At 43.5% G+C, this 133,046-nt stretch overlaps 3 protein-coding genes across 6 annotated transcripts; 1 reads left to right on the forward strand and 2 right to left on the reverse strand.

Annotated features, from left to right (window-relative positions):
* Nucleotides 1-2,249: 2,249 nt before the first annotated feature.
* Nucleotides 2,250-100,522, reverse strand: LOC133489224 (rho GTPase-activating protein 6). 3 transcript variants are annotated; one of them, XM_061798101.1, is made up of 14 exons: nucleotides 99,737-100,522; nucleotides 24,511-24,670; nucleotides 17,297-17,368; nucleotides 12,552-12,700; nucleotides 12,299-12,427; nucleotides 12,010-12,205; nucleotides 11,849-11,904; nucleotides 11,399-11,549; nucleotides 11,155-11,303; nucleotides 8,274-8,453; nucleotides 7,561-7,652; nucleotides 7,260-7,480; nucleotides 7,079-7,162; nucleotides 2,250-5,658 (listed from the first exon to the last, which is right to left on the reverse strand). In XM_061798101.1, the coding sequence occupies exons 1-14, from the start codon at nucleotides 100,214-100,216 to the stop codon at nucleotides 5,147-5,149; spliced, it is 2,631 nt and encodes an 876-aa protein (XP_061654085.1). In that variant the 5' UTR covers nucleotides 100,217-100,522; the 3' UTR covers nucleotides 2,250-5,146. The 3 variants fall into 3 exon arrangements, with proteins under 3 accessions (XP_061654085.1, XP_061654093.1, XP_061654102.1); XM_061798109.1 differs by lacking the exon at nucleotides 99,737-100,522 and adding an exon at nucleotides 65,361-65,717; XM_061798118.1 differs by lacking the exon at nucleotides 99,737-100,522 and adding an exon at nucleotides 59,009-60,288.
* LOC133489192 (uncharacterized) lies at nucleotides 80,552-86,430 on the reverse strand. Its single transcript, XM_061798046.1, has 3 exons — nucleotides 86,426-86,430; nucleotides 83,331-83,420; nucleotides 80,552-82,764 (listed from the first exon to the last, which is right to left on the reverse strand). The coding sequence occupies exons 1-3, from the start codon at nucleotides 86,428-86,430 to the stop codon at nucleotides 81,990-81,992; spliced, it is 870 nt and encodes a 289-aa protein (XP_061654030.1). The 3' UTR covers nucleotides 80,552-81,989.
* A 16,584-nt stretch (nucleotides 100,523-117,106) lies between the features above and the next one.
* LOC133489244 (male-specific lethal 3 homolog) lies at nucleotides 117,107-126,239 on the forward strand. 2 transcript variants are annotated; one of them, XM_061798140.1, is made up of 14 exons: nucleotides 117,107-117,370; nucleotides 119,757-119,839; nucleotides 119,924-120,019; nucleotides 120,129-120,220; nucleotides 120,307-120,404; nucleotides 120,576-120,704; nucleotides 121,074-121,237; nucleotides 121,404-121,562; nucleotides 121,637-121,863; nucleotides 121,959-122,048; nucleotides 122,380-122,489; nucleotides 122,636-122,735; nucleotides 122,856-122,940; nucleotides 125,759-126,239. In XM_061798140.1, exons 1-14 carry the CDS (start codon nucleotides 117,272-117,274, stop codon nucleotides 125,856-125,858), a joined length of 1,632 nt encoding a protein of 543 aa, XP_061654124.1. In that variant the 5' UTR covers nucleotides 117,107-117,271; the 3' UTR covers nucleotides 125,859-126,239. The 2 variants fall into 2 exon arrangements, with proteins under 2 accessions (XP_061654124.1, XP_061654115.1); XM_061798131.1 differs by lacking the exon at nucleotides 117,107-117,370 and adding an exon at nucleotides 117,580-118,916.
* The last annotated feature ends 6,807 nt before the right edge of the window (nucleotides 126,240-133,046 follow it).

Raw genomic sequence — 133,046 nt, forward strand, 5'->3', positions numbered from 1 at the left:
ATCAGTTTGCCTTGGTACCATCTCTAATTAGATGAACCACATTGACTAATGCATTACTCATTCAACAATTCACCATGCCAGAAGCTGTTTGGGTTAGAGTTAAACAAAAAAAATTGTTTTATTTGAATAAACACACATTATGTGAAGGAAATGGGATCAAATCTTATTGCGGACATGATTAACTGATTTCATAAGTGGAGCTTAATGGTAACTCTAAATTGGCAATTCAAATAAGCAGGCATAAAAGTGATGGTTTAAACAATATCAAAGAGTGGCAGGAGCTCTTCACAGTTAGATTTATAACAAACACAGACATGCATGGAGCATGTCTAATAGGGGGAGGTGAGGATTAGTCATTTGAGTCACTTGGTTATCTATTTTAAAGAGTCGTGATATGGTCAAAAATATTGAACAATGACCATCACATCTACAGAAAGTAAAGATTTCGCAGGAAGGGTGGAACTGGTTTGTAGCTGTAACAACTTCGTCCATTATTGAACAAAACTTTCTTTATCTATGGGAATCTATCTTTTTCGAACTGCTCCCGCAACATTAGAAGAATGGAATTGTCCAAAATGTCTTAAGGCAAAAGGAAGAGTTCCAACTAAAGGTATGTCCCTTTGTCTGTACGTGAGCACAATGACTATCCTGAAATAAAATGGGGGTAAAAAACACAAAAACTACAGAAACAAACAAACAGACGAAATCAGAAGATTTACTGGTACTTGGTGAATAGGCCGACACTCTAGAGACCCAACTATTTGTACACAAACAGTCATTTAAAAAAATAATCTGTTCCCTCTAGCTTTTGCAGTCGGAATCGCAGTTTGACCGTGGAACCATCTGCGGGTTCTCTGAATCTGTCAAGTCCTGTCTGTGTCCCATCTGGGTCACTGACATTGCATGAGGGTAAAAGACCTGTGTTGCATTCCCCAACTTCAAGGCAGTTTTGGGAACCTTTGTGAAACAACAGCAGAGAGTGAAGCAGCTAATGAAGTCCTTGTGCGAGTACATTCCTTCCATGATGAGTGCAACCATGTGTTTCTGTGTGTGCAATCCAAATTTGCACACTTACATAAGGGCCTTTCGTTTCGCAATGAGATCAACCAAAATTTGCTCCTTTTTTTTTTTTTTTCCTGACATGCATCAGCACCTAACTTGCTCCAGTTGTGGGAGTGAATTGATTTCATTTGTTTAATTTCAACCAAAACCTTGTGAAAGGGCGGCAAAAGCGATATCAAATCACGGTGTGGACCTGGATAAAAGTTCTCTGCGTTAACATTGCATTAATCACATATGCACAAGACATCTATAAAAGTGTAGAATTTGGTGTTGATCCAAAAGTGATTGCTTGGTGTTGATCTGTGTTTTACTGAGTGCAAGTCATTTTTCTTCTACAATAATTAACTTTATACAACCACAAATGCTAAAATAAAGCACCTTTGTTTAACTACCAGCTTCCGCAAAAATGGTCTTACTTCCAGAGAAGCAACGAATTTGTGACAAGAGTACTGAAGGGGGACAGTGGCCAACGTTTGAGTCATCACAATTAATCAAGAGCCCTCAAGCAAAACATAGTAGTGCAGGAAATGGCAGAACCGTCGTTGCCTTTGTGACTAACGATGTGAGTGGTGAGTGGGCTTTTGACCACTATTAAATTCTTGCTTTGACCACATGAACCAATTGGTGGAATCATTCATTATCATTCATCAATTCAGCTTGGAACCTTTGGCGCCCAAAAAAAAAATAAAAAGGCTTTTGTGTGACCTCTTGTGGTAGAAATAGGGGATCGTTCACACTACCAACATTTATACACCACCACTGAGCTTGTATTTTGGGAATTACTATTTAGAGAACCTGTAGCTACGATAGACCAACAAGCCAATGCAATGTGAACACTTGCAGGGTGTGTGAGGCCCAATAAAAGTGTTCTATCAAAAATGTAACATATATGTTGATTATTGTAACTGCACACTCTTATTTAGATAAATAAGGTGACCCAAATATTACAGCTACCAGGATGATGCAGTCATATACATAACATTAAACTGTAACAATAAAACACGTGCTTATAAATTAATTCCACGCTGACAGCGCAAATAAAAATTAAGCCTTATTATATTCATCAAATATGATATTTGGGAATAATGTGGCTATTACAGCATACAATAATTATTAAATGTTGAACAACTTTTCTTGCTCGCTCCTTTTCTCAGGTCTTTCCAAAGAATTCACTCCACCAGCAGATGTGAACATAACCATATTTAATTCCATTACAACATGTATAGAACTTACGTGGTACCAAAAAAGCACATAGCAAAATATTGAGTGACAAATTGGACCATGAAAACCCCACTGATGTCAATAAATCCACCATGGCACAATAGGATGTAAGATTAAGACACACTAGGACGATTTGGAACTTTTTTTCATTTGGAATAGATACATATATACCAGTACTGCATATCATATATTTCACTCAGGAAAGCAAAGCACATTTGCTGAATTGTTAACAAAGTATGATCCCTAACTATGAGCTATAGCACATTTATTTACACCCTTACATCTACATACTCTTAACAGAAGACACTCTACATGACACTCCACATGCTTTCCTACAGAGCAGGAATGTGTTCACAGACGGAAACATCACAATAGCCTGACAATAGGTGACGCCAAATATTCAACACAATGTGTCCAACTGTTGGACTGTACTACTTGTTTGTTTCTTTTACTTCACCCTTTCAAAGAAATACACAAATTGTGAAATATTTGCCAGCAACTATCCACGTGATTGAGTCTTCAGGAGGAGTTGGCCAGTTACCTTGGAAAAAAATGACTTTCTCAAAACAATTATTAAAAAAATATATATTAAAAACAAGATATTGTGTCCCTAAAATAAGTGGGGGGGATCTGACAACGGGGGTAGCATGAATTTACTTTATAAGATTCTTAAAATAAGCTATTTTAACTTAAAACAAGTCTTTTTGTCTTGCTGACATTTTAGGACAAAGTCAAAAACTGCCTAGAAATAAGTACAGTAAGATTTTTTCACAAAAAATAAGATCAATTCACGAGGTAAGATTTTGTGTTTTTGCAGTGTAGGTTTGGGGTTTCATTTAAAAGTGCTGGTTCTTATTTATAAAATCTATGAAGGGGTTCAAGCTGAAACATTCTGTTCCAAATGCCCAAACGTGCTAGTATTGGTCAGTTAATCGGGGTAATTAAGGCGACTTGGCACGAATCACTATATTACCCTAAGCACACAATCAGGTCCCAAAAGCCATACATAGAAAACAGAAAACTGACTGACCATTGGAAAATGAGTATATACTGTATAATATTTTAACATTGTATATGACTGCTTAGTAATCATTAATATCCATCTTTAGAGCAAAAATTTCAGTACATTTTAAGACTTATCCAATAAAAAGGTTAATTAAGGTAACTGTTCCCCAGTTTCAAGAAATACTTCACACATTTGGCCTGTTCAAAATGAGACATATACAGAATCAGTTTTTGCTGTTGTTGTTTTTTGGCCACAGAAGTTTTGGTGCGCAGTGAAACCACAAATGAATGGTCCTGGAACCAACGGACTCCGGATTTAACGAACAGAAATGGTAGTGTCAGGCACGCCTGCGAGCAAATATCGTTAGTTCCAAAAGTGGCCACTGTTCTTTACTGGCGCAATCAACACTGTAGTTCTGGGAATAGCCACTGTTGTTTACTTGAGCGCTCGTCGTGTACACATATGCATCTCGAACATTCTACGGTATATTGATATATACTGATATACGGTAATCGGTTGTGGTCAGTTTTTGTGTGTGTGTGTGTGTCAAGCCCTTCACTACGGCATACAATCGTAACGGAAATGATAAAAGGAAGCGCACTAACCTTACCATTGGTGAAAAATGGTACTTATTTAGAAGCTGGAGTCGGGAGTTTATGTGGCCCGAGGAATAAGGCATGAAAAACTTATTGTAACTGTAAGTGACATCCGTAGCAGTAAGGAAAAACAACAAGATTTTGCAGTGAAGTTTGATGTGGACCCTACCAAAGATAAGAAAGGTGTTGCGCAGAAGCAGAAGCACTTGAAAGTGTGTCAAAGCGGGGACCTGGAGGAAGCTGGCACATACAACAGCACTTCCACCGAAGTATTAGACCATCACAACAATCTTTAACGGTAAGTTTGGATAAATTTGAAAACATTTTCATGCTTTTTTTTTTTTTTTTTTTTTACATTTATTTACAATCATTTTGTAATGTAACAGGTGTTTTTAGGCCTTGAAAAAAAGTGTTTCAAATTAACGGACAAATGGCAATAACAGATGACCCCTCTTCCCTTTTAGTCCGTTAATTTGTGGTTTCACTGTATTTTACTTACAATGTATACACACACACACACACACACACACATACACATACACACCAGAAACTAACAAGGATACTTCTTGAAATATGATGCAAACATTGTTGGCCTTCCTATAAGCCATTCTCATCAACATGTACATGAACACAATGGATATCCTGAAATAAAATGGAAAAACAAAACAAACACAACTTTGGCACATCTCATTGTGCAGCAGGTGGCAAACTTACAGCTGAGTGCTTTAACATTATAATTACATTCAACAGTGAGGCGAAAAATAACAGTCTTACAAAGACTAACATTTATATCAAAGGTTTGAAGGACAGACATACTTCAAATCAAATGTTTGATGAACTCCTTTAGTGTGTATAAGAATTTTGCATTTAAACAGCATTTAAAGTCAAGATCGTATTCTGAAGTTGCCTTTTTGTTTCCTATTGCTCGCCACTAAAAAAAAAAAGAAACCAGATGGCATTCATGGCTAAGTTTTCGAAGTGCTGTGATGGTTTTTGAGGTATTTCTGGGGGCTGTTTTCAAATGCTTCGAACTGAAATGTGGGGCAGAAACAATATCTAAACAGAATAATGAGTGGTGGCTCATAGATGTTTCAAAGTCTGTAGAAGGCAGCAGCTGAATATGTAAACAAGAATGGCATTGCGTGAGCATGCTGGCAGATCCAGCGATGGACAAGAGAGGAAAGATGAGGCTGTGTGATTATCATAGGCGAGTTTCTCCAAGCAGTCATCAGATATGACATAAAGCTGGAGTTTGATGCTCTCACACCAATGTCTCTGGCAGTGTGTCTGCACTGTCTGAAGATAGCAGCTGCCATATTTGCCAGCGGTCCCTCTGCCAGTCCTGCCACTCCTGGCTGTGCGGCATCATGGGCCCATCGGAGTTTTTCTGCTCGGCACTTGGCATCTTGTGCTGCAGGGGGTGCTGCTGCGCTGCTGGAAGCTGTGGTGAACTTTGACAAGCGGCCAGACGGTGGTGCGCGTTATAAGGGGGAGGGAATCGGCCACTCTCGTTAGAGTTCACCCAGCCTTTCAATTCCGACGTCGTGCAGGCTCCATGAGCATGCTGGAGAACCTGCGCAGAGCGATTGATGGTTGGCTGCAGGTGAGGGCTAGTGCACACGCGGGTCACCGGCGGGTGTGGCCTGCACTCAACGATGCCAGACACTGTCCTTGTTGGCAGTGCCATCGGCTTGTGTCTGCTATCACCATGGAGTCCATCAAGTCCTTCCTGTGAGCTGCGGGAGCTTCCCTCAAACACGTTGCTATGGGAACCTTTAGACCAAACATCCACAATATCAATGGAATTAATAAAAAAAAATACTGTGAATTTACTTTGTTTGTCATGCACATGGATACATAACAAGGAAATGTTTTATTTACTGTATATTTTCTGAGCCGCTTATCCTCACAAGGGTCACGGTAGTGCTGGAGCCTATCCCAGCCATCATCGGGCAGGAGGCGGGGTACACCCTGAACTGGTTGCCAGCCAATCGCAGGGCACACATAAACAAACAACCATTCGCACTCACATTCACACCTACGGCAAATTAGAGTCTTCAATTAACCTACAATGCATGTTTTTGGGATGTGGGAGGAAACCGGAGTGCCCGGAGAAAACCCACACCGGCACGGGGAGAACATGCAAACTCCACACAGGCTGGGCCGGGGATTGAACCCCGGTCCTCAGAAATGTGAGGCAGACACTCTAACGAGTCGCCCACCGTGCTGCTGTCAGTAATCAATTTGCAGCAAACAACTTTAATTTCTCATAATAAAGCTTTTAAAGGTAGAGTATGCAGTTTTCAAATTTTTAATGTAGTCTCATTTCACTCCCCATCCCCTTGCATTTTTGCCTAAAGCTCACTAAACTCTCCAGGATCCAGTAAGAGACTAGTGCGTCACGCTCACTTGTCCGCCTCAGAGTGCACCTCAGTCGGCCACGAGCGTGCAATGGTACCATGAATAGTACCTCAAGGCTGCTAGCGTGACTTATTCATGATGGAGTATTACGAAACACAAAATGTTACTGGTTTGATGTTGTATTTTTTGGGAATGTACAATCAAGTAAAAATATAAGCGAGGTGATCAACTTACCCGACGACCCGGTGAGAACGGTGACGTGACGTATGTGGTGGTTTTTCCAAGCCCAGCCATATGCAGCCGTTCATGGAGAGAAGACACCACTATTTTATAGTATGTTCACGCTACATTTGTCCCGAGAGCTGTCCCAACTCTATTTTTAACTTTTGTTGCTAACCAGAGATAAATAATCCATCCAAGAAACTATAACCTGTGGTGTGTCCCCACGAGGCTGCGTGTGCGGCGGTAGGCGTGTGCCAATGCTTGACACACTTTTCAGTCACGCCTCCTGTCTGTACAGTCTCTAATTAGCTATTATTCTTGTTCCATGACCAGTTATATAAAATCATGACTAAATTAAAGGGATAAAATGGGGCCAGAGAGGGATGATTTTTCAGTTGTGGAGAGAGTTTTAACATACTGTATATGACAACATATATATATATTTTAACTGCAAACTCTACCTTTAATTTGGAATACCAAAGATTCTAATTCATCAAATTATAATGTCAATATTCTGTATAGCTTCATTAAATAGTGTTTTCTCTATTTTTCGTGGTTGAGTAGAATATGACTTGCAGAGAGAGCCCGAGTTGTCAGGCAAGCAGCTCACCTGTGTAAGTTTGGTCCTTGAGTGCTGGTTTGAGAGTCGTGTGCCACGTACCCCAAATGTTAGCATGTTCCTCCGATATACAGTCTAAAGGGAGCAAGAGAGAACTAAGGTCAAATGGTTGCATGCAGCACCAGTAGCGTAAAAAGAAAGTCAGATGTTTGGTCCTAGATTTACACCTCACCTGGTCCCACTCTGCTGTCAGCTCCAGACTCCCCTGCCCAGGCCGCCATTTCCCCCATCATCGCACCGCTTGGCTTCCCTGCCTCCCCTCTCCGTTCGCTCAGGATGGGGGAGTTGTTGTCATATGGGGACACCTCCCCGCTGGACGGTTTGTTGGAATCGCTGGAGGAGTGGCGTTCGCTCAGGGTGAAGGGCTCCTCAGCCTGGAGTAGATCGGTACACCTGCAGTGTAAACCAAATTGGGCTGAAAAACGGGAGTAAACAGGAGGAAAAAATTATCTCGTGTTACGTGCATAACTTACTGTGATGCTTTTCGTCTCAAGAGATAGTCCACCACATCGGGGTCTGTCTCCAGTAGACTCATCAAAACTTCATTTTGCAGGTCAGGTGGGACCTAAACAAAAAGCCATTTGGATTAATTAAATCAAAGTTTTGAATCTCTCTGCTCAAGGCAACAATTGAAGAAGCTCAATATCTGTCTGTATTTCCTGCATTTTTGGCAGATCTTTAATAAATTCCGACTCAAGCCGATTTACAAAAGAACTCACAGATGTCATCTCCCAGCCCCATCTCAAATAAACATAAAAGTCTTGATCTCACCAAGATCCAAAGAGGTCTGATGTGATTAATTGGCTTACTGTAGGAATGTAGCCTCCGGAGAGTGGCAGTGGCAGATTACAAAACATTATGGTTTAAAGTTTCAAAAACAAAAATTACCTGAGCTGCCTGTCTGCACTGTTGGAGGATCCTGAGAAGAGACAGGGACAAAGCAAGCGGAGAAGAAGCTAATCCATGTGAAATCATGACCTCTCCTGACTCCACACAGAGGATTTCATGCCCAAATGTTCTTTTTTATTTTGGAAAGAACGCGTCAAGTGTTTGGGTGAACATTTTGTGATGCTTTGGTCAGAAAGCTGGCACAATGCACTTAATGACAAGAAAAGTCAGTTTCTGTCCACACAAAAATGTGAAAGTGCATCAGCTGACATGTAAGTGAGAATGAGAGTTGACTGACCATGAAGAGGGTCTGGTAGCTGGCGATCATTTTCTGTAGGACAGCGATGACGGCTGTGCTCTCCTCGGCCCGGGCCGAGCTCTGGACGCTGAACTCCTTGTCTGAAGACTTGAGTTTATGGAGCAGGTTGGGGCCGAAGATTGTGGCAAGGTTTAAGGAGGTCATTTTGTTCCCTGTGATCTGGAATGAGGAAGTCAATCTTGTTGGAACAGTCAAGCATACTGTGATGCTTACTCAAAATGATTTGGGCCGGGTGATTGATGGTCCTATTATGCAATAACAAGTTAAAAGTGTTCAACTTTCATCACTTTAGCTTGGGCTTCCACCTTTTCCTCCTTCCTAACCCAAAGATATAGAAAGCCAGTTGGAGCCCAAAAGTAATGAGATTTACTCACATCCCAAATACTGTGCACTAAATTGCAGGTTTACTCTAACAGACTGCACGTTCTATTGGTGGGCACGTTGTGCATCTTTTATTAAGATCTCACGTGGCAAGCACTAAATATTTTGATCACTCACTTGAAATGATTGCACACGCTGTTAGCAACAGGTGTGAGAATGGTGGAGATTGGAGTATTTAAAAGAGAGAACAATGGGGAGAGTATTGCAAACACAAAAAGAAGTTTGAAGTGATCTGCATTGGAAGTGTTACTGGAAGAGGCAAACAAAAACATATCACTGAGTTACAGAAAATAAACAGATCACTTTGATAATTTTGTGGTAGCCAGCAACTGTATTAAAGCCATGTTTTGTTTGATTTTGATTTAACTCGTGCTGAGTGCATAGCAATTAAATGTATGTGTGTAACTTTGCTTTTAAAACTTGGGATAGCACACCCGGGAAACTGCTCAGGGAGAGGCCAGCACTAACTGCCACATTGGGCTGAAATGACCCAGATGCAAGGAAATTCAGTTAAAAGGAGTTTTTTCAGGAGTGATCTGGCATGATGACTTCTTCATGTGACTGCCTCCAAGTCAGCCCTGAGTTCATTTAGGCTATGTTAGGCTGTCATTGACCACGGCCATGGTCCTGCCTCATGGGGTCCTCAGTCGCCATTTTCTGGCTCTCCCATCGTCACTACACGAGGGCTCCATGCCGGTACCCTGTGACTGTCTGATCTTTGTGCAGACAGCTCCCTGAGATGGCATTTCCCCCTTGGTTTCTCTGTGACCAGCCATAGGTTGTTACATTATTATTTTCTTACTCTGTGTGTGTGTGCGTGTGTGTGTGTATGTGTGTGTGCGCGCGCATGTATGCATCTGTGTGAATGCAAGGTGGGAGGGGATTGATTTTTAACTATGTAAAGCACATTGAGATGCATATCATTGTATGAAAAGTGCTCTATAAATAAAGTTTGATTTGATTTGATTCAGTCTGCAGGTCAATTCAGATTTATTTGCCCAATGTGACATGTATCTGATTTTTTTTCATGTCAATGTGAACAGTGCAATTACGATTTTTTCATATCCGACCCAGGTCTCTTTCATATGTAGATATAAATCGGTTTTGTATGGACACTCATTGGCATAGTTATCCGACCTATTCGTCATCAAAAGGTGACAAACGGCACAATTGTTCGACAAAACAGACACGCGACAAAAGTTTACGGCTGACAAAGGAGCAGAAAACAATCAGTGGCGAAAAGAACAAGCTTTACAACTGACAAATATAAGAAAATGTTGGCTCCGGTTGGACAAAATCTTTGAACTCGCCACAAGTCTGTCATGACGAGACCTACGCCAGGGGCCATATTTACTTCGATAAACACGCCGCCTCGCAGCTGTGCAAAGGCGTGTGACGTCACAGACGTATTCATCCACAGTACAAGTCGCATTTGTTTTTGTAAGGTGAATGACTACATAAAAAGATCGGATTGAGCAAAAAATCTGGGCATCACGTCCTGCAGTGTGAACATAAGATTTAGAAGCTCCTCAATTGCATTGCTGAAGAGACGATATGACATCAAATCTTTTGTTTCTGGGACTTCATACATCCATCCATTTTCTGAGCCGCTTCTCCTCACTAGGGTCGCGGGCGTGCTGGAGCCTATGCCAGCTGTCATCGGGCAGGAGGCGGGGTACACCCTGAACTGGTTGCCAGCCAATCGCACAAACAAACAAACAACCATTCGCACTCACAGTCACACCTACGGGCAATTTAGAGTCTCCAATTAATGCATGTTTTTGGGATGTGGGAGGAAACCGGAGTGCCTGGAGAAAACACACGCAGGCACGGGGAGAACATGCAAACTCCACACAGGCGGGGCCGGGGATTGAACCCCGGTTCTCAGAACTGTGAGGCTGACGCTCTAACCAGTCGTCCACCGTGCCGCCAATAATAAACATAATAAACATAATTATAATAATAATACTTTCCCTGAAGTGTCTCCGTTTTGTGGACCCACACACCACACAAAACTGAGTGAGGCGGAGACTTAGTGGATGATGCTGATGCTGGTCTGTGTTTTGCAGACAGCCAGGTCATCTAATTCGTCACCACCTCGCTCTGTGTGTTGTGTTTGGGTCCACATAACAGAGACACTGTAGCCCGAATGACACAGAACACAACACTTTAGAATATGCATTTTTGGGGTTGTAGTCATAGCTTGCTAGATACCTTCATGCTGAAGCGGTAAGGTACAGTAAGATAAAGTTACTCGCAATTGCGTCAGATAGCTACTGATGGCATGATGGCGCTCAGAACTTTGGATGGATGGATGGACAGATGGACGGACAGACGCTTCCACATCTGTACGCACGTGCAATCAGCTTTGCGCCCGTTTTTGGTAGCAGAAAGCTTTAGTAAATCAGGCCCTAATTGTCTAAATTAACAGAGATGCAGCCATGCAGGCCATTGGGTTTTATCTGTGAGTGATGACTACCTCCTGTCTGTCTTTGTCTTGCCGGTCATGGGCATGGTCGGCCACGGTGAACAAGAACAACAGGAGGCGGTGAAGTGTGTCGCTGTTGGATGCTGGGAGCAGGTATACCAGTAGCTGCATGACACTTTGCTGCTCATCTGGATCCAACACTGCAACAGGGACAGGTTAAATGGTATCAGAAGACAATTGAGCTCCCCTTGAGTCACACTGAGAATTGGTTCTGCTGGGCAGGAAGTAAGCGTACATGTAGTGTTTATGAAGGCAGTATACAGCTCCTTTGTGAGAAGTGGGTCAGGCATGTCCCTGAGGAACTCCTTCAACAAGGCGGCCACATCGTGAACGCTGTGCTCCTCATCTAAATGGACATCAACGCCACGGTCAAACTCCTCTCGTAACTAAAGCAGGCAAAAAAATTCTGGTCAAGAAAATAACCGATGGAATGCATTTTTTGTGACTGAGCATTATGCATTATGATCATTGTACAGCAGATGTTTTCATTCCCCTCGCATGCTGAATTGTACTGGTGTAACTAATGGTGTGGCCAGTAACTGTATTTTGCATTAGGACAACATGGTTCTTTATGTCTAATCTTGAGTTGAAATGAAATATAATTCTTCAATTTTGGTTTAAACTGGTTTGCCCCTCTTTATCAAAACCAGAGAATCATGAATGGTGAATTAAAAAGAGCACCAACCTGTCGAACTCTTTTCTTAGAACTTCCCACCCTGAAAATCCCAACTGTCTGCAAACCTGAGCATGGAAAAGGAAAAAAAAAGAACCACTACAACTATAGTGTCGCAGCAGATATGAAGCCTACAGTAAGTCTGTAACACAGTCAGGATTGTGTCTACATACCGTATTTCTCAATGTGTTGACAGCAGCTGTCGACCACACGGGGCACCTGGCGGTATATAGGGTTGAGACTCAGCCGTTTATCCCTGTGTTTCTCCTTCTTACTTAGTGTCTCGGCAGGCAGGGAGAGCTGCAGCGCCTCCAGTAGGCGGGACTGGTTGTCATCCAGATCCGTTATCGAATCCACCGACATGCCACCCTGGAGCCGAAACATGCATTTTGTTTTAAGAACATTTAAGTGTACACACAGAATACACACCAACACTCTTTAAACCATGGCCCATGAACTCACCCGTCTGCGCACTCGCGGTGCAGCCTCAGGCGTGTTGGGCGACGTCGACTCATTGGCTGTCTCCGATGTGGAGCTCAATGAGGAGTTACTGCTTGAGAGCTCCTTATTAGAAGATCGCTTTGTCGCAAACTATGTATAAAGCCAAATTGTACTTGTTATTCTCTTTACTTATACTCCCTATACTTATTTAATGACTAGAAACTGCTCAATGTTTTTGGATTTCGTGATTGGACGTGCATGCCTACGTACTGACCTGTAGAATGGAAGAGACAAGGTCAGACGAGTCCTTGTGCTCCTCTCGCTGTGGCGGATCCTGACGATAGCCGTCCTGGCGCTGCCTATGTGTCCTGTCGTTTGCGATGACCTGTGAGAGGGGTATACTGAAGGCTTGAGGAACACCCTCTGGGAGGCAAAAAAAAAAAAAGGAGCCGGAAAGGTCGATTACGATCAAGATTACAAAAATAAAAATAATGCAATACTTTAAGAGCAAGAACGAAAAACATTAATGGGTCTTGTTTTTTCACGTGGCAATAGTAAAATTCTAAAATACTACAACAGATCTCTCAAACTGTAACTCATAGAAATGTATTTGCTGTTTTTTATTACACTGTACAGACCACTAATTCTAGTACCTTGAACAAAAAAAAAACATTTTAATGGCCCTTGCCCACGTGGAATCAATGTCATGTTCTTGAGCACAGCAAGTGATTTTTGCCTCCTTTTTCACATTTCCATATTGCGTATGAAGCAGGACAAAAGACAGAAGAGACTAACTGCATCCAGTAACTACAATTTAAGTGTGTGTGGCTCAATATGACCACAAACATGGAAGCACAACAACTTTCTTTTTACACAAACTCAAAGCAGCGTGCACATCTGGTAAACATAAGGCACATGCAGGGCTGCACGTATGCACAAAAGCGCCATCTGGGCTGCATGATGAACATGATGCATCCGTGCCAAGACCACATCGATCAAGCCTTCGCAGTCTCCTCGTGTACAATGCGTGTGTATGTGTGTGTGCGTGTATGTGAATAACCTCCATTAAGCCATTTTCTATCATGCTTGTCCTCATTATGGTCAAGTAGTGTGAGCAGAAAGCATATCCCAGATGATTTGGGCAAGAAGCGGGGCATACCCTGGACTGGTTGCCAACCAATCTCAGCACAACAACAGAACAAGATCAATGAAATACACCTCCCAATCATTTAGGTACTCTACCATTGCCGTTTGCACCGCAACTGAAAGGATGCCAAAAAGTAGGATGGTACTGATGAGTTATTTCGGTACCCTACACATTTTTGATATGCATAAGGTACTGCAATGAACCCATGTGTAATGCTTCGGGGAAAGAGAGTTTCATTTCGGGGACGATTTATACCTCTATGTCTTTCCTTTCAAATCCCAACTCATTACATTAGTAGCATATACATAAGCAACATAGCAAGGTATTTGCAATATAGGTGGCCAAAACAATGCAATATCTTGGAAATTTAAAGACTCTACAATTGTCAGAATCTGTGATGTCACGCACCTCTGGACACGGCCGCAGCCGCCATGCTGGAAGTGTACGCATTGTTTTGTTCCGGCGCTTACTGAGCGAAAAGATAAAATCAATAGCCAAGATTAAAAAAAATACTGAATTACTATGTGTTGTTTGGCTCCAACAATTTAGATAGGAGGGACAAAGTATCATTTCTTCTTTTACTGGAACCAATTTTTAATCAAGGCGAGAGGACTAAAAATTTGACAGGGAAAAGATTGTGGCTTTGACAAATCAGCAGAGATGCTCTCACTTTAGCTAGTACCTTGTTTATACATCTGTGTTTGTTTTGAACCTAGAAAATACATTACAGTACATAGCTCGATTTTAAATTTTTACATTTTAGTTCAGTACACCCCCCCTTGATCCATTACTTTATTGTGGTGGAGGGGTTTGTGATGATCCTAGGAGCTAAGTTGTCTGGGGCTTTATGCCCCTGGCAGGGTCACCAATGACAAACAGGTCCTAGGTGAGGGACCAGACCCTTATGATAATGAAAAAAATTTACTCAGTTTTCCCTTGCCCGGGGCACCCCTCTGGAGCCAGGCCTGGAGGTGGTGCTCGAAGGCGAATACCTGGTGGCCAGGCCTGCATGCTTGGGGCCCGGCCGGGCACGGCCCAAAAGGGTAACGTGGATCCCCCTTCCCATGGGCTCACCACCTGTGGGAGGGGCCATAGGGATTGCGTGCATTGTGAGCTGGGCGGTGACCGAAGGCAGGGTGACCTTGGCGATCCGACCCCCGGCTACAGAAGCTGGCTCTAGGGATGTGGAACGTCGCCTCTCTGGCAGGCAAGGAGCCCGAGCTGGTGTCGAGAGGTTTTGACTAGATATAGTCAGGCTCACCTCCACATACATCTTGGGCTCTGGTACCAGTCCTCTTGAGAGGGGTTGGACTCTCTTCCACTCTGGAGTTGACCATGGTGAGAGGCGCGGAGCAGGTGTGGGTATACTTATTGCCCCCCAGCTTGGCGCCTGTACATTCGGGTTCACCCCGGTGGACGAGAGGGTAGCCTCCGTCCGCCTTCGGGTGAGGGGACGGGTCCTGACTGTTATTTGTGCCTATGCATGAAACAGCAGTTCAGAGTACCCACCCTTTTTGGAGTCCTTGGTTCGCCCGACCAGTCTACATGTGTTTTGTGGACTTGGAGAAGGCGTTCGACCATGTCCCTCGGGGAGTCCTGCGGGGGGGTGCTTCGGGAATATTGGGTACCGAACTCTCTGATACGGGCTGTTCGGTCCCTATACGGCTGGTGTCAGAGTTTGGGCCGCATTGCCGGCAGACATTCAGAATTGTTTCCGGTGAGGGATGGACTCCGCCAAGGCTGCCCTTTGTCACCGATTCTGTTCATAACTTTTATGGACAGAATTTCTAGGCGCAGCCGAGGCGTAGATGCATCTCTGATTTTTGCAGACGATGTGGTTCTGTTGGCTTCATCAAGCCGTGATCTCCAGCTCTCACTGGAGTGGTTCGCAGCAGAATGTGAAGCGGTTGGGATGTAAATCAGCACCTCCAAGTCTGAGACCATAGTCCTCAGTTGGACAATGGTGCAGTGCCCTCTCTGGGTCGAGGATGTGATCCTCCCCCAAGTGGAGGAGTTCAAGTATCTTGGGGTCTTGTTCACGAGTGAGGGAAGAATGGAACAGGAGATTGACAGGCAAATCGGTACAGGGTCTGCAGTGTTGCGGACTTTATATCGGTCCGTTGTAGTGAAGAAGGAGCGAAGCTCTCAATTTACCGGTCAATCTACGTTCCTACCCTCACCTATGGTCACGAGCTGTGGGTCGTGACCGAAAGAACAAGATTCCGGATACAGGTGGCCAAAATGAGTAGGATGTCCTGGCGCTCCCTTAGAGATAGGGTGAGAAGCTTTGTCATCCATGAGGGGCTCAGAGTAGAGCTGCAGCTCCTCCGCATTGAGAGGAGCCAGATGAGGTGGCTCGGGCATCTGTTTAGGATGCCTCCTGGACGTCTCCCCTGGTGAGGTGCACAACTGACCAATGGTCAAGCAGAACAACGGGGACGTACCCTTCCTTGACAGTTCATAATATTGACGGGGATTTTCAAATGAAAAGTCGGTGCTTCCAGCCTAATGCGTTTTATGCATTAACTGTATTTGCTTTCATTAAGTTGCAATTCGTGATTGTACTTTGTGATAGCATATTTATTCAGTTAGCCCTTGGTAAAGTAGAATTGTTGGGGGCACATTTATTATTTTTTATTATTATCTATCAATTATTCTTACTGAAAGATTTATTTTGCACTCAAAACTGTTACATATTGTTTGTTGAAAAGTAGTGCAATAAAAACTAAAGATTTTTCCCTCACATGAAGAATAATCATGACTAATAATTGTGATGAAAATGTTGATCAAAATAATCATTATTATTACTGGCGGCACGGTGGCCGACTGGTTAGAGCGTCAGCCTCACAGTTCTGAGCGGGGTTCAATCCCCGTTCCCGCCTGTGTGGAGTTTGCATGTTCTCCCCGTGCCTGCGTGGGTTTTCTCCGGGCACTCCGGTTTCCTCCCACATCCCAAAAACATGCATTAATTGGAGACTCTAAATTGCCCGTAGGCATGACTGTGAGTGCGAATGGTTGTTAGTTTCTATGTGCCCTGCGATTGGCTGGCAACCAGTTCAGGGTGTACCCCGCCTCCTGCCCGATGATAGCTGGGATAGGCTCTAGCACGCCCGCGACCCTAGTGAGGAGAAGAGGCTCAGAAAATGGATGGATTATTATTATCCATCCATCCATTTTCTGGATGGATTTTCTGAGCCGCTTCTCCTCACTAGGGTCGCGGGCGTGCTGGAGCCTATCCCAGCTGTCATCGGGCAGGCACCTCAGAACTGTGAGGCTGACGCTCTAACCAGTCGGCCACCGTGCCGCCGATTATTATTATTATTATTATTATTATTATTATTATTATTATTTTGGCCCTAATCGTGCAGCCCCAATGTCAAGTATTCCGAGTCATTACGTGAAACAATCTGTTTTATTTTCACTTGTCTTCACACACAAGTTTGTCACAGACCATTGATTGTGCAATGGCAGCATATCTGACACTGTCCTGCGAAGATGGGTCAACACTGTCAGTTGAGTGCATATTTGCATGAGCTCTTAAATTTCAATAAGAGTGTGTTTACTGGAAGAGCCCAGACTCACCAGTTTGATAAGAAAAGCCTGTTTCACATTATCTCCACCTCCATCTCCGCCTGGCCTCTTTTAAGACATGTATGTTTTGCAGCCAAATATACTGTGCTCAGCGCGAAGTCCCTCCAGTTCATATAAAAACAAACTCTAAACAGGTATGTTATTTTTTATAGCCTCTCTGTTCACCCAACAAAGACTGTCTCGCCGGAGGAAGGTGGGGGCAGAGTTTTGGCAATTATTACACAAAAGGGAGACCGCGAGATCAAGAAACACCCTGCCAAATACTTAAGCACTTGAAATACCTTTATCTTTGCTCTTCTCTTTGGATAAAGAATCCAGCTTCCTCCTTAGGGACTTTTTCCTCTTCTGTCCATCTGTTCAGGGACAAAAGTAATTAACTGAATACATCTGGAATACATGATGTCTTTATCTGCTGTATTGTATTCAGATCTTAATAGTTTATCAATTGAGCAAGGAATCCTGGAGTAAGTTACACAAACAAATGAATGACTCAAAATCTGTCTGTTGTTTTTCTCAGCAGTGATCAAAATGTTGTGGTTTTCAAAAGAAACATGGGAAATGCTGAGGTGTGAAAGTTGATGGATTAGTTGAAGCACCTGGTTAAGGAGTTTGTAGCTTGTTGTGGGGTGTCCTTGTTTGGCTAGGGTTGAATTAGTTATTTACTGTAGGGTTAATGGTTGGGGTTATGTTAGATACATTAAGAGTTACTGTATTTATGATAAGATATGCGTGTGTCGTCCTCCAGTCTTCAGAAAGAAGGCAAAAAAAAACAAAAACAAAAAAAAACATCCTTAGCTGTCAACATGATATATAGCTCCGAATTGGCTGATATAATAACGCGGAAACTCTGAAAGTTGTGGCACGCAGTTATTTAAATCCTTGGAATTCTCGTGTAACCTGCTGCAAAACTCTGCTGCTATTGCTGGGTCACTGTGCTGTTCTACATACTGATTTAGCAACCTCAGTTTGAACTCCAGATGTTCTCCTGTATCATATGAGTCATTCAGGGAAATGTATCCACCTTTCGCTCAACATCCCATGGTAGGATTAGCTGGTTACGTCACAGACTGGTTTCAGTTTCCCCAAGTGTCCAAAGACCACTCATGAATCTACGAAGCCTCAACATTACTACCGTTGTTTGATTTTCACCATGTTTCTTATGACACTGAGAAAGTTGAGCATCCCATTAGCAAATAACAAGTGATGGGAGAGCTGAGGAAATGGTGTGTCAAAGAAGAGAAAGCAGATGGAATGGACAGTACAGATAAGAGTATGGTTGGGCATCGTTTGAATTTGAGCGATTCCGGTCCCGATTAAAGTTCCTTATTTCGATTCCGGTTCCAAACGATTCTCGGTTCCGATTCTTTTAGGGGTCAGGGTCAAAAAAGGTTTGCATGGTTTCAATAAAGGGTGTCCAAATTATGAACATCCATTTTCTTAGCAGCCCGCAGCATAGACTAAAATGAACACTTGACTCTGGGTTCTTGATAAGCAGTATCAATATCAAACCTGTGAACTAAAAGGCAATGTGTTTGGAACTAACCCAATTGACTTAATATTCATGTATTAATGTTTCAGATAAAAGTTAAATATAGCATTGTCCATCCATCCATCCATCCATCCATTTTCTACCGCTTATCCGGGTTGGGTCGCTGGGGCAGTAGCTTTAGCAGGGACGCCCAGACTTCCCTCTCCCCAGCCACTTCATCCAGCTCTTCCGGGGGGATCCCGAGGCGTTCCCAGGCCAGCCGAAGGACGTAGTCTCTCCAGCGTGTCCTGGGTCGTCCCCGGGGTCTCCTCCCGGTGGGACGTGCCCGGAACACCTCACCAGGGAGGCGTCCGGGAGGCATCCGAATCAGATGCCCCAGCCACCTCATCTGGCTCCTCTCAATGCGGAGGAGCAGCGGCTCTACTCTGAGATCCTCCCGGATGACCGAGCTTCTCACCCTATCTCTAAGGGAGAGCCCGGACACCCTGCGGAGGAAACTCATTTCGGCCGCTGTATCCGGGATCTTGTTCTTTCGGTCATGACCCACAGCTCATGACCATAGGTGAGGGTGGTCAGTTCACACCGGTGAATTTTGAAAACGAAAGTTAACCGAGAAGGCAAGAAAAAGAATAATGAATGGAAACAAATGCTATAAAACGTTGATGAGGCACAAGGTTAGTGTTTATGTGAATTTTGTCCCAATTCAATGTGATGTAAAGTTGCGAGTTTGACCTATAGTGAAGTTTTAGCACAATGTTAAGCTTTTCTTTTTTTCTGTCATCGGCTCTTACGTGAGTTTGAAGACTAAAATAAACGCTAAAACCCATCAGTGCGAAAGTGCAACCAACCGATAAAGTTGTTAGCTGCCTCAATGTTGGCATAGACATTTTGTTGTTTCACTCACCCAATTTGATTTGACTGAAGTTCCGTGTATAGACAGAGGCTCGGAGCAGGAGGGAACACGTCAGACTTCTGCATATCGCGAAAGCCTCCTTTGCACAATATAAACTTATTCCAAGTGTTTCACCGAGGCGACTGGTCATTAATTTTAACAAAGTTAAGACACTTTTGTTCACTGCCGCCATTGAGCACAAGCACATCTTCGTGCGTATTCTTCTTCGTTGGTTTTTGCCACTTTCTTCTTTGGGGTCGGTGGTCTGTAGGCATTGAAACTGGGAACCGAAATGTTTTATTTTTAATGGTTCCGGGAGAACCAGAACATTAGTCCCGGTTCCAATCGGTTCTCGATTCACAATTACCCGCCCTAGACAAGAGGGAGGAGGAGAGGAAAGGTTGGAAATGGTTTGTATTTTGGGGGATTTCTGACAGATGGCTCGCAAAGCTAAATGATGAACTTCAGGTTAAATGATAACCTGAATTGTCTGGTAAACCTTAGCTCCCGGCGGTATGGAGGACGACTGGACGACTTTCTCCGGGTACTCCGGTTTCCTCCCACATCCTAAAAACATGCATCCCCGTAGGTGTGAATGTGTGAGCAAATGGTTCTTTGTTTATATGTGACCTGCAATTAGCTGGCGACCAGTTCAGGGTGTACCCCGCCTCTCGCCCAGAATCAGCTGGGATAGGTTCCAGCTCACCCGCGACCCTTGTGAGGATAACCAGGATGGGAAACGGATGGATGGATGAATGGACCTTAGCTCCCTTTTCTGTCTTCTCACACCCTCAATGTTTCATTGTGTCATTTTCTAAATTCTGCAAATGTGTTTTTAACAAAAACATGATTCCATTCATCCATTTTCTGAGCCGCTTATCCTCACTAGGGTTTCGGGAGTGCTGGAGCCTATCCCAGCTATCAACGGGCAGGAGGCGGGGTACACCCTGAACTGGTTGCCAGCCAATCGCAGGGCACATTTAAACAAACATCCATTTGCACTCCCATTCACAGTCTTCAATCAACCTACCACGCATGTTTTTGGGATGTGGGAGGAAACCGGAGTGCCCGGAGAAAACCCACGCTGGCACGGGGAGAACATGCAAACTGCACACAGGCTGGGCGGGGGATTGAACCCTGCTCTAACCAGTCGTCCACCGTGCCGGCCAAAAACATGATTCCATTCGATAAAAAATAGATGCACAGGGTGTGAAATTGCAATCAGATGCATACACAATTTGAAGTAATTCTCCCTATACATGGTCACAGTCAGTTGCTGAGGAATTCATTTGCAACACAGATGAGAACGTATTAGAGGAGGTATGGGGTCTTCATGGTCCATAATTAACTAACATGTTGATTTAATGTAATTTTTGCTCTAAAAAAGGAAACTGGTTGTCATTTCCAATAATATCATCCCATTTTGGAACAATTGGTAAATAACTAATTGCCTTTGGAACGCCCCTTTTTCATCGCCAAAATCGACGTGCCTCCCGTGTCTTGGTGTGATATCAGTGGCAGAAGTAGAGACCATATTCACTGCATAGCCGATGTGGAAAAATGTACAATACTATAAAGGTACCAGTATTAACTCATATTTTATATATTGTAGCTGTCGGACGGAATTCCCTCATCTCCAAGATGACAACTTTTCAGGGAAAATAAATGTCAGTTTGCTTGAGTTTCCAAACACCAGGCCTCTTCATAAAGTCCACTCCCCTAACCATTATGCCACCTTTCCTTAACTTTGTTGGAATACGTCACGGGATCAAAGAGACATGAAAGGGAGCTTTGGAAAATATGAAAGGACAGCACTGTTTCAAATGAATTCGACTCCGCTTTTCCTAACTGGCGTCACCGCACGACGGCGAGTATGACTGATGTGAAGCCACTAGCTTGCAGACTTACTTTATCAACAATAAAATAAAAATGCCTACAATGTCTTTTATCATAAGATCTCAGCACAGAGCAACCAAAGATTACAATATTCGATGTTTAGGCTTTATTTGGTTTTACATAATAATATCATATTTGTATATAAAAATGATAGGTGTGTATTTCACATTTTTGCTAAATATTTGCTTACTAGGCTTTACACGATCATGATTTTTGGGGCCGATCACAGATTTTAAAAAAAACGATAACCGATCACCAATCCGATCACAAGATGGAGCAATGTGTCTATTTAAATGACTTGTTCATTTACTGTATATACTTGTGTACTGTATACTGAGTATCTTCAAAAGTATTCTCTAGCATTTTCGATAAAAGGTAAAACACTAATTACCTCTAGGGGGCATTCAAGGATTGGCCACTGACATGAGTTTAAGTTTTCAGTCAGGTCAAACCAACATTACAACATGACAGAAATAATGGGTGCTAACTTAGTGTAATTAAATTATTGCAATTAAATTACTTCACACACACCAAAACTTTAGAGCATGATTCGACAGAACGCTGGCATGTTTACGTACAACCGTTAGTGCTAGCACTAGCTTGATAGGCTACAGAACGTTTTGCTGTGTGCTTGCGAGGCATACGTGAACATACCTCAAGCAATCCGTGAATGAACGTCCTCTCCTGAGCATCAGTGATGACCACCACACGTTTTCCCTTATTTTATTTTATTTTTTTCCCCCCCCACACAATATATTTGCGCGATCTATTGTTGTTGTCGTCGCCATGGTAACGAGTATATCCGGTCACGTTTGCGTTGACAAGGTAAAGCCCAGTGTTGGTAAAAGACGCGATGTGGTGGTATCGGAATACAAGATTTTATTGCAGTAGTCTGACAGTGCAATCGTGAAAGACCAAATTTGTCTTGTAGTCTGATCCAAGCATTACATGTTGTCTTGTCTCAGACATGTCTGTCCCACACCGCCAACATGTTTTTTTTTTTTTTTACAACTATATTGGCGGTCAGATATTTACAGCACTATGTCAAAAGACACACGACAAGGCTAAAAATAAACTAGCTTTTGGATTCAAATATACTGTACACGATGCGGAGTAAATCTAAATGTCTTTTGCGGAGCTGATCAATGATGTCATTGACCAGATCGGCGAATTATGACATTAAAGCCGATCAGCATAAAATGCAAATTATCGGCCGATACCGATCAAGCCGATCAGATCGGTGTAAAGTCTATTTCTTCCTAATGTATATATATATATATATATATATATATATATTGAAAAAAAAAGTAATAATTCACAGATTCTACCTACTGTATATGCGCTCTTGGACTTTTCTGTACTGTTTTTTTTTTTATTAAAATAAAGGTTTAATTGAATTCTTTTTCAAGTCTCAAACATGAGACTCTTGATCGTCTATGTGTAGTCTGTAATCGTCGGTGGCCTATTGCTTTAATTCGAACGACCCATCCTCCAAGTACTTCAGGGTCATTTTGCTTGGATAGGATAGGAAAGGAAAGTTCCTAACCAATAGAATCCGAAGAGGCCTACCGCTCTGTTCAAGTTGGTATTAAACCTCATATGGCTGTTATATACTGTATATCATTGCACTTGCATCTTATGAACAATAGCTATCTCACATGAACAACAGCTAGCACCCTAAAATTATGGTCGATCGCTAATTAATATGCTGAAAAATCGATAACTTATTAGGGTGTCATCGATTAAAATGATACAAACACGGCGGCCGTGTATCACATCTTTGCAAGCCTCATGAGCCCAAGCGGTCAACAATAAAATTTACGTGGACATCTCTACTCATGGCAGCTTTTACCTCTGAAAATGTTTTGGATTTTATGGACGTTGTAACCATTTTCCTCTCCGCATGAGCTCACAATACAGAAAAAGCTCAAGGCGTCCATAAAATACAAAAATAATATCATGTCGATTGTTTAGATATTTCCAGGGGTTTAAGTGGTGACAATTGATCGCAGTATTGGGACATTACGCATCCTAAAGCTTTAGGCCAGGAGACCTTGTTATGAAAGCCAGTGGTGCCCGTCAAAGTCCGCGTCTGTCACACAATTCCACCATGCAACCTACAGATACGCCTTTGTCATCGATAGGAACTCTGTTTAAACGTCTTAGAGGCATTTGTGGTGTAATCAATACAAAATTGAACTGATGAAACCGTTTTAATGTGTGGAAATAAATCTGCAAGAATTACCTCATTTGGCATGACGTGGCTGTCTTCTTTCCTCAAGGAGGCATTTCACCTATCGATTTCTTACACAACAAGCCATCCTACTTGTTTCACTGTCACTATTTTCACTCGTTATTGTTTTTAAAAAATCGTCCAGACTTTCAATAGAGGTAAAAATTACACTGTAGAATATGTAGCAGTTTAATGAGGAAATGTCATTGGCTCCTGCTCGTTACCTTGTCAGGCTGTGACAGGCTGACATGTCAAAAAGGTGGGCAGGCCATTATCTGGCTGAAAATCAAATATTTTGTTAGAAAACAAGCCCAAAGTTACTACTAAGTTTATTTTGGGTGGAATTTTTTTCTGCGGATATCACTTGTCAGCCCAGAACTATGGAAAAAGTGCCATTATTCACAAGATTAGATAGTCCCTTTACTGTAAGTCATGAAATGCAAGGCCCCACTGGCTGCATTACATTGCTGCAATGACAGCGACTTCACAGCCTAAAGAAAGATAGATGTACAATACATGCATGGTATGTACTTGTGCAAATACAGGCCAACAATTCTGAATACAAGAATAAAGTCAAAAAGAAATTGCAGCTGTGTTTTAAATAGGGCATTTTTCATCTTTAATGGGCGTCTTTGTTTAGTTGTTAAACTTATGTCTGCGTTGTAATTTTTCGGAAATTTATACCACCTTCCACCACTCGGTACGTAGCTTTCCACGGTATAGTTTGGAAAGACCCTGACCGGTCTTGTGTTTCCATTGCATGTTGAGGCAAGACAGTGTTATCTGTTTCAGCAATACATGTGTTGCTGTACAAACTAGCAGCTTTGCACCAAAATGAACACATCCAGATTCAGCAAAAACATGATTTTGTAAACCTTTTCTTACGAGAGTCCCATGGTTAATGTTTAAGCAGTGCAACACCCTGTAATTTATAGAAGTTGTGTTACAATGTTTTAGAGGGTTGGGGAAATGCACCTGAGCCCACCTTTTGGCACAGTAATCTGACATCCAACATCGTAGTCTTGATGCAAGCGGGCGGAGGCCACTTCCTGGAGCCGGGCCCTCTCCAGTTCAGACAGGCTCTGTATGGCAACTGCAGTCAGACGCACACTCTGGCCGGACAGGCTGCTCCAAGTGAAGTCACCCTAAGGGGAGGCAAAGCATCAATAGTAAATCAAATAGTCACCTAAATTCCTCCCTGGAGCCGTCAACCCAAATACATGCCATATAAACACATTATTGGACACTTGTAAGCCCACCGTCTGGATAAGATTACAATAATGGGGCTTCTACTCAAACTCTTCATCACCCTTTCTCTCACAGACATAAAGGAATGCATGACCGGAGTGTGGGATCCATCCATCCATCCATTTTCTACTGCTTATCCGAGGACGGGTCGCGAGGGCAGTAGCTTTAGCAGGGACACCGGGGGGATCCCGAGGCGTTCCCAGGCCGATCGAAAGATGTAGTCTCTCCAGTGTCTCCTGGGTCTCCTCCCGGTGGGACGTGCCCAGAACACCTCACCAGGGAGGCGTCCGCGAGGCATCCGAATCAAATGCCCCAGCCACCTCATCTGGCTCCTCTCAATGTGGAGGAGCACCGGCTCTACTCTGAGATCCTCCCGGATGACCGAGCTTCTCACCTGATCTCGAAGGGAGAGCCCAGATACCTTGAGGAGGAAATTCATTTCGGCCGCTTGTATCCGGGATCTTGTTCTTTTGGTCACGACCCACAGCTCGTGACCATAGGTGATGGTAGGATCAACCGGTAAATTGAGAGCTGCGCCTTTCGGCTTAGCTCCTTCTTCACCACAACGGACCGATACAAAGTCTGCATCACTGCAAACGCTCCACCGATCGGCCTGTCGATCTCCCGTTCCATTCTTCCCTCACTCGTGAACAAGACCCCGAGATACTTGAACTCCTCCACTTGGGGCCGAGTCCGACTTACTGCCGGATATGCGGACCAAACTCTGACTCCGGTCGTACAGGGACCGGTACCCCATACTCCCGAAGTACCCCCCACAGGACTCCCCGAGGGACACGGTCGAACGCCTTCTCCAAGTCCATAAAACACATGTAGACTGGTTGGGTGAACTCCCATGCACCCTCGAGGACCCTGCCGAGGGTGAAGAGCTGGTCCACTGTTCCACTGCCAGGACCACACAGCTCCTCCTGAATCTGAGATTTGACTTACCGACGGACCCTCCTCTCCAGCACCCCTGAATAGACCTTACCAGGGAGGTTGACGAGTGTGATCCCCCTGTAGTTGGAACACACCCTCCAGTCCCCTTTCTTAAAAAGGGGGACCACCACCCCAGTCTGCCAATCCAGAGGCACTGTCCCCGATGTCCACGCGATGTTGCAGAGGCATGTCAACCAGGACAGCCCCACAACATCCAGAGCCTTTAGGAACGCCGGGCGAATCTCATCCACCCCCGGCCCCTGCCACCAAGGAGCTTTGTAACCACTTCGGTGACCTCAACCCCAGAGATCGGAGAGCCCGCCTCAGAGAACACAGACTCTGCTTCCTCATGGGAAGGCGTGTCGATGGAATTGAGGAGGTCTTCGAAGTATTCTCCCCACCGACTCACAACATCCCAAGTCGAGGTCATCCCCACTATACACAGTGTTGATGGTGCAATGCTTCCCCCTCCCTAGACGCCAGATGGTGGACCAGAATTTTCTCAAAGCCGTCCGGAAGTCTTTCTCCATGGCCTCACCGAACTCCTCCCATAACAGAGTTTTTGCTTCAGCAACCACCAAAGCTGCCTTCCGCTTGGCCAGCCGGTACCCGTCAGCTGCCTCAGAAGTCCCACAGGCCAAAAAGGCCCGATAGGACTCCTTTTTCAGCTTGACGGCATCCCTCACTGTTGGTGTCCACCAACGGGTTCGGGGATTGCCGCCACAACAGGCACTGACCACCTTACGGCCACAGCTCCGGTCGCCTCAGCAACAGAGGTGCGGAACCCGATGGACCTCCCCCGGAACATGAGCAAAGTTCTGTTGGAGATGGGAGTTGAAAACTCCTTCTGACAGGGGATTCTGCCAGACGTTCCCAGCAGACACTCACAATACGTTTGGGCCTGTTGTTTGTTGGCACAAACAACAGTCAGGAGGCGAAGGGAGGCTACCCTCTCGTCCACCGGGGTGAACCCCAACATACAGGCGCCAAGCCGGGGGGCAATATGTATACCCACACCTGCTTGGAGCCTCTCACCATGGGCAACTCCAGAGTGGAAGAGAGTCCAACCGCTCTCGAGAGGACTGGTACCTGAGCCCAAGCTGTGTGTGTTGGCGAGTCCGACTATATCTAGTCGGAACTTCTTGATCTCACACACCAGCTTGGGCTCCTTCCCTGCCAGAGAGGTGACATTCCACGTCCCTAGAGCCAGCTTCTGTAGCCGGGGATCGGATCGCCAAGGTCCCTGCCTCCGGCCACCCCCCAGTTTACACTGCACCCGACCCCTATGGCCCCTCCCACAGGTGGTAAGCCCATGGGAAGGGAGACCCACGTTACCCTTTCGGGCTGTGCCATGGTTGCAGGCCTGGCTACCAGGCGCTCGCCTTCGAGCCCCAACTCCAGGGAGTGTGGGATGAGTCATCAAAACCAGCCGGGTCTCAAGACATTCCAGAAATAAATTATAATTCAATTAAATTTGGATCAAAGCGTATGCAACCCTGACATGGCAGCTGCAGCAAAATGAGTGTGATGAATCGAGACCAAAACCTCATGCCCCCCTTTTTCAGATGTACAGTATGTGATATTTTCTTACAGGCGCACAGTGGAGATCAATCTTTTCTCTTTGTCACAAGGCATGACTTGGTGAAGCTTTCTTTTGCCGTAATCCAGCAGCGATTGCAGGACTCCAACAATGATGCCCTTCCCTGTTCCTCCACCCTCTCTAGTATGTCATCATACCACAGCTCTCAGAGGTTGACACTGAATTGAAGTTCACCCATCCCAATCAAGGATCCTGCTGAGAACCAGCTCAACCGGAGAGAGGGTTCTTATTTACCTTTTCCAACTGTTAGTCTTGAATCATGTGGTGTGTGTGTGTGTGTGTGGGGGGGGCAACTTTTTTTGGCAGCAGTTGTGAGAGTACTTGTGATCTCACTGCTCAGTGAGTGGGGTCCAAGAGCAAGAGAGCTGGCACTGCATTGAAAGACTTCATGTAAAAATACAGTCACGCCTAATAAAACAAAGACATGTTCTTAGAGTGTCAAGAGAAGAAAAAGAAAGCAAAGAAGCTTCAACTTCAAGCACCTGACTTCAATTGTATTATATTCTTCTTTGTCCATATTTAGCTTCATGTATTTAGATCCATCATCAAGATGTTTACCTAGATGAGTTACCATTTCTATCATCAGTCCTAAAGTTATCCTCCAAAACACTTGGTTGCTTAGCATTAAGGCCACCCTCAGCTGCATCCCTTTAGTTTATCACAATTTACGCTGGTTTTCTGCACTTGTTGCTGTTTGGCATTGGCAGCTATTGTAGAGGAAAGTGTATGCACTGTGTTGTCTGGACTTCCATCATCAGGTGACTAATGCTGCTTGGACATACGAAGAGCTGCAGCATGTAATTTGTTATTTTAGACAAAGGGATGAAAGAATATGTTGGTTTCCGTGGCAATATCAGACAGTCTAAGGAAAAGGGAACCAGAGAAATATTGCCATAGCAACACAGGCAGTGAGCACATGTTGCCATGATGCTCTGCATAAATTATTCCCAAACAGAGAGTCCCTCAATGTGAGCAAGGTGAATCTCTCTTCTAAAATAGATTGCCATCATCCTCGACTTATTGGCAGCGCCACGCCATATGTAGTGAGTCATAAACATCCCACTCTTTTATTTTCCATTGTGAGACATCAATGCCATCATCTGCGCCTGAAGCAGTATGTATTGACTCCAATGCATCATGCCCTGTAATTGGCTGGCAACCAGTGCAGGGTGTACCCCGCCTCCTGCCCGGTAATAGCTGGGATAGGCTCCACTACTCCCGCGACCCTTCTGAGGATAAGCGGCTCAGAAAATGGATGGATGGATAGATGCAATGCATCACTCACCCATATATGAACTCATTGTACTACTTTACGTGTGTGTGTGTTTGTGTGTGTGCGTGTGTGTTTGTAAAAGTCAACATTTCATACCTCTCCAATCATAACACACAGTAAAAACATATATAATACCCTGTTATTGGCTGGCAACCAGTTCAGGGTGTACCCCGCCTCCTGCCCGAAGATAGCTGGGATAGGCTCCAGCACTCCCGCGACCCTTGTGAGGATAAGCGGTTCAGAAAATGGATGGATGGATAATACGTTTCTCTATCCTCTACTTGTATCCAGTTAAGAAAAAAAAAATTGTTCCCATAAACAGCAGGGGTGTAATGGATCATTTATTTGTATTCTGATTGTTTTGGTGTGGAACTTTTAGTACGCTACAGAAGAATACCAAGTTTTCCAGAAGGAACATTGCATGAAGGACAGGAAGTGTAACTTCCTTACTCTCACATCTACTTTTTAAACAAATAGCCTTTGGCTAGTGGACATCGTGCCTAGAAAATTGCTTTTGGCAGTATGACAAATTCATCTGGAACAGCATCACGCAAATGTGAATATCAGCACTAAAGAAAATGCGCATGGCACAAACACAACTATCAGAAACATTTAACTAGCATCTGGTGGGCTCTTCAGATCGAACATTGCAATAGCAGCCGACCGATATGGATTTTTTTAGCCCGATATCCATCCATCCATCCATTTTCTGAACCGCTTCTCCTCACTAGGGTCGCAGGCGTGCTGGAGCCTATCCCAGCTATCATCAGGCAGGAGGCGGGGTACACCCTGAACTGGTTGCCAGCCAATTGCAGGGCACATACAAACAAACAACCATTCACACCTACGGGCAATTTAGAGTTGTCAATTAACCTACCATGCATGTTTTTGGGATGTGGGAGGAAACCGGAGTGCCCGGAGAAAACCCACGCAGGCACGGGGAGAACATGCAAACTCCACACAGGCGGAGCCGGGGATTGAACCTCGAACCTCAGAACTGTGAGGCAGACGCTCTAACCAGTTGTCCACTGTGCCGCCGTAGGCTGATATCGATTCCGATATTTAGCATAATACAATTCTAATATATAATTAATAAAAACTTGTTTAGTTCCTTAATGTTTACAACATTAAAGATATGAATGTGCCAATTAATTTTAGTTTAAAATTGCCCAATTTTTTATTAGTTTGAATGTCTTAAGTAGTAATGTGATGATATGTATATATATAAAAAAAACTATTTGAAAAAGGCTAATATCGGTTGATGAACCTTAAAAAGCAATAATAAATGGCATCTGTTTTTTGTTCCTCCATAACAAGCACTTTCAGTCAATAACTCACTTATGTATATTTACTTTGGCACTGACATGATTGAGATGGCGGCACGGTGGCCGACTGGTTAGAGCGTCAGCCTCACAGTTCTGAGGACCCAGGTTCAATCCCCGCCCCCGCCTGTGTGGAGTTTGCATGTTCTCCCCGTGCCTGCGTGGGTTTTCTCCGGCCACTCCGGTTTCCTCCCACATCCCAAAAACATGCATGAATTGGAGATTCTTAATTGCCCGTAGGCATGAGTGTGAGTGCGAATGGTTGTTTGTTTCTATGTGCCCTGCGATTGGCTGGCAACCAGTTCAGGGTGTACCCCGCCTCCTGCCCGATGACAGCTGGGATAGGCTCCAGCACGCCCGCGACCCTAGTGAGGAGAAGCGGCTCAGAAAATGGATGGATGGATGATTGAGATGCCATGTAAATCATTAAATTCTGCTTGTGCCTTGGTGCACAGGATGGCGGTGACCACTCTTTGTAGCTTTTCTGACTAGCACAACATCATGCTAAAATAGGAAATATTATATGACATTTATCATGAATCATTCACTGGCATTACTGTATAACTTTCATGGCTTAACACAATAGAGAGAAATTATTTCTTATTTTCTGTGTTCATTCAAATGTAAAGACAAAAATGTGGTTTTGGTAATCAACCACAAATCTGTCTCCTCGCCAGTTAAACAATCCCCATACCACCCCCAGATCTTCAACCCATCAAACTACTAAGGTTGTTCCATCTTCAGTATGGTTTCAATAGATAAAACACAATCATTTGGGTTTCTCTTGTGCATGCGAGTGCAGTGACTGCATCCAGTGTGTACAGTACAGCAGTACAGAAGTAACATGCATGTTTTTGGAATGTTCAAGGAAGCCAGAGTACCCAGAAAAAACACACACACGCACTGGGAGGAAGATCAAATTCCACACAGGAAGGTCGAGATTCAAACACTGAACCTCAAAACTGTGAGGCTAACTACTCTTCCACTGTGCAGCCCCACCAGTTTGAATTACTGTATGTCAAATTTTCAAAACAAATATACACTGAGAACGATATTCAAAAGTTGATTTCAGTTAAAAAACTTACATGTACATGGTTTGAATGGAGTGGCATGTCAACTACGGTCCGGTCTACCGTCTTTTTTTTGTTTTTGTTTTTTGACAATCAATTTGACAAAGCTGTCGTCTACACATGAAGCTGTCCAAAATGCAAGGAAAAAGGTTCCTGGTTTGTTTTACCTGGTTGTTTTTGAGAATAACACAACTTCACAATGGTCAACACGGTACTGTTAATAATGACTAAGACTTATTCAATCTCCATGATATTGTGGTGTTCCTATGGTACTGTATATAACTCAGGTCAAATTTATGAAAAACACACGCACATCTGGTAAAGTAAAGCTAGTCATTCTGGCCAACCTTACACACAATTACGTACAGCATGTGCTGAGATATTCCAGGCAAGTACTGGGGGCCCAGAAGAGGATCGGTTATTGTGGAAACAGATACCAAAGGAACATTTAAGAAATTCTTTCTCTTTGTGCTTTCATTTTGTATTTCCACTGCCTCGAAACGATCCTTGAGCAGAGTTCCTGTCCCACAAGGGTGAAGAGGAAAAGTCTGTTCATCTTTTTTGTGTGTGTATGCTAATGTGTGTGTCTGTCTTTTGCAGGTTAGGCATGTCATAGATTGCTTTTACTGACATTTTTTCCCTCCCTTGCAAACTGTCTCAAGCTCACATCTGTTTGCAATTACCGACCACCTGGAATCATCAGCCGGCACTCTTCTTCTATACTGTATGTATGTGCATAGGTCTGTGTTTTTGCAGTAATGCATGCTTGTACATGTACCTGTCCAAATCAAAAGAGTTATAGTTTTCTCCACCTTTTTAAGGTTTTCCTCAGTTCGGTTTGAGGGAAAACAAAACCATCAATCTTACACAACCAAACATTAAAGGAAGTATGTGTCTTAATGGTCCATATTTCACTAACAAGTAGATTTTTTGCATTTTTTTGGCAAAAGAAAATAAAACTGGCAGTCATTTCCAATAATATCAACCCATTTTGGAGCAATTGGTAACTAACGAATTGCCTTTGGAACGCCCCTTTTTCATCGCCACAATTGACATGTACCCCATGTCTTGGTGTGACATCAGTGGCAGAGGTGGGCACCAAATTCACTACATAGCCTGTGTGGACAATGGAACGTACTATCCTATAAAGTGGCAGTATTAACTTATATTTTATATACCGTAGCTGTCAGGTGGCATACCCTCTACTCCAAAATGGCAACTTTTTAATGTCAGCTTGCTTGAGTTTCCAAACAGCACTTTGTTCAAGTTGGTATTATACTTTATATATTGCTGTCATATATTGTTGCACTCCCATATGCACAACGGTTATCTCACATGAACAACAGCTATGACTAGGGTTGCGAATCTCTGGCATGAGGCCGATTTGATACACATCTCGATACACACAGGTATAAATAAGATTACGATATCTTTAGGGGCAGAATGATATGATTCAGTTCAGTATGGGAGCAATACGATTATTCGATACGATACGGTACAGTGCGGAAAGAATGCAATAGTTAACATTTGTTGATGTAGACGTTAATCATAAAGAACCTTGATTTGACATGAGTTAACCCAATTCTATAAAATGACATGTCTAACCCTATTTTCAAATATGTACAAGACCACTTATCCCTGAGAATTGTTGCTTTATGGCACTGTACAAATATATATGTATATCAATATTTTCAAATATCAAATTAATTATTTAAATAGAACACAACCATTTATTTTGTAGAGGAAATAATCTGCATAAATAAACAATATTTAAGAGCCAAGGCGGGTCTCGCACGCAGTGCCATTCAAGCTAGGACCGCCACTGCCACATCCAATACACAGCACTTGCTTTCTTTCTTTTTTTTAAACAATTGCAGTGCTTGCTGACAGACTTTTTGAACTTTAAATCGGGATGACTAATTTAGCTCAACTGGCGATTGTTGCGTTAGCTTCGGGACATACCTGGCTGTGTGTCCTCGCTGAAGTTTCTTTTTGGGGTTGCACAGTACCAAACCTTGAACGTATAAGCGGAATGTGAGGACTCGAGAAGAAGCATTAGTTTGCTGAGGTATATAGCCCATGGGAGAGGCAGAGATGTACCCAGTTTTGCCATATTGTGTGCATCTTTACAATCTGTGGCGTACATTTCGGACTTGAGATAAGGTACGTAACGTTACGTTGCATTCAATGTTTCTAACTGCCAGGGGAAATCTAGCATCTGTGAACGCTACCTTCCTATCGCTGTGACCACGAAAGTAGCTTAACTACCGACAACATCTGTGATGTTGAAATAGTGACGCTATGGAAAATGTAGTTCAACTAGTAGTGTCACTAGTGCCCACCACTGCTTTTGTTGGTTGTAAACATAATGTTACATATGCGGCGCACAGCACGAGAGCGCTTTGCTTCTTTTAAGAGATGAAATCTGTAACCCGTCAGGCAAACGATTCCTAGCCTCGCGTTATCTGGTCCACAGCCCTCCAACTGATGTATCTAAGGAGCAGAGGTGGGTAGTAACGCGGTTACATTTACTCAAGTAGCATTTGGGATAAATTGTACTTGTGAGAGTAGTTTGAATTAACCATACTTTTTAGTTTTACTAGAATATTTATGTAAAGAAGAATCAATACTTTTACTCCGTTGCAATGATCAACATGCCGCACGCTACTTTTATTTATCCATTAGTGTGTGCGCAATCGATTTTTAGACTTGATCATCAACTGCCGCATTGGGCACCATTACGACCAATCCAACGTGATCACTCATGTAATTTGACTCCAATTCACCAATCAGACAGCACAAGGCAGTTACATGACTGCACACCAAAGCCTTTGTGCGCCAATCAAAGTGACTCATTTTCAGGAAGAAAAAAAAACAGCCACGCAAGTGTTTAGCAGCTTTGTTGTGCAGCTTTTAAATTGTGACTGCCCAAACTTGGATATTTAAGCCCACTTTTAACTTGAGAAAACCTTGCGGTAATTTGCAGATGTGTCTCTCTCTCTCGCACACACACACACGCGCGCACACACACACACAAACACTTCCGGTCAGCCAACAGCTTCTTCATGAAGTCATTTAGGTGAATAAACCAAATAATGTTTTTGTAGGGCCCAATGCATGTGTTCTTGTTTTTTGAGCAGTTTAAAATTGAAATAGTGGCAGTTGTGTGTGGATTCCCATATATTATTATTTTTTTAATTTTATTTGCCGTACATGCTCAGATTTTTTTTTTAAATTAGAAGTTACTCATGAGTTACTCTTTATAGATATATATAAAAAAACACACACACACGGACACAGCCCCCTCCAAAAGTATTGGAACGGGTCAAGGTCAATTCCTTTGTTTTTTTTCTATACTGGGTTTCAGATCAAAATGCAGGGAAAAAGGTTTTGGATTTCAGATCAAAAGATGAATATATATAATATAAATTTTGTCTCAAATTCATCTTCTCATCTGAAACCCAAATGTCTTCAGTGTACAACAAAAACAAAAGAATTGACCTTGACCTTTGGAGGGGACTGTAACCTCCAAAACGGTTCAGTTAAGATTTGTTAAATTAAACTATGTTTGAGACTTTACTGTTGTGTCAAGATGCTTGTCCGAGGTCGGGTCGCGGGGGAAGTAGGTTTAGCAGGGAAGCCCAGACATTTCAAATAGTTGTTTTGCTATGCCCAACGTTTGTGCAATAGGTCTGATCGATTTTCCCTTTCTCTCAGCTTCAAAATTGTTTGCTTTTCTCTCATAGAAAGCTCCCTGGTCTTCATGTTTGCTTAACAGCAAATGCAGTTTTCACAGGTGAAACCCAAAGCCAAAAAGAATCACTATCTAATGTGTAAGCAATCAGTCTAAAAGGCAACACCTGAGCAACTAGAAAGACCCATCAGTCGCATGTTCCAATACTCACTTGAAAAGTGGGTGGTTTCAAACAGAAGGTGCTCTGTCCTGAGTGTTTTAACAAATGTAGATGTAAATAGCGTGAAATAAAAGCTGGAATTCTGAACTTTTGATCTGTAACCCTCAGGATAAAACAAAAACAAAGGAATTGACCTTGCCGTTTGAATATTTTTGGAGGGGACTGTATGTTTGTTCAAAACCTTTTTTTTTTTTGGTTCATGATGGCGTTTCACGTATTGTATGCACTTTAATAAGAGCTCCCAGTGGGAACGTCCCACTTAACAGCCTTTGTGCATCTGCCCTTAAACAGCTAGCATTTTGGCATTTTGTGACATATTAATACATTAGATTAATGGATGTGCATTTATGAGTTTAGACCAGCTGACTAAGAATAAGACAAATATTATTTGTACTACTAGAACTTTTGGAAGTGTTCAATTTGTTCAAACTAAAATGAAGAAACTTTGAGAGAGAAAAATATTTCCTTCATCTCTCTTCACCTAAACTCTCCTCTGGGTACACAATGATGATCCATTTTACTCTTATTCCACTGTGGCCACATTTGCCACATTTTTGACCGGCTAGACTCAAAGTTTTTCCACTTACGGATCATCAGATTGGCCATAAGTCACACAGTGACTACACTGAGCAAAAAGCACACTGTATGTTCCATTATGGTTGCGTTATACTGTCCTTGTCATGGTAAAAAAAAAAAAGAAGGGAAAAAAACAGCTACATATTAGTCGGTACTCATAATTAAGAGACTCCGCAGCCCGCAGCGCTAATGTTTAGTAAAGTAGACTAATGTAAAGCTCAGTGATTTGCTCTTCACTTTCGTCTCTCAGGTCCCGTGACGCAGCGTCATACTCGGCGGAGAGAAATGTCTGTTACAATGAACGGGTGCTCGCCTTGCATTTCACTATGAAATGCGACCACACTTTTGCCATTTGCCTTTTTTCTCTCTTCTCAATTTGGAGTGGCATTTTGCAGCTGCTGTCTTGGTGCTTCTCAGTCGAACGCTCCACTTCCGCGTCAAACGCCTTGGTGACATAAGCGCGTTGTGTCATATACACCTCTACCGTCTTCCGTCATCGCGACCATTTCCGCAGTACACCTGATTTGCAGTTTTGCTTATCAATGTGATTTTGATGCGCAAAATCTGAATTTTGACCCACAAACTGCGATGCGAGACCGCTTAATTCGAATCTTGCACACATAGGTAGGTAAGAAATGTTGAGAACGCACATTCGCAAAGCTTTTCGCGTCCCTCATCATTTTTGTGCATCTAGGACGCTGGACGCACATGAAACAAGATCCATATACGAGTAACCTGGAGTTTGTCTTTTGGGGGGGAAAAAGTCCCATTAATTCATTTAATTGTGATAAAATTTGAATTAACTTTTAGAGGAACCTGAAATTTGTCCGAATACTTTTGTCTATATGTAGTCTATATGTTGTCGATATGTATGTAGTGTTTATAGTGTATATACTGTATACAGTCTGCAATCAACTACTTGTCATGACTGTCCTCCTCATTGGGTGTTCCCCACAAATCATTTTGCTTTCCCTATATGTTGACTTTCATTGGTAATTGACAGAACAACACAAACTGATTCAATGAGCCTTTCGCAGTTTCATTGTACAGGCCTCGGGATCGCACCGGAAGAGCTGGATGAAGTGGCTGGGGAGAGGGAAGTCTGGGCGTCCCTGCTAAAGCTACTGCCCCGGCGACCCGACCTCGGATAAGCGGTAAAAATGGATGGATGGATGGATGGAGGTTATGTGTACTTAGACTTGCATGGCTTAATCTTTGAGACAAGCATATGCTACTGGCAGGGTCAACGTGGTATTATTAGTAGTCATTCCCCATACCTTCCTTCTTAAAACAGATTCGGTTTGACTACTAATGAAATGTGATAATCATTATTACCAATAGGAAATTATGCACTTGTGTCTCGTGATGTGTGTGGTTTTTGTGAGGGGACTGCAAGTGAATCCATATTTTTGGGTTGGAATTGTGTCTTTTGGCATACAAGTGGTATTGTTTGTCCTGTGTGAGACAGATTGAATCTTAATGGGGGTAGCGACATACACACATGCATGACTGGTGTTATGCTTCTGGATGCTTTTAAAGCCTCTGTTTTGTGTTGTTGTTGTTGTGTGTGAATGACAGTCAAAGAAAGGTCAGCAAACAGGACTCAGCAAATGACACTTGCAGGTGAGTGGTTTGAAGAAGGTGGACAGACTTTTTTTAAAATTTGTCATTTGTTTGTGTTTTAAAACGCTGCCCGTGTGGATGGACAATTCTTTCAGACCAGAGTGAGGAAAATGTGTTCATTAAAATATTTGTGGATGTGTGCACATAGCCTTCGAGTATCTCTTCGCATTCCCACTATTAATTTTTCATTTAAAACAATGACATTTTGTGTGAGTGACTTCATAACGTCACATATCGCTTCTGCCTTCTGTTTAGGGATCCTAGTAGCACAGTTTTTTTTCCACTGATTTAAAGCATATGTTAATCATATTAAGGAATTTTAGTTTATATTACACTGCAGTGGCAGAAACATGAAATCACATTCCCCTGCAATTCCCCCTTCTGATCTTCTTCCACCGTATCCATTTAACACAGCAGGATCAGAAAAAAAGTCTCTTTAAGACTCTATTTTCCGCATGGGTGCCACATCCCCCACCACCCTCCCAAATTAATTTCTTGTTAATCCTGTGTGGTAGTTAAAGAGTTGCGGGATTATACCACGCTGGTCCACTCCGCCAAATCCAGATGATGTTGTTGGTGGAGATGACAGTGTTAAAGCTGAGCCGTGGTCAAACGACAGCATCTCTCAACAACTTAGAGCAGCAGGAAGAAAAATTGGTGTTTGTTTTGCTCCATGGCTCCCCCTAAATTTGTAATGTAGCGGAATAAACAGTTCTTAACCACCAAGATAATGCTGTCGTTAGCCGAACAAAACACACGAGGTGTCTGGACTGTTCCAACATTATCATAATCCACTAAAATAAATACCATCTCGTGTCACCATGGTAGCAAAAGAAATGTGGTTCTCTTTATGGCAAGCCAATGTTGCATCTGAATAATTTTTAGGCATAACAAATATATTGTTGATGTTGGCACATGTGTTGTGACATATTTACTGACTATGCCACAAAAAAAAAGAAGCCAAAACATGCTCACCATGCATTTAGACTGGAACCTCTAATGTCGAAAACAATGGGCCTGATTTATTCAACATTTGCAGGTGCAAAAACGGGCACAAACATGATTGCACACGAATACAGATGTGGAAGTTGATCTACTAACTAGGCGCAACCAAGATTAGGTAGACAAGTAATTTCGCACACACAATGTTATTTATCAAATTTGAGATTGTTTGCGCTGTCTGATTTTGCTTCTTTAAACGCCACTTCTAAAAGGCAGGTGCAAACCGTGTGCATGCAAAGCAGTGCAAGCGTACCGCAGGCAAAATGAGAGGCGGCAAGGAGAAGTTTTCCACTCGTGTAAACATTTTTGAAATGCCAAATGTTTACAAGGGGTGCAACTAACGATTATTTTAATAATGATTAATCGGCGGCGGCACGGTGAACGACTGGTTAGAGCGTCCGCCTCACACACTGAGGACCGGGTTCAATCCCCGGCCCCGCCTGTGTGGCATTTGCATGTTCTCCCCGTGCCTGCGTGGGTTTTCTCCGGGCACTCCGGTTTCCTCCCACATCCCAAAAACATGCTTGCTAGGTTAATTGAAGACTCTAAATTGCCCGTAGGTGTGAATGTGAGTACGAAGGGTTGTTTGTTTGTATGTGCCCTGCGATTGGCTGGCAACCAGTTCAGGGTGTATCCTGCCTCCTGCCCGATGATAGCTGGGATCGGCTCCAGCACTCCCGCGACCCTTGTGAGGATAATCGTCTCAGAAAATGGATGGATGGATGGATGATTAATCGGTTAATTTTTTTTTCAATTAATCGACGAATTGGATGAAAAAAATAAATTCCATCCCTTTATGCAAACACAGGACATTTCAAATTGACAGTGCAGAAAAGTGCACAAACAAAAGTGCATGAACTTCCCAGAACTCTTAATGTAATAAATTATGAATCATTACATAATAAAATAAATGCTAATGTCAAATAGCTTGACAATAGGCCATGGACCAATGCACAAAAACATACAAATGTATGCTATACAGTATCTGCCAAATATATATATATATATATATATATATATATATATATTTATTTTTTTTTTTATTAACTGCACACAAACAGATTTTTTTGTCCGCTCTGTCATATTTTGTGTTGTTTAAAAGGAACCTATGCTGTGAGAACAATAAACAATAAATATCACATTCTTAACACCAATCCTTTTTTTCTTTTCTTTTTTGTTTATGCATTTTTCAAGTATTTCTGTTTAAATTCATTAAGTAATGTCACACGTTGTGGTCGTACAATGACAATCGGACAGATAACTATTGGGGCAAATGACATCGCACTCATCGCTACGATACTCCAAAAACTGAACCGATAACAAGCGCAGTATCATTCATTCTATCACTGTATCAATTTAGATTCCTACAATAATGCATTGGATTTATGGATGTCTGTGTGTGTGTTTGTGTGTGTGTTTTTAGTACTTTTAATGATAAAAACGTTAAGGATTACTCGATTAAGTTTTCAAGTCTGTGACGTCGCAGGGGATCATGGGAGTATCAAACAGTGTAGTTTTTGTTTATGGCGCTACTGCAGGGGTGGCCAACTAGTCAGAGACTAAGAGCCACTTTTTTTTCTGTGTTATTGCAAAGAGCCACATCATACACATGGGTACACATGAACATCATCTTTTAATCATCATTGCTTCTTTCACATCTATGCCACGGGTTCTGTCTTTTAATGGCACAATATCAAGGAGTTCTTCTTTGATCATACATTCATTTGACACAGACCGTGCAAATATTGCCAACTGAGGCTTGTCTTGTATGTCACAACTCTCATCCAATGCCACACTAAAATACTCACATGCTTGAAGGTCAGAGTGCAACTGTGATTCAACAGCTGTATTAATATCCGATATTCTGCGTTTAACACTGTGGCGGGACAGTTGAACGTCTGATACGCTCCGTTTTAGTTTGTCGTCTCCAGGAGCCAAGATTTCAAAGGCGTCAATGAGGCATTTTTTAATGAAGTCCCCTTCGTTGTATGGCTTTTTAGCCCGTGCTATGTTCCAAGCCAGCTGATATGATGCAAGCGTTACGGTCTCCGAGTGTTTTGTAAATTTTTTGAAAAACTGCACCTGCTTTTCTGCCTTGCTTTTCAAAGCGACCAACTTGTTCTTGCGAAGTTCAGTCCCTTTTGGAAATTCCTGTTCGATGTTAGGGTGGAGTGAGCTGAAGTGCCGCTGAAGATTTGAAGCTTTGAAATGCGCTAATGCTGCGTGACATATAAGGCAGATCGGCTTGCCATTACGTTTAACAAAAAAATATAAACTCTCCCACTCTGGCAAAAACGTCCTGTGTTCTTCTTCATATTTTCGTTTGGCTGTGCTTTTTTTCCCTGCCATTTCAAGAGGTAACTTGACGGAAATTGTTTACAACACAAATGATGTCACACCAAAGATTCTCTCGTCGCTCGTTTGACGTCACTCAAACAGGCTTTCATGGTCAGTGTGCCATCTAGCTGTAGGGGGAGTGAATGACAGCGCCAGCCAAGCATTTTTGACGCATGTCATGTGACAGCTCCTGAAGAGCCGCATGAAACTAGTTAAAGAGCCGCATGAGGCTCGCGAGCCGCGGGTTGGCCAGGCCAGCGCTACTGAGTGGGCCAGTCTAAGTAGCAAACCACATATTCCATGATGTGCGCAAGAGCACATGGGAGATGCGCATGTGCAAGTGCAGGAAAGGAGCACAGCGCAAAACAAAGGCAAACGTCCACGAATCTTAAAACTAAAGTTTGGACGCATTTTGGTTTTGCAGTACTCAAAAACCATCAAGGAGGAAACATGATGGACATTAAAAAAACTGTTTTCTGACCGCGGTCCTCAACAAGTCAGTGAATAAAAGTAATATAAGAACTTGAAGCAACTAAATTGCTGTACAATCACCGGGAACCAAGAAGCAAGCGGCAAACATCAATTTGTGAGACATTTCAAGCAGGTTTTCCTCATGACAGCTTGAATTTACATCGATTTGCTCGGGCTGATCAGTATCGGCCGATATTTAGCATTTTATGCTCATCGGCTGATCGTCTTTAATGTCATAATTCGCCGATCCGATCAATGACGATCGGCTCCGAAAAAGACATTAACTCCGCGTCGCCGCGTGCACAGTATATTTGAATGCAAAAGCTAGTTTATTTTTAGCCTTGTCGCGTGTCTTTTGACGTAGTACTGTAAATATCTGATGGCCAATGAAGTTATTTAAAAACAAAAACAAAAAACGGCGGCGGGGTCGGACAGACAACACGTCTGAGACAGAAAACACCTAATGCCCGGATCAGGCTACAAGACAAATTTGCTCTTTCATGATTGCACTGTCAGACTACTGCAATAAAATCTTGTATTCCGATACCACCACATCCCGTTTTTTACGATCATTGGGCTTTATTTTGTCAACTCAAATGCGACCGGATACACTCGTTACCGTGGCGACGACAACAAGAGTGAAGCGAGCCGTATTTACTTCCTGCCATCTAATAAAAGACCATTCATTTGTTCTGTCTGTCACTATGCCTCACTGGCATAAATAGAGGAACAAAGATACATGATTTATTGTAAATATAATTTTTTGAGCAATTAAGTACACAAGTATATACAGTAAATGAACAGGTCATTTAAATTGACACATTCCTCCATCTTGTGATCGGATCGGTGATCGGTTATCATTTTTTTTAAACTCGCTGATCGGTGATCGGCCCCAAAACTCCTGATCGTGTAATGCCTAATGACAGCACACAAGCTAAAAGGTTGGTGAACACGAAATTCCATCACGGCCATACTTCAGTAAAACACTAACACGACATGTAGTTTCACATCACAACCTACTCAGAGCCACGTAACCACTACTGCACACATTGTGACACAAAGTGAATGGGTAGTAATAAGTATGATTAGAACATTTGAACATTATGTATTTTGTGTTCAATTACAGTGTTTATTCTTAACATTTGTATTATTTCTGTTGAAAAATAAAATCAGAAGTATCAGGTAAACCTACTAAGTATCAGGTAAACCTACTAATTAGTTGAAGAGATGTGACTTGCACTTTATTCAAATAAAGTAAATAAATGCATTTGCCATTAATGCTTGTTTATTGTTTGTTTATTACATTCATAATTAACTTTTAGGGCTGTCCCGATCCAATCTTTGAGATTGGAAAATCGGTCCGATGTCAGCAAGAAAACGAATATCGGATCAGAACAGACTGGATCTAAAATCCACTCTTATACAAGCAGTTCAGTCCAGACTATGCTCAAGCACTTCTATCCAGCAGCGCCCAGACGGAATGCAGAGCCCACGTGATCACAACAACAGGTTGCTAAGGTGCTACCATAGCAGCAAGGAGTAAGAGTGAATGTTGCTTGCCTAAAGTCGTTTATTGACACTCAAGCTGAAGTTCACTGTAAAACTAAGCACACATTACAAAATAATTACACCTATTAAATGTTCCAATACATCACAGACTTTGTTTCTTTCTTCGTTTTTGTTCACAAATATCGCTAGCTCAAAGCTAACACAAAATGAATGAAAAACACGATGATGAGCTAACGAAAATTAGCATTGAACTCGCACACTTATATCTCTCGAAATAATGAATATTGGTACAAAAACGCTGTATAATTGCATACTAACAGGCATAATAACAATACTCTTGTCATGGTCTGTGGTTTAGTTTAGATTATGTTTAGTTTTGTTTCATGTTTTTGTGTGTCCCATGTTGTTCATGTCTTGTGTGCTCATTTAGTTCCCTGGTTTCTTTCAGTGCTTGTCGGTTCATTGTTGTATGTTGAATGTCAAAGGTAGTCTTGTCTCATGTCATGTTTCCTGGTCCTGTCTTGTAGTAGTGAGTTATTTGTCCCCCATTGTTCTTTTTTACTTTTTATTTAGATTTTTGGACATTTGTTAATTCAGCATTACCTCCTTGATGAATTTTTTTTTGATATTCCTGCACTCCCGCGTTGCCTCCCTGCTTCCCTCCACTTGGGTCCTCTACATTTTGTCTTGCCTTCCAACACCACAAAAACCCGACCGTGACAAACGCTGCGAAAAACAATATTTGATGGTGACTTCTTCTACTTTCTTTGTTACTGCAAGTGCTTATCTCATTGTGTGCACCACACTGCCCCTCACAGGTCAAGATGTGCAGAGCAGTTTATGTAACCCATTGGTTAATAATAAACGGGGCATTTTTTCACATACCTACTGTTGCTAATTATTGTTCTCTGTTTGAATAATATCAATTCAAGACTTTTCTAACATTCCATACTACAAATTAAGTCAATTTTGTATGATTATTCCTGAAATCGGATCGGACCGATATCGGTATCGGCCAAAACTTAAGGCTGCAATGTCGGTATGGGATCAGAAGTGAAAAAGTTGGACCGGGACATAATTAATTTTACCTGATACCTTTACAAGAAACGAAAGTAATATAGGAAATAATGTCCAATAATATCCAGGTATTTATTTCACAATCACACTGGTTAAATATTTGGCAAAAAAAGTTACTAAAATTGATTTCAATCCATATTTTAGATTGTATCATTCTCGATGAACCAATATCGTCCTTGAATCAAATCGCCAACCACAAATCGTGATTTGAATCGAATCGTTGTGAAAACGAATCGTTACACCCCTAGTTATCGGTATCGGTATTGGCTTGGAGAACCCAGAAGTTATTAGTTAACGGTATCGGTGGAAAAAAACAGTTATCATGCATCTCTAGTTTGTCTCTTCCCAAATGCCGTAGTCAAGTGCTGTGTCATGCCCGTGGTGCTCCTGTGTCGTGTTTTGCAAAGCTTGCAAGCAACACAATGTCTACATTGTGTAGAGCGATATGATCAAACACTTTAGATCACGATCTCATTCGCAGCCTTGTTTAAAAAATAACTTATATAATATATATAAAAATATATATAAAAAAAACACTGCCCCCGTTATCCATATGGCTGTACTTTCACCGCACTTAGCCCTTGTGACTTTTTATGGCAGCAGGCATCACGTGATACAGCCGGTGTATGACTTAATGATCACGCGATGCAGCGGGTGACTAACATAATAATCCCGTGACACAAATCGATCATGAAATTCATTGCCAACGCTTTTAATTATAGATTTTTATCGATTTGTTGTTGCAGGCCTAATCACAACATATCAACAACATTCAAGCAATGGAATTTTGGAGCTTCTGAATGATCCAAGGCCTGACTTGGAGCAAGACAAAAGAAAGAGTCATACCATATCACACGTGACAAAACTCTTTTAAAGTCTGCATTTCTGTGTATCTGGGTCATTTAAGCGAAGTGTGACAATTGTTTTCCAGATGTGCTGTCCCAATTTTGATAAATGCAAGATTACCCAGAATGAGCACATACCTGTACATCCAATTGCCATGCACTCAGGGCAAATTAAATCAAACAAAGCACTGCAATTTATGTGGTTGCTGGCTTTCCCCAAATTACTGGTGTGATTGATTCATTTTCTGTATTAAATTTATTTGACTTTCACATTACCACTTCCAATTGCATCACTTCAAACTTCATTTTACGTTTGTGATGCCCTCCCAAATTGTCCATGGTGAAAACCTCAGTTATCTAAAGTGCAAAAACCGGCGGTCTCCACCACTTTGATACCTGATGCCAATTGCACACGCAATCTGTTAGAGGGTGTGAACACACAATTTAGCTTCCACTATTTGGCATCTCAGTAAAATATCACGAGCTTAGTACAACCCCAATTCCAATGAAGTTGGGATGTTGTGTTAAACATAAATAAAAACTGAATACAATGATTTGCAAATTATGTTCAACCTATATTTAATTGAATACACTACATAGACAAGATATTTAATGTTCAAACTGATCAACTTTATTGTTTTTAGCAAATAATCATGAACTTAAAATTTTATGGCTGCAACACGTTCCAAAAAAGCTGGGACCGGGTCATGTTTACCACTGTGTTATATCACCTTTTCTTTTAACAACATTCAATAAACATTTGGGAACTGAGGACACTAATTGTTGAAGCTTTGGAGGTGGAATTCTTTCCCATTCTTGGTTGATGTACAGCTTCAGCTGTTCAACAGTCCGGGGTCTCCGTTGTTGTATTTTACGCTTCACAATGCGCCACACATTTTCAATGGGAGACAGGTCTGGACTGCAGGCAGGCCAGTCTAGTACCCACACTCTTTTACTACGAAGCCACGCTGTTGTAACACGTGCAGAATGTGGTTTGGCATTGTCTTGCTGAAATAAGCAGGGACGTCCATGAAAAAGACGTTGCTTGGATGGCAGCATATGTTTCTCCAAAACCTGTATGTACCTTTCAGCATGAATGGTGCCTTCACAGATGTGTAAGTTACCAAGGCCATTGGCACTAACACTGTCCCATACCATCACAGATGCTGGCTTTTGAACTTTGCATCCATAACAGTCCGGATGGTTCTTTTCCTCTTTGGCCCGGAGGACACGACGTCCACAATTACCAAAAACAATTTGAAATGTGGGCTCGTCGGACCACAGAACACTTTTCCACTTTGCATCAGTCCATCTTAGATGAGCTCGGGCCCAGAGAAGCCGGCGGCGTTTCTGGGTGTTGTGGATAAATGGTTTTGATTTGCATAGTAGAGTTTCAAGTTGCACTTACGGATGTAGCGCCGAACTGTATTTAATGACATTGGTTTTCTGAAATGTTCCTGAGCCCATGTGGTGATATCCTTTACATATTGATGTCGGTTTTTGATGCAGTGCCTGAGGGATCAAAGGCCACGGGCATTCAATGTTGGTTTTCGGCCTTGCCGCTTATATGCAGTGATTTCCCCAGATTCTCTGAACCTTTTGATGATATTATGGACCGTAGATGATGAAATCCCTAAATTCCTTCCAATTGTACGTTGAGAAACATTGTCCTTAAACTGTTTGACTATTTTCTCACGCACTTGTTCACAAAGAGGCGAACCTCGCCCCATCTTTGCTTGTGAATGACTGAGCAATTCAGGGAAGCTTCTTTTATACCCAATCATGGCACCCACCTGTTCCCAATTAGCCTGTTCACCTGTGGGATGTTCCAAACAGGTGTTTAATGAGCATTCCTCAACTTTCTCAGTCTTTTTTGCCACCTGCCCCAGCTTATTTGGAACGTGTTGCAGCCATAAAATTCTAAGTTAATGATTATTTGCTAAAAGCAATCAAGTTTATCAGTTTGAACATTAAATATCTTGTCTTTGTGGTGTATTCAATTAAATATAGGTTGAACATGATTTGCAAATCATTGTATTCTGTTTTTATTTATGTTTAACACAACGTCCCAACTTCATTGGAACTGGGTTGTAAAACATGAGCAACTTACCCACCAACATCTGTTAAAGCGAACACGCAATTTAGCAGCTGCTATTTGGGATCTTAGTAAATCCAGCCCAATATGTTTTGAGACAATAGTCAACATCTGATTTGTTCTGAATTTGAAAACTATTTTTCCCAGTTAGAATGCTTTCAATATATCCCTATAGAAATAAAAATAACCCAATTCAGGGTCAAACTTTCTACATGATATACACTTTATATAGACCATTTTTAGTTAACATTGCAATGCATTGATAAAATGTGCTAAGGACTGTTAACATTAAAACATAAAACATACAGTGCTGTGTTTCAATTAACATATTTTTGCTTTTTTTTATTCCGCAATTTAAAACAGTTCCCAGGTGTCTTCATGACATTTCTGTGGCATGCTTTCCTCAAAATGCCCCATAGATTTAGCATATTTCTTGCCATCGTAAAATTGGCTCATTTTTAGGGCTGTTTTTTTCATATGCAGTGAGTCATTCCTCATCCTGCCCCATATACAGCTGGGGCAATAGAAAGAATGACAACCAGTGGGGTCACTGATGGTGTAGTGGTACACTCGGCTGACTTTGGTGCATGCAGCGTGGGTTCAGTTCCCACTCAGTGACGGTGTGAATGTGAGTGCGAATGGTTGTCCATGTCTATATGTGCCCTGCGACTGACTGGCGACCAGTTCAGGGTGTAGTCCACCTTTCGCTTGAAGTCAGCTGGGATAGGCTCCAGCGTCCCGCGACCCTAACCAGGATAAGCGGTGTTGAAAATGGATGGATGGATGGACAACCAGTGGGCTGGACCTCACCAGTGAGTTCTTGACAGCGGTTGGCCAGCTCCTCTTACGCCTTGCGAGGCAGCCAGGTGCTTGCTTCTATGAGCGGGAGCAGAGCCTGTACCCACACTTGTGGTTGCAGTATTTTATCATTTAAAGAATTTCGGTCCACTTTTTTTCTCCACTGGACTTTTACATGTACAGTATGTGTCACATAAAACTGAGCATGTCATGTGTGTGTGTTCCGGGTTTTGTCTTCCCCCCTGTTTCACACACACCTGCTCCTGTGAGCATCTTCACCACCTGTGCCTCGTTCACCCTAATTACAAGCATTCCTTGCTTCCACGTCACAGACTCACAGTAAGACTTGACCCTGTTCCGATTATCGACCTCGCCTCTTTGCCTCATGTTTTTGGATACTGTTGCCTTTCTTGGATTGCCTGCCTGTGTACTGACCTATGCCCGTCTATTAAACCTCTCTTTTTGGAAACTGTCCATTTGTTTTGGAGTCGTGCATTTTTGGGTCCTATCCTCTGTTCCGTTCATGACAGAACGAACTGGCCATAACATGGACCCAGCAGACTCAGATCCGGTGCACAAAGCCCTTCAAGCGCAGGGTCAACGCCTCTGGAAGCAGGATGAGCAGCTTGCTGCCCTCCACCTTCATCTAGAGGGACTGTCAAGGCATCAGGACAATATGATGAGACAGGTGGCCTTGCAGTTTGAACTTCTAATGAAAATTATTCAAGAGAAGGAACCAGTTGGCACTTCACCCAATACCGCCACGGTATTTCCATGTGAAGCAGTCACCATGCAGCCACCTGCCACCTCCGCTGCTGTCTGCCCACAGCTCTCTCGACCGGAGAGGTTCTCTGGAGATTCTGGGAACATGAAGCCGTTCATCACGCAGTGCGAACTCCACTTTGAGCTGCAGGCAGCTGCCTTCGCCACCGAGCGGGCAAAAATTGCTTTCGTCATTTCCCACCTGACTGGTCGTGCGGAGGCGTGGGCCACTGCTGAATGGAGCCGCAATTCCGCCGCGTGTCATTCATGGGCTTTTTTCGTAAAGACTATGGAGCAAATTTTTCAATTTTCCACTCCAGATCGTGAGGCAGCTCGCTCCCTTGTCACCTTACAACAAGGCAAGCGCAGGGTGTCAGATTATGCGATTGAGTTTCGAATTCTAACAGCTGAGAGTCATTGGAATAATCGGGCGCTACTCGATGCCTTTTTTCAAGGACTATCCCCCACCGTCAAGGATCATTTAGTCCCACTAGACCTGCCGACCGACTTGGACACTCTCATCGCCGTAAAAATCGACAAGAGGCTTTTGGATCGCGAGCTGGATGGCGATCGGCGGAGGGCTGCGTCACCGCGCACTTGGAGGACGAGCCTCGGTGACCAGCCAAACCAAGGCAGATCCCCTGGTTCCGGTCTCAACCCACTGGCTAGCGTCCCCACGGATGAACCCATGCAACTGGGCAGGTTCCGTCTCTCCCCTGAGGAACGTCAATGCCGGCTGAGGGAAGGGCGGTGATTCTACTGCAGTCAGTTGGGTCATTCCGTGAGCAACTGTCACGTCAAAGTTGCCGGTGCCGGTAGCAAGGGCACGGGAGAGGTGAGTCTGAATTTCATTAAGTAAGACCCTACACGGGTTCTTCCTAAAGTGACACTATGCTCTCCTGATCAAGAAATTCATACACCTGTATTAATTGACTCTGGTTCTGACGCAAACTTACTCAACTCCATCCTCGTTAGACGTATGCACCTTAGAACCTTTGAAATAAAACGCCACCGCAACACCTATGCTGCAGACGACATTTTTATGGGCAAGATCACTCACCGCACCCAAACACTCACATTGACATTTCCTGATTCTCACTCAGAACGCATTAGTTTTCATGTTTTTGACGCCATGAATCATGACCTTATCTTAGGGAACCCATGGTTGAAATTACATAACGCCCACATTGACTGGTCCTCTGGGCATGTTTCTAAGGACAATCCACAGACCCCATCTGGGGATCCTGATTTATCTCAAGTGCCCACCTGTTACCAGGATATTAAAGACGTTTTTTCCAAGTCCAAGGCCAAATCCCTTCCACCCCACAGACCTTGTGACTGTGCTGTTGACTTGCTGCCTGGAACCACACCCCCACGAGGAAGGTTGTTCTCTCTTTCAGGGCCGGAACACAAGGCCATGAAGGAGTACGTGGAAGAATCACTGGCAGCCGGGATCATTCGCCCATCTCCATCCCCTGCGGGAGCAGGATTTTTCTTTGTGGACAGGAAAGACAAGACCCTGCGACCCTGTATCGATTACCGGGGTCTCAACGAGATCACGGTAAAAAACAGGTACCCTTTTCCTCTCATCTCCACCGCCTTTGAGTTCCTGGAGGGAGCCAAGATTTTCACCAAACTGGACTTAAGAAATGCATATCATCTAGTCAGGATAAGGGAGGGGGATGAATGGAAAACAGCATTCAACACACCAACGGGACATTATGAGTATTTGGTAATGCCTTTTGGGCTTACTAACGCTCCAGCTGTTTTCCAAAACCTTGTCAATGATGTCCTGCATGACATGTTGAATGTTTATGTTTTTGTCTATTTGGACGACATTTTGATATTCTCCCCGGATGAGGAGACTCACATTATTCATGTCCGCTCTGTTTTGCAGCAGTTACTGCAGAATCAACTATATGTCAAGGCTGAGAAATGTGAGTTCCACAAGGCGTCCGTTTCTTTTCTGGGTTTCGTCCTGGCTCAAGGTGAAGTCAAAATGGACCCTTGCAAAGTCGATGCAGTTATTAATTGGCCTACTCCCACGTCACGCAAAGATGTACAAAGGTTCTTAGGGTTCGCAAACTTCTACAGAAAATTCATCAGAAATTTCAGTTCTATAGCCTCTCCTTTGCATGATCTTACCTCGCCACACAAACCTTTTGTGTGGCCGCTTTGTCAGGCAGCTTTTCAAAAACTTAAGTCGAGCTTTACCTCTGCTCCCATCCTTACTTTTCCAGATCTCAAACAGCAGTTTGTGGTAGAAGTCGATTCGTCTGATGCCAGAATAGGAGCAGTGCTCTCCCAGAAATCTCTCAAGGATGATAAATTACATCCTTGTGCATTTCTCTCCAAAAAACTGACCCCAGCTGAGAAAAATTATGACATTGGTGACCATGAACTGCTGGCAGTCAAGGTGGCTTTGATGGAGTGGAGGCACTGGCTAGAGGGGGCACAGACTCCGTTTTTAGTATGGACAGATTACAAGAACATTGAGTATATTAAAACTGCAAAAAAATTAAATGTGAGGCAGGCTAGATGGGCTCTGTTCTTCACTAGATTTAATTTCATGTTATCCTACCGACCTGGTTCTAAAAATGGTAAGCCAGATGCTTTGTCACGTATTTTCTCCGAAGAGAATTCTTTGTCCGACCCTAAGACTATTTTGCCCAAGTCATGTTTCATTTCCGCTTTTGTTTGGGACATTGAAACTGCGGTTAAAGGGGCTCTGAAAAACACTCCTAGCCCTGAAGATTGCCCTGAAAACAGGCTTTATGTGGTTCCGACCTTAAGGGGAAGAGTCATCCACTGGGCTTACACGAACCGAACTGTATGTCACCCAGGCATTGCCAAGACGCAATCAGTGGTCGAACAGCGCTTTTGGTGGCCTAATGTTAGGAGGGATGTTATCGATTACGTCAATGCTTGCCAGGTATGTGCTGCTAACAAGCCCTCTCATCAACGTCCTTCTGGGGAGTTGCGACCCCTGCCAATACCACAACGTCCTTGGTCAGACATTTCCGTAGACTTTGTGACAGGATTACTGGCCTCTAAAGGCAATACCACCATTCTTACAGTTGTTGACAGGTTCTCTAAGATGGCCCACTTCATTGCACTTCCAAAACTCCCCTCAGCTAAAGACACTGCCGAGTTGATGATTAATCAGGTTTTCAAGTTCCATGGTTTCCCCAGGAATGTGGTGTCTGATAGGGGTCCCCAATTCATTTCGCAATTTTGGAAGGAGTTTTGCAATCTCATAGGTGCTACCGTCAGTCTGTCATCTGGGTTTCATCCTGAAACCAACGGCCAAACCGAGAGGCTGAACCAGGACCTGGAGACTGGGCTCCGATGTCTCGCTTCACAGGAGCCGCGATCCTGGTCTCAGAAACTGGTTTGGGTCGAATTCTCCCACAATTCCCTCCCCTCTGCATCCACTGGTCTATCGCCTTTTCACGTTGTGCATGGTTACCAACCATCTCTGTTTCCTGCCATAGCCCCAGAGTCCACAGTTCCAGCGGCATTGACCTTGGTGAGACGCTGCAGGAGGACCTGGGAGCGAGCCCGCCAGATGCTGCTGCGCCAGGGACGGTCCTACAAAGCCGCTGCTTTTCACGTCAGCCTACACAAGCCAGCCCGGGAGTCCCCTCTGGTCCCGCCTTCCAGGCCCCCTCCTCCCCCCCGGTTTGTGGATGGGGGCCCTGTCTTCTCTGTGAAGCGGCTGTTGTCGTCTCATCGGAGGGGGAGGGGGTTTCAATATCTGGTGGACTGGGAGGGCTATGGGCCTGAGGAACGTTCATGGGTGCCGTCTGCGTTTATCATGGATGATTCGCTCATTCGGGACTTCCACGTTGCGCACCAGTGGCCCCAGGGCCGTCTAGGGCCGGCCGTTAAGGGGGGGGGGGGGGGGGGTACTGTCATGTGTGTGTGTTCCGGGTTTTGTCTTGCCCCCTGTTTCACACACACCTGCTCCTGTGAGCACCTTCACCACCTGTGCCTCGTTCACCCTAATTACCTATTGTATTTAACCTCGTGTCACATTCCCTCTCGTTGCCAGTTCGTTGTACCTTGTCGTCGCGTTCCAGCATTTCTTGTTTCCACGTCACAGACTCACAGTAAGACTTGACCCTGTTCCGATTATCGACCTCGCCTCTTTGCCTCATGTTTTTGGATACTGTTGCCTTTCTTGGATTGCCTGCCTGTGTACCGACCTCTGCCCGTCTATTAAACCTCTCTTTTTGGAAACTGTCCATTTGTTTTGGAGTCGTGCATTTTTGGGTCCTATCCTCTGTTCCGTTCATGACAGAGCACTGACTATAAATTGTATTAACTTTATTGTATAGTGCAGGATGGTTTAGCCAAGTGTAACTTCCTGGAGACCTCACTACACTGTGTGTGTGTGTGACCTAACGTGTACATGTGGTAAGCTATTATTGATTTCCTAAAGGAAAGAGAACAGCCTTTGGCTGTAGTTACCCTTCAAAACAGGCTAAAGTGTAAGTATGTTGTAGGGCTCTACACTAACTTTCGCACTCGTAGCACTGGGGCAAGCAACTTCTTCAGTTGCTCGCACCAGCACATGATTTGGTCGCACTACTTTTTTGAGAAGGTACAGCATGACCATGTCATATGAAGTAAAGATTGATAGTGACTTGAGATACGATATTTGCAAAATATTTTACTGTGAACATGAAGTTTGTCTGCCACAAGCACTGCAAACAAAACAGGTAAATTAAATAAAAACTAAACAAAATAAAACAAAGGCTTTACGTTTATTTAGTCATTTTTTTGACTCAGAGAGGCCAGTTTTTACAGTGAGGGCTCCTAACCCTCTTCCATTGGGAAACCACTTAATTTTGAGCATTACCACAACCATATGATTGACATTCATCTAAAAACAATTGCATAAGTGTACCACCACCATATAAAAGTATTGTTTATGATTATTCACACTGTTTGGCAAATTATTTACGAGCGAAAAAAACTATTTACCTATTTAAAGTCATAGTCCCAAACAGAACATGGACAAATCATTACTTCTGCAATTATTGAGCTTTATTTTAATGATATGGAGTTTGTTCCTATACAATCCTCTTTAAAGGAGTGTGGGCTTTCTAACATTGCACAGACAGTATCTACATATGACTATGTTATAAGATTACATTGATCGATCGATCGATAGATTTGTTAGGTTTGCTAGCTCTATAAAAAGTTATTAAAAACTTTTCACAGGACTGTGTTTGTTATGAAGCGATATGAAAACGTGGAACAAATTAAGCAGGCAACCTTTGCACATTCACACCTATACACGGTTGTCATTTTGACACGATCATACGTGATGTCAACCGGGGAAACAACTTTTGTTTTTGTTCCTGTGACAAATGTAGCTGCATTGATAATGATAATGTGTGTAAAAAGAAAAAACTGTATCTGTAACCCAATCAGTGTGTGCTTTTGGCAGGACAAGTTTACTGGCTTAACGGACTTTAAAAGGTAAGTGGGGGCTAGTTAGCTTGCTCACCAGTAGTCCAGATGAGTTGACGGCTCACACTTGTCATTTAAAATGAATAACTAGCGGGTCAGTGTCAATATAGGAACGCGGTCACTCCACTCCACAACGGTGTACAAGCCTTTGTTACGTGCATGTGTGGTGCGGATGTACGGACGGTGCAGTCTCTCTCTCTCTCTCTATCTATCTATCTCTCTCTTTCTTGCTCTCTCTCTCTCTGTCGCTCTGAGAGCGTGCAGGATGAGATTGCAGTGGAAAAATGGCAACTTTCAGCCATTAAAACATGCCCTCACGCAACTGCGACAAGATTACATTTTTAATTGCACAAGCTGACAAAAAAAGTCGCACATGCGACTAATTTGGTCGCAGTCTCGAGTCCTGACTGTTGCTAGTTTTATTTTCAAATCATGCTCACTTGAAAGTGTAAAATATGTCCTTCAATAGGAATAAAAATGCTACAGTGACTGCAAAGCTACAGTACATAAGCTCTCGTCATACAGTATATAAATAGATTTCAATGACTATTACTTCTTTCTTCTTTCTTCTAGAACATTGGAATCGTAAATCAAATTGTACCTTCACCAGCCTCCTCCAGTTTGCCATTGTAATAATAATACTTCAGTTTGTTTTGTCAGTTTTGATATTGTCAGTTAGGTACTGATTGATTCAACAATATGTTTATTATTGTGATTGAAGTATAACTTTTAATTGTAGCTATAGTTATTCTTGTAGTTATTGCAGTGATGTAGAATGGCATTGCAATATACTTAGAACATCCATCCATCCATCCATTTTCTGAGCCGCTTATCCTCACTAAGGTCGCGGGAGTGCTGGAGCCTATCCCAGCTATCATTGAGCAGGAGGCGGGGTACACCCTGAACTGGTTGCCAGCCAATCGCTGGGCACATACAAACAAACAACCATTCACACTCACATTCACACCTACGGGCAGTTTAAAGTCTTCAATTAACCTACCATGCATGTTTTTGGGATGTGGGAGGAACCCGGAGTGCCCGGAGAAAACCCACTCAGGCACGGGGAAAACATGCAAACTCCACACAGGCGGGGCCGGGGATTGAACCCCAGTCCTCACAACTGTGAGGCAGACGCTCTAACCAATCGTCCAACGTGCCGACTTAGAAAATGTTTTTTTAAAATATTTTGGTAACCTTATTCAGAAAAGGGAGGTATTAAAAATATTAGATACAGTTCTCATTCCAGTACAGTTCTACACCACTGTAAATACAGCTACAGTAATAAATCATGCACCTTTCTGACCATTTCCAAATCAGAAGCTGAAGCCCATCCCAGCTGACTTCCGGTAGGAGGTGGGGTACATCCTTGACTGATCACCACTCAATGAAAGGACTGTTGCATGTAGCCCAACCATTCACACTTACATTATAATATACACAGGCAATTTAGTCTTCAGTGAGCATACCATACATAGTTAGCATACATGTTTTTAGACATGTAAACTGAACAAAGAAAGGCATGAAATAAAAGTCAACACCCCTCACCCCCCACCCCTCACAATATTAATTAATATATTGTTAACTCAATTAATAAATACATGAAAATGTCTCTGACATTGCTGGACCTTTTAGAACTGTCCTCCCAAGAGCAAGTAGCATTAATGGACTGTAATAGACTGATACGTAAATAGTGAGTGTTTCAGTGCAACACAAAAAATGTGTGTACGTGTGTGTGCATGAGCACTGTTGATCCTTACATTCCAGTGGAAGCCTTGAGAGCAGCTAATCCAGTCTTAGTCAATGGCCTCTTGAACTCATGGGTCACACTGACACACACACACGTGCACACACACGCACACACAAACACACCATACTTGTGTTTGCTCTACATGCAAATATATGCATGCTAAGCAATTATATCTGTAACCCAATCAGTGTGTGCTTTTCATGAAGAAAAATCCGTATCGTTCTTAAATTTGTGTCCTTTTGTTTTTCCTGAAAAACGCTTAGACAGGAAATGTCACTTCTTTCTTGTTCCATCTGGTTTGATTATTTGCCACATGCTACAGTTCCTCTAACACAGGGGTGTCAAACTCTTTTTTGTCTTGGACCACATTGTCGTAATGATTTCCCTCAGAGGGCCGTTAGAACAGTGAAGCCATATAAAGATTTAATCATCACCAAAACATATTATTACCATTACACAACAAATTGAGGGATAACTAGTATTGAAAACAGAAGACAAGGATAATAGGTTGTTCAAGTATTGTTTAAGTTACTGTAGAAGAAGGATTTGGTAACAGAATAATGCATATCTCAACATTATTGTTTATTATTATGACAATTTGGAATTTGGGTACAGATTTTAGCAAAAATCACGGAACTTGACAAGCATGATTTGCTTTCGCGGGCCACATAAAATTATGTGGCGGCCCGTTTCTGGCTCCCGGGCCTTGAGTTTGACACCTATGCTCCTACAGTATAGAGTTCCAAAAAGTGGAACTATACTCTTGTATTATTAGGACATAATAATAATAAATAACAATAATAATAAATAGTGTTAAACAAAACAAGTGTATTGAACAGTAGTCTACTTTGTAACAGATACAGGATACTGCATTTTATTTTACAGCTGAGGAAAAGTAAGTCGTTTTTTTAAAGCACTAGTTTTCATTCATCGCCAAAATTTAATTAATTAGTAGCTAATTGGTGATATGGTGCAAGACTGGTCAGCATTGCCACCTCACAGTTCAGAGGTCGTGGGTTCGTATACATGCTCTGGCCTTCCCGCGTGGAGTTTGCATGTTATTCCTGTGCTTGCATGGGTTTTCTCCAGGTACTCTGGTTTCCTCCCACATTCCAAAAACATGCAAGTTAGATTAATTTGACAAAATTCTCCTTAGGTGTGAAAGTGAGTGTGAACGGTTGTTTTCTGTTTGTCTATATGTGCCCTGCGATTGGCTGGCAACCATTCCAGAATGTACAGTCGACACCCGCAGATTCGTGATTCGGCATTCGCGAGTTCACCATTATGTGGATTTTCTACTCATGTTTTTCTATGAAGTCACTGATGGTGTTGTGGTACACTCGCCTGACTTTGGTGCAGGCAGCGTGGGTTCAGTTCCCACTCAGTGACGGTGTGAATGTGAGTGCGAATGGATGTCTGTGTCTATATGTGCCTGCGACTGAGTGGCGACCAGTTCAGGGTGTAGTCCGCCTTTCGCCCGAAGTCAGCTGGGATAGGCTCCAGCATCCTGTGACCCTAACCAGGATAAGCGGTGTTGAAAATGGATGGATGGATGGATTTTCTATGACGTGTTCAAAACTTTTCTGTATTTTCTTTTGTGTAGTTTCATGGCAAAATACTGTTTACGTATGTACTGTACGTATGTATATACTTGATGAGAACAGGTCTAAAGATACCGTTGTTTAAATGTCGTTGGGTATAGTGTAGTCTTGTGTTTACCTGTGAGGTCACGTAGTGAGTTGCTAGTACAGTGGGATGTAAGCCAGCTTGAACAACGCACTGAACTAATTTGCTGGATAAAAAAATGTCAGCATTTTACCTTAAGCAATTCACCCTCCGTCCAGCAGTATTTATCCATCATCGAAGTAAGATATCTGCCCACCAACTTTGGTACCGCTTATATATTCTATCTTGCCAGGGTACCGGCACTGGGAACAAGCTCGATAGCTATTTAGCCCCCGCGCCCGCTGCATACAGTTACTCTGCAGTACTGTAGTAAGATAGTGGCTCATGCACACTATCTACACACAATGAAATGAGCAGGGAGTCAGTAAAGAGAGCACAACCCACACTTACCGTACAACACAACAAAAATGAAAACCAACAGGTGAGTAAAACACCAAGACAATTATTAATACATACAGAAATATAAAACAACGTCTAACTTTACAATTGACACGTAATTAATGCATGTACAATATTCCCCCAGGCATGCCGGAAAGTCTGCATCCACTGCACCCTGCGCTACAGTATGTGCTGTAAATATTAAACTTGTGATATTACGCCAACGCAAAAGGTATGCGTGTCGCAGTTAAAATATTCTAGTGAGATCTTTTGGTGTGTTTTGCTGTAACCCTCAGCACAGATTTACCAAATACCTGGCATGAAGCAATCAGAACCAAAAACTATCAAGTAACTACGGAGGAAATTTAGTCCAAAATTGTTGTTTGCTCATTGAATTATAATAGCAGTCTGTCAGACCAGGCATTAATGTCAGCTTGAGTTGACTGCATGCTTCTAGCTAACATTATTGAACCTAACCACAAGACAAAACAAAGCAAGGCCCACAACAGTAACAGTCCCTAGCCCCCCCCCCCAAAACACACCCCCTTACAAAATATTTATTCAGTCCCTGCTAAGTGATGCTGACTGCGGGTGTGAGGAGATACATTACTTTTTAATGTAAGAATGCATTATGTAGCCAAGATGTGACTTTCATAAAGCGGCAGATTTATGAATATAATAAAATTTCCAATTGCTTAGCAGAGATCACGCAATTGGGGCTTCAGATGTGCATAAGCAATGATAGATGTTTTACTCCATGACCTTTGGCCTAAAAACACATTGAAGCAGTTAAGCAGATGATCTGTGACACCTGCCCTTTTTGAGTTGGAAATTTCTCACACTAAGACAACTTTAAGTTACTGTTTCTGGAATTTGTGGAGAAATGTTGTGCATGTCCCTGAGGTCACTTTTGGATTAATATGGACTTTGAATCATGTGGAAAGGCAATACTCTGACATTTCACAGCTGAGGCAAATTTGGGTGTGGCTGAGCTGCTCAGGACAGCGAGAGTGAAGTGCATCATGATCATGGTGATGAAACCCAGAGCAGGGATCCCTCCACTGAATGCTGTGATCAGGTCGATTTCTGCTTTGGCTGCACAATCCACACCTGTTCCTCTAGCATCATTGACAAATGAACCAATGGCACGATGAGAGGTTCCTACAGTTCAAAAAGCAACAACTTCATGTCTCAAAGAAAACAAAAAGGCAGGAAACATGGCTAACCTGTTTTTCGATCTCAATGACCAACAACCTCTGTTGAAACAGGAATCTATTTTTCGAACAGGGATAAGAACTTAACATGCAAACCCTCTTGAGAACTTTATACCTCTGTGCATCCCTGATCAGTTTTTTTCTTCCTGCAGCCTTCCTACAACTCCATAAAAAGACAACTCTCGAGGAGGCTGGACTTCGTTTTGGTTGTTGATAATAAAACAAGCACTGCTCAACCCCACCCCACTGCACCCTCATGCGACAGGTTCTGGTGAAGAAAACGAGGGATGGGCGGTGTTGCCATGACGAGCTAGTAGTGATGAATATGGAACACCAAGAGGCACTCTTAAACCTTCTCCCTGCAGTGTAACGCAGTTACGCCACAGCTGCAACGACTTCAAGCACCCAGTCAATAAATACGAAGGGGGTCACGTGACATATAAACCCTTATAGATTGTCGCTTCTGCATCTGCTTTGAAAGTGAACCGATTTTAGAGGCAAGAAAACATTCAGTCTTACCATCATGTCTGCTAGCTCCTCTGTCCAGGTCAAAGTATGCTTCAGAAAACTTGTGATCAGTGTAAATACACACAGCTCCAATGACTAAGAGGACACATGGTTGATTGCTGACACAAACACACATTTATTAATTTGGGAACAAAGCGAAAAGGAAGTTTTTGACCTCCTTTTAGTAAATCGCAGTGAGACAGAAGTGTGTTTTGGGTATTTTTTTTTCCTTTCTTTTCTTTTTTTTCTTTTTTCGTTTTTTCTTTTTTTTGACAGGGCTATTTGCCCTGGGAGTGGCTGTATAGTAAAATAAACACATCAGCAAGTAAAGAGACGACAGGCACATAATAATATTTGGCTCACGGTGAAAAGAGCGGGTTATGTGTCATCAAGTTAAAGACAAGGCGGAGCAAAGTGAAATGGGTTATGTTAGTGGGATAATAATGGGTCACACAAGGGAGAATTTGGGGGCTTCTATCAACACAAACGCTACAGGAAGGAAAGGCGTTTTGTGTTTGTGGCTGGTGATGAGAGACAGGAGTCCAAGATGCTTAATTTAAGATGGGTGATCAATGTTTTCATCGATCTGCGTCCGTCACTACGTGTCCCATTTTCAACACTGCACACCTTTTGCTTAATTCCGCAGTTAATATGCAGAAAGAGTATTATGAGGTCGATAAATCGGATTGAATGCGATAAAACTCCAAGATGAGCTCACTCTTATCCGCTTTTCTGTGGTGTCATTGTGTAACAAATAGAAACCACATGATGCATGTGACTGATGCTTCAGCATTAATGTCATGGTCTTCAGTTGTTTTTCAGTTCCTCCTGAATATGATCAGTTGTCAGGAGGACTTATGTTTGGGCAGCAATACAATCACTACAGTCAGGGATGCACATAAAATGTTGGAGCACCAGAGGTTGTTGCTTGGTGCAAATTTGTTTCCTGACCCACTGTATACCATACCAACGCACCGTACCTTAAGTAGGTATGCGTGTAAAATTAAAATTAAAAGATTAATTGATTTACATAAGACTAGCATAATCAGAGAGACCGTTTCAAGATGATTCTAGTTATATAAGAGTCATTTTGCTGTATTAAATATTGAGAACGTTACAAATCATTAAAAACAGTGCAAATGCATCAATTTATAGCCAACTTCTGATGATTTTCGGTGAGACCATTTTGGTGAATCCGAGTTTCTATTTTTCGTAATGTGTATCCTATTTTCAAAAGGTTGGTATCAATAGAGAGCTTGATAAACAGAAACCGACAACATACCGAAATGACTTTAATTATTTTCAATTAATTAATTCCAAAGTTAAATTTGAAAATTTGGCACATAAAACATATAGAAAAAAAACTAATGAATAGTCGCGAATGAACCGTCACTCCATAAGAAATAAATATAGCACGATAAAAAGGCATTTGTAGTGCTCCGTCACTAGTATTGGTGTATAGGGGTAAGGAAAATAATGCTAACGCAGTAAAACAGAATAAAGCGGTTTGATAACTAGTTAGGGCGGCACGGTGGCCGACTGGTTAGAGCGTCAGCCTCACAGGTCTGAGGACCCGGGTTCAATCCCCGGCCCCGCCTGTGTGGAGTTTGCATGTTCTCCCCGTGCCTGCGTGGGTTTTCTCCGGGCACTCCGGTTTCCTCCCACATCCCAAAAACATGCATGAATTGGAGACTCTAAATTGCCCGTAGGCATGACTGTGAGGGCGAATGGTTGTTTGTTCCTATGTGCCCTGCGATTGGCTGGCAACCAGTTCAGGGTGTACCCCGCCTCCTGCCCGATGACAGCTGGGATAGGCTCCAGCACGCCCGCGACCCTAGTGAGGAGAAGCGGCTAAGAAAATGGATGGATGGATGGATAACTAGTTAGGTTGCACGGTCAAGCATGTACCTCGTTGAGTGATCACTGCCAAGAGCCAGCCAGTGGCAGATACACACTTAAAGACTTTTTGCACCATGGACCAGTTTCACGTAAAGACGTCATCGTAGCCCCTCCCCGCTCACGAGCCCCTGTCGCTGCCCCGCGAGTGGCGCCATTTGCAGGGAGTTTCTGGTGCAGCACATGCTTACGGCTGACCGCCGCTGAACTAAAAAACATCATGAAGTGATTACATTCAGTACTTTCACTCAAAAGGTTTGTTCGTTTGAATGAACGACAACACTACTCGAGCCCCATCTCTCACTGTGCTCCCCCCATCAAAATAAGCAAAACGCTTAGTGCGGAAATGCAATGAGATACACGCACACTTGTGCACCATTTACAGTATACGCACCCCTGACGATAATCCTGCTATCTTAAAATGGCACCATGTGCGAGACCCCTCAATGGCAGGCCCCCAACCCTCACCCTCTCATCTTCCTCCTCATCATCATTGCTAATGGCAGTGTGTGTGGCACAATCATGGTCCTCTCCCTTCTGCCATATATTAGAAATAATAAACATGAGAATTTCTTCAGGGGATTATAAAATAATTATCTGTCTTTAATTACAGGTACATACAGTATACAGAATGCAAGGTAGGAAATAATAGACAATGTCTATGAATGAATGTCTATTGCTCAAGGTATGTATGTACAGGATGTTTACCAGCTGTGAACTGGCTCAGATTAAGACTAATAAAATGTAAAGCACATGCAAAAAGGCCTAAAAGGAAAAAAAAGAAAGTTATGTTATAAGGTCATTCAACAAAAGAAAAAAATGTTTTCCCTATATTTGTTCAGAAAATAAATAATGAATAGGATTTATGGCTACAAAAGGACTTAAATTCATCCAGTGAGGTCTGTGGGTCATGAAAGGAAATGAGCACCAAGCAACCACCTCTCGTTCTCATTTGAGAACCAGACCAAAATTGTTATGTGCATGTGTTTGAGCCAGCCGAGTTAACAATAACTTTGTCAAATTGATAATTCTACATCTTATGCTCTGACAAAGTAATCAAATCAATGGAATTCTAGTGTTATGTAATTCTTTCAAAATATTAAAAAACGTATCAACATGCCATAACTCTCCACTCCCAAAAATGCAATTTTCTTTCCTTCTTTTAAATTCTGCCCAGCAGTGTATTTAACATAAAATAGGGATGCACAATATATTGTTTCACCATCGCAAATATTATCATAGCAGGGTCTTACGCTATGTTGGTGTATTGATATGTGGTGACTCAACTGTAATAATAATAAGTGACCAGCACAGGGACCTGGTTGGACACACTAATAAGATTAGCGCCAAATGATAACACATCAAACAACACACACGGAGCAGCCCAGAGTGTTATATACTTTTTTTTCTATAATAACTATTAATGAGGACACGGGAAACAATTACACGCTTGCATTTACTGTATCGCTCTTCAGAATGTGATAAACGAATACATGTGACAACAGATTACACTTAGGGCGAGGGGGCAGAGCCACGGCATTCTTGAAGGGACAAACTTCATGGGTACATAACGCGTTTTGCTTAAACTAATGCACTCAAATATAGAAATACTATGCATATGTTAAAACATAGATAGAAAATAACAGATTGATAAAAAACAAATTGAGTGTTAGGAATGTGCTAATGACTCTACAGTACAGGGCATGATATGGGCATGAAATGAAATGATTTTCGCTGGGAACGCCTCAGGATCCCCCTGGAAGAGCTGGATGAAGTGGCTGGGGAGAGGGAAGTCTGGGTGTCCCTGCTAAAGCTACTGCCCCCGGATAAGCGGTAGAAAATGGATGGATGAAATGATTTTCACTTCATGTCTGGCTTGACTAGTGCTCAATACTACAGTGCATTTAAATACAGGAATACTTCATACAAATGACTGTATACTTTTGTGCTCTACTGAGCATAGTTTTTCTAGAGAGGGAAAAAGAGAAATGTGTGCTGGTTTTGACATTACGTGTATGTTATCCTGTATTTTTTAACATTGCAATAAATATTGCGGCGGCACGGTGGACGACTGGTTAGAGCGTCAGCCTCACAGTTCTGAGGACCGCCTGTGTGGAGTTTGCATGTTCTCCCCGTGCCTGCGTGGGTTTTCTCCGGGCACTCCAGTTTCCTCCCACATCCCAAAAACATGTGTGGTAGGTTAATTGACAACTAAATTGCCCGTAGGTGTGAATGTGAGTGCGAACGGTTGTTTGTTTGTATGTGCCCTGCGATTGGCTGGCAACCAGTTCAGAGTGTACCCCGCCTCCTGCCCGATGATAGCTGGGATAGGCTCCAGCACGCCCGCGACCCTATTGAGGAGAAGCGGCTCAGAAAATGGATGGATGGATGGATATATAACGCAGGGTTAAAGAAAAATAGGAATGTCATTTTTTTCCAATATCGTCCAGCCCTAAATCAATAAACCATCTTCCAACTATTTTGACTAAACCAGGATTCATTGCTCTTGACATTTTCATTGCCTCTAAATGCAACATGTACACTGTGACTGCCCTGTCCATTTTGGAGAAAATTAAAGACTTTTATGTGCGCCTTATGGCCGTGGAAATACGGTAATTCCTTTTAAATACAATGTAAACCATCGTGGTAAACCTAAGTGCTTTGATACAAATTTCACCAAAGGGAGTAACACAACGCCCACTTCCCTTTAAGAGAAATACATCACACCCACTGAGCATTGTGCAGGCTGCTGCATCATGGCCAGGGATTAACAGTTACACACTGGTAACCGTGAGGTTCTGCTACGCATCATCCCACGCACATTCTCTGCCTTCAAGGCCACTCCGCTCTGGTAAACTACAATTCAAAATATTTATAGACCCCTGTAGGAGTTTATTTACTGCCATACTATGAATGAGACTCAATCCTCAATTAACACAAGAGCACTTTTCTCCAGCCCTGCTGCTTTTAATTGCATTCTTGCACCAAGTTCAGATGAGTTCAGAAAAGCGTTTATGACAGTCACACACTGTTGCACACTGTCTCTTCTTCTGCTCGCAAGTAGGTAAAATAAAGGAGCTGAAGAGGCAACAGTTACAATAGATGTTGTCTTTGGGTTTCCAAGGTTGGGACCGCTAATATCTTTAACTTTCTGACAAACATTCACATTATGTGTTTGTTTAAATGGATAGAAAGATGCTCAACACAAAAAAAAAAATATTAGAAGTGGTCGTACTGGTCAAGATCATGTTCCAATATGCCTTGAACTATGTCTACTTCAACTCTCTTCAGGCTTGAAGTACAAACAGTGTCAAATGGGCAGTATTTTGCCAAAGTGTGGCAAAATATGAGTTGAAGAATTTTATATTTTAAATTTTAGAGAGTGGCACGGTGAAAGACTGGTTAGAGCGTCTGCCTCACAGTTCTGAGGACCCGGGTTCAATCCCCGGCCCCGCCTGTGTGGCGTTTGCATGTTCTCCCCGTGCCTGCGTGGGTTTTCTCCGGGCACTCCGGTTTCCTCCCACATCCCAAAAACATGCATGGTAGGTTAATTGACAACTCTAAATTGCCCTTAGGTGTGAATTTGAGTGCGAATGGTTGTTTGTTTGTATGTGCTCTGCGATTGGCTGGCAACCAGTTCAGGGTGTACCCCACCTCCTGCCCGATGATAGCTGGGATAGGCTCCAGCGCCCCCGCGACCCTAGTGAGGAGAAGCGGCCCAGAAAATGGATCGAATTTTAGAGACACCCCTCCAAACTGTCAAAATATAACTGTGAACTGTCAAATATAGGTGATCTGAGTAATTTCTGTCGCTCTGCTAAATCATCACTCATGCCAATAGTCATTATTCTAATAATTTCGGCTAATGTAAGTACTTCAATCCAAGTTGCACATGAGCATCATTTCATAGTAAGGATTTGGACTGTGGTAAATGTTCAGAAATGGGGGCATGGTGCAATCAGAAAGCTTACCGTATTGTAAAAAAAGAAATTCTTTATTATTCTGAGTATATAGCTGCAGACCATTCCCCATGTTGAAATGACACCAAACAGCTGTGCAACCAACCTGACACTTCTCTGCACTTTTCAAATGATCTCATTGGCCTTGACCCACATGTGTCTGTTTTGCCCTCATCTTGTCAAACACCACCAACAACTTGTGGCTCTTGGCAACACTGCTGTGCGGCTCCACCGGGCCATTTTTAGGGCAAATATATATCATTTAAAACCAGTAAACACGTGTGGTCTTGTGCAAGTGTACACCACTTGTAATTTATAACATCCCGCCACAGAGTTCATGATTTCTCCTGCTATTGAACATGACCATTTATTTATGTAAAGTCAAATCAAGTTCAGTACCATGCAATTAAACCGTGCTGTGAATTTAGACGAAAAGGGAGCACAGTAATGCTAAATTCAAATTAGGCATTTTTCGTCATTGAACGATTAGAATTCATGGCAAGACTTACGAGGTAGGAATTTTGCCTGTCGAGGAACACGGCGTCTCCCATGGCCCCGGACAAATATCCACAAATAAACACTCCCAAATGTAGGTGGAATAGACGGGATTCTGCTTCCAAATATTAAGTCCTAATAAGTATGCGCGCGTCAGACATGAGCGTAAAAAAAAACACTGTCCGCTTATCTTCCTTCTGCAACAACACAGATCATTTTTGGACTTTTTCTCCCTCTATTCTAAGGCGCCGACTAGACTCGTATTGATGTTTCTACAACCGTCAGATGTGTGTCAAAATCTAGGACGTCACCGCGCGTCATGCGTAAAAGATCCATACTCCGCGCTCAGTGGGCGCTGATGAGGACAAGATGCTGAACCAAGCGAGGAAAGGAGAGACAGCCCCAACAAGTTCACGTCATTTAAATAAGACTTCCGCTGTGTACTTTCAAATTAAAATCACTGTGAAACGCGAACTGCGTTTAATGTCGCTCTTCGCATCATTACAGTATATTGTAGGCCTATATACTAACATTAAACATTTACAAACATTTGTGTACATCTGACAAACCTAATAAACGCTATAATCACTACAATGTTACCATAATATGTAGCAGGAAAAAAAGGCCTTTACAAAGACAATAATATTACTATCATTGCAGTTGCAGTGGTTTACACGAAATAATACAGAAAGGTGTGTCGAATAGGCTACTTACTCTTGATTGAACTAAAAAAATAATAATAATAATACAAAAAAAAAATCTTAAACTAAAAATAGGGGACTGTGCACTTTTACACATCTGCAAACTACAAATGTTTTTTTTTTTTTTCCAATTAATGAAAATTCATAACGGACAATGTCAATAAAAGCTTAGCAAATTGTCATAATAAGAAACACTTTTATTTTGTAGGTCAACCTTTGAAATTCCGTTCCCTTTCATACTTCACTGGGCAATGACACTGGAAAACGCAATGTAGCAGAGAGAGAGAAAATTATTAGTTATATATTAAACCTAGACGGAAATATTGGTTTCAATATTTATGGCCCAGAACTTGAACCACTGCCCCAGTTAGTGTGGCAGTAATTGTCCTATTAATGCATTATTAATACATGTGTCAATGCATTATACAGCACATCCATGATCTTTTTCTTTTTATTCAAAGACAGTAATGTTGCAGTTCACATTGTCCAAAATATAAAATGAATTCATATGAACAAGTTATGATTATTATCATCCTCATTATTGTTATTATTCCGAAAAACATGTGGGGAACTTTTGCTTTTCTAATGTGCTCTTAAAAACTACCATGAGAGAAGCAGACAAGTGGAAGGCTGAAAAGGGAGCACATTGCTGGGTTCATGCAATTGTTGATGTGGAACCGATGTTGGGCAATCTGTCAAAAGCCTCTGAGGGCTGTAAAATGGTTGCTAAAAACACAATGAGCAAAGTAAATGGAGATATTGCATCTAGGACACTTGTGGCTAAAGGAAGTTCCTACATGAAGATGCGCCCATTCAGCATTTGAAAAAGAAGAAGTGATGCCGAATTCCTCCTTATCAGATAGTACTACAACCATTTAAAGAATGCCAAGACGTTTGGAGCAGAGCAGTTTCTTTGCACTGAAACCTGCAGATAAGAGATAAAATATTGAGAGGGACTGTAAAACGTTCAAGATGCCTGTACAAACTGATGATAATGTGATGTACATGCACTTGTGGCCTTATTTTGACCAACCATTTTGTTTCATTGTATATTATGATGACCCACGGGGCAAACACAGCTTATATTGATGTATTTGTGCTTATATTAGAAGCAAAGCATATTACAGAAGCAAAGTGCCAAAAGTCAGACTGAAAGAATGGGAATCAACACACCTACTCGTTGGAGAAACAAAAATTTAATAAATAGGCATCGTCTAGACAAAATGAAGTCAGACATTCTTGAGGATGATCAAGAGGAAATTTACAGTTTTTTTCATGCTTCCCTTAAGTCACCGAAGTTCATTTGCTAGGCAGAAGGCTGTTGTTTTATACTTTAGTGGGAGGAGCTCCCAGTGTGACCCAGAAGGGAAGCCACGGGAAGTATGGACGTACAGCCCATATGCGGTGTCGGATTCAGCACCATTTTGTCATACAGTTTGACAACTCTTTCATACACCGGTCCAGACTGAGTAGTAACAACACTACCGTATGTTGCGTGATCACAACCCTCTGAAATCTGTACGGTGCATGGTGCACGACGTCATGATTGGAGTGGAAAGTATGCCATATGAAGTGCTTGAAGATGGTCCACTGGGCAACAGTGAGAGACTCTGATGTGTTTAATAAACACTCGCAAAATAGATGTTTCAAGCGCACAGTGGAGGCATTTACCAGCGTTGCATCACACAGGACAAGCTTGCCTCCCTAAGAGAGGGGACAGAGGGTGCGAAGGGTCATGAATCAAACCTTAGAACTGCACTTGGGAGGATCTTGCTTGAGCTCGAGCAGCTGAAAACATGATTGTATTATTTCCCACCTCCTTCTGATACAACAGCAAAGCAGTAAATAAGCTGATGAAAAGCAATAAAAGTTCAACTGCACTGGGGATTCGGTCACAAAATAGCTATATGTTATATGTTTTATGTTGTTTTACGTTTCCCCTCAAAATTGGAGTTCAAATTGCAGAATTTCACTGTTCATCATAGTTGGAGATAATGGTTAACAAAAAAAAGAGTAGGAGTACATAAACGAACGTACAGCAGATGCTGAAGTAAGCTCAAGTGGATGACTTCACAACTAGGGAATGTGTGTGTGGGGGTGGGGGGGGGGTCTGTGTGTTTCAGAAAAAAATATGTGAGATCCCTCCTTCACATTGGATGGAGATGCACAAATTGTTCACAATTTAATTTCTTGTTATGGGTCTCAGACCACAATTTCCCTATGGAAATGACCTTTTTTTCTGGCTGAAAAACTAGGGCTATGTCAATGTAATCTGCCAGGGCCTTCGGAATCCGTAGTGGTGGCTAATCATTTTTAACCAATCAGATTTCAAATTTGTCCGCACAGGACGAATGACATCAGCATTTTGCCATCCTCTGGTGAGAATGATGTACTCTTTTTGTTTTTTCATGTTTTGTCATGTTAATAGAGAAATATTATGTGCTGTTGTATTGCATTTTTTGTACAATACTAAATGTTTCTATAATCCGGTAAATGATCAACCTATTTCCGCATTCAGCAAAACATGTCAAAGCACTTTCTCCTGGCTCAGGAGACTGTGACAAAGCACTCCAAGGAACTTTAAATTTCTGTCTTTTTTTAACACAAGATGTCACCACAGAGCCACCAAAGATAACAGTAGCTGATGTTTAGGCTTCGTTCATCTTTAAATAATTGATATCATATCAAATTTGTCTAACCTTTGTCCAAAGCCACCAGCCATAACGAAAATAATATTTAGCAAGTTTGGCTTCAAACAATTATGTCATCAAACCATAGTCATGCTCGTTAGCGTAGCATACATAGGAAGTCTGCTAACCAATTTTCCAAGTTTGGTCACATGACACAAACAATACGACTGTTAAAACAATTAATTTGCTGTGTAAAACATTAGGGCTTGGCATCAAAAGGTGAATATGAGACAAGGAATCAGCAGTTTACAACTGCATCTGATCCACACCTTAACTAAATCGCAATAATTGCATCATTGTCGTTAAAGTTTTACGTTCTTTTGTGATGCTTTTCCAGGATTTCAATGCAGCCTCTTCAGATGTTGTTTGTTTAGAGGTTTACTCCTTTCAGTCGCTTCTTTAGGTCAAATGTATGCTCTTTAGGGTTTAAGTCTGACTGACTTGGGTCATCATGCTGTATAATTAAGGAAATTCCAATCAGTCTTTGATTGCATCTTTGTTTAAATTGGCCAACAAAACATTTCTGTAGACTTCTGGTTCAATCTTGCTGCTACCAACGTGTTGAATCAATGATGATTAATGAGCCAGTCCAAGAAGAAGCCAAGCAAGCCTAAGCCATGACATTATATCCATTGTGTTTCACAGATAAGTTTAGAAAGTATGTTTGGGGTCATGAGTAGATTGTTTCATACCTTAAGTTTTTTTAAGCTTTTCCTTTACTTTAGTAAAGGTTAATTTTTGTCTTATCGGTTCATGACACCCTATTTTTTATTATTGTTTTTTTTTTTTTTTTTAGGATTGTCTCTGTCTTTTCTGCAAATTCTACATTTGCCTTCCTGTTCTACTGCCTAATGAGTGGTTTGCATATTTTGTATAGCCTCTGTACTTTTTTTCCCATGAAGTCTTCTTGCCCTTTGGAGTTTGTTGCCGATGTCACAAACAGTTGTTTTGGAGCCTTCTTTACAGCTCTCACAATGTTTCTGTCATCAACTGCTGTTCTTTTCCTTGAGCTACCAGTTCGATGTCTGTTCCAAATGGCTGTACTGGCTATGGACAATGTTTGTGCAATGGCTCAGATTATTTTTCCATCTTTTCCCAGCTTCCCGATTGCTTAGTTTCAGGTGGGTATACCTGGAAACAAAAAGATGAAAGCTGATCTCTTTTGTCATTCATCTTTTGATGTCAAACCCAAATGTTTTCAGTCGACAGCAAAAATCCATCCCACATGTTCAAAACGCAATGGATTATGGGTATTGTTATTTCAAGTAAATTGTATTGATATAGTGCAAAAAAAAAATACATTATCTTAAGTCGTTTTAAATATTGAGTCATTTGCAATTGGACTGTTCTGGTTGTCTGAGAAAACATTACACCTCTTGAACGAGCTGCCTGGATAAGTTTATGCAGATAGGCTAGTTAGGATAAGCTCTGTCATGACTAGATCTGTCCAGGCTATATAGGACAGTTTTAGCCAGGACAAAGCTGTCCTATGTAGCCTATGTGCATGAACTAAATGAACCTGCTCGGATGAGAGATAAAACGTCTTCTAAGACAGTGAGAACAGTCCAGTTGCGATTGATTCGATGCCCTGAGAATACAATGACCTGGATGAATTAGAATATTCACAGGCATGTTTGCATATGGGCGGCACGGTGGCCGACTGGTTAGAGCGTCAGCCTCACAGTTCTGAGGACCCGGGTTCAATCCCCGGGCCCGCCTGTGTGGAGCTTGCATGTTCTCCCCGTGCCTGCGTGGGTTTTCTCCGGGCACTCCGGTTTCCTCCCACACCCCAAAAACATGCATGAATTGGAGACTCTAAATTGCCCGTAGGCATGACTGTGAGGGCGAATGGTTGTTTGTTTGTATGTGCCCTGCGATTGGCTGGCAACCAGTTCAGGGTGTACCCCGCCTCCTACCCGATGACAGCTGGGATAGGCTCCAGCACGCCCGCGACCCTAGTGAGGAGAAGCGGCTAAGAAAATGGATGGATGGATGGATGGATGTTTGCATATGGGCGGCACGGTGAACGACTGGTTAGAGCGTCAGCCTCACAGTTCTGAGGACCGGGGTTCAATACCCGGCCCCTGCCTGTGTGGAGTTTGCATGTTCTCCCAGTGCCTGTGTGGGTTTTCTCCGGGGACTCCGGTTTCCTCCCACATCCCAAAAACATGCATTAATTGGAGACTCTAAATTGCCCGTAGGTGTGACTATGAGTGCGAATGGTTGTTTGTTTGTCTGTGCCCTGCGATTGGCTGGCAACCAGTTCAGGGTGTACCCCGCCTCCTGCCCGATGATAGCTGGGATAGGCTCCAGCACGCCCGCGACCATAGTGAGGAGAAGCGGTTCAGAAAATGGATGGATCGGACTCCGCCAAGGCTGCCCTTTGTCACCGATTCTGTTGATAACTTTTATGGACAGAATTTCTAGGCGCAGCCGAGACGTATAGGGGGTCCGGTTTGGTGGCCTCAGTATTGCATCTCTACTTTTTGCAGATGATGTGGTTCTGTTGGCTTGATCAAGCCGTGACCTCCACCTCTCACTGGAGCAGTTCGCAGCCGAGTGTGAAGCGGCTGGGATGAGAATCAGCACCTCCAAATCTGAGACCATGGTCCTCAGTCGGAAAAGGGTGGCATGCCCTCTCCAGGTCGGGGATGAGATCCTGCCCCAAGTGGAGGAGTTAAAGTATCTTGGGGTCTTGTTCACGAGTGAGGGAAGAATGGAACGGGAAATCGACAGGCAGATCGGTGCAGCGTCTGCCGTGATGCAGACTTTGTATCGGTCCATTGTGGTGAAGAAGGAGCTGAGCTGAAAGGCAAAGCTCTTGATTTACTAGTCAATCTATGTTCCTACCCTCACCTATGGTCAGGAGCTGTGGGTCGTGACCGAAAGAACAAGATCCCGGATACAAGCGGCCGAAATGAATTTCCTCCGCAGGGTGTCCGGGCTCTCCCTTAGAGATAGGGTGAGAAGCTCGGTCATCCCGGATGATCTCAGAGTAGAGTGGCTGCAACCTTGTGAAAAATTTAATTAAGTGATTGTTTTACGTACCACTAGAGCACAGTTGTCAAACTCAAGGCCTGGGAGCCAGATCTGGCCCACCACACCATTTTATGTGGCCCACGAAAGCATTTAAAGTCTGTTTAGTGTGTTTTTTGCTTCACAAGTTTGTTCTTTACACACAAATTTTTTTCACTTAAAAGAGATATTTTTTCAACCAAACATAAAATTAACAATAGGTGTATACCAAACCTTTGTATGCCACAATTTTCCATGACTTCTGATATCAAATTCAATTGCCCATGGTGAGAGGTGCCGAGCAGGTGTGGGTATACTTATTGCTCCCCGGCTCGGCGCCTGTACATTGGGGTACACCCCGGTGGACGAGAGGGTAGCCTCCCTCCGCCTCCGGGTGGTCCTGGCTGTTGTTTGTGCCTATGCACCAAACAGCAGTTAAGAGTACCCACCCTTTTTGGAGTCCTTGGAGGGGGTGCTGGAGAGCGCTCCCGCTGGGGACTTCATCGTTCTGCTGGGGGACTTCAATACTCACGTGGGCGATGACAGTGAGACCTGGAAGGGCGTGATTGGGAGGAACGGCCCCCCTGATCAGAACCCGAGCGGTGTTCTGTTATTGGACTTCTGTGCTCATCACGGATTGTCCATAACGAACACCATGTTCAAGCATAAGGGTGTCCACACGTGCGGGTCGATCTACGTTCCTACCCTCACCTATGGTCACGAGCTGTGGGTCCCGGATACAAGCGGCCGAAATGAGTTTCCTCCGCAGGGTGTCCGGGCTCTCCCTTAGAGATAGGGTGAGAAGCTCGGTCATCCGGAAGGATCTCAGAGTAGAGCCCCTGCTCCTCCACATCGAGAGGAGCCAGATGAGGTGGCTGGGGCATCTGATTCGGATGCCTCCCAGACGCCTCCCTGGTGAGGTGTTCCGGGCACATCCCACCGGGAGGAGACCCCGGGGACGACCCAGGACACGCTGGAGAGCCTACATCCTTCGGCTGGCCTGGGAACGCCTCGGGATCCCCCCGGAAGAGCTGGATGAAGTGGCTGGGGAGAGGGAAGTCTGGGCGTCCCTGCTAAAGCTACTGCCCCCGCGACCCGATGGATAAGCGGTAGAAAATGGATGGATGGATGGATGGATCTACCCGTCTCTTTCCGTGCCAAGCTCTTACCACAAAGTTGGACCCATAGAATTATCCAAGAGGGATTAAGATTCAGGCGGCACGGTGGACGACTGGTTAGAGAGTCTGCCTCACAGTTCTGAGGACCGGGGTTCAACCCCCGGCCCCGCCTGTGTGGAGTTTGCATATGAATGGTGAGTGTGAATGGTAGTTTGTTTGTATGTGCCCTGCGATTGGCTGGCAACCAGCTCAGAAAATGGATGGATGGATGGATGGATTAAGATTCCAGGAAAACTAAGGAGCTTTGATGAAAGGTGTGTCTCATATTTGTTCTAGATATTCTCCATTTGTTCATATTGTATACTGTATGTCATGTAATCTCCCGTTTGAGCCACAAATACACAAATTACTCCACCTAACAACCACATTTTTGATGGACTCTTGAGTGAGCTGCAGTAACAGCCGGTGCAGGCTCCCAGGGGAGGCCAGAATAGCGTGAACAACCAAATAAGATGCCCACTCAGTGAGGCATTGTGAGTGTGTTGTGTATAGTTTGACAAACTTCTGCACCGAAACTATGTGCTTTTGTTGCTTTATTTCTGCAAATGGCCATGCATGTATCAAGCATATCAAACCTGCGTTTTTGTCGTTTCAAATATTTAGTCTTCACTTTAAACAGAGCGGCCTTCTAGGAATGCTCGGTTCATAGTCACAGCAAATAATGGGAGTGAGAGACAGCCAACACGTACAGTCACATGTGCCAGAGCAGTATTGCATTACCACTTTAACATGATCTAAAGTCAACACAGCTTTTTGTTGAAGTGTTTTCACCTTCATTTTTACTTGACTACTTTGAGACACTCGTGTGGGGGACTCAACAATTTAAATTTAAGAAGTTCAATAGAAATTGGAAGAAACTGCATCAAAGGACCTTACCTCACATACTGTACATTATGTACTGCTAAATACGAGCATTGAACACTCCTCAAACCTGCACTCGATGAACTCTCAAAGTGTAAGCAAACGCACTTGTCGATTAAAGTTTTCAATTTCCCAAACAGACAGTATTACTACTGAGTTTAACATGATCGTCTTGTCTTTGCATGGGTAAAAGAAAGAAAGAAAGAAAGAAAGAAAGAAAGAAAGAAAGAAAGAAAGAAAGAAAGAAAGAAAGAAAGAAAGAAAGAAGGGGTGGGGGCTTGATAAATCCATCTCATCTTTTTCTCACTCTGGAATGCAGCTGGAAACCAAGCTCGACTCCTCAGTTGACACTCCCACTGCCTCATATCATGCAATACACAGACACAGACGTATGCACGCACACACATACACACACACGCACACACACACACACACACACACACACGCCGTATATGTACCAGCTGGGTCATTTTAAACCACAACACGAAGTGCTTGCATGTGCTGACCTGTCCATCTGACATAGTGCCTCCAAAGTACTCAGCCCCCAACCCCACCCACAGCACATTTGTACGGATAAAAACAAAATGCCTTTTACCTCAGGCGGCACGGTCGACGACTGGTTAGACCGTCAGCCTCACAGTTCTGAGGAGCGGGGTTCAATCCCCAGCCCCGCCTGTGTGGAGTTTGCATGTTCTCCCCGTGACTGCGTGGGTTTTCTGCGTGGGCACGCCGGTTTCCTCCCACATCTCAAAAACATGCATGGTTGGTTAATTGACAACTCTAAATTGACCGTAGGTGTGAATGTGAGTGCAAATGGTTGTTTGTTTGTATGTGGCCTGCGATTGGCTGGCAACCAGTTCAGGGTGTACCCCGCCTCCTGCCCGATTATAGCTGGGATAGGCTCCAGCCCGCCCGCGACCCTAGTGAGGAGAAGCAGCTCAGAAAATGGATGGATGCATTATAGACCTTACATCGTCGAATATAAGAAACAGGACTTTAATTGAAAAAAACAATGTTAAGTTACATGGATATTTACAGAGATAAAGGCTTGATAACATTTTAAAAAATACATTCCATATGGCGGCACGGTGACCGACTGGTTAGAGCGTCTGCCTCGCAGTTCTGAGGACCGGGGTTCAAATCCCGGCCCGCCTGTGTGGAGTTTGCATGTTCTCCCCGTGCCTGCATAGGTTTTCTCCGGGCACTCCAGTTTCCTCCCACATCGCAAAAACATGCATGGTAGGTTAATTGACAACTCTAAATTGCCCGTAGGTGTGAATGTGAGTGCAAATGGTTGTTTGTTTATGTGTGCCCTGCGATTGGCTGGCAACCAGTTCAGGGTCTACCCTGCCTCATGCCCGAAGAAAGCTGGGATAGGCTCCAGCACTCCCGCGACCCTTGTGAGAATAAGCGGCTCAGAAAATGGATGGATGGACATTCCATATGTCTTACTTTGTTTGTTTAGTTTATGGAGTTTGGCAATTATTGCAGTTGTCTTCTATGCTCACTGTAGTGTAGAAGATGTTTTGTGCCTTGACGTACCTTTGACACTGTTTGGAAGATGGGCCACGGTCACCTGTTAGTGTCTGATTTTTTTCCATTGCCGACAATTTGCAAAAACTGCGTCAGAGCTTTTTTCTCATGTAAACTGTCCTTTGGAGCAGGACACATTATTTGTTCCTCCTACAGCGAGTGTTTACATCACTACATCACTAAGTTTTTGGAGTGGGACATATTATTTGTTCCTCCTACAGCGAGTGTTTACATCACTAAATTGTTGCTGTGGTTACAGACCAACTGTCACAGCCAACGGAGGCTACGCAGTGCAGAGAGATTTTTTATTGTTACTCACATCAGAAAATATATTTTTTTGGGGGGAGGGGGGTGCATCCATCTATCCACTTTCTATCGTGCTTGTGCTCATCAGGGTCACAGGTGAGCTGGGGATTATCTAAACTGACTATGGGGGAGAGGCGGTGTACACCCTGGACTGGTCGCCAGCCAAAGTCGTAGGGTACACGTAAACAAACAACCATTCACACTCACATGCACACCTATGGGCAATTTAGTCTTTATTTAACCAAAGAAGCATGTTTTTTGGATGTGAACAGGAACCGGGAGAAAACCCAAACAAGCATGGGTAGCACATGCAAACATCACACAGGAGGACCTGAACCCAGATTACCACTACACTACAGTACTGCCAATGATAAGGGATGAATGATGGATGATGATGGTGATTATTATTATTATTATTATTATTGTGCCTTTTGATTGCCCCTCCTTGAGCTGTCACCTTATCATGGTGGAGGGGTTTGTGTGTCCCAGTGATCCTAGGAGCTAAGTTGTCTGGGGCTTTATGCCCCTGGCAGGGTCACCCATGACAAACAGGTCCTAGGTGAGGGACCAGACAAAGCACGGCTCAAAGACCCCTAATGATGACGACAAACAATGGACTTCGTTTTCCCTTGCCCGGACGCGGGCCACCGGGGCCCCCCACTGGAGCCAGGCCTGGTGGTGGGGCTCGAAGGCGAGCGCCTGGTGGCCGGGCCTGCACCCATGGGGCCCGGCCGGGCACAGCCCGAAAGGGTAACGTGGGTCCCCCTTCCCATGGGCTCACCACCTGTGGGAGGGGCCATAGGGGTCGGGTGCAGTGTGAGCTGGGCGGTGGCCGAAGGCGGGGACCTTGGCGATCCGATCCCCGGCTACAGAAGCTGGCTCTAGGGACGTGGAATGTCACCTCTCTGGCAGGGAAGGAGCCCGAGCTGGTGTGTGAGGTCGAGAAGTTCCGACTCGATATAGTCGGACTCGCCTCCACACACACCTGGGGCTCTGGTACCAGTCCTCTCGAGAGGGGTTGGACTCTCTTCCACTCTGGAGTTGCCCACGGTGAGAGGCGCCGAGCAGGTGTGGGTATACTTATTGCCCCCTGGCTCGGCGCCGGTACGTTGGGGTTCACCCCGGTGGACGAGAGGGTAGCCTCCCTCCGCCTTCGGGTGGGGGGACGGGTCCTGACTGTTGTTTGTGCCTATGCACCAAACAGCAGTTCAGAGTACCCACCCTTTTTGGAGTCCTTGGAGGGGGTGCTGGAGAGAGCTCCCGCTGGGGACTCCATTGTTCTGTTGGGGGACTTCAATGCTCACGTGGGCAATGACAGTGAGACCTGGAAGGGCGCGATTGGGAGGAACGGCCCCCCCGATCAGAACCCAAGCGGTGTTCTGTTATTGGACTTCTGTGCTCGTCACGGATTGTCCATAACAAACACCATGTTCAAGCATAAGGGTGTCCACACGTGCACTTGGCACCAGGACACCCTAGGTCGCAGTTCGATGATCGACTTTGTGGTCGTGTCATCGGACTTGCGGCCGCATGTCTTGGACACTCGGGTGAAGAGAGGGGCGGAGCTGTCAACTGATCACCACCTGGTGGTGAGTTGGCTCCGATGGTGGGGGAAGATGCCGGTCCGACGTGGCAGGCCCAAACGTATTGTGAGGGTCTGCTGGGAACGTCTGGCAGAATCCCCTGTCAGAAGGAGTTTCAACTCCCACCTCCGACAGAACTTTGCTCATGTTCCGGGGGAGGCGGGGGACATCGAGTCCGAGTGGACCATGTTCCGCGCCTCCATTGCTGAGGCGGCCGACCGGAGCTGTGGCCGTAAGGTGGTCGGTGCCTGTCGTGGCGGCAATCCCCGAACACGTTGGTGGACACCAACGGTGAGGGATGCCGTCAAGCTGAAGAAGGAGTCCTATCGGGCCTTTTTGGCCTGTGGGACTCCTGAGGCAGCTGATGGGTACCGGCTGGCCAAGCGGAATGCAGCTCTGGTGGTCGCTGAAGCAAAAACCCGGGCATGGGAGGAGTTCGGTGAGGCCATGGAGAAAGACTTCCGGACGGCTTCGAGGAAATTCTGGTCCACCATCCGACGTCTCAGGAGAGGAAAGCAGTGCACCACCAACACTGTGTATAGTGGGGATGGGGCGCTGCTGACCTCGACTCGGGACGTTGTGAGTCGGTGGGGAGAATACTTCGAAGACCTCCTCAATTCCACCGACACGCCTTCCCATGGGGAAGCAGAGTGTGGGTTCTCTGAGGCGGGCTCTCCTATCTCTGGGTTTGAGGTCACCGAGGTAGTTAAAAAGCTCCTCGGTGGCAGGGCCCCGGGGGTGGATGAGATTCGCCCGGAGTTCCTAAAGGCTCTGGATGTTGTGGGGCTGTCCTGGTTGACACGCCTCTGCAACATCGCGTGGACATCGGGGACAGTGCCTCTGGATTGGCAGACTGGGGTGGTGGTCCCCCTTTTTAAGAAGGGGGACCGGAGGGTGTGTTCCAACTACAGGGGGATCACACTGCTCAGCCTCTCTGGTAAGGTCTATTCAGGGGTGCTGGAGAGGAGGGTCCGTCAGGAAGTCGAATCTCAGATTCAGGAGGAGCAGTGTGGTTTTCGTCCTGGCCGTGGAACAGTGGACCAGCTCTACACCCTCGGCAGGGTCCTCGAGGGTGCATGGGAGTTCGCCCAACCAGTCTACATGTGTTTTGTGGACTTGGAGAAGGCGTTCGACCGTGTCCCTCGGGGAGTCCTGTGGAGAGTGCTTCGGGAGTATGGGGTACCGAACCCCCTGATACGGGCTGTTCGGTCCCTGTACGACCGGAGTCAGAGTTTGGTCCGCATATCCGGCAGTAAGTCGGACTCGTTCCCGGTGAGGGTTGGACTCCGCCAAGGCTGCCCTTTGTCGCCGATTCTGTTCATAACTTTTATGGACAGAATTTCTAGGCGCAGCCGAGGCGTAGAGGGGGTCCGGTTTGGTGGCCTCAGTATTGCATCTCTGCTTTTTGCAGATGATGTGGTTCTGTTGGCTTCATCAAGCCGTGACCTCCAACTCTCATTGGAGCAGTTCGCAGCCGAGTGTGAAGCGGCTGGGATGAGAATCAGCACCTCCAAATCTGAGACCATGGTCCTCAGTCGGGAAAGGGTGGCATGCCATCTCCAGGTCGGGGATGAGATCCTGCCCCAAGTGGAGGAATTCAAGTATCTTGGGGTCTTGTTCACGAGTGAGGGAAGAATGGAACGGGAGATCGACAGGCGGATCGGTGCAGCGTCTGCAGTGATGCGGACTTTGTATCGGTCCGTTGTGGTAAAGAAAGAGCTAAGCCGAAAGGCGAAGCTCTCAATTTACCGGTCGATCTTCGTTCCTACCCTCACCTATGGTCATGAGCTGTGGGTCGTGACCGAAAGAACAAGATCCCGGATACAAGCGGCCGAAATGAGTTTCCTCCGCAGGGTGTCCGGGCTCTCCCTTAGAGATAGGGTGAGAAGCTCGGTCATCCGGGAGGATCTCAGAGTAGAGCCGCTACTCCTCCGCATTGAGAGGAGCCAGATGAGGTGGCTGGGGCATCTGATTCGGATGCCTCCCGGACGCCTCCCTGGTGAGGTGTTCCGGGCATGTCCCACCGGGAGGAGACCCCGGGGACGACCCAGGACACGCTGGAGAGACTACATCCTTCGGCTGGCCTGGGAACGCCTCGGGATCCCCCCGGAAGAGCTGGATGAAGTGGCTGGGGAGAGGGTAGTCTGGGCGTCCCTGCTGAAGCTACTGCCCCCGCGACCCGACCCGGATAAGCGGTAGAGAATGGATGGATGGATGGATGGATGCCTTTTGATTGACTTGCAACAAGTCAATTATGTACCCCTTTTTTTTTTGCCAAAGAAGTCAAATTATTTCTGTTTGAATTCAGGCGTTGTGTGACAGGTAGGTTCACATTCAAATTCAGAAAACTGTATTTATGTATTCTTGACCTGCTGCTCATACACAACTGACAACCACCACAATGGAACCAAATCTATTTGGCTCCAACTGCCTATGAATGGCATCCAACTGTCAACAGAGACAAACATGGAAAGTTTTAGCATCTATAAAGCCATAAGGCACACAAAAATAAACACACTTAAACACACTCTGACTGTGATAAGTAATTTAAGAGCCTATTAAATGTCCATTAACACAAACTCCCTGCAAGTCTGAGCTAATCTAACCCAGGTGTAGACTCCTCAAGCTCCTTTAATTAGATGCAACTGGGGCCAAATGCACATCTCAGCGGGATGCTCAACTGACACACCTCTTGGTTTGATACATTAGAATACCGACAGCAGAAAAAAATCCCCACATTCAAACCCAAAACAAGTGCAAACTGGACCAAGCTGAGAATTTTTTTTAAGGAGTGCATACTTGGAGAGCATTAGAATCAGAATCTTTAATGTCATTACACAATGTACAAACCAAATGTGTATTTAGAGTAGCATATCGTAGAGGTATTTACAGTAGTAACATGTTTCATAAATTGAACCTTGACAAGTTGACACCGAGTGGCACGTGGCGAAAATGATCGCGATTCACGCTATTTGCTGCTGTAACTAGATTGTTTATTCATCGAGGCGTTATGGAAACATTTAGGTTACAATTGTAGTTGTAAATGAATAGTGAAATAATTTTATGCCATTAAATTTTTTGCATGAAAATTCAAGACATATTTGCCAGCCTTTGTGAGTCAATTGCTGACATACATTTCTTGAAACCTCCACTCATTTTCTCAATACCTTAAACACAAATCCAAAAATTCAAGCTCCATTCACAAAAACCTTGACTCTTCCTGCAAAACCAAACTCTTGCCTCAAGACAGACCCCAAGTCAATTAAAATGAAAAACACCACTGAAGAGTCACTATACACAACACAGAAAAAAGGAAAACACAATAATCAGATCATAAAGCTGCAGAAATAATCTTTATTGTTGACAATAGTAATGCATTTTTCAAAACAAAACAAAAATCCTGTTTAGCACTTGTAGTGAAAATACAAAATATGAAAAAGGATTAGGCCCACAAGTAGAATGGAAAATTTCTGGACTGAAATACCTTTTTGTGTACAGCTCTGTTTAGAGTCATGCTGTACGTAATGAAAAAAAGCAATTAGGCCGACTTAGGTCTGCGAAAGTTGACTGTATTTCATCTGAAGCACGTACGGTAATTGTTTATTGTCTAACACCTCTTCTCTCTCCTCTTCCTCTTTGACCACCTTTTACTCTTGCTCTAGTGCAGAGGTGTCAAACTGGTGCCCCGGGAGCCAGATCCGGCCCGCCACATCACTTTATGTGGCCCGCGAAAGCAAATCGAAATTGCTAATTGTGTTCTGGTGTTCTTGAAAAACATGTTCTTATAGGCTTCTGATTTCAAAACTGGTTATTCATCAATGTGTTGTGTATACTGTATGTAATTATATTAGGTAATCTTTCATTTATATGGGTTCACAGTTGTAGCGGCCTCTCCGGGGGAAGTCATAACTACAATCAGGCCCATGACAAAGATAAGTTTGACACCCCTGCTCTATTGTCTCTCAGATAGTCTCGATCTCTATTGAATGTTCGACAACCAGGCCTCCCCAAACTGGCTTATATTGGTTTCTTCAGCTCATTAGCCCCAAGTGTGATACATTTTTAGTTGCTGTGTTAATGCTGAGAAACCTGTGCTTTAATTGAGTTTCACTTTTGCCACATGTGCAACACAAGAGCATTACAGTGCAAAATGTAAATGTTTAGTGGGTGAAAATATGTTCGCAAGTCGAGTCTAACTAGGTGAAAAGTGCTATAGTTTTGTTTGCCAAAAGGGTGACCATTTTTATAAGTGGGTGTAGGGCATCGACCATTTGATTCAGACAACAGAGTTTTGTGTTTTAGCAATGGAGAAATACTGTAACTTATTTTATTATTATTTATTACTTCCTCAAATTTATAAAAAATGTTGTAATATTTTTCTACGCATTTCTTTCTGAAAAGCGTATTTCATCATCTACAAACAATACATATAAAACAAATGTATTAGTAGTAGTCATAGTAGCAGCATTACAGTTCCAGACTAACACATACAGTAGAGTAGTCATAGTCACAAAATGTACCTATTGTTGTTGTTCAAACTTATCAGATCAAGCACTGTCACTGACCGTTGGTCACCTAATAATGACGAACAATAAGAGTCCTTGGATTCTGGGCTGTGAATGGTCCTTGATGCAAACAGCTCTTCACTGGGCTTCTGTCACGTACGTGCTTGCTTAGGGCGAAGGAGAGGAACGCAAGGCAAGATCATGGTGGACCCAATTGCAGGGAAGGAATCTCAAAATAATATTTAATCACAATGATAAAGACAACTGGTGACTATGACATGGCAAGACATGTGACAACGACAATGAACCGACAAGAACTGAAAGAAACCAGTGAACTAAATACAAACAAATTGACGAGACAACGAGGAACACCTGGACAAGACACGAGTGGCTGGAGAGAGCTGATTGGTCGACACAAAGTAGACGAGAACAGGTGGACACAACAACCGAATGAGCACACGACAAACATGGAACACAGGAAAACATGGAACAAAACTAAACACAACCCAAACCAAAACACAGACCATGACAGTACCCCCCCTCTAAAGGAACGGATCCCAGACGTTCCCCAAACAACAACCAAAAAGTCACCAACCCAGGGTGGGCGGAAGGGGGCCTGGAGGAGGGTACAGAGTCCAGCCCTCAGGTCAGTCTGGTGGCCATCCAGGCCACCCGAGGTGAGGTGCTTGGCTGAGCGGTTCAGGAGGTCGTCCAGGACGCCAAGCACCAGGGTCTTTACAGGGCCATTCAGGCGGACGGCCACGGTGCCTAACCCAATGGTAATGCAGGGGCCAGGCAATAGGGTTGGGTGGCGGCCGCTGGACGAGCGCCGCCGGAGCGGGGTCGGGTGGCGGCCGCTGGACGAGCGCCGCCGGAGCAAGGACGGGTGGCGGCCGCTGGACGAGCGCCGCCGGAGCAAGGACGGGTGGCGGCCGCTGGACGAGCGCCGCCGGAGCGGGAGCCTGGCGCAGCTGCCGAGGAGCCGGAACGGGAGCCTGGCGCAGCTGCCGAGGAGCCGGAACGGGAGCTGCAGTCGCTTCCTCAGCCTGCCACCATTGAGGTTTGGGAGTAGAGGGTACGGGAGTGGAAGAGTGCACAAGGTCTCGGGAAGGTGAACTAGGAAAAATGGCTGGTACTGAACATGGTGGCAGGTTTGACTAGACGTGACTTAATTGGAGCCGTGGAACAACGTGTGGGAACAGCTGAAAAATTAAGTGACTTGTGAACAGAGGGAAAAAAACGAGGGGGCAAAATTTGACCTTTACTTGGGCGCCTCCGTTGGCCACCACGCGGCGGTCCCGGGTAGATGGCCAAACGGGTGCGCAAGAAAAGGTCCGAGGGAAAGGATTTGGACTCACTGGGGTTGGAAACGGGGAGACGTGACAAAAACGGACGAGGACGGGATAAACTAGGGAAGGAACCAGAAAAATCTAAATCTGTGTCAGAGTCAGAATCAGACAGGTGGTTAACTAAATCGGGGCAATCTTCACAATCAGAAAAATCAGAATCTAAAGAAACATGTGGATGTAAAATAGTAGGGCATGGTGAATAACTAGGACAAGTGGGGGGGACCCGATGAAAAGGACAGAAAAGACTGAACGATAGGGCTTACTGGAGGAGAGTAGGTATGGATGGCAGGCTGAGGACGGTGGGAGGCAGTTTGGTGGTGTCCAGGGTGACGCCATGTTCTTCCCGCTGGGTCCTGTTCTGGTCGGTTCATTCTGTCACGTACGTGGTTAGGCCGAAGGCGAGTAACGCAAGGCCAGAACATGGTGGACCCAATTGCAGGGAAGCAGGGAGGCAAGGCAGGAGTGCGGGAATCTCAAAATAATAATATTTAATCACAATGATAAAGACAACTGGCGACTATGACATGGCAAGACATGTGACAACGACAATGAACCGACAAGAAGTGAAAGAAACCAGGGAACTAAATACAAACAAATTGACGAGACAACGAGGAACACCTGGACAAGATACGAGTGGCTGGAGAGAGCTGATTGGTCGACACAAAGTAGACGAGAACAGGTGGACACAACAACCTAATGAGCACACGACAAACATGGAACACAGGAAAACATGGAACAAAACTAAACACAACCCAAACCAAAACACAGACCATGACAGCTTCATACTGTTTTTGATCTCTTTAGACAAGACAAATCATTTAATTTCTATTGAAATAATAAAGTTGAAAGATTTTGCAATGTGAAAAAGCTTATACAACCCAAATCCAGTGGAACCGAGCAATTCTCATGTTTTCATCAGAGAGATTATTATTACACATGGCTCCTTGTATGTTCATTACAAACAGGCAATGTAGAAGAAGAAGAAGAAGAAGAAGAAGAAGAAGAATCATCTTTTATTGTCATGAACATGCATGCACACGAAATTTGTTCTCTGCATTTCCTGAAGCAGTAAAATGCAACTTTATGTTGAACAAAATATACAGTATTGTATATATATTACGGTTCATGAATCTACTGTGTGAACAAACAGTCATTCATGCACAGGAACATTTATGGGAAGGTACCCAGCAGGGAAAAGTAGGATCTCATCTTGGAAGTGACGCCGTTCCCTCCAAAAGCAACACAAAAACGCTTGTTATGAGAGAGAGAGAGAGAGAGAGGGGGGGAGAGAGAGAGAGAGAGAGAGACCAAGAAAGGCTTGCATGTAAATGTTTGTGTAACAATTTAGCAAATGTCCAAATTAAGTTTAATCATTCCAACAGCTACAATCAAATAATTTGGAGTTTCTATGATTCCTACGTGCTGTTAATCATATTTATTTGGCCATAAAACAGCTTGTTGGACGTTTTTGTGTCAGATACTCGGGACAAAGAGGGGCCGTGCACATATATGCACAGCTGGAGCTGGTCATACCGCAGCCTCGCCACAGTTGTTACCGTGATTCATCATTCGCAATGCATGTACGCACACTTGTGCCCAGAAACAGAAGAAACTACAGTACCTATCGTTGGTGCAGCTCATGCAGGATTGATTTGAAGCTGATTAGCGCCCTCCATTGGTGAGATTTCACTAAACTTCCTTCACTGGCTATGCTTTGCACAAATTAATCGAGTTACTGACAAAGTTCGGGTTCCACTTCATTAATGTATACTATCTTTTCAGGGAACAACATTGAAGAAATAACATTTTGCTACAATGTGAAGTAACCTGTGTATGGATTGTATAACAGTGTAAATTTATTATCCTTACAAAATAACTCGACAAAAAGCCAATAATGTCCAAACCGCTGGCAACATACGTGAGTACACATCGAAGTGAAAATGACCTAATTCTTCCCGGTGTCATGTGACTGGTTTGTCTTACAAAGTCTAAGATGTGAATGGGAAGCAGGTGTGTTAAATTTGGTGATATTGCTCTTCCAGTTTCTCATACTGGTCACTGGAAGTTCAATATGGCACTTCATTCTCTCAAGATCTTTTACAAAATTAATTCTTCCTCTCCATATAGATGGCCGAGACTACAGGGAGATTGTCAACCCCCTGAAACTGAACTCCAGAATGGTGGCCAATACCAGACCAATATTTTGAGTGCACATTTGCAGCATCATATCAAGAAGTTGTCTTTGGAAAGTAGACATATGAGTACTGCAAGCATTGCTGCAAAGTTAAAAGGGGTTAAGGGTCAGCCTGTCAGTATTCAGACCATACGCCACACACTGCAACAAATTGGTCTGAATGGCTGTCATCCCTAGAGCCTGTTCTAGAGATGATGCACAAGCCCACAAACGGTTTCCTGAAGAAAAGCAGATGTAGTACAAGGATTATTGGAACCATGTCCTGTGGTCTGATAAGACCAAGATAAACGTATTTGGTTTAGATGGTGTCAAGCGTGTGTGAGCAGTGCAAAGACAAGTGTGTCTTGTTATGGTATGGGTATGCATGAGTGCTGTCGGTACTGAAGAACTACAGGTTATTGAAGGAACCATGAAAGCCAACATGCACTGTGACTTACTGAAGCAAACCATGATCTCTTCCCTTTGGAAACTGGGCAGCAGAGCAAACACGGCCTTCTTCTGTAAAACTTCTTACTGTAAAAATTACAGTATTTTACTCGCAGCAGTGATGCTGTAAAATACTGGAACTTAATCCAGCATAATACTGTAAATCAATACCCAGTAAAATACTGTATTTTGTAAGGTTACTGATTACAGCAACATATTAAATGTACAGTATTTTGCCAGTAAAATACTGGAATTTTTAGTGATCTCATTCCAAGATGGCGCCTACCCGTGTGGACGCCTCAGTTACGTCCTCTCTAGTATTGTCTATGTTTTTGTGTTTTTCGTTCGTCTTTGGAGACATTACGCGACTCACTTACCCAAGGGAAGACTTGCTAAACATCAGGGAGTCTACCCTGAAAGTCACCAACTTCCGCAAATCCACTCAGTTTTTTCACCAAGTTACTCACTAGGGGGGAGACAGCTGCGGTCGATGGTGCATGGAGACGGAGGAACCCAGTAAAGACTTCGGACGTTCCACCGCCCTGTGCTTTACGGAGACTTGGCTTTGTGAGGGTGTCCCCGATGGTGCTGTAATGCTTCCCGGGATCCATCATCACCAGGCAGACCGCGTCATGGAGTTATCGGTGAAAACAAAAGGGGATATTCTTCTATATCAACGGAAAATGGTGTACGGACGTCATTTAGAGTCGTTTTTGAACTGTAAGCTATTGTACTCACCTCATGAGTTCGCATCTTTCATTCTCGCCGGTGTTTACATTCCATCCCAAGTTAACACGAATGCCGCACTGCTAACGCTCGCTGAACAAGTAAACGAAATTGAAAAAAAACACCCGGACTCACCCCTCATTATTCTCGGGGACTTTAACAAGGCTAAACTCAACCACGAACTCCCTAAATACAAGCAGCACATTGACTGTCCTACCAGGGAAAATACAATTTTAGACCACTGCTATACCATGCTAAATAATGCATACCGTGCCATACCTCGTGCAGCTCTGCGCTCGTCTGATCATTGCTTGATTCACTTAATACCAACATACAGGCAAGAACTTAAATGCCCAAAATCTACGGTGAAAACAATGAAAAGTTGGACCAATGAAGCAAAGATAAAACTTCAAAGCTGTCGAGACTGCACAGACTGGAGTGTCTTTGAAAATTCAGCTGGCAGCCTGGATGAATATACGGACACTGTCACATCCCATATAAGTTTCTGTGAAGAGGTGTGTGTACCAACAAAGTCATTTTGCACGTTCAATAACAACAAGGTGTGGTTCACTGCCAAACTTAAGCAACTTCGCCAGGCTAAAGAGGACGCATATCGAAGTGGGGATAGGGCCCTGTGTAATCGTGCTGGAAGACAACTGACTAAAGAAATTAACATTGCAAAGAGAAACTATGTCGTAAAGTTAGAAAAACTGTTTACCGCTAACGACTCTAAATCAGTCTTGCATGCATTACAATCGCTAACCAATTACAAGCGACCAACCCCCAAGCTGAGAACAATAAAAGACGAGCCGACAACTTGAACACCTTCTACTGCAGATTTGAAAAGGACACTTTCACACCCCACACCAATCCAGCCGCACCACCGACCACCACCACACCTCTGAGTTCTGCGTTGACCATCCACGAACAGAATGTGAGACGCATCGTCAAACAACAAAAGATTAACAAAGCGGCGGGCCCAGACCTTGTGTCATATATCCATCCATCCAATTTCAACAACACTTATCCTAGTTAGGATCGGGGGGCGCTGGAGCCTATCCCAGCCTATATATACATAAATATATATATATATATATATATATATACACACACACACACACACACACACACACACACTGTCCCCTCCTTGAACCATCACCTTATCGTGGTAGAGGGGTTTGTGTGTCCCAATGATCCTAGGAGCTAAGGTGCCTGGGGCTTTATGCCCCTGTCAGGGTCACCCATGGCAAACAGGTCCTAGGTGAGGGACCAGACAAAGCACGGCGCCAAAAACCCCTATGACGAATACAATTAATGGATTCAGGTTTCCCTTGCCCGGACGCGGGTCACCGGGGCCCCCCTCTGGAGACAGGCCTGCAGGCGGGGCTTGAAGGCGAGCACCTGGTGGCCGGGCCTGCACCCATGGGGCCCGGCCGGGCACAGCCCGAAATGGTAACGTGGTCCCCCTTCCCATGGGCTCACCACCTGTGGGAGGGGGCATAGGGGTCGGGTGCAGTGCGAGCTGGGCGGCGGCCGAAGGCGGGGACCTTGGCGATCCGATCCCCGGCTACAGAAGCTGGCTCTAGGGACGTGGAACGTCACCTCTCTGGCAGGGAAGGAGCCCAAGCTGGTGTGTGAGGTCGAGAAGTTCCGACTAGATATAGTTGGACTCTCTTCCACTCTGGAGTTGCCCACGGTGAGAGGCGCCGAGCAGGTGTGGGTATACTTATTGCTCCCCGGCTCGGCACCTGTACATTGGGGTTCACCCCGGTGGACAAGAGGGTAGCCTCCCTCCGCCTTCGGGTGGGGGGACGGGTCCTGACTGTTGTTTGTGCCTATGCACCAAACAGCAGTTCAGAGTACCCACCCTTTTAGGAGTCCTTGGAGGGGGTGCTGGAGAGCGCTCCCGCTGGGGACTTCATCGTTCTGCTGGGGGACTTCAATTCTCACGTAGGCAATGACAGTGAGACCTGGAAGGGCGTGATTGGGAGAAACGGCCCCCCTGATCAGAACCTGAGCGGTGTTCGGTTATTGGACTTCTGTGCTCATCACGGATTGTCCATAACGAACACCATGTTCAAGCATAAGGGTGTCCACACGTGCACCTGGCACCAGGACACCCTAGGTCGCAGTTCGATGATCGACTTTGTGGTCTCTCGGGTAAAGAGAGGGGGCGGAGCTGTCAACTGATCACCAACTTGTGGTGAGTTGGCTCCGATGGTGGGGGAAGATGCCGGTCCGACGTGGCAGGCCCAAACGTATTGTGAGGGTCTGCTGGGAACGTCTGGCGGAATCCCCGTCAGAAGGAGTTTCAACTCCCACGTCCGACAGAACTTTGCTCATGTTCCGGGAGAGACAGGGGACATCGAGTCCGAGTGGACCATGTTCCACGCCTCCATTGCTGAGGCGGCCGACCGGAGCTGTGGGCCGTAAGGTGGTTGGTGTCTGTCGTGGCGGCAATCCCCGAACCCGTTGGTGGACACCAGCGGTGAGGGATGCCGTCAAGCTGAAGAAGGAGTCCTATCGGGCCTTTTTGGCCTGTGGGACTCCTGAGGCAGCTGATGGGTAATGGCTGGCCAAGCGTAATGCAGCTTTGGTGGTCGCTGAAGCAAAAACTCGGGCATGGGAGGAGTTCGGTGAGGCTATGGAGAAAGACTTCCGGACAGCTTTGAGGAAATTCAACATCGCGTGGACATCGGGGACAGTGCCTCTGGATTGGCGGACTGGGGTGTTGGTCCCCCTTTTTAAGAAGGGGGACCGGAGGGTGTGTTCCAACTACAGGGGGCTCACACTCCTCAGCCTCCCTGGTAAGGTCTATTCAGGGGTGCTGGAGAGGAGGGTCCGTCGGGAAGTTGAATCTCAGATTCAGGAGGAGCAGTGTGGTTTTCGTCCTGGCCGTGGAACAGTGGACCAGCTCTACACCCTTGGCAGGGTGCTTGGGAGTTCGCACAACCAGTCTACAGTGTCCCTCGGGGGGGTCCTGTGGTCCTCAATCGGAGAAGGGTGGCGTGCCCTCTCCAGGTCGGGGATGAGATCCTGCCCCAAGTGGAGGAGTTCAAGTATCTTGGGGTCTTGTTCACGAGTGAGGGAAGAATGGAACGGGAGATCGACAGGTGGATCGGTGCAGCGTCTGCAGTGATTTTGAACCCTGGTCCTCAGAACTGTGAGGCAGACGCTCTCACCAGTCTACCACCGTGCTGCCTGTGCATATATATATATATATATATATATATATATATATATATATATATATATATATATATATATATATATATATATATATAGATTCATCTTCCATTCCGCTTATCCTCACTAGGGTCACGGGCGTGCCGGAGCCTATCCCAGCCTATCCCAGCTAACTTGGGCGAGAGGCTGGGTACACTCTGAATTGTCGCCAACCAATCGCAGGGCAGATATCAACAAACAACCATTCGCACACACATTCACACCTATGGGCAATTTAGAGTCTTCAATCAACCTACCACGCATGTTTTTGGGATGTGGGAGGAAACCTTTATATATATATATGCAGCACGGTTGACGACTGGCTAGCACATCTGCCTCACAGGTTTGAGGACCTGGGTTCAATCCCCGGCCCCGCCTGTCTGGAGTTTGCATGTTCTCCCCGTGCCTGCGTGGGTTTTCTCCGGGCACTCCGGTTTCCTCCCACATCCCAAAAACATGTGTGGGAGGTTGATTGAAGACTCCAAATTGCCCGTAGGTGTGAATGTGAGTGCGAATGGTTGTTTGTTTCGATGTGGCCTGCAATTGGCTGGTGAGTAGTTCAGGGTGGACCCCACCTCTCGCCCGAAGATAGCTGGGATAGGCTCCAGCACGCCCGCGACCCTAGTGAGGAGAAGCAGTATAGAAAATGGATGGATGGATATAGAAAGGCTTTCAACAAGTTTTAGGGGTGAGTTTGTCGGAAGTATCAATGTGGACACCTCCACATTTGTGGTACTATTATGTTGTAGCCTACGGTATGCTACAGAAAACATTGATTCTGTAAGTAAACTTAAAAATTACTAAAAGATCTGTTGGAGCGTGCTCATTAATGTGAAGAACTGTATGTGTGGCAAGAAAGTATCCACTAGATGGCAATAACGTTTCAATAATGTGCTAAAAATGCCAATTGAAGCAACCTCTTAACAATGCCTTTTGTAATATTTGAGAGTAGAGTTTTCTCAACCACCAATAAAACGGCTAAGCATGTGCTGACTTCAATAAAATCAATAAACTCACTTCTTTAACTTCTTGGCTCAAACTGTTCCTCTTCAGAGCTATTTTTCTCTTTATAGCTGCAGTTTGCCTCACTCTGTTTTGGCTGTCTGGCAGATTCACAAGGATGGAGGAAAGGTCCAAGGGTTTACATCACTTTGCCTGGAATCATTATAGTCGATGTTTAAGGACAGTGTTTCTGTCTCTCCGATGAACATTTCATTCAGGAGAAAGAAAAAAAAGCTTTATAATAATACATTTCATTTACACACACACACACACACACGCACACACACTTAAATGACTGTTATTGGACAGCCCTAGCACCAGAAACGCATACAGTATATCTCTTCACAGTCGTCACTATATTTTGAAATATTTAAGCAGACTTCTGGCGAACAACTCAACTTAACTTAACCATCACACTTTCACAACAGCCACAGCCCATTGTGCACAATAACACTTCACAAAATAATAATAATGCAATCATAGCCAAACAAAATCTTCTCCAATTAAAATGCACCCTTCACAGTGGCACTCTGCATAGCCTACATGAGGTGCAGTTCTATTCCCTCTTGCTGCACATGAAGCTGTTATGAGAGAGGAGCAAGACTGAGCAAGACTGAAGTCCCCAAGGATCCAATATGAGGGCGCCATGATCATAGATGCCGCAATCACAGCATGCATGACGTCACTCACATTTGCTACAAACTGAGTTTGAAAGCAAACAAGCAACTGCGGTTTTCTAAAAGCCGATAGTTCGTCTGTTGACGAGTAACACCCACATACAAATATTGGTTCAATTATATAGTCCCAATTCGTCATCTTCATCACTTTTTTTTTTTTTAGCTCCGACTGTCATTCCACCCCACGTCTCCTCCGGGACGCACTCAGCTCCACGTTGACGACACTCCTCACAGTCGCAGCTCCTCTAGAAGCACCATTGCAGACAGTCCAACAGTGCCGAAACGCTGCTCAACAAAAATGGAGCTGTTGCAAAAATGATGCCCGTTAAGGCGCTAAAACACGTGCAATGGGTCCACACAACATAAAAGTAATATCAAATTATCCATCCATCCATCCATTTTCTGAGCCGCTTCTCCTCACAAGGGTCGCGGGCATGCTGGAGCCTATCTCAGCTGTCATCGGGCAGGAGGCGGGGTACACCATGAACTGGTTGCCAGCCAATCGCAGGGCACATACAAACAAACAACCATTCGCACTCACAGTCACACCTACGGGCAATTTAGAGTCTCCAATTAATGCATGTTTTTGGTATGTGGGAGGAAACCGGAGTGCCCGGAGAAAACCCACGCAGGCACGGGGAGAACATGCAAACTCCACAAAGGCGGGGCCGGGGATTGAACCCGGGTCCTCAGAACTGTGAGGCTGACGCTCTAACCAGTCGTCCACCGTGCCACCAATATCAAATTACAAAACAAAAAAATAATGGTGTAAAAGCACAAATTAACTGCCAACTCCAGGCGCCTTCTCTGATCTCTTCCAGTCCAGGACAGGGTGTACTTCGCCTCTCACCCAAAGTCAGCTGCGAAAGGCTCTAGGCCACCTGTGACCCTATAGGGTCATATAGTGAGGATAAGCAATATAGAATATGGATGGATGTGTGGTTGGATGGTTGAATGAATGGAAAGATGGACAAGAATATTTGTGTTCAAAATCAGAACATACACGTACATGTAATAATGGCTTCTATGATGAATGGACACTTACGAGTAACAAGGCATCTAGAATTCGACATAATCGCATCCAAAGCAGAGTTCTTTTTATTTTATTTGTTCATTTTTTTATGAAGGCTGTTGTTATCTGTCCTATGAACCAATAAGGGAAGAGTCCGTTCGGGCCAATCCTAATGTTATGTAACATAACATTAGGATTGGATTCCACATTTCCACTGTGTATAATGTTGTTACTTCCTTTACTGGAGCTGTGTCTAAATGTTTAACTGCACATGGGTGTGTGCACATACCACCATATGGGTCACTGAACAGTAAATAATAAAACTATATATATATATATATATATATATATATATATATATATATATATAGGTATACTGTAGGCAGTTACAAATGAGCATTAGGACCTCCTCCAGTTTATTCTTAAAGCTACCCGTCTGTCAGAAGGCCTCCACTTGACACTTTGACCTAGAATTCCTTCCAGAGAAAATATCCAAGCCTCCACACTGAAAGCAACTGGAGTAAAGGAGTAAAAGAATTCTTAGTGCTCAGTAATGATTTAGTACAGACTGAATACTGCATGGGTGATCTTACACAGTTCATCCCTAAATAGTTTGCTATTCCTTGCTCATTTGTCAATGTTCTTTAAGGTTCCAGGGAGGAAACTATGCAGACTGTGTTGTTTTTGTTAAGTGTTAGCTCACTCCAAATTTTCATGGCACTCATTGTGTAGTTGACGTTGATCAAGATTACACAATCTGTGTGTGTTAGCAACGCTTTTCCTCTGACCCATAACAAACCACATTTAACAGAACTGGGTCACTATACATCCATAAATGCTCAAGGGGAACAGGGGTGTTCACTTTTGGCCTCTAAAAAAGCAAACTACTCGATCACTGCCTTCTGTATCAATGACGAAACCTGGAGGGGAGCATTAATCGGCAACAGACATAGAGATTCTGTCGGCGGATATTAATGTTTACTTTGCACCCGTCTTCTATTCCAAGCGGTGGTCTTTCCCTTCGTTGTTGAGAAAACATCCCTAAGGAGAGGTGAAATCACCCACGCCAGACAAATCTCCAATGGGTCATCTAGACACTCGTCAACACAAGTGTGGTTATAGAGCGTCTAATTTGGCCACAAAGAGAATTACACTCTGTAAAGCACATACAGAACCTCTACCTCACCTTTTCTATTCGCCATGAATATTTTCCATTGCCCAGAGGCCAACAATAGTTAATCTACAATTTCAAAAAATGCATATTTGCACAAGAACATCCAGTGCAAATTGGGCTGCGTCAATGATTTCATGGCATTGTTTACTAAAGCATACAATCAACTTTTCTAATGTTATACCCTACATTGCCACATACTAAAATCATATCTGCGTATTTGCCAGACCAATGGCATATTTTCTTAACAGTGACATTTTAGTTTACACCAACAACACCATCTCTTAGGTTTTTTGAACAGGTAGTTATAATTTCTAAATCTCTATTGCTGCTTAAATTTAAGAACATCACAAGTAGAAAGGAGGGAGTTACATGATAGTTTATGTAACCTTAATTGTAATAAAATAAAATAGACTTTTTAAAAAGACAATGCAGCCATATCTACCGCAGAGTTGTATTTATTCTGTCTCCATGTAGACCAACCTTCTGTTCAGTAATGACAATAGACATGCTGGTTACCAGAAGCCAGTTAAACTTAATAAAGGCCATAATCAATATATCAATATAATCAAATATTTTTTGGGGATACCGCCTACTTTGAGTGTCACATGGAGAAAAATCATGTTTAAAACAACAACTTTTTACACCAAGCACCACTTCAAAAAATACTTGGCTCTCCAAGTAGGCCAAAATGTTCATCAAAAATTACGCATTATTGCATTATTATTGTAAGCCACCTTAACAGTTTGAACATTAACTCTGCGCTGAAATATCAGAAAATGAAAAACTGTCCTCGAATAAGGATTCTATTACATAATATTACGCATTCAAGTTTAAGAAACATTGTACCTCAATGTTGAAAAGAAACAGTTCTAAAAATAAAATGTGAATGCATTGTACTTTAAAGTGAAATACAACTGAACTGTACTCATCAAATGTTATGTAGTGGATTTTAAAAAACAGTTTAAGGTGGTTTGAACATTTAATTCAGTGATTCTTTCACGTACCAGGGGGAGCCCACGTACCACTGGTGGTACTCGTACCACAATTTGAGAACCACTGGCCGAGAGCCGTGGTTTTCAAAGCTAGTAACAGGGGTGTCAAAATAATTTTTGTCGTGTGTCACATAGTTATGGTTTCCCTCAGGGGGCCCCTATGACTATGAAAACCAAATAAATATAGTCCATCCATCCATCCATTTTCCTCACTAGGGTCGCGGGCGTGCTGAAGCCTATCCTAGCTATCTTGGGGCAGGAGGCGGGGTACACCCTGAACTGGTTGCCAGCCAATCGCAAGGCACACATAAACAAACAACCATTCGCACACACATTCACACCTACTTCAATTTAGGGTCTTCAATTAACCTCCCATGCATGTTTTTGGGATGTGGGAGGAAACCGAAGTGCCCAGAGAAAACCCACGCAGGCACGGGAAGAACATGCAAACTCCGCACAGGCGGGGCCGGGATTTGAACCCGGTCCTCAGAACTGTGAGGCAGACGCTCTAACCAGTCGTCCACCGTGCCACCATAAATATAGTCACTTCACCATATTATTTCATATACACAATTGCCCTGGCAATTGTTACGTATATTGATAGCATACATCCATCCATCCATCCATTTTCTACCACTTATCCGAGGTCAGGTCGCGGGACCCAGACTTCCCTCTCCCCAGCCACTTCATCCAGCTCTTCCAGAGCGATCCCGAGGCGTTCCGAGGCCAGCCGAAGGATGTAGTCTCTCCAGCGTGTCCTGGGTCGTCCCCGGGGTCTCCTCCCGGTGGGACGTGCCCGGAACACCTCACCAGGGAGGCGTCCGGGAGGCATCCGAATCAGATGCCCCAGCCACCTCATCTGGCTCCTCTCGATGTGGAGGAGCAGGGGTTCTCCTCTGAGATCCTTCCGGATGACCGAGCTTCTCACCCTATCTCTAAGGGAGAGCCCGGACACCCTGCTGAGGAAACTCAGCCGCTTGTATCCGGGATCCTGTTCTTTCGGTCACGACCCACAGCTCGTGACCATAGGTGAGGGTAGCAACGTAGATCGACCGGCACGTGTGGACACCCTTATGCTTGAACATGGTGATCGTTATGGACAATCCGTGATGAGCACAGAAGTCCAATAACAGAACACCGCTCGGGTTCTGATCAGGGGGGCCGTTCCTCCCAATCACGCCCTTCCAGGTCTCACTGTCATCGCCCACGTGAGCATTGAAGTCCCCCAGCAGAACAATGAAGTCCCCAGCGGGAGTGCTCTCCAGCACCCCCTCCAAGGACTCCAAAAAGGGTGGGTACTCTGAACTGCTGTTTGGTGCATAGGCACAAACAACAGCCAGGACCACCCGGAGGCGGAGGGAGGCTACCCTCTCGTCCACCGGGGTGTACCCCAACGTACAGGCGCCGAGCCAGGGAGCAATAAGTATACCCACACCTGCTCGGCAGTTTGACAACTGTGCTCTAGTGGTACGTAAAACAATCACTTAATTAAATTTTGCACAAGGTTGCAGTGGCTTCAACATTAGAAAAAAAACAGTACTTTTTTAAAATGCAGTTGTTTTAACCTTTGAGTACAATACATTTGCATTTTTATTATTTTTTGGTTTGACCTAACTGAAAACTATGTCATTGGCCAATCCTTGAATGCCCCCTAGAGGTCATTAATGTTTTACCTTTTGTCTACAATGCTAGAGAATACTTTTGAGGATACTCAGTATACAGTAAACAAGTCATTTAAATAGACACATTGCTCCATCTTGTGATTGGATCAGTGATCAGTTATCGTTTTTTTTAGACACGGTGATTAGTGATCGGCCCCATAAATCCTGATCGTGTAAAGCCTAGTACTAACATATATCATTAAAGGTAATTTTATTAAATTTGTTATTTCAGAAGTGGAAATCAAACTGGTAGCCCTACGCATTAATCAGTACCAAGAAGTAGCTCCCAGTTGCAAAAAGGTTGGTGACCCCTGCTATAAACCAATGCACTGCTGCTATGGGAGTAGGGGGAGTAAATTATGCCTATGGCTTGATGGCATCCTCTCTGTTCATCAAAATGGCCGTCTAGTTTTTTCGCGAACAGGTTGGTGCCCTTCCATGGATGGTACCACAAAAAACTGTGTACATTTGCTCTGTTTCATCTTGAATTGTATTAGGGGCATTCACCCATGTCAGACTTTCAAAGTTATGCGCCTCCAAATCCAGTGATGCCGGTAATGCTTTACAAAATAACATTACAAAGTAACACATTACTCCAAAATTCCACCATTTTGAGTAATATGTTACTTTCCCCAGGAGAATAATCAGACGACAGTTACTTTTTCTAACCAATAACAGTTACTTTTGAGTCATCAGTGTTTCTCATCAAGTACTGATTTGTGGCAGGTGACTTGAAAACTCACAGTCCAGCCATTCAACAGCATTTAACTATTCACGCAAACTGCTGATTTCTAAATAAGGGAAAAAAAGCGATTGGGACGTGATTGTTGATTCTACAATGCACAGTAACGGTGCAGTACCATAAAAGTGCAAAGAAATGCACGATTTCACAATCGCCTCACAATTTTTTTTTTACCTTTACAAAAAGTGTATTTGATTGTTGTTACTTTTTTACTTACACATAAAGAATACAGGCGGCACGGTGGCCGACTGGTTAGAGCGTCAGCCTCACAGTTCTGAGGTGCGTGGATCAATCCCTGTCCCCACCTGTGTGGAGTTTGCATGTTCTCCCCGTGCCTGCGTGGGTTTTCTCCAGGCACTCCGGTTTCCTCCCACATCCCAAAAACATGCATTAATTGGAGACTCTAAATTGCCCTTAGGCATGACTGTGAGTGCGAATGGTTGTTTGTTTCTATGTGCCCTGCGATTGGCTGGCAACCAGTTCAGGGTGTACCCCGCCTCCTGCCCGATGACAGCTGGGATAGGCTCCAGCACGCCTGCGACCCTCGTGAGGAGAAGCAGCTCAGAAAATGGATGGATAAAGAATACAGTTTTACTGGCGTGTTAAGTGCGCAATCCATTGTGAGTCATACCGAAGTGCGCGGTCATAAATCGGTCATGGAGGTTAAGGACTGTCTCACTGAAGGACTTACAATACGTATCTGAAATAATATTTACAATAAAAAGTGAGAGCTCTCCACTTCATTGTAGTCGGGACTGTGAGCTGGTTTGACGTGCTGCACGGCTGACGTCACGTAGTAAGTGTTTCTCCCCCCCGTCAATCACCCACAGGTTTGCTAGGTACCTTGTCACCTTTTATCGGTCTTTGCATAAAAATGAAGATGGTGGGAGCAACGGTGTGAGTGTGTGTGTGTGTGTTTGTATGCCCCCAATATCAAATCACCACTCACTTTCACATTTACGTGCACGCACGTTATTTTTTTCTAACTTTGTTCCTTTTACGCTCCAGTAATTAGTCAAGTAACTAAGTTACTTTTTCAAGGTAACTGTGGCAACGCTGTCCAAATCAACCTCTTCACTTAGATTTCAGGGAGGTAATCAGCGAGGAATCACAACAAAAAAAACAAGCATGTTCACAAGTTCACCTCAGCGCAGTTTGTATCCTGCAATCTTTTCCCTTTACTTCGTTGTTGATGAAAATACTTTTAAAAAAAATGCTTCAAAGATCATGTATACCCAATAGGCCAACCTTGGCCTTGCAACTACACTATTTCACAAAAGCTGAAGTACTATGCTAAACTAATAAACTGCATTTGGAGCCAACATTCCAGCACTTGGACAATGCGCTAATACTTTTATTCTCAACCATTTTGGGCCCAAAAGCAACACTCACAGTCTCAACTGAACCATTTCCACCCCTTTTTTTTTACTTGTGTTTTGCCAATAAACAGTGGAAAATCAGGGGACCCCCCCCCCCCCCAGCCCCCTGCAAAACTCTAATGGCGTTCGGCTTGACATTTTGAGAGGGATGCCTTTTGTCATCGATCCATCCATTCATCCATCCATCTAGCCATCCATCAACCCATCCATTCAACTTCTGCTTTCAGATCTATTCCTGAGCGAGAGCCTCTCCCAGCTGACTTTGAGAGGCAGGGTATACCGTGGACTGGTCAGCAGTCAGTCGCAGAGCATATATAGAAAAACAACCCTTTATATTCATATTCACAGCGCTGGATAATTTAGCATCTTGAATTAGTTTTGTCATATATCATGAATCACAAAAACAAAATAATACAATTGTGTGAAAATGCAAAACCATCGCACACAATAAAACAAACAATTCTATAACATATTGCACAATCTGAGGGGCAATAATTACATTGTCCAGACTCGACTAATGACACCAAAGTGATGGCCTTATTATCCTCAATGAACCTACTGCAGGGTGGAATGAGGAGGGGTAGCAGCGGCATGGGAAACTGAGATTTGGCAGCGGGAAACTGCAGCGTGAGACCATCTCAACTGCACCATGAAGGAGAGGAAGAGTGACCGTAGCAGAGCTGTTGAGAAGCTCTGGAACAGGAAGTGATGCAAGAGCTTTTCAAGGGTTGCGTGTTTTTTGACCCCCCTCGCCCAAGCGTGAGAACCAAGTCCTTTAAGTCCTTCCCAACACACACACACATACAAACACACATACTGTAAAGCCGCAAACAAAGAGGGAAAGAGCACCAATCCAACGAGTCTGCAAAACAAGTGGGAAACCAATCATACCTTTCTACTAGTGCGTGTGGACTTGTGCCAACTATGTACCTTACAAAGCCCCCCTGCTAAAAATAAGTATCCAAAGTATGTTTTGGTAAAGATTTCATACTAAGCCTCACTCAATTTCTGCCTGCTTTAAGCCCAGCCCCACCCCCCACCACATGAGTGGATGAAAAAGCTATCTATGCACTTCAATGCACCTTTGCTTGGAATTAATTAATTCTCAAAAGCATCATAAGAGATTATTTACCTCACCCCAGGGAATGCATTCTTCCATGACATTGGGAGAACAGCCCCCACCAGCCCCTCCTCCTCCTCTCACCCACAGTAATAACCCATGTGCCCTTGGTCAAGACAACTGCTGTGATGCAGCTACCAGGTGCAGATGCCAGAGAATGGTCAAGCTCTTTTATTGTTGTATTAATAAATAAAAAAACAACAACATTGCATCACGAGCAGTGCTGAAAGAGGCAGAACAATCTAAAATCAGAATTATTCTCGTTTTAATTTAATACTGTTTTAATTTAATAAGTTTTAATTTAATACTGTCGTTTTATTGGAGCGTGGAGAACGTTACCTCCGGTTTCCACACGACGTCAGTATGCGAGCTCGGCGGCTGTGTTCTCCTCTGGAGCCACCTCCGAGGCGAGAAAAGCGCGCCGGGACTCCCGGACGGCGCGAACCCGGAGCCCCGCACGAGGAGCGGTAAATCCCCAGTCGTGCTCCTTTTGGAACGCTTCACTACCTCGTAGTCAAAATGAAAGTTAGACGACGGGGACACGTCCAAAGGTATGGAGGGAGAGGAGATCGAAGGTGGGATGGGTTCTTTGAGCATTAAAGTCTTGGTGCGCGGAAACGGCTTCGAGGACGCACCTGCGTCCGGGACAGTTGAACCGGTCAACTGCGCCTCACTTGCACCATCGGTCCCAGTGCCGCATTGTCTGATGATGGCGGGGTCCAGGCTCCTAGTTTGCCGTAGCCTCTGTTTGGTTATGCCCTTCGATGCCGGAGAGGAGCAGGAGAAGACGCTGTTCAAAAGACCCTGTGCCGCAGACATGCCTCCTGCTTCTTCTTCTTTTTTTTTTTTTTTTTTTTTGGGTGGGGGCGCAGGGGGTCACCTGCTCAATGCCTTTTCCTCAAGCTCCACAACGGTGAGCCTCGAACAGAAAGTCCCATGTGGTGAACCGAGGAGGAGTCGGATGGGGCCACATTTGGTTGCAGAAGTGCGAGTTGATCCGCGGCAGCAGCGGTCATGCCCAAACTGAAAGTGGAAATAGAAGCAGGCCGTTTGAGAATGTGCATGAGCGTCTGGAGGGCGGTGGCCATAAAACTTTAACTTTGCATTATGTCCCCACCCTCCATTCTATCAATCTCACACGCACAAAACAATTATAGCGTACCATCACCACCGCTCCCTTGCCCATCAGTTGTTCTCATTTTTTATTTTATTTTTTTTAAATAAATCTTCGGGAACAAATAATTACTCACCTATTCGCGTTTATTCTGTGACCACACAACAGTAGTGTCGTTAGGCTCATTTTCGCGAGGCTTCTTGAACCCTCCTAAATGATTTGCTTGTTTTAAAAAATAATAATAATGTACCCAAAAAATTATTGAATAAACCTGGATGTACCACCAATCAGCCTTTTTGGGATTGGTTCCCCACACCAACAACAACAAAAAAAAAAAAAAAAAAAAAGGAAAAACGAAAAACGAAAAAAAAAAATTATTGGGAAATAATTTACATATATATCTTTTTAAAATCCACATGGGTCTTTCTGCTGTTAGCTGGTGGCCGGAGTTTCCACCAGTAGTGATGAAGAGTTTCTTGAAAAACCTTCGTATCTCATTCCTTTGTTCTTTTCCTCACATCAACCCTGTATTGTGAAGCTCCTGGCTTTTTACATTGTGAAGCTCCTGACTGTTTACACAAAGATGGAGGAGGTTATAGAGTGGACTTTATGCATGAACTCACACCACGAAACAGTAGCTGAGCTCATTCACTTAGTTGTCATCAGTGGATAATAATAATAATAATAATAATGACTCTAAATTGCCCGTAGGTGTGAATGTGAGTGTGAATGGTTGTTTGTTTGTATGTGCCCTGCGATTGGCTGGCAACCAGTTCAGGGTGTACCCCGCCTCCTGCCCAATGACAGCTGGGATAGGCTCCAGCACGCCCGCGACCCGAGTGAGGAGAAGCGGCTCAGAAAATGGATGGATGGATAATAATAATAATAATAATAATAATAATAATAATAATAATCACTACTTCATCCATGTTCAACTGTAGGAGCGACAAGGGACAAGGGAGCAACATCTACTGGTAATGTGAGTCCAGTCCAGGAACCATATGGAACTCATTATGGATATGAAATATTAAACATTTTAGTCAAAGTGCATATATATTGTATACAACTTCTTTAACCTGAAATTTTATTTAGGAGAGTAATGATGAGAAAGTAGAGAGAGCCAAGAGATAAATACAAGCCAAATTAACTTGTCCCAGATATTTTTAAGAAAACTTTAATCTCATTTTATTTAATTTACAAGTAATTGAGTAATATTTTTTTTCCTCCAACTATTTGAGTCACAAATGCACCCTAAATATAATCTCTGCGATTTCAAAAGTATCTGGGAGCAAACAGTTATTGTGTTTTGAGCCTGGCAGGTCATTAGCCTCTATAATTATCAGTTATCATTCATTCATTCATCTTCTGTTCCGCTTATCCTCACGAGGGTCGGGGGCGTGCTGGAGCCTATCCCAGCTAACTTCGGGCGAGAGGCGGGGTACACCATGATCTGGTCACCAGTTCAACTAATAATTTGGAGGGTAACACCCCAGTGATGAGCCACTATATCCAACCATCCATTTTCTGAGCCGCTTCTCCTCACTAGGGTCGAGGGCGTGCTGAAGCCTATCCCAGGTATCATCGGGCAGGAGGCGGAGTACACCCTGAACTGATTGCCAGCCAATCGCAGGGCACATACAAACAAACAACCATTCGCACTCACATTCACACCTACGGGCAATTTAGAGTCTTTAATTAATGGATGTTTTGGGGATGAGGGAGCAAACCGGAGTGGCCGGAGAAAACCCACGCAGGCAGGGGAGAACATGCAAACTCCACACAGGCGGGGCCATGATTTGAACCGCGGTCCTCAGAACTTTGAGGCAGATGTGCTAACCAGTCGGCCACCATGCCGCCCTGATCAGTTATCAATTGTGTTTCAATGTTGTTTTGATGTCTTGACGTGGAAAAATTCAGTCTTGCAGTAACGTCAATTGAAAAAGACACTTTAGCGTCACAAGAGAGTGTTAGACTGATTTTCCACCCTTATAAACAGACACCATTCATTGCTGCTTCCACCCACCAAGTACCAGGCGATTGCAGCTGTTAATTTGATTTTGATTACATCGCTAAGTCCTCAAAGGAACGTTATTCTCTGTAATTTTTTGTTGATTGAAAATTATGGGCTTTGCTGACTTTGTGACAACAGAGTGGCCTTTTATTTTGCATAGTTTTGCATACACTAACAATGTGTCGATTTTTTTTCTTTTTTTTGTGGTTAATGTTCTACACATACTCCCTGTGATTGTGTACCCTATTAAAAAAAACAGACTGAAATAACACGACAAATCTAACACTGACTTTGAAGTTTTACCCAGTATTATATTGTTTTAAAAGCTGTCCAAAAATCTCAAAAAGCAATTTCTCAGTCTTCGTTAGCTGTTTGTGAAATTTGTGCTTTCGCTCACATCCTGTGCATCTCCTGGGGGCTAAGTGCGCCCTATCCATAAAACCTAGTGACGCCCCTGCAACACAAGTCAGCGCCAGAGCCCTGGCTAATAGGAAAGTTGTAATTAGTGTCAACTTTATTCTGCTGAGTGGCTATTAAAATGCACAAGACAACAAATGGGGTCTTGTAATTGCTTGATAATTACAATTGGTATTTTATGGCGTTGCAAAGCAGCAACTTAAACGCCTGCATCCTTGTACTTCCAGTACATTTTTTCATAATCAAAACGTCTGATGTTGTAAGATGAATGTGAAACTATATTAAAGTGTTTTGGGATCACAGTTTGTGCCATATTTGTTTTTAACTATTAATATCGGTAGTTGTAAGCCTTTTTAGGCGGGCATCAATGACTCGCTATTCGAGGCAGGCCTCAGTCTCAATCCCTTGCGAATAAAAGTGGGTTTATTGTAACTATAGATGCATTCACTTGGCTGAACAAAATGTATCCCACTGGGCAAAACCAACACCAAAAATATTGTTTGTCCAAAACAATCAAGTCAATATTAACTTTTTGGAATGTCTAACCTTTAAGAAGGGCTGTTACAAATTAAACCGTGACCTGTATTCAGCACACACAAAAATCTCTATCCCCGGCCTCCCGTGATAGGATAGGATAACACTGTCATGTACATTAGAACGTCAAAAGTAGAACGCAGTGTCAATTTTTAAATACATTTAACAGAATTAATAAGTTCCAGGTTCAAACTAAAATCAATAATACCTTTATTGACCATACTGGCCATTTGCAATGGTGTTACACGTGAAGAAGCTGATCGCTGTTAAAATAAAACATGATGAAACCATTAAAATGTTCTCAACTTTAAGTTGGATAAGTGTTGGACGCATATTGGCACATATGGGCAAGTAAAGAGGCAATTCACCTTTTTTCACTTTTAACCATTCTTAACCATCATACAATAATTAAATGAACTCGATGGTGTTAAATAAAAAATGTACGTACTCTTGTACATAACAGACAAATAAAGCAAAGCAAAATGAGGATATTGTTTGGGTTTGTGAAGAGTACTGTAATTGTGAAAAGCATCGTTAAATCTGATCAAAATAAAACATCTGAGGGTTAAAATAAGAAGAGGAAAATTGAAAGCCAAGCTAAGCAAAGATACAGTGGCCATTATGAATGAACACACCTCTACATTTGTGGTAATATCATGTGGTAACCTAGAGTATGTCACAGAAAATATTGATTCTGTAAGGAAACCTTTCTAACAAATCTGTTGGGGTGTTATCATAAATGTTAAGCACTGTATGTATAGTAAGAAAGTATCCACTCGATAGCAATAACGTGTCAATAATGTGCTTAATGTGAAAATTGTGGATTTCAACACTCATAAAAATGCCTTTCAGATAAGCTAATATTTGAGAGTCGAGTTTTCTCAACCGGCAATAAATTATGATGGCAAAGCAAGTGCCAACTCAAATAAACACACTATGCAACCCATACAACTACCACAACATTCACTTCTTTAACTTCTTGGCTCAAATTGTTCCTCTGCAGAGCTATTTTTCTATTTATAGTCGCAATTTGCCTCACTCTGTTTTGCTTTCTCGCTGTTTCGCAGATTCACAAGGAGGGAGGAAAGGTCCAAGGGTTTTCATCACTTTGCCTCACTTTGTGCCTGGAATCATTACCATATCGTCGATCTTTAATGACAGTGTTTCTTTCTCGCCGATGAACACCAAAATGACTGTCGTTGGGCAGCCCTAGCACCTGCACGTGTTGTTTGAAGCTGTTAGATGAGAGACGAGAAAGATTGAGTCCTCAATGACAAGTATGAGAGCGCCAGGATCGTAGATGTCGCGATCACAGCGTGCGAGATGTCACTCCCGTTTGCAAGAAGCTGAATTTTAAAGTAAAAAAAGCAACTACAGTTTTCTAACAGCAGAATCACTTTACTCTTTCAAAAAGTTTGTTAACTCTTTATTTAGACCTTTCAATGAACCTAATTTGCAAGTTTTTGGAGTGTGGGAGGAAGCCTGAGTACCTGGAAAAAACTCACGCAAGTACATGGAGAACATGCAAACTCCACACATGAAAGCAGGAGCCTGGATTTGAACCCCCCTCCTCAGAACAGTAAGGCAGATGTACTAACCACTAGCACACCATCATCTTAAATTTCATCTGCTAAAATCCCTTCTGTAGGACTTGTAAAGAAATAAAACTGATCCTCTTTTCCCTCGCCTGGTTCCCCCAAAGGAGTGCTTGTATTAGTCACGCTGCTGCGGAATTTGATGTTCAAATGCAGTCGTTGATTCCTCCGTGCCCTTCAATAACATGAAGAAACATTAACATAACTCATTTAACAAGTCATATTAGGTATTTAAGATAGCATAGGCACCCCAGTGGTTATCACGTCTGCCTCACAGTTCTGAAGTTCGAGGTTCAGCTCTGCTGCTATCGACCATCCATTTCTGATCATCTTTCCAGTATTGCAGCATTAATGACTTCATTGCATGGTAATGGTATTCCATTTGCCTCACTCTGTTTTGCTTTCTCGCTGTTTCGCAGATTCACAACCCTCCGTCCTGCAGTCACAGGTTCTAAAGAGGTCGTTATTTTTCTGTTATTTGTTTCTACAATGTATCATAACATTGCCAGAACTTGCAGACGCTTTAGCTTAAACTTATACAGCCTGTACCTTGCTGTCTGTCCGCATCTGTGGTAAGCCTTTTGTCAAATCAAAACTGCAGTGAGTATATGAACAGCTGTATATTTTACAAATGTGGCAGCTGAAAAGAAATGAGTAGTCATCCACAATCAGAAATGTTGTTCAACATTGGAGACCCGTGGCCAAGAGTCTCTCAAGTGTCCTATTCCCAAGAAGGGTCTTCTTTCTGCCCCAAAAATTACCAGGTAGATTTTTTTCCGGATGAGTCCACGTGGTGGGAACATGCAAAGTTCCTCCAAAGGTTCTTAATCCTACGATGAAAAGGGTCTTAATTACTTGTTTGGGGGAATCAGTGTGGCTGTGAACATGTATATTTGTAACTGACGCACCTCCTATGTGAGTTCAATCTGAAAGGCACAGGTGAATAAATGCAGTTACATCTATTATGTAGTAACTCTGTGTGAAAAAGCCAAAGATTTGCTGCGGTATTGCAAGATATGTGGGGGTCTCGCATGATGTTGTATGTCAATGCTTCAACATCTGGATTTTGGTGTAAATTTCAAGTCATATTTTACCAGAATTTTGCAGTGTCCATCCAATGCTAAAGGATTTTCTACACATCATTGTAATTACATGGACACTGGCTCCCTCTTGCAGTATGTGAAAGATTGACTGAAATAAATGTTCAAGCTGTGCATAATGTTACAGTGGGTTAAACTTTAAAAAAATAAATTAAATTCATTAGAGTACAGTTGTTAAGTACAGTTCAGTTGTAGTTTGCCTTTAAGTACAATACATTTGTATTTGGTCATTTAGAACTGCTTGTCTCTAAACATACATTCAGTTTAACTACTATGTGCAAAAAAAAAAATTATTTAATCAATATTTCAGCAGTTTTTCATTTTCCTAAATTCAAACTGTGCCTAATGTTACAGTGGCTTACTATAATATTGAATATACTCTTTACGAATAAAACCGCTGCCTCATTTTTAATGAAAACCTACTACTCTACAGTATTTTAATGTTGGTTATTATGGTGGTAGTTGCAGAACTAAGTATTTTTTTTATGTGGTACTTGGTGTAAAAAAAGTTTTAGAACCATTACTTAACCATTAAAGGATATAGTGGCTGGTGGCACGGTGAGCGATTGGTTAGAGCGTCGGCCTCACAGTTCTGAGGACCAGGGTTCAATCCCCGGCCCCGCCTGTGTGGAGTTTGCATGTTCTCCCCGTGCCTGCGTGGGTTTTCTCCGGGCACTCCGGTTTCCTCCCACATCCCAAAAACATGCATGAATTGGAGACTCTAAATTGCCCGTAGGTGTGAATGTGAGTGCGAATGGTTGTTTGTTTGTATGTGCCCTGCGATTGGCTGGCAAACAGTTCAGGGTGTACTCCGCCTCCTGCCTGATGATAGCTGGGATAGGCTTCAGCACGCCCGCAACCCTAGTGAGGAGAAGCGGCTCAGAAAATGGATGGATGGATATAGTGGCTCATCACTGGGGTGTTACCCTCCAAATTATTAGTTCTGCACTTCACTGTTACATCTTGGCCACATACCTGCACCTGTCTCAACCTGGGAAAGGGAAAAATACCTCAGCGTCCCATAATTAGCCCTTTGGGGAATATACTGTTGATGTCACCTTAAAGAGCACGACCTTCTGTACCTGTTTCAAACAAAACAGTTTCCAGTAGTCAATTGTTTTGCTTTGAAGACAATTTTAGTTTAAAGGTGCCATATTTTACCAAATCAACTTTATATAGTATTTGGGATGTAATATTGTCGCTACGGGGCCTCAATACACATGTGAAATATGAATTAAAATCGTCCACGCATTCCTGAGTTCCAGATGTTTTTCTGCCTCAAGGCCTGAAATCAGGTCACTCGAATTTCTCAAGCTTATCGAGGTCACTAGTGAAGATCTCTGCTGCTGAGCCAGCGCTGTAAACATAACAAACACGTGTTCTTACAAGTAAGTCTTCTACACGGAGGCAATTACCAATCAGAGGAAAGGGGGCGGTCTGAGCCAAATATGGTTAAAGTGGAAACAAAACTGGGTTAAACAGAAGTAGCTGTCCGAGGGGCCTTTTCTGGACACTCGTATGACAAAACCAGGTTTTGTTTTGTTTTGTTTTTTCAATGAAATTGACACTTTTATACTAAGTCCATGTTAGAGAGTCACTATGTGGAGGTCTAAATAGCCAAAATATGGGACCTTTATATTAAATGTTGAATCGTCACGTTAATCAGCTAAATAGTCTGCAAAAAGGAAGGGGTATGATTTTGTCAAGGATGTAAATGTTGTTGATGTTTAAATGCTTTTTTTCCCCATCTTATTGGTGGGGAGTCAGTTTTCCCTGACTACCTTGACTACCCTATACATGGAAAACATTGAATGCAAAATGGTATTACCACTGTCAAAATACATCAGGCATAGCCAGTGTCAAGAGAATAAATAATTCGGGCTGCACCTCAAGCCAGTTCTGTTGAGTGTTATGTACTCACCATAATATACAATAGTAGAGCTACACAGCCTGAAACCACTTAAAATTGAATGAGTGATTCGCTACAGCTGCACAGACATGCTTTCTTGCCCCGGGGTCAGTGTAACTTTGCATTTTCCAAGAATGTCTGACAGATATGAATGTGTTAGGTTACAAGTTTAGAAACAAAAGAAATCAAATTACTGATTGGCCTACTTTTGGAACATGAAACAATAAACTTATGGCCCGTTGCCATGATCAATTTCTTAAAGCAAACATCTAAAACGAGAACAGAATAATCTCAGGAATGCACTCTAAAGTCAAAACATTAGGTACACGTGCACAGTCACCTCCTTAAGCCATTACAAGTGTTACAAAAAATAGGGGGGGGGGGAAATAAATAAAACGTTGATAATACGCAGTTTTATTTGACAGTCTCAATGTGGTAATTGTAATGGTATTTGTAATCTGCATAGATGTAGACTTGCACTACATCACGCGCAGATGTGTGTCTAATATTTTGCCCAGATCTTGTTCATTACAATTACATAATTGTAGTAACATTGCAATGGATTTAAAAGGATCTGATTAAGTGGGAAGTGTGTGGAGTTTCCATGATGCTCTTTTACTGTTGCCAGTAATCTTCAAGCACCAGTATTCTGGCTTCTTCCCACAATTAGAAACAGAATTAGCAGTATAGATGGATACAGATGGATAACCAATGTATTGCTCAGGGGAAGCCTACCTAATGTTGCCGTAGGTGACGTTGATGATGTGCATTTGAATGCACCATTTACCTCAGATTATACACCAACCAACCACAACATTATGACCACTTGTACAATATAATGATATCCAAGGAGGTGTATGAAATATTTTGCCTTTACAAAGCTACAAATGTTCAGTTTGGACTCACACTGCCAGAGAGCCGTTTAACAATATATTATTGTGGCTGCAGTTTGCAGTGGTGTAAAAACATACGGCATCATATAAGTGCATTTTATAACATTTTTGCATGCGGTAAATTCCCCCTACCTCTGCTGGCTTGTAGTAGTTAATGTTTTGTTTACGTTAATATTGCTGCGCGCCTGTAACGTGGTTTCAATGACTTCAATGACCTCCTTGACATTCATGTAATTTAAGATCATATGCTGCAATATATTGACCAGTTCGTAGTTGCTGAGTTACTTTTAAATGGATATGATTTAGATAAGTTTATTTTGTGTGTGTGTGTGTGTGTGTGTGTGTGTGTGTGTGTGTGTGTGTGTGTGTATATATATATATCGGACTATCTGACCGATAATTACCGAGCTGTATTGGGGAAAATGACGTCACATGGATCGGTCCGATTTCGAAAAAAAACTGGGCCGATAACAAGACTATACGACATGACTTTTTATTCCTTGGCAGCTGATTTCATTACCAATGAATTGATTATGTGAGGGTCTACGCGGACGAATCAATATAAATCGTCATGATAGGAAGACAATACCGTCACACTATTCCAAGACTATTCCAATTTTTGTACGATACATAACTACTATATTTGCTCATTTAAAATATGAAGTCAATCTTTATTCCATCTACTTTTATAACTGATCGCCTAATAAAAAAAGAAAAAAAAGAAGACGTACTGTATATGACGTGATCTGGCGATCTAGTGGACATTACACTGCAAAAAAAAAAACAAGCCTGACTAAAAATAAGCATAATTTCTTCAATTTTGGTCAGGTTTTCTTATTTTGAGTGAAAAGAAAAGTCTTTCCATGGGAATTCTTAAAACTAGCTAATAAATCTATCACTTTAAGACAGTATTGGGTTTTAAAACTACCCAAAATGTGCCTGAAATTCAGTAGTTTGCTTATTACAAACAAGAAATTATGTCATGTAATAAATGTTCACTTAAAATAAGTGGTATATTTTCATGATTAAACAGACTAAAGATTGTTTTTTTACTTAAGAATTTACACTTCACTTGGAAATTTTTATTACAAAAACAAAAATAAATATTTCAACAAATAAGTAAACATGTGAAAACAAATAAATGAACATTTGTAAGAAAGTAAAAAAGACTTGTTTCTGGGAAAGTGTTCTTGGTTTTCGATAAGAACACTTTCCAGAAACAAGTCTTTTTGACTTTTTCTTTTTCTTTTCTTTTTTTCTGTAGTGTGGCTATTTATTGAGACATCTATGAAGAGAGATAACAATTCCTCATAGTTAGATTTTGGTATATCCACGTGCATGCATGGCGTGAAGGTCACACTGTTATCCACTTGGGGTCGCCATCTCCATTATTGGCAGTCAAATAAGACGTGACAGCATGTCGTATGTGTTTATTCCTCCGTCAGTATTATGATATTCAGTTTTCTTTTGTTTTTATCCTGGAGACAAAAATACTGAGGTGTTGTATCACTGCTAACAGTTTCAACACGGGCATTCACATACAGGGCTTCATACTACAGTATCAGCGACAAAGTCAGCATTATATTATTATTCTTTTCCTTTCGGCTTGTCCCTTTAGGGGTCGCCACAGCGCATCATCCTTGTCCATGTAAGCCTATCTCCTGCATCCTCCTCTCGAACACCAACTGCCCTCATGTCTTCCCTCATGACATCCATCAACCTTCTCTTTGGTCTTCCTCGAGCTCTCTTGCCTGGCAGCTCCATCCTCATCATCCTTCTACCAATATACTCGCAATTTCTCCTCTGGACGTGTCCAAACCATCAAATTCTGCTCTCTCTAACTTTGTCTCCAAAACATCGAACCTTGGCTATCCCTTTGATGAGCGCATTTCTAATTTCATCCAACCTGGTCACTCCGACAGCGAACCTCAACATCTTCATTTCCGCCACCTCCAGCTCTGCTTCCTGTTGTCTCTTCAGTGCCACTGTCTCTAATCCGTACATCATAGCTGGCCTCACCACTGTTTTATAAACTTTGCCCTTCATCCTAGCAGAGACTCTTCTGTCACATAACACACCTGACACCCTCCTCCACCCTTTCCAACCGGCTTGGACCCGTTTCTTCACTTTCTGACCACACTCACCATTGCTGTGGACGGTTGACCCCAAGTATTTAAAGTCCTCCACCCTCGCTATCTCTTCTCCCTGTAGCCTCACTCTTCCCCGTCCACTCCTTTCATTCATGCACATATATTCTGTTTTACTTCGGCTAATCTTCATTCCTCTCCTTTCCAGTGCACGCCTCCATTTTCTAATTGTTCCTCCACCTGCTCCCTGCTTTCACTGCAGATCACAATGTCATCTGCAAACATCATGGTCCACGGGGATTTCAGTCTAACCTCATCTGTCAGCGTATCCATCACCAATGCAAACAGGAAGGGGCTCAGGGCTGATCCCTGATGCAGTCCCACCTCCAATTCGTCTGTCACACCTACAGCACACCTCACCGCTGTTCTGCTGCTCTCGTACATGTCCTCTATTATTCTAACATACTTCTCTGCCACTCCAGACTTCCGCATGCAATACCACAGTTCCTCTCTGGGTACTCTGTCATAGGCTTTCTCTAGATCTACAAAGACACAATCTAGCTCCTTCTGACCTTCTCTGTACTTTTCCATCAACATCCTCAAGGCAAATAATGCATCTGTGGTACTCTTTCTAGGCATGAAACCATACTGTTGCTCGCAAATACTCACTTCTGTCCTGAGTCAAGCCTCCACTACTCTTTCCCACAACTTCATTGTGTGGCTCATCAACTTTATTCCTCTATAGTTCCCACAGCTCTGCACATCACCCTTGTTCTTAAAAAATGGGCACCAGCACACTTTTCCTCCATTCCTCAGGCATCTTCTCACGCACTAGAATTCTATTGAACAAGTTGATCAAAAGCTCCACACCCACCTCTCCTAGATGCTTCCATACCTCCACAGGAATGTCATCAGAACCAACTGCTTCTACGTTTTCATCCTTTTTTAAAGACTTTCTAACTTCCTCCTTACTAATCATTGCCACTTCCTGGTCCACCACACTCCACCTCTTCTACTCTCCCTTCTCTCTCATTTTCCTCATTCATCAACTCCTCAAAGTATTCTTTCCATCTGTCGAGCACACTACTTGCACCAGTCAACATATTTCCATCTCTATCCTTAATCACCCTAACCTGCTGCACATCCTTCCCATCTCTATCCCTCTGTCTGGCCAGCCTGTATAGATCCTTTTCTCCTTTAGTGTCCAACCTGCCATGCATGTCATCATATGCCTCTTGTTCGGCCTTTGCCACCTCTAACTTTGTCCTGTGTCAGATCTCAATGTATTCCTTTCGCCTCTCCTCTGTCCTCTCAGTGTCCCACTTCTTCTGAGCTAACCTTTTTCCTTGTATGATTTCCTGTACTGTATGGTTCCACCACCAAGTCTCCTTCTCTCCTTTCATGCCAGAAGATACACCAAGTACTCTCCTGCCTGCCTCTCCGATCACCTTGGCTGCAGTGGTCCAGTCTTCTGGAAGCTCCTCATGTCTACCGAGAGCCTGTCTCACCTCTTCCCGAAAAGCTGCACAACACTCGTCCTGTCTCAGCTTCCACCACATGGTTCTCGGCTCTGCCTTTGTCTTCCTAATCTTCCTCCCCACCACCAGAGTCATCTTACACACCACCATCCATGCTGTCTAGCCACACTCTCCCCTACCACTACCTTACAGTCGGTAACCTCCTTCAGATTACATTGTCTGCACAAGATGTAATCCACCTGCGTGCTTCTACCTCCGCTCTTTTAGGTCACCCTATGTTCCTGCCTCTTCTGGAAAAAAGTGTTCACTACAGCCATTTGCATCCTTGTTGCAAAGTCTACCACCATCTGTCCCTCCAAGTTCCGTTCCTGGATGCCGTACTTACCCATCACTTCTTCATCACCCCTATTTCCTTCTCCAACTTGTCCATTACAATCTGCACCAATTACGACTCTCTCTCTGTCTGGGATGCTCAGAACTACTTCGTCTAGCTCCTTCCAGAATTTCTCTTTCACCTCTAGGTCACATCCTACCTGTGGAGCATAGCCACTAATCACATTACACATAACACCCTCAATTTCAAGTTTCAGCCTCATCACTCGATCTCATACTCTTTTCACCTCCAAGACATTCTGAGCCAACTCTTCTTTTAAAATAACCCGACTCCATTTCTCTTCCCATCTACACCATGGTAAAATAATTTAAACCCTGCCTCTAAACTTCTAGCCTCACTGCCTTTCCACCTGGTCTCTTGGACACACAATATATAAACCTGTCTCCTAATCATCATGTCAACCAACTCCCGAGATTTTCCTGTCATAGTCCCAACATTCAAAGTCCCCACATTCAGTTCTAGGCTCTGTGCTTTCTTCTTCTCTTTCTGCCGAAGAACCCGCTTTCCACCTCTTCTTCGACTTCGACCCACAGTAGCTGAATTTCCAACGGCGCCCTGCAGGTTGATGGCGTCGGTGGTGGACGTTGTTAACCTGAGCCACGACCGATCCGGTATGGAATTCTTTGGATGAACGCTCATATTTGTTTGGCAAAGTTTTAAGCCAGATGCCCTTCCTGACGCAACCCTCTGCATTTATCCGGGCTTGGGACCGGCCTACAGTTTGCACTGGCTTGTGCCCCCCATAGGGCTGCATAACATCAACACTGTCTATAGTGGGGATGGGGGAGCTGCTGAGCTCGACTCGGGACGTTTTGAGTCAGAGTGGAGAATATTTGAAAAACCTCAACTGCACCGACACGCCTTCCCATGAGGAAGCAGTGTCTGGGATTTTGATGGCCTTAGTATTGTATCTCTGGTTATTGCAGGTGATTTTTTCTGTTGGCCGAGTGAGAAGCGGTTGGGAAGAAAATCAGCACCTCCAAATCTGAGACTATGGTCCTCAGGCAGAAAAGGGTGGCGTACCCTCTCCAGTTCGGGGATGAGATTCTGTCCCAAGTGGAGGAGTTCAAGTATCTTAGGGGTCTTGTGCACAAATGAGGGAAGAATTGAACGGGTGATCGACCGGCAGATCGGTGCAGCGTCTGCAGTGATGCAGACTATGTATCGGTCCATTTCTCTCAATTTACCGGTCGAGCTACATTCCTACCCTCACCTATGGTCACAAACTGTGGGTTATGACCGAAAGAACAAGATCCCGGATACAAGGGGCTGCAATGCGTTTCCTCCACAGGGGGTCTGGGCACTCCCTTAGAGAAAGGGTGAGAAGCTTGGTCATCCGGGAGGGGCTCAGAGTAGAGCCACTGCTCCTCCGCATCTAGAGGAGCCAAATGAGGTGGCTTGGGATTAGAATGGCTCCTGGACACATCCCTCGTGAGGTCTTCCAGGCATGTCCCAATGGGAGGAGACCCGAGGATGACCCAGGACACGCTGGAGAGACTTTGTCTCCCAGCTGGCCTGGGAATGCCTTGGAATCCTTCCCTGCTAAAGCTACTGACCCCGCGACTTGACCTCAGATAAGTGGAAGAAAATTTATGCATGGATCGACCGTGCCGACCACAAACATGGAATGCGCCGATATTTTGCCCCCACTAGCTTAGCGTCGCCGTATGCACACGGCTAAAAGAGAGTGTTGTATCTACGATGTCAAGATCAATGACTGACTTACTGCCGGTTTCCTGTTTTTTGGCTTTCTGCTTTTTACCTTGCGTTTCCAAATGAACAGTTATTTAAGACAGTATCGACATTACTTCATTACCTGTGTGCAACCATGGAAGTCTAATATGCAATGAATGTCTCGTGTTCTACTGCCACAGCAGGATACTGCGTGTTTGTCACTTGGAATAGGGCTGCATTATATTATTTCATGCAATTATATTTGTGATTCGCGAGAAACCTACAATCTCGGGTCTAAATGACTACAGGCCTGTCGCCTTGACATCTGTGGTCATGAGGTCCTTAGAACGTCTCGTGCTGGACCACCTCAAGAGCGTCACAGGTTTCCTGCTGGACCCCTTGCAGTTTGCCTACCGAGCGAACAGGTCTGCGGATGATGCATTCAACATGGGACTGCACTTCATCCTAGAACACCTCGACAGTGCAGGGACCTATGCGAGGATCCGGTTCGTGGACTTCAGCTCAGCTTTCATCACCATCATCCCTGAACTCCTTTCCTCCAAGCTTCTCCAGCTCAGCGTCTCACCTGCCATCTGGCAGTGGATTTACAGCTTTTTGACGGGCAGGAAACAGCAGGTGAGGCTGGGGGAGACCACCTCATCCACACGCGGCATCAGTACTGGGGGGCCTCAAGGTTGTGTCCTCTCTCCGCTGCTCTTCTCTCTCTACACAAACGACTGCACCTCAACGCACCCGGCTGTCAAACTCCTGAAGTTTGCAGATGACACCACTGTCATCGGCCTCATCAAGTACGTTGACGAGTCTGCATATCGACAGAAAGTGAAGCTGTGGTGCGGCCGACACAACGTGGAGCTGAACACGCTCAAGACTGTAGAGCTGATCGTGGACTTCAGGAGGCATCCTTCGCCACAGTTGCCCCTCACGCTGTCCAGCTGCCTTGTGTCAACCGTCGAGACCTTCAAGTTCCTGGGAATTACAGTCTCTCAGGACCTGAAGTGGGGGATCAACATCAACTCCGTCCTCAAAAAGGCCCAGCAGTGGATGCACTTCCTGCGGCTTCTGAGAAAGCACGGCCTGCCACAGGAGCTGCTGAGGCAGTTCTACAAAGCGGTCATTGAGTCAGTCCTGTGTTCTTCCATTACAGTGTGGTTTGGTGCTGCTACAAAAAAAACCACCCTTGAGGACTTGCACGCTGCCAGAACAAAGACAAGAGCGTGCAAAATCCTCTCGGACCCTCCACATCCAGGTCACCGGCTCTTCCAGCTCCTTCCCTCAGGTAGGTGCTACCGATCAATGCAAACTAGAACTAGCAGACATTCCAACAGCTTCTTCCCTCTTACAATCAACTTCTTAAATAGCTAACCTACAATTCCATTGCAACATGCTGCCATTTTTTTTTGTCTTGAGTTTGTTGTGACATTTCTGTCGGGCCAATTATATATTACATGTGCACTCACTGTAGTAGTCTCGCCACGCTGCACTATTTGCATATCTGTTGTTGACCAATTCTGGCCACTCATCCCAAAGTAGCATCTGCACCACTTGCACACTGACTGAGGAGTATCTGCAACATTTGCACTATCAACATTGTCCCAGATTATCGCACTACTAGTCACTTTAAACTGCATACATTCCTTGAAGTCTCGGCGCCTTTTGCACAATGGTAATTTCACCTGACTATTGCTATATTAGTCATTCAAACTGCTCTAAGTGCTAGAGGGCTCTGCATCTTTTTGCACAATTGTCAAAAAAATAATAATAATTGTACCAGCATTACCAGACAACTATCCATCCATCCATCCATTTTCTGAGCCGCTTCTCCTCACTAGGGTCGCGGGCGTGCTGGAGCCTATCCCAGCTGTCATCGGGCAGGAGGCGGGGTACACCCTGAACTGGTTGCCAGCCAATCGCAGGGCACATAGAAACAAACAACCATTCGCACTCACAGTCATGCCTACGGGCAATTTAGAGTCACCAATTAATGCATGTTTTTGGGATGTGGGAGGAAACCGGAGTGCCCGGAGAAAACCCACGCAGACACGGGGAGAACATGCAAACTCCACACAGGCAGGGACGGGGATTGAACCCGGCACCTCAGAACTGTGAGGCTGACGCTCTAACCAGTCGCCCACCGTGCCGCCACCAGACAACTAGCAACCCTTTATTGCTCAGTGACTGTTTTTGTCAATGTATTTTTGTCTCAAAAGTGTTCTCTGTCAATTGACTGTCTGTTGTCGTACTAGAGCGGCTCCAACTACAGGAGACAAATTCCTTGTGTGTTTTTTGGACATACTTGGCAAATAAAGATGATTCTGATTCTGAATACAATCAGAAGTTCGCGACACTTTGCCCCATCCAATATGGCGGTGACGTTACTGTACCGGTCAGAGCCCAGGGCGAGCATGTATGCAATGATCTATTCTCGACTGTGGGTCTATGAGCTGCACCATTTCCGGGGTGTGTTGGCGGAAGTCACGAAGAGCTTTGAACTCATTGCCAAAGACTTCGCAACAGCGCCATCCTGCCCCACGTACTTTAATTTTTGTCAAGAAAAACCGAGGGAGGGAGTGTCTTTGGAGAAGAGTCGGTCGATAAATATGTTGGATTTCGAATTGATACCTCCTCTCTCACACGGAGCCATGAACAAATGAATTCGCGGGGTATTAAATTTAGATTCCAAAAAGGAGAACGAGTGCTGTGCTTCGAACCCGACCCAAGCAAGGCTAAAGTCTTGTATGACGCAAAGGTAACAGACACCTTGTGCACCTATTGTGTTGTATTATTCCTAACCTAATTTTAATCAGATTAAATAGCGCGTTTGCTTACATGGCGACAGTCGGTCTGTGCTAAACCCAGCGGGAAGTCGTTTTCTAACGGAAGCTAGCATGCTACATTCTTGATGTTTTTTTTTTTTTTTTTTTTTTAACAGATCTCCCCCCCCCCCCCCCCCGAAGTATTTATCAGATATGAATACCATAAGATCATATTTTCCTTCACCACCAATTTTCTACTGAAACATTTGTTTTACTCTGACCCACGTCTCAACCGCTTTAGAAACTGAAACTACTGCGCTTTTAATGTACAAATGGCTTGCAAAAGTATACCCAAGCCTCAAACGTAAATGTATTTAATTGTGGTTTCCTCATGCCACAGACCAACACAGTTGCCGCACAGTTGCGAAGTGGAAAATTATACGGTTTCCATTTTCTTTTACGAATAAAATATCTGACAAATGTGGCGTGCAAAGGTATTCAGCCCCTTTACTTTGATACCCCGAAATAAAATCCAGTGTAACCAACTGCCTTTAGAAGTCACAATGAGTAAATAGTCCACGTGTGTGTGTGTGTAATCTAATGTCAGTATGAATCCAGTTTTGTGAAGCCCGTAAGTAGCAACGTGACAACAAAACAAAACATCGAATTAGCACTACAAACGCGTCTAAAATCCTCCATAACGAATAATTTCACACACAATTTTTTTGTATTGCTGAAGTGCATGACCTATTATACTTCCCACACTGTGGTTGCCAATAATGTTCAATTTGCGCTGGTTAGGTCGAGTTTTTAGGCTTGAAACGTCAGTCATTTTTGCGTGTCGACGTCTCGGAATCCCGTAATAGCGATTGGTAGAATTATTTATTTTTTTATGATAATTATTTTTTTTTTTTTAACTGGAACTTGTCAGCCAATCGGAAGAGTTTCCCAAGCAGAAGACGCAATGAAATAATGAACTTTTTCTACTTAACTTTATCTTGAAGGTGGCTTTTGACCAGATTTTATCAAGCAAAAAACGTTCCTCCAAAAGGGTTTTTATTTATTTTTTTATTTATATATATTTTTTTACTGACACTCAAAACTCAATTTCTCCAGAATCCATTATCCAATTGTCAAAATTGTTGCTGCATTATACTCAGGTTGAAGTGGCTGTTCCAACCAGACATTTTGACAGACTGTCATTTTTTGGCAAAATTCAATCACGTTGCTTCTTAAGAGGTTTGTTAGTGAACAAACGACACCATGAAGCCAAAGGAGCACACCGTACAGGTCAGGGATAAAGTTGTGGAGAATTTCAGGGCGGGATTAGGGTACAAAAAAATATCCCAAGCTTTGAACATCTCACGGAGCACTGTTCAATCAATCATCCGAAAATGGAAAGAGCATGGCACAACTGCAACGCTACCAAGAAATGGTCGTCCACCTAAACTGAATGGCCGGCCAAAGAGAGCATTGATCAGAGAAGCATCTAAAAGGTCCATGGTAACTCTGGAGAAGCTGCACAAATCCACAGCTCAGGTGGGTGAATCTGTCCACAGGACAACTACTAGTCATGCACTCCAAAAAATTAGGCCCTTATGAAAGAGCAGTAAGACGAATGCTATTGTTGAAAAATTGTCATAAGGAGTGACAGTCCCATTTACAGTTTTCCAACAGCCATGTGGGGGACACAGCTTACATGTGGAATAATGTGCCCTGGTCAGATGAGACCAAAAGTGAAGTTTTGGTCTAAATGCCAGATGCAATGTGTGGCGGAAAACAAACACTGCACAACACCCTGAATGCACCACCCACACTATGAAACATGGGGCTGGCAGAGTCGTCATCATTTTCTTCCACAGGAACAGGGAAGTTGATCCAAGTTGGAGGCTGGAGCCAAATGCAATATGGAACAGTCTTGGACAAAAACCTGTTGGAGTCCTCAACTTTAGCCTGGGGCAGAGGGTCAACTTCCAGCCGGACAATCACCCTAAACATAGAACCCTGCTAAATTAAATGGTTTAGGTCAAAGCCTATTCATATGACTTAGAATGCTCAAGTGAAAGTCCAGAAATAAATACCATGAGGATGTGCAAAGCTGGTAGAGACATACCCCAAAAGACTTGCGATGTCATTGTGAATCTTTCCACTTCCCAATTATGTGTCACTTTTTGTGGGGAATAGCACATTAACTCCTAATAAAATGTATGTGGTTGTAACGTGATCAAATTTAAAACAGTTCAAGGGATAGGAATACTTTTGCAAGCCACTGTATATGCAAAGAGCTTAAAATGCTCAAAAGCCCATGCTTAATGTCGAGTGAAGTCACGTATTCTCTAAACACAGTTTGGCTAAATTCATTCCATCTTTACATTACAGGTCCTTGATATATTGATAGGCAAGGGTGAACATGGAAGGCGAATCCCGAAGTACTTGATTCACTTTAATGGTTGGAGCAGAAGGTAACCATATCACAGAACACTGTAACCTTAATTGTAACACAACTAATTATATGTTTCCACAAAAATGTGTGTGTTTGTGTTTAGCTGGGATCGCTGGGCTGCAGAGGATCATGTCCTAAAGGATACAAAGGAAAGCCGCAAATTGCAACGTAAACTGGCGCGTGAAGCTCTTGGTCGCATGTAAGTTTGGGCACTTCCATCTTCTCACTTGAGGACATCTACCATAGTTGATCTACTTAACTAGATTAGTAGTTGAGATCATGCTTAAAGTCTTGTTTCCGGGTGGTAGGAAGAAAAAGGGACGGGCCAAGAGGCGACATCCTTCTGGCACTAAACCCTCCCTGAAGACTCTCCCTAAGGAGGACGACAGTGATGACACATGTGAGAAGTCTCGCCTTGCTCCCATGTGCTTGCACTCAGCCTCTCCCTGCAATCATAGCAAGCCCCTCTTGTAATTGTGTCTCCAGGCTTGATTTCATCTTCTGGCAGCAGTGAGGGAGAGGGTTCTGAAGCAGAATCTTCGAATAGCGGGGACACTACATTCTCTGAAGACATCAATAAAATGGTGAATAACCATCCCAGATTGAGAGATCTTGGAGGTTAAAATATGGTTGTACCCATTTTAGATCTTCATTGCTTTAGGTTGCACTGACTTACAAACCTTTCTGCATATGATTGTTGCCAAGAGAACATTGTTTTAGTCACTTTTAGAAAAATGTAAATTTCTTTGTTGCAGAAAGTTGAGCCCGATATCAGTGTCAAGAGGGATGGTGAGGAAAGGATAGTACATGTTGACATCGCTATCCCTGATATCCTCAAGAAGAAATTAGAGGATGACTGCTTTTACATCAATAAGAGGAAGAAGGTATTTGAAAATAAGCTGCAAGTCACTTGTTGTTTCTGTTTTGGGAAAAATGTTAGGGTCCCACTTTGTAATATTAAATGCCAATTTATATGTTGCATTTTGATTTGAAAATGAATTTAAAGTGATCACCTCAGAACATATCAAACTTCTTAGTTCACTTTTTACATGGAAAAGTCTTGCACGCGGATGTTTTTCTTTTATTACAGTGTTTATGACATCTGGTAATGAGAAAAACATTTAGCATGTTTAATATTTACTGGACAAGAATTACATTTTTGTTTTGGATATCAAGGACCCTATAACATGTTGGTGTTACAGAAGTGTTGGGTCACAATGTTAAATCCATTGAAACCACTTTTTCCTTTTTAGTTGGTGATGGTTCCTTGTCAGACGAATGTTGTGCAGATCTTGGAGTCCTATGTAAAGCACTTTACTATCAACAAGGCTTTCATGGCCAACGAGCGGTACAGGCGGCAGCAACAGCAGAGTACGACACAGAGCAGCAGCCCACAGCCAATCCCTCCAGAGAAGAAGTAAGCTTGCTCAGGGGGAAAAAAAAAAAAAGACTAGGACTTTATGTAGTACCTGTCGCACTGGAAATATTTAAGTTCAAGTTCGGGTTGCTTATTTCCCATTTGACTTTACGGCCCTTAAAATGCAATGATGAGTATTAACACATTTTATTTGTTTTAATTAAAGTGAGGAGTTGTGTAAGGAAATGGTTGATGGCCTGAGGATCACGTTTGACTTCACTTTACCCATGATCCTCCTCTATCCGTGTGAGCAAGCTCAGTTCAAAAAGGTCAGCTCTTCTCGGCTTTTCTTGGCCGTCAACGAAGGATCCCCGTGCCCCAGCAAGTAAGTGGAACTGGCTCAGAATCTGACGGAGGAGCTACGGGGTCCCTGTCATGTCATTTTGTCTGTCCTTCAAGCACCCAGCGAGAGCGCAGTCCCAGCCCGGCGGGTCACAACCCTCCCACGCCTCAGTCAACAGACAGCCAGCCAGCCCTGAGTGACGTTTCCACCACTACGCCCACCGCTCCCACTCCAAAGCGCCGTCGCCACCCTGACATGGACTGTATCTCGTACCAGTCCCAGTCGCTCAGGCGTTCCACGAGGAATACGCCCGGAGAACGCCTGGCGGAAGGGAGCAGTGGCGGTAGATACGTTTTAGTGGCTGTCTAGTAATCTGAGATCGCTTCTATTCCTCTGCATTTTTCGTCAAATGATTGCTTTTGGTTATGAATGACCCAGGTGGAGGCAGTTCCACAGCATCGCCACAACTCAAACGCCGCTTGATCGACAGCTCATCGCAGTCAAAATTCATTCTCAACCTTGACAGAAGTAAGTGAACAGTCTCTCGCAATATTTTACTCAAGACAAAAATAAACTGGGACATTACTCCTTTTGTTCATTAACTATAAACCTTCTACACATTTTGGAAAACAAAGTGATTGCATGAGTGTATTTTAAAATAGTTGATTTGTTTTTGTACTAACATGTTTGGCCCAATAGGTGGCGCAAGACCCCTTTTTGTTGACACATTGGTGCTGCTACTCCTGGATAAACTCAGTTCTACTTTGAGGGGGGGCTCGCCACTTGACTTATGTGTTGTTCACATCATTTGCTCCATTGTAGATGAGCTCCACAAATATCTGTTATCCTCTTTATACAGAAACTCCAGTACATAGTGGTTCATCATCCCCGTTGCCCTTGACTCCAAGTAAAGAACGAAGCGGACCTTTTCACGGCCTTGAGAGCCGGCGAAATAATGAGCTCAACGAGGTGACAAACCAATGTGTAATCTTGGTGTTGTGTAAAATAAGGAACAGAATATTTGGATTATATAGTAAACCCATTATTTGACTATTGAACCCACAACTATTTGGTGTCATTTCACATAAGACATTTCCCACCATCCTGTCCGTCAGGTCCTGAGTTGGAAGCTGACCCCTGATAACTATCCCTTGAATGACCAGCCTCCTCCACCCTCCTACCTGTATGGAGTGCAGCACCTTCTGCGACTTTTTGGTTGGTTATTATTTTCCCTATTCATCCAGTCACTTGATTTATTTTATTGCAGCCTCTTAACTGACATTTGTGTCGCAGTGCTCGCATAACCTCTACATCATGTTTACCTTATTTATCCAGTTAAGCTACCTGAGATCCTTGGAAAGATGCAGATCCCTGAAAGGAATCTAAGGGCCTTGGTCAAACATCTTGAGCTCTTTCTCAGGTAACTGGTAAATGCAATTAAACCTAATTACTATACTGATATTACGTAACCCGATGCAAGTGATTCACAAGCTAAATGGCACGATTTCACGCAATATGATTGCAAGGTGTTAGATCCCCCACTTAGGCCTGTCACAATAGCAAGTTTTTTAGGGTGATATATTTTCCTAAAAACTCTCACAATAAACGATAGTATCATTGTTTTTGTTTTTTTTATGCCACTGATGAAATGATATTAGAGCCATAATCAAGTACATCCTTTTTAAGAACAATTTACTTTATTTGTATTTTTTTTAATGAACATTGGTATTGAAATGTAGAAAAATAAATAAAATATCTTGGATAAATAAAAAATACAAATAAAACATACTCGAGCTCTGTTCAGAAAAATTGCACTTAAACAATAAACATTTGGCACAGAGGTATAGAGAGTCATTAACCTACTAAAGGGGGCAAACATGTCTTGTTATTTAGACACAACACAGAGAAGCCTGCAAAATATGAATGAATAATAAAAAACACTGTGTAAAATAAGGCTCTGAAACTACTGGCTGAATTTCGTGTGCCACTGCAGTTATGGTTAATAAAACTGTTAAACTTTCCCATGTGTGTGTTATGTGGGGGGCTAACACACAAAACAACTCCGAGCGAGGTGCTGATGTTTTAAACGACGTCCCCACAGTCGAGCAAGCTTTATCTTAGCTTGCGTGCTAGCGAACATAATAAACAGTTAACTTTCCTTTTGTGTGGATGTACATGCGGCACATGGCGCAAGGCTGTGGATTATTGGACAGAGCCAATGCGCGGCCGCCAGCGGTCCATGAGCCCACTAGCAACGAATACGTACAAGCCTAGCTGCTACAATGAGAATTTATCGAGTCAAAAAAAAACTGTCATCTCCATTTTTTTCTGGAACGATAAGCCAATATAGTCATTATTGTGATAGGATATCAGACTGCAGTCATTGGGTCAAATGGGCCTGAGAGCTTTTACAATACACTGAAAAGTTACTGCACATTGTCAAAAATCTAGGAAAAAAGCTTCAATAACCTGGAATTTTTACATTGAGTGTAGGAGAGGCGGCACGGACGACTGGTTAGAGCGTCTGCCTCACAGTTCTGAGGACCGGGGTTCAATCCCCGGCCCTGCCTGTGTGGAGTTTGCATGTTCTCCCCGTGCCTGTGTGGGGTTTCTCCGGGCACTCCAGTTTCCTCCCACATCCCAAAAACATGTGTGGTAGGTTAATTGACAACTAAATTGCCCGTAGGTGTGAATGTGAGTGCGAATGGTTGTTTGTTTGTATGTGCCCTGCGATTGGCTGGCAACCAGTTCAGGGTGTACCCCGCCTCCTGCCCGATGATAGCTGGGATAGGCTCCAGCACGCCCGCGACCCTAGTGAGAAGCGGCTCAGAAAATTGATGGATGGATGGAGTGTTGGAGACGCTTGGTTGTTACCAGTTTGAACTTGGAAAATTCTCACAAGGTCCCAATCAGAACATGCATAAAAATCAGCAGAATTAACAAAAGTCAAGGAAAAAAAATAACAAAAGTCAAGGAGGCGTATAAGAAAATGAGAGCATGAGTGGATTGTAGGGAGGGACAGAGCATGTGTTAGCGGGAGGGAGATGAGTGGGTGTTACACAAGCGCAGGGAGTCTAATCTTTAAATCCTCCCAAGCGATCTTCAGTTGAGCCGCTCCCAAACCGAAGGGATTTGGTTCTCTCAGTCTCTAATCAAACCTACACAGTACTGCCTGCTGCCACCATGATGTGCTGTGGAGTAGAATCTGATGCAAACCACGAGTTGAGCACAAGAAGTATCTATCTGTCCTACAGAGTCAAAGCTGCCTCCGGTCCCCAACTCGGCAATAAATGACATCTTTGAACAGTTGGTGGAGATAGTAATGCACAACATCAAAGTATCACACCTCCTGCATGCACCTCCTCATTTTCAGGAGAGGGGGTTCAAATGTAGCATTCTCATGATGAGATTGTGTCTGTCAAATGAATCCATTCCTTAATGCTTTTTAGAGGAATGACTGGGTCCTCCTGATTAGATCCATAGAATAGTTTACATTTTTTGCAGAGACCTTGAAAATTACTGATGCAGTGCTTATAATGTTTGGCTAAATGTTATTCACTGTAATAGAAGCTTGTACAATAAATTAATTCAGCATTTTTCAATTCAGGCAAAAGAAATACCAGTAAAACTTTTTTTTTTCCTTTGAGGCCAATGGTAAGTGGGGAAGATTAAAATTTTGTCATCAAGACAAAAGTCCTGCATTATTAAGGATACCCCTCTAACATGGCTATGATTTTCACAGGAAAGGGAGACCTTAAATTTTTCTGTAGTTCCCCAAAACGAGAGAGAGGGCTTGCTCGCATATGCTCTCCTTGCCATTTGGTTGCCTTGTTTGTCAGTTGTCATCAAAACTTTCTGCAGTATAATTTGTTTGCATTGAGATTAGGAGGACCGGTGGAGCTAAGATGAGATGGCAAGATTTAGAGGATTTGGCCGAGTAGCGGATACTAAGAAGATTCCGGATTAGTTTTCCCTGCTACTGATTAGATGGGAGGGAGAGGGGTTGGGGAAGGGTGGGTTCATGCTTACTGCTGCTCGGTCATGTTCTGTTCGTATGGCCGTAAAGGAGGATTTGTATCCCCTAAGTGTACCTCAATAGGAGGGCATTGGGCCTAACATTACTGAGGAATGAGGCAAAATCAAATAGGACATTGCATGTATCTGCTGTATGTCATCTGACAACGGTACATATTGAACATCCTCAAATACCTCACCGTTTCTTCTCTGCCTTCATGTAGGTTTCTGGCCGAGTTCCAGGAGGATTTCTTTCCTGAGTCTGCTTATGTGTCAGCATCCGAGGCTCACAATAACATGAAGCAACCAAGGCCTGTTTACTGAAAAGGGCGGATGCTCTTTTTTTCCCTTTTTTTCTTGTCTTCACACTAACATAATTTATCAGCATGACTTTGGATTTGTACTCAGAGAAATAAAACATATGGAGTTACCCCCTCTAAAAGCACTGTTCTCAATTGTCTTGAGAGGACTTAACAGAGTCCTCTCAAAATCTATGATCGCAAGTGTCAAACTCAAGGCCTGGGGGCAAGATCCAGTCCGCAACATCATTTTATGTGGCTCGCGAAAGCAAAATGGATGTTCACTCCATGTTTTTTCTTACTAAAATACCAAAGTTGCCTTCACTTTTAATAACATTGAGATATTGCAGCCTTTTTTGTTATCAATGCCCATTTTAAGAATAAATGAAATAATAGTTGAACAATAGTTTAACTGGCTTCTGTTTTCCAAACTAATTATCCATCAATTTGATCTGTATATGTAATAATATCCATCAATTTGTGGATATGTAATAATATGAGGAGATAATACATTTATATGGATTCACAGTCATAATTGGCCTCCGAGGGAAACCATACACACATGGACAAAAAACAAAATAAAAATACAATGGTCACTGAATTAACTTGAAACTGACAAAAGTACACTGGTGTAGTGGTACACTCGCCTGACTTTGGTGCAGGCAGCGTGGGTTCAGTTCCCACTCAGTGACGGTGTGAATGTGAGTGCGAATGGTTGTCTATATGTGCCCTGCGACTGACTGGCGACCAGTTCAGGGTGTAGTCGGCCTTTCGCACGAAGTCAGCTAGGATAGGCTCCAGCGTCCCGCGACCCTAACCAGGATAAGCGGTGTTGAAAATGGATGGATGAAATGGACTGACAAAAGTAATACAAATTCACAGAAAATTAACCAATGAAAACGAGACATTTCTTTTGAATTGTGGTTAAGCATAATTATTTTTCATAAACAAACTCATGAAACAGGCCTGGGCAAAAATGACGTTATCCCTCGAAAAGAAAATAATCAATTAGCATCGCAGGTGTCTTCAAACTTGTAATCGATTGGCCTGATAAAGGGAGACAATCACTGTGCTGTTTGGTGATATGGTGTGTACCACACTAAACATGGACCAGAGGAAGCGAAGGAGAGAGTTGTTTTAGGAGATTAGAAAGAAAATTATAGACAAGCACATTGAAAGGTAACGGCTGCAAGACCATCTCCAAAGAGCGTGATGTTCCTGTGTCTACAGTTGCACATATTATTTAGAAATTTAGCCAACCTCCCAGAACATGGCCGCAGGAGGAAAATTGATGACAAATTGAAAAGATGGATAATACGAGTGGTAACAAAAGAGCCAAGAACAACCGCCAAAGAAGTTAAAGATGAACTCCAATGTCAAGGTACTTCAGTGTCGCATTGCAGCATTTGTCATTGTCCTTTGATCCAAAGTGGACTTCATGGGAGATGACCAAGGAGGAAACCACTGTTGAAAATAAATCATAAAAAAGCAGGACCGGAATTGGGGTCATGGGGTCATGTAAGACCACACTCTTCCTAACCATATGTATGATAAAAATGCCATTTAAAATATGGACAAAATGTTTTTTTTTTTTTTAAAAAACAATGTCTATCAAAGCACCTTAATACATTTCATGTTCAAATGCATGTGTAAAATATCCACTCTTCAACAAGTAAAAATTACCAAGATGGCACAAAACTGTTGAACAGCAAACCAACATTAAGTGCAAGAAATACTTTTGTGCATTTTTTCCAGAAAATCATCAAACTCAAAATGTTAATGTATAATGATAATGTTATACCATGTTTGTCCTGCATGTCATTCAAAATGCGCAAATTATTAGGCCTACTCACTTTGCAGTATAAGGCAGTTCACTCAGCTTTGTTGAAGGCCACCATACGCGGCTATTAACACTATTAATGGTGTTCAATAGGTCCATGTTTTTGGAGGACACAAGTTTTAGTAACTCCTCATGCACTCTAAACAAACTGTCAATGGATCTTTTGTACTTTTGATTTGAGTGCTTTGCAGCCTCACTAATCTTCGGCTCACAGCAAGAATTTTTGACATGATAAGGACGTTACTCATTATCATTCAAGTGTGTTTATGTTACCCGTAGTTGGTTGAATATGTGCCTTAATTAACAGTTGTCTTACATTTATGTTGCACTATGTTTGCATGAAACCCTAACTGTGAGTTGTGTGTGTTAAAAATGTAAAAAAGCATTGGCAAGACTGACACTAAGCATAAAGACAGAGACACAATGTAATGGTTAGGTCAAAGAATATTCATGTGTTAGAATGGCCCAGTCAAAGTCCAGACCTAAATCCAATTGAGCATTGAAAACTGCTGTTCGCAGACACTCTCCATCCAATCTGGCTAAACCTGAGCTATTTTTCAAAGAAGAATAGGCAAATATTTCAGTGTCTAGATGTGCAAAGCTGTTACATGCATGCCCCAAAAGACTTGCAGCTGAAATTGCAGCAAAAGGTGGCTGTAAAAAGTATTAACGCAGGGGGTGCTGAATACAAATACAACAGTTTTCAGATTTTTTTTGCTTAAAATTCTTAAAACTATGTATCATTTCCGTTTCACTTTACAATTAATGAGCTAATTTCTGTTGGTCTATTACAGTACATAAAACTTCAATAAAAAAAATAAAAAAAAACTTGTACATTTTGTGGTTGTATGGTGGCAAAATGTGAAAAAGTTCAAGGGGTATGAATACGTTTTCAAGACACTGTTTAAGTCCCCACTGAAGGCCCAAGTCTGGTTTATAACTCATATAGTCAGGTCTATGAATATTGGGACATTGACACAATTCTCATCTTTCTGGCTCTAAACACATTGGATTTAAAATGAAATGAACGAGATAGCTTTAACTGTAGACTGTCAGCTCTATTTTACGGGGATTTACATCCAAATCAGGTGGATGGTGCAGGAGTCACAACGGTTTGTATATATGCTTCTCATTTTTTACTTTACTTTTACGTACTGCAGCTACCCACTTTCTTCGTTGCAAGGTCGCATTGTCTTTCTGAGTTCTTTTCAGTCAGCAGAACTCTTCCTTACTGCAAACCTCTTCTACCTCATTTCTGGCTCTTCATGGGCTATCGCGTAAGCCCCAATGTGATCCGGAGTGGATCAGATACTTGTAATGAACCGCTTATCACTGCAACCCAAGACGACACTCTCTTACCTGCTGCTATCATGTAGCCGCAGAAGCCACCAGCCTAAGCCGCTTGATGCATCGCCAATCGATTTCTCACCACAAACCGTCTCTATCGTTTACCACATGATTCAATTGTAGAGGCTTTTGTGAGACCTAAGTGCTGGTGCTTGCGCCTTCCTCCTGATTATGCCTGAATTGTTTGTAGCACCCACACTCCGACGGCCCTCCCTCTCTTTGTCTGGATGGTTCTTCCTTGCCTCCTCAGTCCTTGTTCAAGGTAGATCCTAACAAGAGCCCAGAGACTGCTCTCAACTGCGCTCTTCATTCATTTGGACCGTCCACTTTTTCACATTCCCCGATGTATCCATGTTGGTTCCTACCTTCATCCTGTTCATCCTATATTCAGTTTCATACTGTGGAACTGGAAAATAGATTGGAAGAGGAGAGAGCATGTGCTAGCCCTTCGACCTCCTCTGGCTCTTCTTGGACGTCTTTTGGCTTCGGCACTGACACAACGTCAGTTGGCTTGGATCTCACCCCTGTAAACGATTCCAGTGTCTCTAAATGTTTTGAGTTCCGGAAGTTTTCCATCAAGGTGCCCTGTGAACAGCGAAACAGAGTCACCGAATGGAGGGAAACCTCTTTTCTAGGAAATGATGAGTGAGTATGACACTGCATTCTCTGGCGCTTTGGGATCCCTTCTGTTACTTCACCAAGAAGGACACATTATCTGGAAACCACGTCAAACTAATTCAGGATCATTTAGAATAGAAACTTAACTTAGAATACAAGTAGAGACATGCCTGTGCACATGCAGTGTTATGAGACTGGAACTACAGTAGAAAAGGAACTATAGTCTTCTGTATTATGTTTAATAATTTCTTAAAAAAGCAAACATCTGACCACATTCACTGGCTGATACCTCAGTATGCATTTGTGTGTGAGTGCGCGTGTGTGTGTGTGTGTTAAACATTCTTTAGGGTCACAACCAGCTCTTGAGTATAGGTACCTACAATATAGGTAGATTAGCCAGCTGTGCAATAATGATAAAATATGGGCTTCAATACAAAGAAGAATACAGGTCAGTCGCTGTGTGTCTTCAGGTGCAGACTTGATTTCCCCTACAGCGTAAAATAAATCTTTGAATTTGCATTGTTTGCTTGAATCCTTTGCAGATTCTTTAATAATTTGCTGAGAAATTGTTAATGTTTTGTTTTTTATGGCCCCCTTAAATTTTTAATCCAACAAAAATATTTTAACTGCATAAAAACAATGTTGATGAATGGATAGATAGATAAATTAGACTGTCACAGCAGCAATAGAAACTTTTCACGACCATAGGGTGCACCGCATTAAAAGGCGCAGTTTCAGTTATGGGGTCTATTTCTGTATTTAACGTGCATAAGGCGCACCGTATGATTGGGCGCAGGCATGGTAAAACATACGTTCGCTTAAAACATACGGTAGCATGCATGCACGCTAAAACAATGTTTTTAAAAAGGCAGCGGGAGCAAAACTGAGTTCGGTTGTACTTTATTGAAGTATTTAACAAAGTACTCGTGTTATTTTTTTGATCAATCCTCATCCACAAATCCATCAAAGTCCTCATCTTCTGTATCCGAAATGAACAGCTGGGCAAGTTCTCAATCAAGCACGGCAGGTTCGAGTCAGTCTCGTTATCGTGCGGCTCCTCATAAATGATGCCGGCTTTTACGAAAGCTCGAACAACAGTGCAAGCAGACACGTTAGTCCAAGCATCCACAATCCATTTACAAATTGTGGCGTAACTCGCCCGACGCTGCCTCCTAGTCTTAGTTAAGATGTGTTCGCCATCTGTCATCCATGGCTCCCACTTCACTTTGAACGCCCTGTTTACACTAATGTCTAGCGGTTCGTCGAGCCTCCCGGAATGATGGCAAGCTCCGAGTTATTGCACTCAGTCGAATGGTGACTGTAGAGACCCTTCTCCCGGCTGTTCTTTGCTCATTAATCTATTGCTCGAGTTGGTCTTCCAACTCCGGCCACCTCGCCTTGTTTCCGCATTTTGTATTTCTTTTTTTTCCGCGGAAACTCAGCTTCGTCTTCTTGACTGGGCGAAGCTCGTTTTCCTGCTTCCTCCACTTGCGAACCATGGATTCGTTGATCTTGAATTCTCTCGCGGCTGCTCCATTCCCATGTTCCGCCGCGTAACTGATAGCTTGCAGTTTAAACTGTGCTTTGTAAGCTTGTCTCTTCGGAGGTGACATTTGCGGGGGTCCTTAGCCAAACCGATGTTGTTTTGCACAATGCACACCCCGGAAATGCTCCCAGTCAATCAAGCGGTTATAAAAAAAAATAAAATAAAAAAAAAATAAAAAAAACACCCCGGCGCTATATGCCTACTGGGGGCGTGGCTTTAGCGTCCTACTTCACGTACCCTTCCCCTGTCCTCAGCCATGTCCACTTTTCCTCTGTGTAAGCAGTGTGTTGGCAGGAAATGCTAAAAATTAAAAAAATTAAAAAGTCAAGCGGAGCGGTCATCACGCAACAACATTTATAGATGTTGTAACTCGGTGCACACATAGGGAAGGCCGCATTATAAGGCACCCTGTCCATTTTGGAGAAAATGTAAGACTTTTAAGTACGCCTTATGGTCGTGAAAATACGGTAGTTAAATAAAAAAAATAAATCGGAGCAACCAATATGTAAAAAGAGAAACAATAAATATACATATGACATTATATATGAAATTGATGCTTTGTAATTTTGTTGTAAACTTCTTTTGACTAATACCTTTGAACAATCAGAGCCCTCGGAATGCTGCAGAAGCTCTCTGCAGACCATGGATTGTGTTGTAAAATGTGATTACAAAAATGTTAGGAAAATCCTACTAGAACAACTGAGAATGCTCACAATGCCCTGAACATGCGGCAGTCCCTGGTGGAGAAGAATATAGATCACGGAAGAATCCTCCCAGGAGTATATGTTACAGAGAAGGCTGGGAAATTGTATTAGACTCCAGGGGCATTACTTTGAAGGCAACATTTTTAGTATGTAGTTTAGTTTTGAAGAAAAGCTTTTGTGACACCAGACCTGCAACTTTTCTGACATACCTCATATACCGTACATTTATTGAGAAAGATATGAAAAGTGACCGAAAACATTTATGGCTATGGATCTGTGGACTGTTAGAGGAAGAGCTATGCTGTGCTTGTCAAGTGTAATAGAGGGAATGATGAAGTCTGTGAAAGAGCAGTTTGGTCAGTTTCTCCTTAACTGACTACAAAATGTGTATTTGTTTTCTCTCCTTAAGATCACATACAGTGTACTTTTCTTATTAATATTCATTGATTAATGTGGTCTGACACTGTAAATGCAAACAAATGTATTTGTATTTTGTTTGCGCAATGGCATGTGGAATAGACAGTTGAGAGGTTCTGGAAGGTTCCAACCTCTCTTCAGGTGTTCCTGTGTGGAGCTTGACGATATGTGCGCTGTGATTGACTAGCAACCCGCCTTGTGATCCAATGAGGACGACTGGTATACAAAATGGACTGTTGGATAGCAGCAGCTTGGTAATGAGGAGGGAAATTGTCCATTAAAGGACACCACGGAAGTCTATTCTGCAGTGTTTTGGCAAACTTTGCGTTGACTCTTCCATTTGGCAGAGGTGTGGACTCGAGTCATGAATTTTATGATTTTAGACTCGACTTGACAATAAATTAAAAGACTTGCAACTCAACTTGGGCTTGACCAGCAATGACTCGTGACTTCACTTGGACTTGAACCTATTGACTTGAAAAGACTTGCTACTTTGACCAAAGCACTGAGAAACTCATACTTCTTTGATTTCTCTTTCTAAAGCTACATTGTCCAGCTTACAGTTTCACTTCAAGGAAATATGGTAACATCATAATACTGACTGTATTAGTAAGTTGTAATTAGGACACAAAGTCCATACAATTATTGGTAATGTATCATTATCCAGTTAACGCCCTATTGGAAACACTTTAGCAGAAGAATTCACCAAGTGGTCATTCTTTGACACACTACCTAAAGTAT

Source organism: Phyllopteryx taeniolatus, chromosome 1 (genome assembly GCF_024500385.1).
Source record: "Phyllopteryx taeniolatus isolate TA_2022b chromosome 1, UOR_Ptae_1.2, whole genome shotgun sequence".
Lineage (NCBI taxonomy): Eukaryota > Metazoa > Chordata > Actinopteri > Syngnathiformes > Syngnathidae > Phyllopteryx > Phyllopteryx taeniolatus.

Bases quoted from the DNA above. Each gene is read 5' to 3' on its own strand.
- LOC133489244 (XM_061798131.1), top strand. From the start codon at position 118,641: ATGAAGCCAAAGGAGCACACCGTACAGGTCAGGGATAAAGTTGTGGAG. The intron at 118,917-119,756 runs GTGGGTGAATCT...TTTACATTACAG, and splicing joins TGCACAAATCCACAGCTCAG to GTCCTTGATATATTGATAGG. The intron at 119,840-119,923 runs GTAACCATATCA...GTTTGTGTTTAG, and splicing joins TTTAATGGTTGGAGCAGAAG to CTGGGATCGCTGGGCTGCAG.
- LOC133489224 (XM_061798101.1), bottom strand. From the start codon at position 100,216: ATGTCTGCGGCACAGGGTCTTTTGAACAGCGTCTTCTCCTGCTCCTCT. The intron at 17,369-24,510 runs GTGGGCTCAGGT...GTCCCTGAACAG, and splicing joins TCAGATTACTGTGCCAAAAG to ATGGACAGAAGAGGAAAAAG. The intron at 12,428-12,551 runs GTCAGTACGTAG...CTTTATACATAG, and splicing joins TTGTCTCTTCCATTCTACAG to TTTGCGACAAAGCGATCTTC.
- LOC133489192 (XM_061798046.1), bottom strand. The intron at 82,765-83,330 runs GTAAGCCCTATC...CAATGGTGGCAG, and splicing joins TCCATACCTACTCTCCTCCA to GCTGAGGAAGCGACTGCAGC.